Source organism: Rhizophagus irregularis, chromosome 23 (assembly GCF_026210795.1).
Source record: "Rhizophagus irregularis chromosome 23, complete sequence".
Lineage (NCBI taxonomy): Eukaryota > Fungi > Glomeromycota > Glomeromycetes > Glomerales > Glomeraceae > Rhizophagus > Rhizophagus irregularis.
The window spans coordinates 2,084,486-2,202,949 of NC_089451.1; the positions used below are offsets into that span (position 1 = coordinate 2,084,486).

A 118,464-nucleotide genomic window follows, 5' to 3' on the forward strand; every position below is an offset into this window, starting at 1 on the left:
ACTTGTTCAAAAAATAATAGCACACACTTTGCTTCACACAATACTCCATGCAAAAAAATTTTAAACCGTCTGGTAAATTTGTACTATTGTTTTATTGATCAAATTACCAACGTTCCAAATAAAAAAAATCTCACCACTTCTTCGCGTACTCTTCTAAGGGCGTTTCCAAGTGTCTGAAGGGTTCCTAAAAAAAAAAAGAAATTGGAACGTTACTAATGTTCCAAATTTTTTTTAAAAAAAGTACTTTCCTCCTTAAGTATTTTCCAAGGATTCTGTCGATTCCGAAGCATCCGGAATCATCGAATTGATCGGATATCCGATGAACCATCCGATCAATATGACGGATAATCCGATCAGTCCGTAATCCGCGGATGGCTCGGGAGCACAAGTGAAACTTGCGGTAAAAACGTGATTTTAAAGATCATAACAAGTTCCCTTTTATGATTTAGATCACTGATATCACCAAACTTTCAAAGATTAAATAAAAAACAAATTAATGTCTAATATATTTCCCTCAATTTAAATTTATCAAATTATATTATTAAACTCCTGGAATTTTAATTTTAAGGAATGACATCAATTACAAAAACTCAACCACAAATATTATTGCATGGTAGAATTCCACATAATGTTCTCGCTAAATTAGCTTCCTCGAGTTTGAATCAAGTTGAAGAAGTTGGAGGTAATTTATAAAAATGTATGTGATATTTTCAACGCAAAATATATGTTTTATAAACTAAATTGTAGTTTTTTATTATCAGAACATGTATGGAGTATACCCAATGAAAATTCTTGGAATGTTTGTAGAATTTATCCAATAATTAGTGCTTTATCATTATATGGCATTTATTCATAAGACATTTATTTATTTTAGGCACAAACATTTAATAATTATCTATTCTCCATATCTGATAGTGGTAATCATCTTGTTTGGACTTCTGGGAGTCATATTGTAATTTTAAGATTAGATGAAACAAGAAAAGAATTTGAAGTTATTGGAGACGTAAACGGATGTTACGAAAGAGGGTTGGTAGAGGAAGAAATTTTTTTTAAAAATAAAAATAAATAAATTTTATTTATTTATTAAAAAATTAGGGAAAAAATAACTGCTATTTTGTGTTTGCCTTTCTTTACGCCATCGGCTAGAAATAATAAGTATGATTAATGATTTATGATTTATGTTTTTTAAGCAATATTTTATTTACGCGTTTAATTGGTATCAATATTCTTTTTTTGATTCTTAGTCAAATTTTTGTGTTAGTTGGTTATAATACGGGATATCTTAAGATATTTTCGGAGGTGACAACTTTTATCATAACCTATACATAATTTCGCATCCTAATTTGAAATCTAAAATTAATCATCTTATAGACAGGTAATTTATTAATTTCACAATTATTGGATACATCACCAATTATTGCGATAAAACTTCGTACAGCAATCGTTCCAACATTTTCATTACCGTCTCCAACTGAATTGTTATCACGAGAACAAAAATCAGCGTCACATTCATTTAATGAAGCTGATGAAGAAATAACCATATTATTTAAAGGAGAAAAAGTTGTTAGTATAGATGGGAAAAGTTTATGGATGGTTCTTAGAATTTGTGTTGGATCAAATCAATATGATAGTAATAATACATTGAGTAATTCAACAGGAGAATCTAGTACTGGTCAAGTACCTGGTGGGGCAACTTCTTTTGCATATAAAAAATGGCATTTTGAAGGGCAAGAGGATGTTGTTGATGTTGTTAGTTGTGGTGAGATTTATACTTTAAATAATACTTGCATTTCCTAGATTTAATAGAAATAATAAGATTAGGCTATGTACCAAATATATAGGACCATCTCATTATTGGACAGCAAGTATAACAGATCAAACATTCTCAACAACTACAACAGCATTATTTACGTCAAATGCTACGGCAAGATATATTGCAGTTGGATCAAATCCCATGTTATCATATTATGCTACAACAGATTCAAGTAGACCATTTCTCTTGGCCGCTAGTATGGTAGCATCAAGAGTTACAAATGCCGTATTTTCTTTAGCAAAAACATTGTTAACTGTTACGGGAACAATGCCTTCTGTTGGAGAAGTTTCTTCATCAACAGCTGCTACTAATATACCACCTGCAAAATCTATTCCGCTTATACTTTCTTTAAATGATTCAAACAGACAAATTTTATCAATCGTCATGTCACCTGCTGCTGCTGATGGAAAATATCAATTAGCTGCGTTAACTGATTCATTGGGCAGGGTAATTTAAATTTTTAAATTTATTTATTTATTTGAAAATTGAATTCTTACTACCAAAGTATTTCCATATTAGGTAACATTAATTGATGTTGAAGAAGGAGAAATCATTGTAATGTATAAGGGAATTAGAAATGCTCAATGTGGATGGGTTGAAGCTATTGAAGATGATGATACGGATGATGATGAGAAATCTGGTGATAGTGCTCCATTCTCTTTTACAAGAGGCATGAAATATAGTAAAAGAATTGCATTATTTCTTATAATATATTCACCACTTCGTGGTATTGTAGAAATTCATCATATGCGTCATGGAATTCGCGTTGGTCATTTCTCAATTGGACAAGGATGGCATGTTGTCACTTCAGTTTCTGCTCCACTTGGAGTTAGTATGGGAGGTGGAATGGGTTTTTATGAATCAGGTAGGAGAGGATGTAGAAATGCTGGATTGGCTAAATGTTTTTTAATCGGCCCACAAGGTGAAATGAAGAAAGTTCATGTTCCTTTTGGATGTGCAATTAAGTAATTAATATAAGATTTTAATAATTTCATTAATTCATTAATTTTTCGAATGAAATTAAGTTGTTTAATCGCTGTCTTTTTAGGAAGAAAGTTGATCATATTAGTGTATTCAAGAGTCTTCTGCGCAAATATGAAGCAGCAGCTGCGGATAAAAAGGATGTTCATTCACAAGAACTCATGAAAACTCTTGATTTGATAACGGATCCTAAAATAAAATTTGAAGTTAGTATAACGTTTTTTTATATCTTAATTAAATTATAACTGATTTATACCATTAATTAGGTGTTGACATCACTTCCGGATTCGTTAGCTCCAACATTTCATTTACTTGCAACACAATCTTCGATAGATTCAATGCAAATGTTGGATTCATTGGATTTCTTAGAATTTATTCATGATATTCAAGATCAATCGTCTAAAGGAATTGATCAAGATGATAAAAAATTAATTCGTTTAAATTTAGTTTTAAGAGAAAATTTGTTACACCTTTATCAAACTTTAGAAGGATGGAATGTTGAAAGTTCTGATAATCGCGATAATGTAGATGCAATAGTTGTAGGACATGATGATAATTTACCTGTTGCTGACAATGGAACATTTATACAATCAGTAAAATATCATTTTAAAGAATATACGAATACTGAGGATACTAAACATGAAAATGAGACAAGAGGAATTGGGCCGAGTTCTTTTATGTCTGCTTTCTTATTAAAAAGCTTAGATACATTAGCAGATAACGACTCCTTCTTGATGTTAGATAATAAGATAAGTGAAACAAAAAAGTGGCAGTTATGTAAGTATCTTTGCTTAGTCCAGTGTTTAAACCATCAATTGTTTCTGTTATAAAATAATGATAGTTTAAATATTTTTAATAGCCAGCTTTTTATTAACGCCATTAATAATATCAACATCACCCAATGAATGGATTGAAACTATAAGAAAAAGAATACCAATTTCAACAAAAAATTGGCTTGAATTATTTTTATATTGGTTTGAGCGAACTAGTTTGACATCATTAGTTAATTTTATATTAAAGTCAAAAAATGATTATTCAAATTTTTTGGTTATTATTTTAAGTGACTTTTCTTCAATTGCAACCAATTTAGAAAGTAATTCCATTTCAGATAGAATTATTAATTATTGTTTGAATACTGATAAGGTATAATTATTTTCAGTTTATAGAAAATAATTTAAAGAAATTTTTAAATTTATTTGTTATTTTAGATTGGACATGCATTATTATTGTCACTTGCATGTCAATATGGTCAATATGGAAATCCACTTATAAATAATTATGAGGTAAGTTGTGAAATTTGTTTATAATTAAATCTTTTAAGTAATAATTAATTTTTTTTTTTTCATAATAGATTGATTGGAAATCTTTAGTGGATAAACTGGTGAATTGTTGGAATTTGATTAAAGATACACCTCCAATCATAATTGCGGAAATAGGATTAACTGCCTCAAATCTTAACAAGGTTCTATCTTTACTAAGCAAAAAAAAAAAAATTAATTAATTACGTTAATACGTATTTACCCTTTTAGTTTGAGAAGACTAGTTTAACAAGGATAACATCCATTAAAGATATTAGATTAGATGAAAAAGCCAATTCAGAGGTAAAATGATACTTTTTTTAAAAAATGTTATTAGTTCTTAACAAATAATTTTTACAATTTTTTTTATCATAAAAGATAAGCACTTCGATTCCGCCTAAGTCAGATTTATATTGGATTTATAGAAGTTGGACATTTGGCCAATTATTTAAAAAGGATACAAATAATACTGGTAAAATTTTATTTTATTAATTATTATTAATTATTAAAGAACTCCATTTATTATATTTATTTATTTAATGATTTTGACAGATTTATTGAGAATAGCAATTGAACAAACAAAATTTATAAGTAACGCGGCATTAAGAAATGGAATATTATATGTAATATGGAATTCATTGATTATGGAACAAATTAGTTCTATTAATATATTAGTCGAAAAAGCACGTAAAGCTCCAAAGGACCTTTTATGTATTAAACAATGTAGTATGGGAGGTAAGTAAATAATAGTAATTTATATTGTAATAATTTTTTTTTTTAATTAACAATCAAAATAATTTTATAGTTAAGACGATAGATTCATTCTTGCTTTCATCAAAGTTATTGTTTGAGTCATTTACTTGGGAACCTGAAGAAGTTACACATATGTCACATATTTGTAATACGGTTGAGTCTATTATATCAATCCCTGAAGATATTGAGAATAAAGAGATGTATCTTAATGATACTATTGGAATAATGCATAATTTAATTAAAGTAGCGGATAAATCACAAGAAATAAAAATAATTGATAAGTAAGTATATTTCCAGTAAAGAAATTTTGTTTTAAAAATAAATTTATACTTTGTTAATTTATTAATTTTAACATAATAGAAATCTTGTGGAAAATTTCATTGAATTAATTCATATATTATTACTTGTATTTCGTATTGAAGTTCGTATGATTAGACCTTCAAAATTATTTGAATCAAGTTTATCGTTTTTTAAACCATTATATTATACTAAAGAAAGTAATATGGAAAGAATAAATAATAATACAAAGTAAGATCTTTGATTTAAGTATAATTATATATAAATTAAATTAACTATTTATATATATGTAGGATTGGAGAAGAAAGAATATCATTTTTAAAGAAATTAATTGATAAAACACCAAATTATCTTGATGATATTTTATGGATAACCAAAAAATTTGAGTTAGATGAAAATGATATAAGGAATTATTGGAATTCTAAATATGAAAAGTGAAATTGTGAACACCGAGTTAATTTAGGTGATTGTTAAATTATTTTATTTATACTGCATTTCTTTTGATAGATTGGCTTTATTAACTAAGATTGTAACGTAAATCTTTAGTAATAATAATTCATATGATATATCATATATCATACATAATCCAATCATTTTCACTATTTTAAATAACTAATTATTTTAATATGTCAAATGTCATCATCATTTTATATTGATAAATTATAAAGATAATAAGTAATTTATGAAATAATGCGTTTTTAAATGAAAATCGAAAACATTAGGACAATAAACAATGTATATATATAGCTAACTAATAATAAAAATCTCATTTCCATCTAATTTTTAATCAAATATCTGATTTTTTAGATCTTTTTTTCTCTCTCTCTTTCTTTTTTTTCTCTAATGGGAAGTTAAATTATAAACCAATTAATTACATTATTTTTTTGGGGGGAAAATTCCTATATTGGACATTTTTGAAGGATGGAACAGTGATGGAACAAATAAATTTAATCAAAATATAAACAAATATTCACGGGAAGTGATTAAAGTGAAGAAGTGATGATCAATGCAGTAATGCATTGAAACATTTTTTGTAAATGACGCGTATCAGTGATACATGACTATTTCTTTATTTAAGAGAACCAATTAAAATCGAGAAAAAAAATATTTTTAAAAAAGGTAAGAATTGAGAAATACAAAATTATTGGTTAAATTTAGCCCAATCTATATAAAATCATGTGAAAAATAAAGTCTATCTTGAAAAATTGAAGAATTGAGAACAAAATATATATATATATAATTGTTTGTATGTTACGATTTACGAAATTATTAAATAATTTCATTTGAAAGAAAGAATAAAGAAATTATTTTTTTTTTTTCAATCCAATAAATAACTTGCATTTTATATTTATTTTTATTCCCATGAAGTTAACATAAAGAAAGAAATAAATAAACTTGTTTATAAGCATTATAAACGGGGATAAAAGATTCAAAAAAAAAAATATGTATTTCATAAAGTATCATGAAACCATAATATATGCAAGTGAATATAATACAATGCAAAAAAAAAAAAAAAAAAAAGAAAGATTACAAAATTTCAAAATAACTTTTTTTTACCGTTTTTAAAAAAATTTTAATTACCAATAAAAATTTATAAAAAAGATGATTTATAAACAAATAATAATATTTATTTCATTATTCGGAATAATTAAATATCTTTGATATCTAGAGAATATTTGATGATAAATTGTGTAATAAATAGAGATCGATAAAAATAAAAAAATTTTTCTTTCTTTCTTTCTTTCTTTTTAAAAAAAAAACACATTTTCTATAAATAAATTATAAATAATAAATTATAATAAACAATAATTAATTATAATAATAAAATATATTTAATTTTTTTATTTAAGGTAAAAATAATAATAATAAATATATATAATAAAGTAAATTAATATAGTTTTATTAATTATACTAGTGTTTCGTTACATTAGTTTCAATTTTAATTAACATTACCAACATTTTTAAAACAAATTGAAAAAAAAAAAATGGAATTCAAGGATTATCACCTATTATTCACTAAAAACACTAACTAAAATAAAAAAAATTTTTTTTTTAAGCAAGGGTTTTTAAAGTTTCATTAATTCAAAATTTTCTAAAAAATTAGTTTCAAAAAGAATATTATTTTGTAACGAAAGGGATATTAAGGATCAGGGATAATTTTAAACTTAGACGAATATAAAAAAAAAGCGAAATTGTACGTAATATGATCACCTGCATTTTTTTTTTACGCCAGATTTTATGTTGTTAATCGTTTGAGGTTTGAAAGCTGAAACTCATAAACAATAGCAGGATTTTTTTTAAAGCTAAACATATTTAAAAAATTTCAGATTGCATTTTATCTTATTACACTAATTACTTTTTATGGAACTTTTGAAGCACCAAATTGAATGACTTCCTTGTGAGACTTTTCGGGTAATTTTAAGAAATTTTATGAAAAAAATAAAATAAAAAAAAATTAAATTAAAATAAAAAATAAAAAAAATAAAATAAATAAAATAAAAAATTATTTTTATATTATATTGAAAGAAAAAAAGCATAACAGATAATGCGGACTAATTAATTACAACATCATTGAGTATTTTTAAATTGTAACAATTGTAACGAAAATTATTTTTTAAAATTTATAACGTAATGCAAAGAAACAATGTGAGCCGCATATTAAATAAAAAATTCTTAAAATACATAAAATACATTAATTTTTGTTTGTTGTTTATTTTAGCTCGGAAAAATATGTAAAAAAAAGTGTAAAAAAAATTTCAAAAAGAAAAATAAAGGGAAAATCATGAAAGGTTAAAAAAAAGCTCATAATGATAGGTGCTTCTTTCTTAATTAACTAAATAAAGACAAGAAAGAAAAATTATAATTATAATTTTTTTTAGAGAAATTATCTTTAATGAATTATTTGTAACATTTCTCCTTTTAAAAAAATCAATTATTTCTTAACGATAGATAAGATTAATATTATTATTTATAATGATTATTTATTTTTTTTTTATGAAACCTTTTTTATTTTGATCTTCCTAACGATTTAGAAAGTGGGGCTTATTTTATAATTATAAATAGAGTTTTATACAAGTGTTCATGTAGATGCGCTGTGATTTCATAAATAATGATAAATTAAAGATTTCTATATTTGGTAATGTGAAAATTCCATAATTGTTAATCATTGCCAAATGTATAATAGTATGACAATTTGATTTCTTTGTATGATTATACTATTACACGTTTTTTTTTTTTATATTAATTATTTAAAAAAAGGATGATACGTAGTGCAATATGTATAGTATGGAATTTTCTCATTCCGCTGCTCACTTCTCCTTGGAAATATAAATAGTGCTATTTTTCCAACATAAAAAAAAAATTTTTTTTCATCCCATACTTTTTTTTCTTATCGTAAAAAAAAAAACCTTCTCTTTTATTTTAATTTTATTTTATTTTATATTTTATTTTATTTGGTTTAGTTTATTTTCTATTTTTTATTTTTTTCTAAAATATATACATTGTATACGCAGTATTAAAATATATTTACATTATAACGTTAAAAAATATGAATAATAGTATTATTGCAGTCGATATCTTACCGGATGATGATGGAAAGGTTATGATGTATGGAGCACCTAATAAAGATACTACATATTTAGTTTCTGGTAAACTACGTATTATATTATCAAAACCATTAAAAACAAAATTAATTTCAATCAAATTAAAAGGAAAGTCCGAATATTCAGATTGGGAAAATCAATATTCATGTATTTATTTACTAAAATTGGAAAAAGTTTTACGTGAAAAAACAACTTTACCAAGTGGAGTAACAGATTTAGATTTTGAATTTCAAGTTAATGGGAATATACCACAAAGTTATGTCACATCCTTTGGTCTTATAAGATATAATTTGGTAGCTACTGTACAACCAAGTTCTTTATTATTAAAACAAGGTAGAGCTGAAAAATCCATTAATATTTCAAGACATTATTTACCTTGTAGAAGAGAACTTTTACCTGCTCCTCCTACTAAAGTTTATCGTGGTCAAAGAAAAAATATTTTAAAATATGAATTAGATATTCCAACTGTTATTTGTATAAATGAAACTTCTTTATTAATTAGATTAAGATTATTTCCTCTTTGTAATCAAGGAAGAGTTAAAAAAGTTGCTTTTGATTTGATACAATCTGAAAAATATAGGTGAGTATTTTATTTACCCTACATTTTTTTTTTTATGTATTTATAATAAATTTTTTTTTTTTTTTTATATATATATAGAATTCAACCAACACCTCAAGATTATCAAGAATTTTCAATTGAAAATGCTCAACTTATTGGAAATGTTCAATTAAATAATAATACGTCAGCAAAACGAAAGAGATCACATCCAATTAAACCAACTTCTTTAAAGATTATTTATGATCAAGATACTTGGGAAAATCCTTTAACTTATAATTTACCTTTTGAACAATATAGTACTCGTAATATTAATAATCCAATCAAAAAAACAAAATTAAAAGCGACTATTAAAAGTCCTTTAATGCGTGTAAGGCATAAATTAAAAATTACAATGACTTTTGAAGCTTTAGAAGAGAAAACTTTAGAATTAGGATTTCCTATAACTGTTACAACTTTACCTGGTATGGAAGCAGCAAATCATCATTTTAGAACAAATGAAGATTTTAATGAAATTGAATTACCAGCTTATGATGATGTTTTTAATCATACTTTATCTCAAGATGGTGTTATTTCACGTCCTATAACTCCAAGTGATCATTCTGAAACTCATTCAAGAAGTAGTACTCCAAATCTTTATGAAGATGTTGGTAGTGGTGATTCTAATATTTCTCGTCCTGTTACTCCAACTCCTCCTCCTCCTTTCTCTGATGAGTCCACAATTAATTTAAATACACACACATCGCATACAACAACAAATACATCAAATACGGCACTTACATCAAATACATCTCATACATCACATACAATAAATAATACATCTCATACATCTCATATTACAAATACGACAATTCTCTCTTCATCCCCTCCTGATAGTCAATTACTATCTCAACCTCAACCTCAATTAAATAAAAAGAAAAGTCAACGTTCATTAGCTCAGGCTTTAGGAAGGTTACTTTTACGTTCAGAAAGTTCTTCTCGTCCAAATTCTCCTTCCCCAAGTGCTTCTACAACACCAACTGTATTAACACCAGTTACATCTTCATATCCAAACAATAATAATCGCTCAAGAACTCATCCTCAATTGGAAGTAACTCCTTCTTCTTCCCCAACTTTTGCTCCACATAATCAACCTACTTCATCTACAAATTCAACAAATAATATAGTTTATCAAGGAATAGGTAATTTATATACTCGAACTGGTCGTGCAAGTTGGTATCTTAATATGCCTGATGATGATGATGCTCCTACATTAACGCCTGAAATTCATTCTGCTCCTTCAAGTCCACGTGAATCTTTGGTTCATATCCCAAGTTCAAATAATCTTCTTCCTCCTCCAAATCAACAAAGGCGCAATAAAAATAATATACCCTCAGATAGAATGATTCATAGAAGATCTATTTCTTTTGATTCTTCTCTTACTCAATCAATAATAAATGAATCTTCAATTCCTTCTGGTTCATCTACCACTCAAACAAGATCTAATAATGATAACCCTTCCGAAAACTCTTCAATTAGTTCTTTATTAAGACATCCTAGTATTAATAGTCTTAAAGGAATGGTAAAACGTAGGAAAAAACCCGCTACTATTGATGATAATACTTCAAGACTTGCAATCAACAGAATCGATATAAATATTACTATACCAAGTCCAACTTTAGGAACTTATAATTTAAATTGAACATTATTTTTTTCACTTGTAAAAAAAAAAATTACCGAAATGCATTCTGCAGTTCGGATTAATCTTGTAAACTTTTTTTGTTGTAATCTGAATTTAACATTATTTTATATAATTTTAATAATGAACATTTTAGAAGAAAAAAAAAACTAGAAATTTTAATTTTATATATTATTATTTTATTCCTTTATATTTGTATAATAGTTACTAATTACAATAATTTTTTTTTTCATTTTTAATTTTAATATTTTAATTTTTTTTATTTCATTTTTATTATGTAAATAAATTGAAATAAAATTAAAATTCAAATTATGAATTTTAAAGTTCAAACCTCATTCGTTTTTTAAAAATGAACAATTAACATTTATCCGTTGCAACTTGCAAGTATAATAGTTAAAAAAATCTGCAAATGCAGTATAATTCGTATAATCCAATCCTATAAAGCAGATCGTATGACAATAATTTATGATTTAAAACAGGAATAAAAATAGATGGTGCAAACCGAACCGGTGATAACCCTGAACTGATCGACCTTATCCAATCCAGATCAAACTTTGATCGGAATGATGCGTTGATTCAAATTGATCATATTTTTATACCACAAAAGGAGAGTTATAAAGTTCAATTTATTTTTGTCATATGTTAAAAGCACATGAAGTCATGAATACATGAGTAAAATATCCCTGTGACAATATTATTATAGAAGTAAATTGAATAAAATCATCACTTTTAAAAATATTTTTTTTTTGGTTATAGATGATATAGATGTTTTATGAAGAATTCACCTTACTAATTTAAAATAATAAAATGATTTACTCTTTTTTATAAAATATAAAAATTTTTTTTTATAAATTGCAAAATAGACTAAAAATCTGTCTTTTATATATAAAAAAAATATTCGATAATAAGAATAATTTTATTGTATTAAAAACTTAATTAAAAATGGTATTTTTTTTTTAAAAAAAAATTTTTTGTATTTTTTTTTTTCATGAAAAATGCGCACAAGACAAATTATACAGTGATAAAATAGTAATAATTATTTTTAATCATCGGATTTACTGTTCTAGTAATAATTTCTTGAACGTGATTAACTATATATTTTTAACTTATTGATTGTAAAATCTTTAAAATTAAAAATTTTAAACCTACATTCCTGATTTTCTTTCCACCATTCTACTTACCAGGCATTCCATACACTGCTTTTTTAAATTTTTTGATGCCGGCTCACAAAAATCTTTTAGAAAGTTCTATATAAAAAATTTTTTTATTTTTCGAAGTCTGATCAAGAATAAACACTTTGATGAATTACATTATTAATCCTGAATTGGAAGTCAGAGGAGAGATTGCAACAATTGATATTGTCATCTAATTGAATCTGGAACTCTTGATGCGTCAAAAGGATGTTACTTGTTCATGGACAGATGGTAAAGTATGGATAAGATATATCATCAGAATAATATGAAGAGAAATATCCAGAAAAGTACTACATACCCATTGTTGAAAAGACTGTTCTATTACACAGATTCTCTGCAAATAACACAATAGAAAAGGAATACCAGGTATGTTTACAACTTATACACCATAGTGATCATGTTCAGATATGTTTTATAATAAGAATGATGTCTTCTAATAATCTAAAATGGGATTACTTTTGCCAAAATGCAAAATGTTAGGTAAATATCAGTATTCAAAGCTCATCAAACTGTAATGAAGAAGCAAGCATTGGCAAGAACTGATAATGAATTCCATATGGTTATTGATATATGAATAACAATAACAATTATACTGTAATCTCTGAAATAAAGATTACAAAGTCCCTATGAGGCCTGAAAAGTATGCAATAGATCACAAACTTGTTATCTTAGGCTTTATTAAGAAAATTGTCGTCAAATAAGGCAAAATTAATATGTAAAAGAAGATATGACGACGAATTACAAAAGTACTAAAGATGTTATTCAATTGGCTATTCCATTCTCCTGAAGTGAGCGAAACGGATGAAGAAGATCCAACAAAGTTAGCTATTTTGAAACTTTTATTAGATCGTTATTTCACATAGTTGGCTTCGCATAACAATAAGTCAACAACATCTTTTGTTTTTAGGAAATTCAAACCATGAACAAAGGATTGAGAGAAATAATCGATGCGACAATCACCATATATATGTAATGACAAATCTGATGGAAAATTTGAAATTTTAATAAATTTGACAGAAAAATCAAAGTTCTTAATAAAAGTTCTGAGTCTTTAATGAAAAATTCACAAAGTTTTCAGCAATAAAATCACTGGAAAATTCAAAGTTCTTAATAATGAGTTTGGCAATTATTAGTAATTTGGTAATACTATTACTATTAATTGTCTTCAATTCAGATGAAATTATTGTTGTTGTTTCAATTATTATTAATACTAAAATAATATTAAATTTACAACTTAAATATTGTAGTTTATATTGCTTAACATGTCTAATAATTAATGTTAGTTAATAATTTAAAAAAATTTAACTGCGAATTTGTAATTTGAATGATTAATTTTATAAAAAAATGATTTGTATATAATAAAATGCTTTTTTTTTAGAATTCACGTATACTAATAATCTAACTGATAATAACTTTACACATATTTAAAACATACCAATTGAGAAAAAACAAAATCATTGCCAATGTCTTAGCTATGACTTTGATTGCATTCTGCAATTAAGTAACATATTTACATTTATCCGGTAATCAAAAATGCAAGGTTTCAATCATAATATTTATTTTTCTTGTATATATTATTATTTCCTATGTATCGAGAATTAATTGCATGATGATTAATTTATATTTTCCGATGTGCAGTTGCATGCATTGCTGGTTAAAAAGACGGAGATAAGCCACATTAAGATCAAGGGTTTATAGTTTCATTGGTATCATTGGTATAAAAATTACTATGTTCAAATTCTAATTATCAATTATATTGTGCAAAAAACCAACATTACATGAATAATGATATATATATATATATAGGAGTTTTCTTAGAATAGTATATAAGCAACAATGTAGATAACGAGTCATATCTCTCCTCCTTTAATCTACTTATTTATGCTATACATTTCATAGAGTTTGATTTATTAAATTTTTTACATATCAATCATGATTTATTTCAACATCAACCAATGATTTCCAATCAGAGGAATTGACTAACACATACGAAGCATTACCCCTCCCCTTTAATCACACCAGAAATTACCAAGCTTAAAGTAATGCTTTAAAGTTGAGAAAACTGAAGCTGAAGATAGGAATGATATCCTGCAAAAAAGTTCCTTTTACATTTATAACACAATCTCTCTTCTTTTCCTTAGTTGTTGTTTTTCTTCACTATCTGGCAATTCCCTTAATACTATTCTTGGGTCTTTTACTTATCTTATTTAGTCATGTTTTTTTACTGAAGTTCCCCAACTTTGGGAACGCTATTTTACATATAATTTGTAAAAACGTATTTAAATAAAATGTCGATCCTAGTGGATTGTTATTAACGGTCGTAATCAAATCTCGATAGCTTAACATAATACTTTTATTGAGTAAAGACCTATATTTTTAACCCTACATCTAATAATTATAATATATAATGCAAAATTATTACTGTGATATATTATTTTATTACTAATAAATAGAAATTAAATTTTATAAAAAAAAAAGATCATATTCAATAAATATTTCAATAAATACTAACTAATATTACTAAGTCTATAAAATATTAAATAATTACTAACTACATTTAATTTACTTATTCTGAGAAAAATTTATTTCAGATGTTTCAGAATTCTGATTTTCTATTATTTCTGAAGAAATTTCTGTTGTATTAGTTTCTAGCATTTCAGGTAAAGCTGGATAAGAACTTGAAGAACCTTCAATATGCGAAGTTGGAAACATTCCATGTGTTGGTTTCCAATTGTGTTTATGCCCTTCGCTATATATATCTTCTAATACTTTTTCAAATTTACCTTCTGACTTAAATTGAAGATATTTTTTATATATTAATAAAGCCTATAATGTAAAAAATTATTAATTATTGAAATAAAATAAAATCCAATTACATAATAAAAATTAAATAGGATCCTTACTGTATGTGCATCTTCAATGCTATCATGTGTATCTGTTTGAATATTTTGATTAAGAAGATACCATGCTAAGAACCTTAGTGATATTTTTCTATTAAATAGTAAAAAAAAAAATTAAAAATAAAATTTTTGATTCACAATTATCATTCTAGTATGTTTTACCTTTGTCTATTTTTAATGTGAAAAATATCTACAGTATCAATGACTTGTTCAGGTGGAACTAAAATATCTAAAATAATACATTGTAGTTAATTTTAAATAATTTTTTTATTCTATTTTTACACAAAATTCAACTTACTTATAATACGAAAATCCTTTTTCAATCCATGACCAACAAGAACACAACCAAGGTCAAGAAGTAATCGTAATTTTTTATAAGCAATCTATAAATAAAATTTTTAATTAATAATTTTTTATATAATGAATAAATTTACATACAGTACCTTTAAAGGAACTAAAGTGTGCTTAGATGAACCTGGATCCAAATCACCAGCTAAATTATTTAAATAATGTTAAAAATTATAATTCTACCTTTATTGACAACAAACAATTTATTCAAAAAAAACTTTCACCTTTAATTCCAGAATATTCCGTTAAATAATCAACAACCGGTTCTGATGCAGCAATATAATCATCAATAAACGGAAAGCCTTCTTTTGCTCCTTCACCGCGCAAGACACTAACACGTGCTAAACTAAGACGACTTGGACGAATTACTGATTTTGTTCCATCACTTCTAATTTCTGTTTCTTCCTAAAAATGTTAAAAAATTGTTAAACATAGTTTTCATAAATAATTTATGAAGAAAAAATAAATTTACCTGACTTAAAGCTACAAATTCAGCATCAATTGCTACTAAAGTTCCTGGTTGTGGCAACTCTTCTGGTGTCAACAAATCAACTGATTTCTTATTAGTTGAATGATGCCTATTATGTAAATCAATAAATATAAGTAACTTATTTTATTAAACGAAAAAATTTGTATTCCTTACTTTGATATTGAAATATCCTTAAATAAGATGGATTTATCAATCTCTGAAGGTAAATCACTAGTATCCATCAAATCTGATATATCAACTCTTGAATAATATAATACAACGGGCATCTAAATATGGCATAAATTATTAGATTTATTATTATTGTTTATTTTACAAAGGATTATAACTTGCCTTCCAAACTCCTTGAAAATTGAAAACTTCTTGTTCGGTAATATTCTTTACAGAAAAATCATTAAAAAGATACCAAGGACTTTTACTTGTAGATTCCAATTCACTTTTAGGTACTATTGAATATTTATAGAATTAATAAAGTGATTTTTGTAAATATTATGAGAAAATATAATAAACTACCTTTAATAAAAGCAACTAAATGAGGTATTTCTTTTTCAACTCTCACTTGAGAAATTATGGCCTATAAAATCAATTTTGTTACTAATAATTAATAATTCTTCAATTCTTTTGAATCATGATTTGATTTGCGGTTAAAAAATAATCCTTTAAAGATATAAAGTTTACCATTAATTCGTAATTAGCATGTTTTGAACTTCCACTAGTATTGATATCTACAATTGCATCAGATGATAATTCTTTCACAGTCAAAATATCGTCATCATCTATATCCATGGAAACTCTATGAAATCGAAATCAATAAATTTATAGAATTTTTATATAAATCTTTGTAAAAAAAGTTATATTCTAAACACCTTTCTGGTAACCATGCATTTTGTCCATCATGCGTTCTCCAAATTTCTAAAGGAACTGATGTTCCCGCACCGCAATTTATTGATAATACAGGAGGTAAACTTTTTGGAATCTTTTTAGCTATTGTAGGAACATATTGCTGGCAATTATTGCACCAAGCCCTCTGTTGAATTTCACGTTGAATACTTGTCCGTAAAATATCAACAAAAGCTTTAGTTTTCGATTCTCTTTCTTTTCCTTTATGTGACTTTTATAAAGGACTGAGTTAAAATTAAAAATAATGAAAATAAAAATTAAAAAACAAATAAAAAATAAAAAAATTTACTTTGGAAGAAAATTGTAAATCCACAACAAATGAAGTCGTTAAACGATCTGTTTGTGTCTCACATTGACACTTGCTTATTGAAGCAACTTGCATTCCAAATAATTGTTGAATCATTGAATGAGATGTTTGTTCTAATGGAAGAGACTTTAACAAACGTGGATTATTATTCGAATTACATTCTTGATGAAGTTGTTCAAGAATGAATCGATTAAAGTTCTGAATGAGCATCGAATAAGGTGTATTTTCATCTGGTTCATCGGGTTCAAATAATCCAAGAGCCAATGCTAATATAATATAATATATATAAATTCCCGTGTTAATAATAATCATAAAGATCATTATATTATCGAAGAACAAATTTTCCTGATAATTTAATAAGTTTACCTTGTGGAATTGTACTGAAAGCCCTCAAGAAATTTGAAGCTTGACAATTCCTTCCCCTAGCATTTTCCAACATGCGAAACAAGAAACCAAGTTCACAGCATAAACAATTTTCTTTTGTACAAGCTGTACCAATATGCGACCTAGTTATTAAACGAAGAACTGGTGTGAAGAAAAGAACTTGTAATAAAGAATTACAATAGGAATTCGCTATATGGGTTTCAAGTCCTGCATAACGACTTTTATTATAGAACCTATAATAATTATAAAAAAAAAAAATTAAATTAAACAATAAAGCCGTTTAATAGGAAAACTAAGTTAATTTTAGTCACACTCACTCAAAATCGAAATCATCTACCCCAAATCGGCTATATTGAATCTCTACTCTTTTATAATATTTAGGCATTTTAGTACTCGTTGCGTCCAATTCGGCTTCATTATCAAATAATGAAGAAGGTCCCTATTAAAATATATCATAAATTTCATGAAATCATTAATTTTTTAATAAACTGATAAAAATAAATAATTTACCCTTGAACTCTTTCCGGATTGTAATTCTCTTTCCTTCTCAGATCTAAATTTTGGCGTGCCATCTTTGTGCTTTTTCCTTGAATATCTTACAACTTGATTTCTTTTCATATTTCCTGGATTTGGAGAGTATCCAACAAAATCTATCATCTTCATATTATTTAAGATATCAGGATCAATTTTTGGTGGAGGATTTCCAACCTCAAACCTCATATTTGATGGCCATACGGAAAGTAATGGCTCTTTATAATATGGCATACCAATTAAAGATAATGAACTAAAAAAATATATAGAATTAGTTCTACATACATAAACTAAGCATATAAATTTAATCTCACCTTCTCTCGCTGGTAGTGATATTTGGTGGTGTTTGGATTGTAGGTAATTCAATAGGATTGGAATATGCATTTATTTTTGCTTCCTTCCTATCTTCCCAAAGATGTACAAAACTTGCAGCATCACCAAATGCGAGCATTTCCCCAGAAGCCGATAAATCAATAGCGTTTACATAACTAGATGTGTTTACCTTGAAATTCTCACTACGTTACTTTTACTTCCTTTTTTTAAAAAAAAAAATATAAAAAAATACCTGATAAAAATGTATATCTGAAGTATTCCCAATATCACAAACATGAAATTGACCTGATCGAGATGCAATAAAAACAGTAGTCGAAAGTTTTGGGTGCATTTTAAGGAAACAAGGACCAGTGGGAAATGGCATCGGAACAAGTGGGCGCATTGTTCTAATGTCATATACTTTAACTAAAGGATCGATAATAAGGTTCCCATGCCTTAAACAACAATATATGCGTGAATTTGAGATTCATAAATATAAATGATCCAAAATTTAATCATTCATTAATCATGAAAACCTTGCCGAAGATCCGCAAGTCAACAATAAATTTCCAATAGTATCGATATCTGAGATGGTACCAGTATGTGCTTGAACACGGTGTTCTACCTTAAATGTTCGTGGATCCATTAATGTAACTTCTCCCGAATTAGCACCACAGCAAATCAGCCTTGATTTTCTCATCACCACAATATCACTTTCAGATTCCACCTATGCATATCAAATAAATTAATTAAAAATCGACCATTAATGATATTCCTATAAGTACAATATAAGTACCTTTTTAACAACAATGCCTCTTGCAACATTAATAACCAACATATTATGTTGTTTTCCTGCGGCTAAAATTTCTGAATTTGGCATGGTTGTATAAGTCATACAATGCAAATCTGTAGTATCTTCATTGCTGTTTGTTCATTAATTAATAATAAATTCTAAAATCTATTTACATTATTCAAAAAGATTGAAATGAAAGTAATAACATACCTTAAGGTCCATTTAATCAATCCCCTTCGATTAGTCATTTTAACAGAATCAGAACATAATGAAATTACACCTTTATCACTAACTAATATTTGTCTAACTGGATTTAAATGTGCACGAAAGCTTGTATAACGGTGCAAGCCACTACCAAAATGGGAAGTAACTCGACCCTTTAAAGAGAAATAACATTAATTAATTTGCATTCATATATAATATTTTGTTTACTTTAATCAACCTGGTTTCATAGGATAAAAAATAAAATCTTTTTAAAAATCGATTCTCTTTTCTAACGAATTTTTTGTTTACAAAGTCAATGGCATTGTATTTCATAACTAAATACCTTTTCATTTCCGGTCCATAATAATTCTTGATATGGATCAAATGCTATTGCTGATATTGCTGATATTGGAGCAGAAACATTTATATTCGTATCACATGTCGTTCTAACTTCATACCAATTATCCATTATTTTATACTTTCAATTCGAAATGAACTTTTATTGAAATCACAACGCATGTAATTTATGGTTTTTTGTCTCGAGTCTGATTGGTTCATAATTTGGTACAACTGATCAAAAATCTTTTGTTATGATTTAGATAGATTCAAGATTATTGTGCAGTATATTTTCTCAATTTAAATTTATAACTGTTGTTTTCAACGTAAAGTAATATTTCAACATTGAAGTGACTCTCCAAGTTCACAAAATGACCCGTGCGTTAAACTAAAGATGAAACCCTCTTTTTTAAAATAAGTTTGCCCAGGACCATAACCGAACAACCTCTCACAATGATAGATCTGTGTCTCCCTTCTCACAAATTGAAATCTGGAATAGACTCTCTCAATCCCTTTACGATGATCCCAGTTCAAAAAAACGGTTTCTCTTATGCAAGAAAACTGACGAGACGCATTAAAGACGTAATCGTTCTTGCTGAGGTTTCATAAGGAGAAAAACTTGATTTTTCTCCTAGTAGGGGACAATATGGCGATTTTATAGACCAGGAGCTTAAAAGAATCCACCAAAGTACGGCCAAACTGAAGAACAGAGCAGACATGCTGGACTTAGCAACAATCTCACACGGGATTTTACTTATCAAGATGCTTGTTCAGGAAAAATTTCAACACAAAAGGAATGACTTTTTGCACAGCTTCGGATGAATCCAAAAGAACTTGCATAATGTAGATGATATTTCTTCACTTATTGATTACATTAACGAATGTCTCGACGTGAAATCTCTAATCTTAATTTGTGATGAGGGTGAGCCCGAATATGGAGAATACAATGGGAGTTCATCATTAGGAAAGAAAGGAATCTCTTGCAGGCTTACATTGAACATCTTACCCATCTTCCCGTTACCTGCCTTGTTGCCGGCACTTACATGCATATGGCAAGCGGAATTTCTCTTGTCACCAGTGCAGTGTTGGAAAAGTCTCAGGTTGGTTTGCTCATATTGTGCTAAAGCTTCCCTTCCTTTCACAAAACGATATCCGCGGAACCTCGATGCTGTAATTAATCTGACACCTAAAACTCACGAACTCGGGATATATTCTCAGGGGATGACCTCGTAACTGTGCATCATTTGTTAGGAAGTTGATATCGGGCAGGAATCAAAGAATAGAACGAAAGATCAAGAGATGAGAGCTTCTTCATTTGTGGTTTGAAAAATAAGCCTTGATATGGTAGTATAATAGGAAAACGCATGTAAATATTTGGGTGCAAATAACTTCAATCCGGAAACAGCAATTATAGATGTTCTTAGGTTTCGTGTTTTTTACAATTACAAGTTCAAGTAAGCTATAGAACTACTTCAACACAGTGTCATTCCTTGCAGTCATCAGAATGCAAAATTATTGACGTTTTTTCTAATGAGATCAAAATCAACCCATTACTTGAATTTACCTCGTCTCTGGATGAGCAAAATGTGGTACTATTATCAGCAAGCTGTACAATTTCTGGGAAACCTATTAAGCGAAATAATCAAAGAGCAGGTATTCAAGTCATGTTACTCCTATATAGTTACCCTCCTTGGGACCAAAAAGAAAAGTGTGATTATAAAAATATTAAATAGTGTGGCAAAGAGGAGTTTTTTAATAATTTTATTAGTAACATGGGGTTGACTGTACACTAGGGATGCAAACAAAACCTAATCTTGAAAAAGTGAGGGCTAAACTATCTATTTCGCCTTTTTCAAATAAATAAAATTTTTATTATAAGCAAAACAAAACTATAGCTTTTTTTAAAATGAGTATACCTATTATAATTATGTTATAATATGTTGGAATATTATCAAATACAAAAAAAGGAAATTTTTTGCTGATATTTAGTTTCGCCCAGTTTCTGGCTAAATTATACTATAGGGCTAAATTGGGCTAAATAGTTTTGTTTGCATCTCTACTGTACACCAAAACCACAAAAAATTACTGAATATTTAAGGTCTCTAAGCATACAAAGAATAATGAGAAAATCAAAACCTTAACAGGTCAATTTTTGATAATCTTGGAGAAGATTATTGATTGACAAAATAATGAAACCAATTTTTTAAAATTCATTTAGTAAAAAGAGATATAAAAAATTAGAGAATCTGAAAACTTTTAAAAGTCTAATATGGAGAATGATTAAATTATTTAATTTGTATTTTTAATAATATATATCTTATTCATTTGTGATAAGGATAAACAGATCATTAAAAATATAGATTATTTGTTGAATTTGAAATTGAGAATAAATCAATAGACTACCATTTTTGTCAACTATGCTAATGTCTTTTATAATTGCAATTATGTCATGTACACAAAAACGTAGTGATGAACCAAAAAAAAATAGTAAAAATACTAGTTTGCTCAGCCTATCCGGCACCTTTAGAAAACATAAAAAAAAATATTACTATGAGAAAAAAAATCAAAAAAAAAAGAAAAAAAATATATTGAAAAAAAAGCCACCCAATCCAACCCTATTTTATTTTAAAAATCTTTCCATAATCCATGCAATTAAATCTGATGGAGTTATATATCCTTCATTAAATGGTGTTTCTCTTACGCAGTTTGAAGAATTGTGACCTACTTTCCAACAGTTATAACAATGTCCTGCAAAATAGCAGCAGGAAGGGTGTGCAGACCAATTTATTTTCATCTGGAAACCTAAGAAAGATAGTTGTCAAAATAAATATTCCAGGCCCTCCCTGCTACTAAAATGATTACTTATTGATTTCACTCAAAATATAGTTCTGCTATATTACTAAAATTTATATTTTTAGAATGTACTCCAGCCTCTCTTATTTATTAAAATTACTAATTTGTTCTTTTGCTTTTGTATGCCATCCTGATTATAATCCTGATATAATAAAATATACACCTAGTAGAAAGTGTATGCAGACCAAAGTAAATTGATTATAAATCTCAAGAAAATGAGTAATGATTATTGAATTTCAGCTTCCTTTTCTTATCAGAATTGCTAATTTGTTTTCTTGCTTTTGTATACTTTTTAACTATAATTTTGGCATAATAAAAATTTACATCTAAAAGTATATCTTTAGGTGTAAAAAAAATGGGGGTGTAATTTTTTAAAGAAGGTTAGTCTATTAATTCTGAAGTCTTTTAATATATTGGATTACAATATTTACTAGCATTTTTTCTCATTATAGTTTGAAAAAAAGACAGTATATGCAGAATAATTATATTAGGTTGTCTTCTGAAAGGATCTTCCAATTGGGATAAGACATTTTCAATAAAGTGAAATATTAAGTTTTATAAACTGGTTTCTATATTTATTCATAAATTGCTTATAAATAAAAAGATGCTTTAAATTTTCCTGAGCAATCTGATTTTTGAGTTCTTGTATTATAGCCTTATAGCCTTATAGCCTTATCTCAAAGCCTATTAATATACATAGGCAATCTTGATAAATCAGATTTTCAATAAACTGGATTTGGCATTATTTCAGATTTTCCTTCTGGAACCAAATCATTTATATTAAACCAGTCTTATGCAAATATAGTATAGAGCCTTTATCTTTATTAAATTTATTAATAATATTTACAATTACAATAAACAATAAACTAACTAAAAAATAAAGCTATAGTTTCCTAAAAAGCAGTTAAAGTAAAAATTAAAAATTAAAGATAATTATTAACTTCTTAAACCATCTTCTGTATTATATTTAAAGTACAATAGATACAACTATGCTAAACAGACAATGAAAAGTGCATCTATTATTAAAAATTTAAAATTAATATCCAACCCTGTATAAAGTATGGTTATTTATTAGCACCATTAAACGATTCAGAAAATCTGAATAGTAATTAAACTAATTTAATCCTTTAAACAATTGAGTTTTTAATTCAATCAGTATCAGAATACATGACAGCGCATTTTAAGTCATTTACCTTAGTATTACCATCACTTTTCTACCTCATATGATTTTTTGTAATGCATCAGCCTCATTTGCTTTCTTGCGTAATATTTATCAGAAAAATTTTAATTGCAAAATTTTTCACTTCTATCTTGCACTTTTAAAATATTAAAAAAATTAAATTTTCATACTTAAAGTATAAAAAATATTGATTTCTTGCTCTTAAAATTTTATATTTTTAAATTTAATAAAAAAAATTATTTATTAAAAGTTAATAAAACAATAAAATATACTTTATTGATAAAAAATAATAAGTTCGTTTGATTTTTACTTTGAAATTTATATCTAATAAAATGCATAACCCATAAAATAAATATAATAAATAATACCTAAATAAATATAAAAACAAATGTCTCCTATATCTCCTGATAGATTTAATAAAGTAAATATAATAAATAATACTTAAATAATATAAAAACATGTATCTACTAATAAAATAAATATAATAAATAATACCTAAATAAATATAAAAACACGTCTCTCCTAACTCTTCTAATAGATATAATAAAACAAGTATACTAAATAACCTATAAATGCATATTGTTTAAAAAGATTTAAAAAATATATAGTATAATTATAAATTCCACAAATATATAAAATAATTCAATAAAAATAGTAATGCTATAATTGTTAAGCAGTTTTATTTAGTCTTCAAAAAATGACTAAAATACTAAATTACACTCTAATCTTTATATAAAGAAGATAAAAAAAAATAAAAACAGTTAATATAATAGTTAAAAGTAAACCAATAATATACAGTATATCGCAAGCTATATATAGTATCCCTTCTATGTATAATACTTTTCTTGAAAAATTTCATAGAATTGTATAATACTCAGGAGGATATTTTACAATTATCTTGTAATCCAGTGATCAGATTTGAGCCATCTTTTTTTTTGTTTGATAGCTTTTATTGAGTTCTTTAAAATAAAAAAAAGATTGTTCAAATTGAACTGGTAAATTGTAAGATATTTGCAAAAAATAGAATTTTTAAGTTTTATTTAGTACCTGGAGGTACAGAGTCAAACCTCCAAATTTTGAAAGATACCCAGGATACTATAGTAGGACCTAAATAATACTGATACAACTAACATTTGATATTTTAATAGTCATACTTTATTATTTTTATGCGTACTCAAAATATATATATAAGAAAACAACATAGGAAAAAACAAAAATGAAATAGTCGCACAAACAAGTACATATAGAGAAGAAACTAAACTATAAAATCCTAATTCGTATTAAACTACAAGTAGTAAAATTTCAGGCTAACTACCCAAGTCTAAACAATCTCAACCCACGAACAACGAGAACTAAAATATAAGTTCAGATGAGAACTGTTCAACTACTCGATAACGGAATGCTTGAGATAATAAAATCCTGGAAAAGGCCAGTGCTGCAAGTTTGTAGCGAGGAAGAAAGCATATCAACTGAGAAAGAGTAACGCATATTAGCTATAAAAAGAAATTTTTTAAAAAATGATACTATATAAATATAATGCAGAAAACTAATATTCTGCAAGTAAATACAAGAAGTCCAGCATATATTTCAAATAAACACACAAAGCGAGTTATTTGATCATAAATGGAAGGATGAAGATGATACAATCTATCATAAAATTTAAAATTCGCAGACGAAAAGGAAGGAGGAACTAAACCCGTACCAAAACTTGAATAACGTGTAGAAAGTTTCCAAAACATCTGACGTCCATGAATGACCCTTGAGTTGAGGAAGGAAGGCAGAGGCAAAGGAGCAGGAAGTTGTTTTGAAGAGATCTCAGTCAAATCCAAATCAAAAGAAAGAGGTCGTATATAAAGCGGAATAAAAGAAAAATAAACTGAACGAAAAATTAATTCAGTCTATTCAGTTTCATAATACAAGAAAGTTTCTTTATCGAAAGGCAGGAAGGAAAAGTCATCATCAGAATTGGAAAATTCATCATCTGAATCAGATAAAAACATTAAACTCATAGCATCATAAGTAACCAAAACAGGAGAGGAAGAACGAGAAGTAGCTGATGAGACCAGAAGAAGACCAAATGCAGCATACATTGTGCCCATAAATTCATCCATTCTTAGGTCATCCTCAATTAAATCATCTTCATCAGCATTAGGATCAAGATAATTATTCCAATTAATAGTCAGAGAAATAATATCATCAAAAGTAATATCTGAAAACCCCAAATTTTCAAGAGAACTATCCAAATGATCTACATCATGGGAACTCAGATTGGCAGGAACGGGATTCTCAAATAAGTCATCAACAAAAAGATTCGTAGATAGGCTGATTGGTGTAACAGGATAATCAGAAGTCGATCTTTCGTAGGGAGTAAGCTGAATATCTTTTTTTTTTAATATATACTTCAGAAATAAAATTCTGAGTAGGTAACGATAAAGTATTCCAAAAAGGAGTGTTAATAAAGGACTCATAACGAGCTCTATGGAATAAAAGATATTTTCTGACGTAAGAAAGGTCGTTATTATATTGAACTTGAAGAGAAATAAGCTGGAGAATAAGGCAAGGGTCGTCCTCGTCATCATTAAAATCTTCTTCGTGTAAACCTTTGTCAAGACGTATAACCACTCATTATTAAATAAAATAATATTAAACAAAAGTAAATAGAAGGAAAAAGAAAAATTTGTCTCAGGTAACCACCAAGAAATCCTATAGAGACGAAGAAAAATATTTAAATTTGTTTTAATTATTTATCCCAAAAGGGGGAAACAGGAAAAGAGTTACGAAGATTCTCACAACTAACATTTGATATTCTAACAGTGATTTTATTAAGATTTATTCGTACATTACAAAAAGAAGTAAAAATAAAATAAATATCTAACTAAAAACAAATAGTCATACAAATTTATATATATAGAGAAGAAACTAAACTATAAAACCTAAATTTGTATATCACAACTTTAAACCTAAGAAAGCAAAGTTTCAGATCAACTACCCAAGTCCAATCCATCCTACCCTACAATCCAGTAAGCCAAGATACAAGGACTGTTCGACTCTTCAGAAAATCCGAGAGGTTGTTAAGCTAATTCGTTTTCAGATTATAGCAGAATGCGTCCAGAAAATACCAAGTGAGGACCATTTGAAAGCCTGAAGCGGAGAAAAAGACTCGTTGGTCAGGAAAGAGGTCACCGAAGAGGTGTCATAGTGAAAATTTGTAAAATTGGAACTTTTAGTCATGCGAAGAATGGCGGACATGATATCTAATGCCTTATCTTTAAGGGATTTCATCTTACATCTTGGACGCCAAAGTTGGTGGTAAATTTCACGTTGTAATTTAAGAAAATTTCTTAAAATAATATTGCAGGCAGAACGCCGAGGTAGTTCAGAGCTAGAAGTAATTAGGGAAGAAAGATCACGTGGAATAAAACCTCAGAGGAACCAAAGTCCAGTAAATGAAGAGTACTCAGAGTATGTTTGAAGAGATGAAAAGCCAACAGAAGGAAGAGCTTTTAATTGGTAAAGGAGAGAATCCAAGTCCTGCCAGGCTTTAGGAGAAGATGAAGCTTTTCGAGCAAGGCAGTTTAAAAATCGATCCATTAGTTCCAATAGAACACGTTGACAAGGTATTGGAAAAGAACTATTTCCAACCAGACTGGAGTCAGCATCTGGAGAGCATGTAAAGAAGTGTTCAAAGGTTTCCATAAAGATACTGCAATTTGGACACAAAGAGTCATCCGCATATAAATCCGGGTAATGATGTCGTAAATGAAACATCAAGGGAAGTTCATCAAACCAGAGCTGGAGCCAGAATTGAAGAGAGGCAGAGATACATGAAACATCTATACGATAGTAAAGAGTGTCTTTAAGAAGGCCAAAAGTAAGAGTCCAATCAATTACAAAGTAGGAGGACCGCAAAGGAGTGAATCTAGAAAAACTTAGTAATTCAAAGAAGGCTTTCATGTCTGAGATAGTATGCCAATAGGCGACTGGATCATTAATGAGAGGAACATCATTGCATAAAAAGGCAACAAGTAATCCTTGAGAAGGAGTGGAAATGTCTAACAAGGGTCTAAAAGGAAACAAGGGAACATCAGAGGAATCCGCAAGCGAAGAACAACGGGAGAGATATTCATCATTAGAGACATCCATAATTTGTAGAAAGGTGCAGTTAAGACTTGAGTTGAAAGTGCAGCAATAAATGGCGATCCAAAGGATGTATAAGGGAGACTGAAGTCACTGAACAACAACTAACATTTGAGTTTGTATAGAGTTTATATTAAAATTTTTCAAAAGTTGTGTATTACAGGGATCAGGATTGGGAAAATATGGTGTATGAAGTTCAGTACAGTACAATCATCAGGAAATTTGTTTAGGCGTAATTTAGTGTAATATTTCGGAGGTAGTGTAAAATTTCGAAATATTACACTAAAAATGTAATATTACAAAAGTTTACGCTTTTAAATTTGAATAATAATAGTAATTTAAGAATATCTCGCTATCTACTGATCCAATCAAGACGATCTATAGCTCATTGGAATCAGCTCATCAAGACGAATCGAATGGTAGTAAAATCGCATTTCTACAGTTGATAGAACGCTCTATAGTATGCAATAAAGTTTTAAATTAATAGAAAGTCATCTATCGAACGTAGAGATATGATTTTACTACCATTCGATTCGTCTTGATGAGCTGATTCCAATGAGCTATAGATCGTCTTGATTGGATCAGTAGATAGCGAGATATTCTTAAATTACTATTATTATTCAAATTTAAAAGCGTAAACTTTTGTAATATTACGTTTTTAGTGTAATATTTTGAAATTTTACACCACTTCCGAAATATTACACTAAATTACGCCTAAACAAATTTCCTGATGATACAGTATAGTTAGTACATTGTACTTAAAATTTTAAATACCATATATTTAATAAAGTTACTTCAAATGCTAACTCTATCAATATTGATTTATTTATAATAAAATAAATACTATTAAATTCATCACACGTCAAATGATCAAAAATAGGCAAAAAAAATGGCGCAAATCGCATAAACTATTCGCAAATTTGTATAAACTATTTACAAATAGTATAGGTTAATTCGTAAATTGCCAAAAACAGCCAAGAATAGCCAAGAATAGCCAAGAATAGCCACTGCTTTTCGCGCCATTTTTTTTGCCGATTTTTAGCATTTCGACCTGTGCATCGCATTGAGACAAATCTAATAAGCTTAATTTTATTGAGATTGCTGGAGAAACTAGGGGGTTTTGGCAAGTTGGCGAAATGCTAAAATGGCAAAACTTTACCGAAACTACAGTATATGAATGTTTTATTAAAAAATTGGTGAAACTCTGGAGAAAAGCGAAACCTGACAAAACTTATTAATTATTATAAATGCCGAAACTGCCGAAACTTTGCCGAAACTATAATAAAACTATAGTAAAATCTTGGAGAAACTAATCGTAGAATTTTGGAGAGGTTTAGATAGACAACCTTAATCTAATCACTGAACAGGACCCTGGACATTACATATACAACTCAGTGGCAACTTTTTCACAGATTGATTTAAATTTTACAAAAAAAAAAAAATCAGTTTTTTGTGATTATCTCAGCATTTAGTAGTCCAATTTGTACGAACATTTTTTTGTTTTGTAGCTCTTATCAAACTCTACAAAATAAAAAAAATCTGCATGAATCAGATTACTGGATACCAAAATAATCGCAAAAAACAAAAAATAAAAAAAAAGCAAATTGGGTTTTTTTTGGCAAAAAGTCAGTTGTGAGTTCTATAAAAGATGTCCGAGGTTCTCACTAGACCACTTAAAACCAGGGTATATATAATTAAAAATACCTCTGTAATTTATATAAAAAAATGTACTTAGTAGATAGATTAAGTAGACATTAAAGCTCCGCATGAGCCGGCTTGAGCCGAGCCACAGTCTGGCTTGGCTTAGCTCGAAAAAAAAAATTCTGGCCTGAGCCAGAATAAGCCGAGCCATAAAAATTTCGGCTCAAGCTAAAGTGAGCTGAGCCGAGCCATGAAAATCATAGCTCGAGCTAAGCCAGGCTCAAGCTTTATCTTCACAAAAATGTTTCGCAACGTTTTTTATTGAAGCATTGAAATAAACGTTGCGAAACGTTTTTTTCTAATATAATATAGTGAAAATAATGTTTTCGCAACGTTTTTTACTAAAGAATTAAAAAACCGTTGCGAAACGTTTTTTTCTAATATAACATAGTGGAAAAAACGTTTTGCAACATTTTTTTACTAAAGAATTAAAAAAAATGTTGCAAAACGTTTTTTTCTAATATAACATAGTGGAAAAAATGTTTTCGCAACGTTTCTTTACTAAAGAATTAAAAAAATGGTGCGAAACATTTTTTTCTAATATAACATAGTGAAAAAAACGTTTTCGCAACGTTTTTTCTAATATAATATAGTGGAAAAACATTTTCGCAACATTTTTTTTACTAAAGAATTAAAAAAAATGTTGCAAAATGTTTTTTTCTAATATAATATAGTGAAAAAAACGTTTTCGCAACATTTTTTATTAAAGAATTTAAAAATACGTTGCGAAACGTTTTTTTCTAATATAATATTATGAAAAAAATGTTTTCGCAATGTTTTTTTATTAAAGAATTAAAAAAATGTTGCGAAACGTTTTTTTCTAATATAATATTGTGAAAAAAACGTTTTCGCAACGTTTTTTATTAAAGAATTAAAAAAAATGGTGCGAAACGTTTTTTTCTAATATAATATTGTGAAAAAAACGTTTTCACAATGTTTTTTATTAAAGAATTTAAAAAAACGTTGCGAAACATTTTTTTAATATAATATTATAAAAAAACGTTTTCGCAACGTTTTTTGTATGATAACTCAAGCCAGCTCGAGCTTTTGATTGAGCTTATTATTACTGGCTTTAGCTTTTCGATGCTCTATTACAGCTTGAGTCTTTTTCAAGTCGTCACGGTACACTGAGCCAATTTAATCATCGCTCAGTTCGGCTCAGATTGAAAAGCTCGAGCCAGCTCATGAGCCGGCTCGGCTCATGCAGAGCTTTAGTAGACATCACTATAATTATAGTGATGTCTACTTATTAATCTATCTACTTACACCATAGTGATGCCTACTTATAGATATTGATGCATACTTACTTATTTTTACGTGTTTATGCATCTTCTGATGCTTTATTGCTATCCATCTATTTTCACTGGTCTGTGACTGTTTGGTCGCTAAGCAGGGCAGAGGTTTGTTTTTCCATTCTGAAGCCTTTTAACAATTGTATAAGAGTAAAGTTGGTTTTTCCACTCTTTGACCCTTTTGGTTGCCATATTTGAGATCGAGGGTGTGGCCCATTTGCTGGCCTTTTAAGTTGCTGAAATGGTGTAAAAAAATCGTCAGGTGGCGCAGTAAATTTGCAGTGCAGATTTTGGCTGGCTTTATACCATAATTTTGGCCGATCTTTAGAAATTAGCATTATAGTAGCGTCCTGGTAGCGTCCTGGTAGTATCCTGGAGCTGTCATAGAACTGGCTGGGAACCTGAGTGTTTCTATTAGTTTGCCAGTTTCAGGCCAGCTTGGATGCCAAATTTGTACTGCGCCTTACTGCGCCAGTTACGTGATCCTGTTACGGTACTAAACACCCTTTCATAGTTACGGGCTAGTGACGAGAACATTTCCAGTATATTTCTGGCTTAGGTTGCAGGCTCTTTCCCGTTATCTTTCCATCACATTCGAGGTGGTGATTGGTTGGAGGTTTGAAGATGCCCATTTGATTGCTGGATGAGGCACGAAGTGCCGAGTTGGTGACCCAGATGTGCAATCTCGCCTTTTATAATCCTTTTGATTGCCGGATGAGGCACGAAGTGCCGAGTTGGTGACCCAAATGCGCAATCCTGCCTTCCATAACCCTTTTAATTGCCGAGGATGAGGTTCGAAGTGCCAAATTAGTTCAGACTATACAGCTCTCATATTTTTTTTTTGTGTATTCTCCTGAACCTTTCTGCCTTTCTGACCTCTTTCCTACCTATCGCCAGTAGTATCCCAAGTTGTAATTTCTTATTTTCTTTCTATATATTATTCTAATTTGGGTTACTACCAATCCTATATCTTATTTTTCGCTCCTGCCTTTCTAGAACTCTTTCTTGTATAGTTGCTATTTTGGGATATCCCTATGTATGATTACTTTGGATTATTATTGCATTGATCACTTTAGGGTACTACCACATCGTTTACTTTCTTTTGGCTTGGTGCTGGGTATTACATTAATCCAGTATTTTACTAGCAAGCATATTCGCTCAAAATTATATAGAATTTTTATTTTGAACTTTGCTAGTTTCTCTGTTATTTTATACTGCTTTCTTGCATATACACCATGCTTCTTGCGCAAAAAAAGCCTGAGCCTAGCCCAAAAACAATAAACGAAGCAATCAGACTTTTTCAGGCTAGCTGGATTCGACTACGGTACTCATATAACGATCATGATACTTTCAATATTTGTCTAATAATAAAAATGATATCTCTTCTTGGAGCCTATCATCCCGAAGAGATTTATTCAAAATATATTATTCGGGTAGCAGGAAAGGGTTTTACGGTAGTTGATTATCCATCTAAAGTTTATGGGTTTCCCGATACATACGAATACATTGATGGGAATTTGCCTTTTCGCCTGATTCTAGATATTGACACAAGGCAGTATTCTGATCCCATGAATCCCGAACTCCCTTCCTTAGATGAATATAAATTTTCTCACGAAGATTTATTATCCAGAATCTTAATTGCCTGCACTGATATTATAAACTCTGATTTAAATCATTTCATAATATTAGACGCTTTTGCCTTAGCCAGTTCGTCTAATGCTAATAAATGCAGTTGGCATATTGTGTATCCTTATGCCCGTTTTATTGATTATAAAGACCTTGAGGGTTTTGTAAAAAAAGTTGCTGATAGAGTTGGAAAGTCATACTCAGTTTTTATCGATTTTGACCTTTATAAATCTCGCTTCAGCCTTCATCTTCTTAGATCAGCAAAGGAAGATAGAGTTAAAAGACCTGCAATTTCTTCAATTAAGATAGGATATTGCAAGCTAGAAAATTATCTAGTTCAGCCTAAATCCAATTATTCTGAAATCTGGCCCCGAATCTTTTCCTCTGAGAAGCCAGAAAAAGAGGAATTCCAACCCATTGAAAATAAAACCGCCTTAAGCGTGGGAGCTGGTTTGGTTATCACAAAATATGGATGGCTTGAGGTTGGCGACATTAGAAAGGGATTTATTAACTTTCAAGCTCGGTCATTGGAAGCATGTCCCATTTGCAATATCAAATACGAAAAAGATCAGTTATATGGCTTACTTCGAAGTAACGGCTATTTTGTACTCAAATATTATCGGCAGAAAAATTATAAACCAGATCATAAGGAATTAGCGTTCGGAAAAGTGACTGAAGTTTCTGCAAAACCTAAGAGAGGAATAGTCGAAAGAATAGGTGATGCTATATTAAATCCACGTCTTCTTGTAGGATTATTAGTAATGATGATTAATGTAGAAAAATTAAAGGATGCTCCAGAAGTATATCCCGATTTCTTGGGTATTGAGAAAACAACAACACTTATTCGTTCTCCCCCAGGGACATGGAAAACCACTGCGTTAAGAGAGATTATTATGGCATTGAAAGATAAAGTACATGATATTTCTTCTTTGCCATGCTTTATCTGAATTTCTTACCGAAAGTCTCTTAGCAATGAATCAAAAGCGAAACTCGATGATTTAAAAGCATTAGGTTTCTGAATTTGCAATTACCAAAATACACTAGGAGATTTATTTATAGACAAATAGGATATTATCATAGTACAGGTTGAGAGTCATTTCTGTATCGAGTTTACAGCCCGTTCGTTTGTAGCTATTCTTGATGAAGCCAATGCCATCATGCGTCAAATGTCCAGCGGTACAAATGCACGGGAGTCTGAAAATGCAATGTGTGATGTTTTAAGATCTGCAAGGCATGTTTTAGCCATGGATGCCTTTGCAAATACATCGACACTATTCTTCCTCCAGGCTTATCGCAGTGAAAATATTCACGTAGTTGATAATAAGTATCAGCCTCGTATAGGCGAGACAGTTGAGTTTATTTATGATCTGAATAGCGGAGCTGAAGCCATGCGAATAGGATATGATCTTTTAAGGCAGGGTAAACGTGTGGCATTTGTATCTACCAGAGCTGTGATAGCTAGAGCATTAGTAGAAAAAGCATCTAAGTTGTCTAAGCCTGATAATTCGCCTGTTAAAGCCCATGCTTATTACGGAGATATGGATGGAAAACAACGTCAAAGAGACTTTTCTGATATTAATGTCGCTTGGGGTGAACTTGATTGCGTAGCTTATACAAATACAGTGGAGGCAGGAATATCATTTGAGGTTACGGGCCACTTCAATATAATTATAGCTATTACAAACATCGCCACTCCAGTTCATGTTGAAGCTCTTGCACAAATGCTTTATCGAATTCGTGACTGTCCTCGTCGTATTGTTTCCCTATTCTATCAGAAAAATTCTAATGAGCTTTTTCACCCACCAGGTCGTGAAAATATTCGGGCAGAACTTGCAAGTATTCGGCCTAATAATTTACCCACAGCAATAAAGGGATATTGTGAATGGAATAATAATACCATTTCTTATAAAGTTGATAAGTCTCCGGCCATAATAACTTTCATTGAAGTCGAGCATCAGAAACGTCTTTCTGCAAGATATTTTATTGAAAAGCTTTGTAGTCTTATAGCTAGTACAAGCGCTTCTCTCCAACTTATAAAAATAGATGAGAGTCGAGAAGTTATAAGGAATCGCAAAAGTGTTCACAATGAGATTAGGGTTGAAGCATTAGTTATCAAGAATACAGATTTTAACACAGTTGCTACTTCCCGGAATCTTAGTCCTGAAGAAGCTGAAGTCCTTAAATTCGATCAAGAGTGTTATTCTATCGCAGATACTATGGCACTTAAACGTTTTTATATGCGGAATCTTTATTGCAAAGACATGAGTATCGAGGATTGGAATAATATTTGCAATAGAAAATTCATTGAAAATTTTAGTTCGCCTGAAGCTCAGAAGCATTTCTTACGGTTGTCTTATTTTCGAAGGCAAGGTCATGATGAGGAGAATGCAATGAAGGGATTGAAAGCTGAGGAAAATATACAATGGGAAATTGCTTGCCATAGAGCTGAAGAGAATCTGGAAAAATCAGTGGCAGAAGACTTGCGTAAATCTTATTCAGCAAATCATTGGAAAGTTATACAAGAACTTTTTCAAATACTAGGCTTTACTGGCATTGATGACAAGCATATTCTTTCTGGTAGTATGGTATCAGAGGCATTTGCGCAATCATGTGAAAGATTTATAGAAATTCAAAATCAGTCTTTATCACTCTTTGGCTTTAAGTCTCATGATAAGACAACACCAGATCTTAATTCGGATATAAAGGCAATCAATGCAATTGCTGGTAATTGGTGTGGCTATACTATTAAAAGTGATAAAAAAAGAATAGGGCCTAAGGGACAACAAGTTTGGCAATACTCATATCGAATTAATCACCAGCCATATAATAGTACTGGTTTCAGAGATAAAGGTGCACCAGAACTTCCACCATATAGGCTAAAAACAGATAACAATATTCAGGAACTCTTCGATTCTATAGGACAGGAAAAATAATACTTCAGCCCAGATCATTCATTATTCAGATAAGTATCTTGACTACATCAGATGGGGATACTAAAGTAACTATCGATTCTGTTTCAGTTTTTTTACTTTCACGCCAGGCATGGTTATAAATTCCACCATGTGTGCTACAGATTCCGGTCTTGGAATAGATTCTTTTTTACAGACAGGACATATTGTTCTAAGAAGGTATTATAATGTCTGGCGCATCCTAATTCACTCATGCATCCTTTCCTACAAATCAAACCATCTCTCTTGATGTATTGGCAGATAAAACGACCCATACGAGATAATTTTAATATTAATAATCTTAAAACTTCATCTTCACTTTTATTATAGATATTCAAAAATGTGTTACATATCTTTCACATTCAATACTGGCCAAAGCTAGTCTCTAGGACTGTGTGAAATACAGTATATTATTATTTTTCCTTTCTTCAACCCTCTGTTATATAGTATCCCGAAATTTATAATTAGGGGAATTTTTCTAATTGAATTTTTTCTCACATAATATAAGTAGAAGAAATAACTGAAGTCTACTTATATCGACATGTCTACTGCAGAACCCACCCAAAAGACCTGAAAAGCGAAAACTAATAAATTCGTTTTGATTCTAGAACAGTTCTTAGAAAGATATAACTTATCCGCAGAGTCCAGCCCAAAGCAATTAAGTGAACATGCCTTGAACTTAATGCTTTACTTCCAGATTGGAAGGCCCGTAAGTGCGTTAAGGAAGCCCTTGCGAGAGGCACTGAAAAGAGAAGTGCATTTAGCAAAGAGCAGATAGGGGCTCGATCTTGTGCCAGATCAGAGAAATAAGATATATTCTGTCAGGAAAAGGGCCCAAGAAGTCGCTAAAAGCGAAGATAAGTGGGATATTTTCATTAATACTTTATCTTTGGGACTAAAAGGAAATAAGGATGGAGTAATTGATGATAAGGAAATGGTTGCTTTTAGCTCAAACCAATCACGATTTCGTAAGTATTTAGCAGAGTACGGGGTGATCGTAAACTTATTGATCGCTATGCCAAAGATTTGAAAACCACTACAGCTTCCAATAAAATCCAGCAAGAGCGGACTGAGAAGCGCTTGGCTAATCTAGGTAGAACTCCAGAACATTTCACCTTTGAGAAAGTGCATAGGAGACTCCAGAATATCGATACTTCTAAAATTCCCTCTATGCAGGATCTCGCAGATGTGATAGTGATGCTGAGCATGAGGCCTGCTGAAGTATTATCTTTCCAGATTATTAATTACAAACCAGATTCTGAAGATCTGCCAGCGTGGTATAAAGCTGGTTATTCTTGGTATTGCACTGGATGTCACAAACAGAGAGATAAACAGATGCCTATGCGCTTACTCTCTATGGAAAAGGATCCAGAACATGCTAGGAAATTACTTACCTGGATTCAAGACGCTATTAAGGCTGGGAAGTTGCGTGATCCAGTTTATACTGAAACTGGAAAGTGTAATAATGTGCCATTTGTCAAATTCATAAAGAGTTTAAAAACTAATCAGGACGAAGATGAGATTACCCCTAAGGTTCTAAGAAAAATAGGAGCTAAACACACCTCAATGGTTCATGCTGGCCCAAATCCAACCCTCAACATCTCGACCATCTTTCAAAAATCGCAATAAGACATAAAATTAACCGTCTTGATGCAGGAAAAAATTACGCTTTAGGTGATCCAAAATCAAAGAAGGAGCCCAAATCTGAACCAGAGACAGGTGATGGTCTAAACCCCCAAACACAGGCTTCTTCACCTGCATCTCAGTCTAGAAATAATGATCCAAAAAAGTCTCAGACTATGGATATGGATTCAATGTTAGCAGAAATCGATGCGAATGTTAGCTGAAATTCGGAAATAAATGCCAGTTCAGGCAAGCGGATCAAATCAGGCTCCGGAAGATTTTGCTGATCATCAGTTAGGTCTTGTGTAACATATTAATTTTTGCATATATATTCGAAAAGACATATTAACCTTTATTCTTTATTTTTTCCCCAACCAAACATAAGGAAAATGTGAAAGGAGGTCTAGTTGCAACACAGGACCTACCGTAAAGTAAATAGTGCTGGCAAAAGCATATGTTATGGAGGGCTGAGGGACTCGCAATTTCAAGATCTACAAGAATCCAACTACCTCAAGGCGTCTCCGGTAGATCTCATGCGAAAAGGTTCAAAATTCCGTTTGCATGCGCTTTCATAGGACTCTTGGCATCAGACAACAATACTAATTACGCCTCATATCTTCTTAACTTCGGCTTGGCGCTCTTTTTCCCAGCAAGATATAAAGCATGTAATGGTATGTGGAAGTTCAGCCAACTTTCCGCAAAAAAACTTTCCCAAAGAAAATAGTTTCACTAGCGTAGCTAACGCAAAATAACTACCCCAGGCAAAATTCTTCCATGTCACCGTATATTTCCGTTAATAATTCACAGTACCATATAGCGATAGCTGTTAAGGCACTTCGCATAGTCGCAATTTTATGTATTGTAGATCGGCTACTGGCAATGTTTTTATTTCATAAATAAAGTATTATTATTGTACTATACATGAGAAATGGGTCACGTGTAATGGTGCGATCTAGGACTAGCCGTAAAGGCACTTCGCATAAATCTAACATTTTTATTCGAACTAATCTAGCCTAATAAAAAACGTCAGGTGATAAGTGAGAAGAGTCTTCACGGTTAGGGAGGCGCAGTGATTAGGCGATCATTGCACCTATGATGCAATGTGGCCGATCATACGGCAGGCTTGTGAAACAGAATAATTTCTCACATATACTAAGCTTTGGTATTTTTTTTGCAAATAAAATTCTTTTTACTCTTGTCCTCACATATGCCAGTTTGCACCAATAATATTCCGCAAAAAATACTATATAAGCCGAAAACATGCCTATCACTTAATACGACCACTAGTGCTTTTCCTGTCGATATTAATAAAGACCAGCTTGTAGGTCACCTCAAAAAAGTTATTAAAGCAGAAAAGCAAAATGACTTCGCTAGAATAAGCGCAAACAGGCTCGAAGCTATGGAAGGTAACGATGCGGCGATCAAGACGATCAATTCAGAAATCCAATCTTTCCAGGACGATGACGAGCTGTTGGCAATAAATAATATTGAAGACTACTGGCCCACTTCGCCTCCTAAAAAACATATCCATGTTATTGTAAAATTGCCACGTAAGTGTCTGGTATAGTCTGTGCAAAGCGCCTTAACGGCTAATTTTTCGTCATTTGCCCTAGTAATAATAACACATATTTGTTTCCAGTTCTCAGCTTGGAAGAGGCATTGTCGTGTATTCCACCACCCATAATATATTCTCTGGACTGCATTACCTCAAAGACCACTACTAAGGCTGTAGGTGACCCGCCGGCAAGTGTGCAACTTTGGGACGACTTTTTCGATAAAGTGAATCAATTCCACTTTGACCAACAGCCGATATTCGAGAGGCCGAGATTTGATGATAGATTTGTTATAGTCGATGAAGAAGATGTTCGTAATACCATAAATTTCAATATATGTATGGTATTGAATGATCTTACAGGACCAGACTACGTATATTCAAGGAAATCTACTGACACTCCCGGCATACCAGATTTCAACTGTCATCTCGTGGGTTCATTGATCTTGGTGATTGAGGCTAAAAGAAAACATGTTTTAGAAGATATGGGGAACAGACATTTCCCGAATTTTATCAGATGAGTAAAGACAAGGATGTAGTTCAACAAATCTATAATTATATGGGAGGAAACGAACTTAGATATGGTATTCTCTCTACCTATGATAATCACTGGTTTCTACGTCGAGAGCATGCAAAGCTCTGGATTTCAAAAACTCTTCCACTTCAGTCTGCATCTCCACCAGTTCTCAAGGCGTATGCATATCTAACTCGACGGGCAAAAGAGAATCCCAAGTCTCCTAAACCTCAAGTAGTAGTGCCTGTTCAAGGGGACAATGATTCACATACTCTTCAGTCACACTCAAAGTCATCTTCCAACTCCTCATTAAATCAAAAGGCTTTTAGCTCCTCATTAAATAATCAGTTTTCCAGCACCTCTGCGAATCAACAATCTTCTCCTGTAGACCAACAAGATTATAGCTTCACGGACTTCAAGTTTAATGGCATACTAGGTGAAAGACGAAGTGGTAAAACGCTCCTATGCGAATTTCGTGGTGATACAATTGCTCTGAAGAGCATAAACTTGTCGAAGGCTCCATTGTATATTCTGAAAGAAATGCAGAAGGAAGTAGAAATGTACAAAGATCTAGCTGATATTCAAGGCAAGTATATCCCAAAGCTGGTCTGTTATGGATATTATGGAGGAGGCATGAGCTTCTTATCGGCTTAACCATTGTTAGCACTATGTTGAGCAACCAAAAAATTACGGAACAGCAAAAGTCAAGGGCTATTAAGGGATTAGAAGCAATCCATGAGCATGGTATCCTCCACAATGATATTCGGAAGGAAAATATCTTAATTAACGATAAAGGTGCCCTATACCTGATTGACTTTGGGATGGCAAGCCAGAAGGACACAAAAAAGAAGAGAAAGCTTTTCGACGAGGAATAGCTCAAATTATCTCAATTGCTAGATGGATATATTGTGTAAGAATTTATTATTTTACAAATTCCTGTACTACGATTACTTGTAATCCTAATTTCTTATAATTAATAATCATGTATTTTACAGACATTTCGTAAATAAGGAGGGGTGAACTTTCAAGTCACGTAAATGTAAGGTGGTTAGTTAGACTGTAGGGATATATATTAGACATTTATATAGAAGCATCATGTATCACAGGCAATGTCCCGAACATTTGTATTTATTTTTCGCATGTATTAATAAAATATTTTTTTCTTGGCATTTTTCTGGGACCGCGCGGTCTCAGAAATCTGGTGACTTTATAACCTATTTCTCTTGGTAAAATGACAGTCTCTATGTATATATATATTAACTAACTTTTGAATATTTCACTTCTTGTATAAAATTTATCAATCATGTCATCCGAGCTTGAAGTATTGAAACAGCGTATCGTTGAACTTGAGGCTAAGAATGCCGAGCTTGAGGCAGAAAAAGCTGAACTTTTAAAGTGGATTATGGAGGAGAATACTAGACGCGATGTTAGAGTTGAGGAACTGGAGCAAAAAAATAAGGAGCTTGAGACCAGACTTGCAATAGTGGAACAATATCCTAATCTATATAAAGAATGTAGTAGTGAAAATTTCGATTATAATGGGATTACTGATGAGACATCATGCGGGGACTATATCTGCCCATTATGCAAATTAGGTCATGATGATGAAGAAATAGAAGGTAGGTATAAAGCAGGATTTTACTTTATTAAATGTGAACAGCGTGAAATTGAGATAGTTGCATAGTCTCATTGCTTTACAATAGTCTGGGAATTTTAATCTTTTTTTCGAATGAATAGATCTATATGAGAAAAAAGGGATTTAAATTGTTTGCAGTCATATAAAAAGGAAAATGACTGAGTCTGTTAAAATACTAACCGCCGATTATCTGGATTGGCATGCCAAATTAACTGGGTTACCAAGTATTTTGACAGATAAGATTCGTTCCAAATTATACAAAAGATATAAAAAAGAAACTGGATGTGAGCCATGGCAATTATCAAAAGCTGTGACAAGTATATCAGAAAAGCCTCAAGCCTCTGATTTCAAGCCTATCACTTTCGAAGCCAAACCCAATCCAGAATTAATTATCAAGTCTGTCTTAGAACATTTTACATACCTGAAATTCTGAAATAGTTTTAGGGGGATTGGTAATTATAATTTTGCATCACTTCAGCCATGGAGCTTACCATGCCCTATTTGTGATGGAAAACATGGGAATTATGGATTACATGGCGAATGGTATAGAAATGGAACAGAATATTGTCTTAGCTGTAACTCTTCAAGTAATAAATTCAAGTTCGCGATTGTGGCTTAGACCGGTCATGTGAAATCGATCACCTGAAAAAATGCGCAGTACGATATCATTTGTAACGTGTGAATTGCTATTCGCATTATTTTTAAACATTGCATTGTGAAAAATAATATCAACCCATCTGAGCTTGAATTATTAAATATTTGCATTGATTATTAGATCAAACCCGAGTTCATCGAATTCAAAAAGATTTAAACCTTTCACAGGATGGGCTAGAGCATCCAATAATGCGTTGTGTTCTAATACACCAAATGAATTAGATCTAGAAAATGCGATAAATAATCCATTTTTTGCTTGATCAGATATATTAGGAAGGCTCATGGTAAATAGCCTAAGAAGGATAAAACGTTGACGAGCTTCCCGGTCTCGATAAAGTTTTTTCCAAGCATCTTCACCAAAACGTCTTTTATAATCCCATCCGTCATAAAAAACACATCATCATCTTCGTTATCATCATTGAACATCCAGAATTCATCATCATCGGTATTGGCGCCTAACCCAAATTTATTATTACTGTCACTAGGACCAGAAACGATTAGTAAGCTTTGTTCCATAGTTGGAGAGATATTTACTAAGATATACTTATCTTTAATTTACGTTCAAAACCTCTTCACCTAGTCGAGCCAGAACAATTCTTCGAATCAGGTGCTAAAGCATAAGCAGTATCATGAATGTTTGGTCACGGTCCAACCGCCTAGGTGAGTTTTGTAAAGCGCCTCCAGCTCGTAGAATGAAAATATTATTTCTTTTTTCGAATCACGTAGGTGGCTTAGCCGAGCATATATCATGCGCAGTAAGTAAGTACGTCATCACTATACTTCCCCACAGTGAATAAGGGCACGATCACCTCTCCTATTTTTAGATCTAGATGTGCTATTTTTGTAATAATGGTTAATATATGCTATTTTTGTAACAATGAAGCCAGGGCCAAGATCTCATGAAATACCGTGCAAATCTATGGGGAAGTAGATCGTGGGTCTAGATCAATAAATAATTAATCCGGTAGTGATATTCGCTTTTTTCCGGAAAGTTCTGGTATAATTTCCATTTGGAGTAAAACGTGAGCTATAATACTAGGATCTCAATAATCAATACTTAACGAACTTCCATATTTAGGCGTTCCGAGAATGATGCAGTTTTTAGGTTTATAGTTAGCTTCGCATAAAACCGAATTCGAATTTTCTCAGGAGAAACAAAAGATCCGGGTTAGCTATCTCTTATTTCCAGAATGGCTAATTTTGTGATTCCGAAAATATTTAGGGTCAAGATGATCGAAACTACTTCTTTTATCATCTATTAGGCGCAATGATTGACAAATTCTTTAGCATGTAACAGGTTTCTTGTGGGAAAGGGTGAAATGAAATTGAATTATAAGTATGGATGTGTACAAATCTCAAAAATGGGTCTCCTTATGTACGAAAACATGAATACACTGGCTTCTATTTCAGTTGAAGATGTTAAAAAATATAACACAGATGAACTTATTTCTCTTTTGCGAAAACAAGACTTAGGGCTTATAAAAGAGGATTTTGATATAATCGAAACTGAGAGAATTAATGGACGTACGTTCTTCAAGACGACCAAGCAAGATTTTCGAGATTATGGCATGAAGGGAGGACCTGCAACTGCTCTTACGGAATTCGCTAACGAGATTGTGTTAGGTAAGTAAAAAATACAATCATGTATTACTTTTAAGATATTTATCACTATTTGGTTCTATTACCTACACAGGACAAGACGAGGCTGGTGGGAGTATTGACGAGGAAGCTGTTGAAAAAGCTGATGGCGTCGATGAGGTTACAGGAAGGTTGGGTAGTACAATTCTTTCTGACATTGGGATTTCAGACGGATGTAAGAGCGAGCTTAAAAGTTTAGCAAATAGATTACCTTCAGACAATGTTGGTATGCCAAGTCTTTCACTCGCTTTTTTACATCACATGGGATTCTTAAAAGAAGGAAATATTGTGAGATACTGTAAAAAAGAAGCAACGTTCCATGAAAACCCTGCGACAGCCCGTGGAGATCCCTGTTATCTTAGCTACAGTGGTGAAAAACATGATTCAATTCAAAAATTCGTGGATAAGGTTAATGGATCGTCAACATCCAGAGGTGATGATTATAAAAATATTGCATACAATGGCATTCGGTATGATGAACTCAGGAATAAAGTAGGAAAAATTTATAGATTAATGCAAATTGTAAATGAAGCAATCAATAATTGACATATCATTATTAGCTTGTCAATTTGTACTTAATTTTTGCGTTATCTCACGTTAATAAATGTAGTAGTATATCAAAATTTATATGTGTGACATCACTGACATGACTATTGCGTCATGTATTTTTTTCCGATGGTTCGCGTATACTCAAGTTTTATGATTAGTCGGTGTTCCCGATTTGGGTGTGCCAAAGATCATGAAAATTGGGTGGTGGTCAAACGGATCGACTCAATTGCCATAGAATAAAGTTAATATTCCGTTTTGGTGATTTGTCCGCGAAAATTCTAATAAAAATTCAAATATACCGTTATTTGTATCATCGATATTTACAAACAAACGTACTCGTATATTCTGCTCATCTTGAAACATGTCGTCACGATGTTAATCGAATTTCCCGCTTCTATACAGTAGATGTTCTAAAATAAAACAGACATATTACTCTTCTTCGGCATTTTGATCTTCGCCAAGAAAATCGTGATTGCCAGCACGTGTCAAATTAGCACAGTAAAATTGTGGCTTTGCCTGATGTTCGTCACATGCATTATATCAAACATCCGGCGCAGTAAATCAAACAACGCTTTCGTTCAGCTCGTCCAAAATCACGTGGGTGGCTTAGATATCAGCGTTGCATCATCTATACTTCTCCGCAGTAATACATTACCGGCATCCGCAGTCGTTATTTATTAATAAACCCAATATTTTTGTGTTGCTATACTGATGAACTTCTTTCGGCTTGGCGCTGGGGAAAGTTCATCACTATAGCAACACAAGAATATTTCTCTTGGCCGGGGTTATTAATAGATCCTCTAAAAAATAACGACTGCGGATGCGGTGGACCACACTACCCAGTGACGTATTATTGCGGATGACGTTTTACTGTGCACGATATCTAAGCCACCCACGTGAGTCGAAAAAAAGATACGATGATTCAGTCTTTTATCATCTTCTGCGCATTTGCGTTAAGCGCCTTCGGCCAGATGATCGATCTAGCAAACCTGTGTAGCAATTTTGACTTTCTTGTTTTGATGAATATCCCAGGGACACATAAGATAATAGAAATTATCTTTACTTTGGCAAGTCCAATCACCCCATATGCCTCGATGTGTGTGAATGCTCGTACATGCTGGGCACTTGGCTTCAGAGTTGGTATATTCGAAATGATCTCGATATTTTGTAATTGATTTAGTCCATGATAAGAAAGGGAAACGTTTACGTACAGCTTCATAGATGATATTCCTATCTTCAGGGAATTTAGATATCTTGATAGGAACATGTGAAACTTGGCCGGAGGCGCTTACGCATGGCGCTGGTGGAATAGGTGGTGAATTATCTGGACCGATTACTTTGGAATCACCTAAAGAATTAGGAACGCTTACCATAGATTCGACAGGCGCAGTTGCATCACCGGTGATTATTTCCGAAGTCACGTGAGCGCGTGAATTTTTTTCACGCTTTGTAGTAAGATGATTTTTAATAGTATCGATTTGCATGTCAGTTAACTTTGAGAGTTTGTTTGCACTATAAGATTTGATTCGCATAATCTTATCTTCTCCAATTTCGTTAATTAACATATATATAGGCTTAGTTAGCTGGGTTTTTTTGCGCAAGTTTACACGAGAGACACCCGAAAGATACTGTAGCATTTCATCATAAATCTGCCCACTCGCAAGTTCATAGGCTTTTTTATTCGTAATAACTCCATTCTCCAGAATTCCAGGTAAAATTTCACTATGTCTTTTTTCAAAATACTTTCTATAGCAATACCAGCTCATGATTTCATCTTGTTTGGCTCGTATAGTCCTAATTTCAGCAAATTTCGTTTTTTCATATAGATGGGCTAATTCGATTGCAGGCGATTGATCACTCTCCTCCACATTAACAACCTTAACACAATCTTCTTCCGAAGGTTCTATAAGCAATTCTTGTATCAAAGGCTGTATATCTATTTCAGGTGCTTTTATTTTAGCATTTTGTTCTGATAAGACTGGGTTATTAGGGATAGGATGCGAACTTGTGGATGATTCTGACGAAGGGATATCAGAAGTACCAGGTAAATCCAAGTCTCGAAGTTTTTTCACTCTATTGCGCTGTCTGATCTCATCGCTAACCTTTTTCTTGTATTCTTCATCCAAGAAAGCATCCGTCTCCTTATCTTCCAAGGATTTCTGATCACATTGGTCCATAACAGATATATTAACAGTTGATACGATTACCTCTGTTAACTCCTCTGGTATCGGTTCTTCAGGTAATGGAGTATCCATTTCCTCATCCACTGACGGTTTCTCATGTTGCGTTACCGTTGGCTCTGCAACCAAATTGGCCGAAGGCGCTGAAGCGAAGTTAGATGAATTGTTGTTAAAAGAATTATCATTTGCCGTTAAGGCGTTTTGTAGAGTCTGATTCTGTTCCACTTTTGTGAGTCTATCTCTAAACTCAACGTTCTCGGCCTTGAGTTTGGCATTTTCAGTATCACGCCTCTCATTATATTCCGCATTCGCTCTTAGAAACTCGTTATTCCTACGCTTAAGTTCAGCTATTTCAGCATCAGACACCGAGAGCTTGATTCTAAGATCGCGGATCTCAGTATTCTCCTTCCTAAGCTCTGCATTTTCAGCTTCAAGTTCAGTGATACGCTGTTTCAATACTTCAAGCTCGGATGACATGATCTATATGTATTAACTAATACACTGTATATAAGCATTCAAAATAAAAAAGATGTGTTTTTTGACCGGGGGCCCCGGCTGAAATTTGCCAAGAAAAATTTTATTATTACATGCGAAAAATAAATACAAATGTTCGGGACGTAGCCCGCGATACATGACGTCTATGCTAGTGTCCTATACAATTATTTTTTCTTGATTATCTCTTCTACACGGCGCTTCTTAGTTGCAGGTTCCTCGCTACCTAGTGCTCTATCCTTTAATAAACCTACTATAACCTCTAAAACCCTCTTCACATTCTTACGCAATTCTGTATCATCTTTGAGAGCGTCTTCTGTAAGTGAAATTCGATACTCGGTCCTGCTAGTACTATAGATGCCCTCGGTGCTATGAAGAATGAAGTACCAGTCGGTGCCAGTACTGACTATACCATAGACGTATTCGTAATCGGGATCGAACGCCTCATCAACCTTCCGTTTTTTCTTGTTCATATTTATATCCATCTAGAGGGAAATTCTTTGATTATGCCTCCTTCAAGCGTATAAATATCTTCCCCGCATATTGGGCATGGATCTACTTTTGGAATATTAGTGTTCTCATTGGGGGAGGGGAGAGCGTTAGCTTTACTAACGATATTTATTGCAAGAGCTTCGATATGTGATTTATCCATATTGCCCACCTCCGATTGTTAATCATCTAGAAGGGTTCCTTTATATAGCACTTGTAAATATCGTAGGAGAAAGCATTCCCCGGATTTTCACCAGCAATTACGCACTGCACTTCGTCCTGCGTTCGACGATAAGAATACGGATTTTCGCATCGGTCCAGTTAGACATTTTTTTCCAACGCTTTATAGGTATGGATCGACCTACTAATTAGATAAACAAGGCCGTAATCAACACGATCATCCCGAGATCACAAATTTGAAACATGGGAGCGACTATCAAAAACTCACCATGTGAAAATATTAATTACCAAATATAGATGTATCCGAAGGGGTATTCATTATCACACCGCATAAGCAGTTTATAGAGATATATCCGCATACAGTATGAAATAACGAAACAGATTTAAAAATATGGGTTACCAAAGGTAACACCGAAGCGCTTCGCAAAAATAATCTTTATTATTTGACTCTTACAAAAATAGCTGGCCAGCTTATTGGAAAACAATGACATATAGTATAAAATTGAAAATGCTTATGATGACATAAATATTTTAGAGCCTCTGAATATTCTCGCAACTCCGAAGCAAGACTGGCTTCTTCGGTGCTATTGTCACTATCTGCGGGCAGTTTGGGTCGCTTCTGAGTATGTCACATCAGTTAAAATGAATAGGTCGTGACAGACTTATTCGCCTAATGTTGTTGTTTGGTGCTGTATTGAATGTATGAAACGATCCAGGGATATTCGGGAAGGTTTCTAGTTGAGGAACGACAACATTATACTGCCCTCTGCCAGGATGCAGGTTTTCGTCTCTATTCGAAAGGGTGTTACCTCCGAGGTAACGACCAGGTCCAATAAGTTCGCTAGACTGTGGTTCATGTACGACTCCTCGACAATTAGGACAGATCATCCTACGTAAAAAAATGTCTTTTGTATACATAATTCCATTAATTATGTATTTTATCCAACATTCGAAGTGGAAAGCATGCCCACATGCGAACTTCGTATATGCTTGTGCTTGCTTAATATCATCAAAGCAGATAGTGCACGTCACATCAGGCTCTGATTGCTCTATTTCGCTAGCGAAAAATAGAGAAACTAAAAATCTTAAGGTTTTTCTTACGGCCTCCATTAGAGAACTGAATGCCATAATTTTTTTTCCATACCACTTAAATAGCTATAGTGAGATCTACACCATGCGATAGTCGTCCGGCCGATCTTTTCTCAATACTGACCATATCTCCGGTATCTTCTGCGCATTTCAGGTGATCGGTCCACATGACCCGTCTAAGCCACAATCGCGATTTTGAGTTTATTGCTTGAAGCGAAGCAATATTCCAACTTATCTTGGAAATACAACTTTACTAATTCAGGCTCATGAGGAACTGATTCCCATTTTCGCAGTACCATGAGCCATGTAATCCATAATTCCCATGTTTTCCATCGCAAATAGGACATGGTGAGCTTCACGGCTGAGGTGATGCAAAATCATAATTATCAATCCCTCTGAAACTATTTCGGAAGACAATCTTCAAAGAACCACTCATGATTTGCTTCGATGCTATTATATTTTTGGCCAAGCCACTAAGCAGTTATTCGATCATTTTAGAAAAACTTGTAATGAGGATGTATCTAATGCTAAAGTTAACGATAGAATCATGAATCAGATTTCTGTACAAGATAAGCTTACCGAGACTAACCTTCAAAAAAGAAAGGAAAGGGGTAAAAAGGTTTTCAGGCTCTTTAGTAATGTTGGTGGTATAGAAGCAATAGAACGGTTAAAGTCTTTTAATGCTACTACAATCTTAAATCTATCCCCAGATGATGTCGATTTTCTTATTGCTAGATTAAACGAATAAATAGTACTACTGCTACATGTATTTTGTGTAACTCTTGATAATAAAGGGTCCTTTCAGGACTGGCTATGGCCATTTTTGATTTTTTATTTGTAAAGTAGTGTGACACTAATGTCACAGCTCCCAGAGCAAAAATCATAAAGTTTCTGGTTTTCATTTCAGCATATAAATTGTCATAACCCATAACTCTGTTCCAAAACTTTGCCAGATTTCATTGGTTTAGCTGTGACATTAATGTCACACTTCTCCCCAATAAGATTTCGAATAAGAATCCATAATATGACTAAATTAGCCAATCATTTCGAACATGTGCATTTTATTCGTAATCATTTTTCAGGCTATCCGGCTAAAGAAAAAATCTGAAATCTGATTACGGCCAACCATCTCGTGATTTATCGAAACCCTAGAACTATTGAGAAAACTGGTAGAGATGTCATGTAATATGATATATAGTACATCATGTCACAAACTGATTCAGCCGAAGACGCATGTAAATATAAGATTAGCTTAGCCCGAAAGATGATCCCAATCAAATTTGAGTTTAGTAGTGTGTAGTCTCTCTAAATCGGCTACAAATCGATAAAACTGCTATAAATCATTAAAACTGCTTAACCGGCAAATTTGAAACATGTTATCCATTAGTATAAGATACTAAAAAGTTGCTAAAAACGCTATAAATCAATAAATTGCTATAAATCGTTATAATTCGTTCACTTAAGTGAACAAGAAATATGTCCAGATTATCTTCTAATATTATTTTAGATGAGTGGTTTAATAAGATTGTGCCTAAACCTATTAATAATCGTCCTGGATATGATATGAAATATGTTAGCACATATATTGTAAATTACTGTTATAGTATTGACCTCAAAAAAATAATCGGAATAGAGTGGAAGTATGATACATTATCAGTTGTAAAACCAGGTCAGTCTCTAGTTGCACACTGGTAAAAAAATGATTTATCCTACACATATCTTACACATATTGGGTACTCAAAATGTAGAAAATCATACACAAATAATACACATATCATACACATATCGGGTACTAATATATATATCATACATATATCAGGTACTGATAGGTATACTATATATATAAGCATCGATATGTGTATGATATGTGTATTATTTGTGTATGATTTTCTACATTTTGAGTATCCGATATATGTAAGATATGTGTAGGATATGTGTAGGATAGACCATTTTTTTACCAGTGTTGCATAGGCTATAAGTGTCAGAATTCAATTACAAGAATTATTAGCCAATCAGAGATTTAGTGTATATCACCTACATTGCTTGTTTGCAGGATTTGGGAATGGCAAGATGGTTAATTCTGACTATAATCAGCCCAGAATCAATAAGAGTAATATGGCTATTTGTTTTGATTGCTGGAAATTGGTAAAGATTACCGATATAAAACCAAAAAAAACATATTTCAGTAGATGGTGCAGATATGGATATGAGATTAAATCCAAGGACTTGATGAAATACCATTGGGATAATGAATGCTCCAAAGTTAAAACTCCAGATAGAAGTGCTCGGATTATCCAAAGAGCTTATAGGAACTATAAGAAGCAACCTGAAACTTTTGCAAAACGAGTTTAGGAGGCGGTTAGAAATGATAATACTCTTAAGGAAAAGAAGTTTCTTAATATACCTAGTGGAGGAATTCGTTGCACTGTAAACTTGGATATATGGTATTCTATTGATGGATTGTATAGACCTTATCATGTTCTGCAAGATCAACTTTATGATTATATAAGCTATTCAAAGCATAAGAGGCACCAATTATCTGATAGATTGGCCATAGCAAGAAATAAAATACAATGCAACTATATCACGCCTAGTGCTCCAAATTTTGAGCCAGCTTATATTTCACCTGCCAGGCAAGAAATGATTCCACCAACTTCTTATCAGTCATCGAATTGCAAAAGCGATACAAGTGAAATATTTATCTCATCTTGGTATGTAAAACAAAATAACTTACTACCATCTATAAACCATTTTAATCAGCCCATATTAAGATTGAAAGATGGAACAAAAATCATGATTGTTTAACTGGCTTAACTGACTGATTCTGGAAAATATCTTAATTATAGACTATTGTTTTTAACTGAAAATTAATATTATTTAGCCAAAGGTGCAATGTATAACTTATTCTTTATTTTTTACGCCAAATAATCTGTATACATGATCGCCTAGTAAAATTGGTCAAAGGCGCTATACATGAAAATGTATCACCTGCCAAATTTTTCAGATTAGTCCTTAACCCAGATTCCGGTTAAGATCATGCACTTTCTGAGGATTTATATAAATTGATCCAAGGGGTTCTCCCATTCTCTTTTATAATCACAAAAAAAGAATGTCATTTCGCAGATTTCACCCAAGGCAGAGAAGAACATGTGAAGAACATAAAGCTGAGCTGGAAGAAAAGAACTATCATCTTCGTAGTGAATTGCAGATAGAAGTTGATACTAATCGCCAGAATGAGAGACGAATTAATCAACTGGAACGGGATTATGCCTGATGTGAGCAAGAAATTCAAGATCTCAATAGGGAGATAGAGCGCCTTAAAAATGCTTCGAAAGAAAAGATAGTACAGTGACACCTCTATAAGTGCACCCTCTATAAGTCGTCGGGCTGGATGTGGGAGGTGCAAGCACCACCCACCTCCGGGTCTACGACCCGTCGCAGTACCTATATGCCCCCTACGGGGCTCAGGAATCCCCATATATCCGCCACAATCTGGGACAACATCTGGAACAAATATATATATCAAATAACTAGAAAACAATAGAAAAGGAAGCAATAACGGATATAATGAGAGGGTTGTCCCAGATGTGGCAGATGTGGCAGATGTTTCAGAAAAATTATGAGAGGACATCCCCCCAGAAAAAGTTTTATTTTTACTCCCCCCAGATCCGCCACATCCAGAACACCAATGTCAGGATTCCGTCTAATAATCTGTTGGAAGCAGTGAGATAGCAAACCAGGTAAGTTAGCAGGTAAGCCCCTAGAAGGTCTATAGAGCCAGTAAGACCAACCCCGTCCCGCCCCCATCAGAAAAAATAAGTAATTGAACAATGGGTATTGGGAATAGAGCATATTCAGATAAGTTTAGAAGACAGTACTAATCCGTTTTCCTCTTTTTTGCTTCCTTAAGGCATTTATCAATACACTGTTTACACGCGTCATCAGAATCTAAAATTTTCTGTCCAAGTTTTTTGCATTGCCGATTGTAAACCGTCTGATGTCTTCTTAGCAGCGGTTTCTTTCTTTTTCTCCTTAGTCTTCTTTTGATAACCCAGTCTACTCCAGTAAAAGTATTCTTATGCATACCACAAATTGTGCAGTCACCATGTAGCCGATAACGCCCATTTGTAGTCATATCTTGTATTTCACTAGCAGTCTCAGTTTCCTTCTTGCACTTTAGACAGTAAAATCGTGTCATCTTGAGATTTGAAGTCTGAAATCTTTCCTTTAATTTGTCGTAATATGTCACAATTAGAGAATTACTACAAGTACTACAGTCTATCCAGAGTACCAGCACGAATTTTAAAAGGTGAAGAGCATTACAACCTATACAAAAAAGCCCCTAAAGGAAAAGTCAACAGAACGCCCAAAGGTAATTGTATGGAAACCAAATGCAACACATCAGGCAGATCTTGCAGAGATGCCAGTTGACCCCAAAGGATTCCACTATTTTCTCGTAGTGGTGGAAGTTGCAGGAAAGAGAGTCGATGCAGAACCCCTAAAGGATAAGACTGCAAATAGAGTTCTAAACGGGTTTGTCAAAATCTACAGAAGAAATCGTATCAAGCCTCCAACACATTGAATAGAGACAGACTCCGGATCAGAATTCACCAATGATCAGGTACGTGATTTTTTCCTGAACAGCCTAGGGGTAATGATGAGGTTCGGCGAACCAGGAAGGCATAAACAGCAATCTTATGCTGAAAGAGCTATCCAAGCCATCCAAGAACCCCTTCTTAAACGAATGGTAGCACAGGAATTGAAAACTGGGGTGACATCCGTGGAATGGTCAGAAGATTTCCATAATATAGTGAGTAAAGTAAATGAACTCTGGCAGAGAAATCCCCCAGACATTCCGACAGGGTCACCCAAAGTGTCAAAAAAGACAGACCTCCTCTCTGAAAGAACACGTGTCAGAGTCAAGTTAAATGAACCTATTTCTGTACTTGGTAACAAACTTCACGGAAAATTCCGTACAGGAGATATAAGATGGAATCCAAACACTCGTGTAATCAAAAAAATGATACTCTCACCCGAACAGCCTCCTACATATCTCCTTAATGGACCACATGGTCGATTAGGTGTATCCAGATGTGCATATACCCGAAAGGAATTGCAAGTAGTTCTTATTAATGAAAAGCCTCCACCTGACTCTGTGATAAGAGGACAACCTGAAAGATTTGTTCCTGAGCAGATACTTCGGCATCGCATTAGAAAAGGTCAAGACCAGTATTTGGTTAAGTGGGAGCGCTATCCAGACACTGAGGCTACTTGGGAACCTGCTGACCGGTTGAAGGAGGATGTCCCTGACTTAATTCACAAATTTTGGGAATAAAAAAAAATAGAAGAATTAAAGGGTCTTATTTTTTATCCCCTTGATTAGCATCAGGAACTATCGGGATAAAAACATTCTTCCCATCACAGGTAAAGGCTATATGTTCACGTGATTCATGGACATCATAATTGTAACATTTCAGACACGTTCGGCTTAACCCAATCTCCCTATGCTTGTATCCATCTAAAACTGCAAGATCCTCAGTGATAGCTAAGGTTGCTTGTCTAAACCTCTTCAAAATTCTACGATTAGTTTCGTCAAAATTTTACTATAGATTTATTATAGTTTCAGCAGAGTTTCGGCAGTTTTGGCATTTATAATAAGTTTCAGCAGTTTCGCCATTCTCCAAAGTTTCGCCAGTTTTTTAATATAACTTTAATATAGTTTTGGCAGAATTTCGCTTTTTGGCGAAACGCCATCTTGCCTAAACTCCTAGGTTTCGGCAAGCAACCTTAGTGATAGCATAATCAGGAGTAAGTTTGATTAACACTCCCTTTACCATGCCGAATGTCCTACCTGTTCCTGAAGCACCAGATATGTTGTATGTAATACTCTTGTCGATATCCAACCCTAATTCCTCAGCAGCTTCTCTCTGAATAAACGACGCATTAGCACAAGTGTCTGCTAAACACTGAATTGCTATTCCATTAACCTCCCCATCCAGTGCTAAAAGATCTTTAGTATTCTCTAAACGAGCTATGTCAATATCCATAGGATCGTCTACCCTGATATCCTCTTCTTGTTCCTCCTCAACTAGGTCCTCCGGAATCTCTGTGACTTTTCTAGCAGACAATAACTCCTCCTGAAGAATCTCACGGAGTAATTTCCTAAAGTCTGCAGACCTTAACAGGCTTAATAAGTCATTCTTAGTAACAGCTTTTGCAGGTGTAGACTTACTACCAGTAACTTTCACAGGAATCTTAACAGGGGTTGCTTTGCCTTTCAATGGCACACTAGAAGAGCTAACTGCTGTCTTATTTTGGGGACGACTTAAGAAGTTTTGAGATACTCGAACCTACTTTTTTTTTGACCCAACACGAACCATATAGACATCACCATCTTTTTCTCTCAATTCTACCTTTTCACCAAAACTCACAGTATCAATGTCCATAGCATCATCGTTAAGATCAAGGTTTCTCATTGCTCGGGCCAAATCCAGATCATCACGTCTATCTTTAGCCTTCTGAAGTTGATTTGTAAGTATTTTAGACGTCCCACGTTTATATCCCATAATAAGATCAATAGCATTTTGATGATCATCGAAAGTCCATTCAGGAGCATCAGGGGTCATCACCAACATCATCGATCTACATAACATCATCCCAATCAGGATCCTGAAGATCCTGAACAACACGTCTCTGTGGTTTTGGTCGAACAGGTTTAATCTGCTGTCTATAGACTGGTGGATTACGAACTGGCCGAGCCTGTAATTGTTTAAATTGCACCTGAAAATTCTTGGTAAGTTCTTCAGCCTGAGCCTTAAGCAACTCTTGTAATTGTTCTTGAGTAACCCCAGATGACTTTGATGTCAGTACGACAGGTTCCTGTTTTCCTAATGGAGGTTGAGTTACATCACTGTAATCTGCTCGAAGTCGCCGATTTCTATCTTGTAACCCCAAGCGCATTTCAGCCCTTCTCCGTTCTAAATTTCTCAGATGTTTAACCAAGTCATCAGGATTAAGATTGTGAAACCTTTCTGCTTCAAAAATATTATCAGCCGAAAGACCTCTAAAGAACTGGTCGATAATAAGATCATCAGTTAGTCTTAGTAATTTTCCAGCCCTCTTTACAGTTCTATAAAATGCATCAACTGGCTCATTTTTCTGGTAAAGACTGTTAAAATGGATACGTTTCTTTTCATCTAAAACAGTTGGAAGTTGTGTTCTAAGCCAATAAAGCGCCTGATTAGGTTTAATACCTGGAAAAACTATAGGATGATTATTATTAACAGCAACACCAGCATCTGCAGTAGCCGGAGCAGCTCTATCTGTGGGACGAGCACCAGCTCTTTTCCAAGCTTCATCTCCACCCATTAAATCATGAGTAGGAATAAATGCTGCTCTAATAGTTACTAATGCATTAACTGGATCTCTTGAATAGATTTGTGCTTCAGACCCATTTACATAGGTACCTACATTCGGTCCTCCTACACCTTCTGGTATCACTAATGCTACAAAAGCAGCTAAATTAGGCTCCACCAGCTGCCCAAGTGATACCAGAAAGTTCCCAATTTTTTCCTGTAATTTCTCGATCAAACCATTCAGCCCGCTTCACCGGCCAGGCAGCACTAAAAGATACTACCCATAGCTCTTTTCCAAGACTCTGGTAGGTTCCTCCAGCAGCATATGGGTTAAGATTAATAGTATCAAGATAACCCATATAAAGCCTAACAAATGTATCAATATCATCAGTAGCTTTACCCTCAAAAATCAGCAATCCTATCGCAGTGGTAGCCATATCGTCTCTAGTGGATTGTTTAAAAGAGGTGGAGGAGGGTTCAATTGTCTAATTCGAAACCATTGTACCTGAATTCTAAGAGCAGCTATCTGTTGGAAAAGTCTATTCTTAAGTCTCCCTAATGTCTGAATTCCAAAACGCACCCTATTATTAGCATGTGCTAGCTGTGCATTAACCTGTCCAAGTTGCGCATTAGCCAATACAAGTTGTCCTCCAGTCCGAGTAGCCCTCAGTCACCAATGATTTAGAAGGATATTACCACGATTCACAGCATTTTGAGTCTCATTACGATCCATTACTGCTTGAGTATAATCTGCTTGTAATACATTACGTTCATGTCATGCCTGATTACGTTCACCTATAGCCCATCGACGAAGCTCTACCATAGTATCATAATCTCTTTGCAGGTTATGGTTTTCTTCTATGAAATTATCATTGGCAGCACGTATAATAACTAATTGACGTTCTAAATTAGTAAAAGTTTCATCAAATGCATTTATCTTACCTTGTGCAAAAACTAACAAATCTTTTGTAATACCAAGTTCTTCATGTTTTGCTTTACAGCGATACATTAATATATTAATAATATGTTTGATTTGATTATTTGCCTCCTGTATCTCTGAATCAACAGTTAAACGACCCCTGGTAGTCAATAAATTTGCATGAGCCTTTAGTATTCTAACTAATTCATCATCGTCTTCTTCATTAGCCAAGTGTGCAGGAGGCAGTCCAGTAGGTTCTGAAGGAGTATAAACTGGAATTGGTGTTGATGTCGACATAGTATTTAAACTAAGTAAGAATAAAATTCAAATGGATCTTTATGTATACAATTTGGACGAGTACACGACTGACTCAAGACAAGGCAATGAGTTTGCTCCATCATGGCCCTTTCGATTAGCCATAGCAGGTAGCTCAGACTCAGGTAAGACAACTATGATCATTAACTTGTTAATGGGTGACAAGAAGGCAAAGGAGGATGGTAATCGGTATGTACTATGTGATGCAGTACTTTTAGTTGGCAGATATCTTGACGAGCCAAAGTGGGCAGTTGTACATGATTTTTTCGAAGAGGAGAAGATCCCATTCACTGCAGTAACCCATAGTGAGATTCCAGAGATTGACTCCTTTGAACCCTACTCAAGCTACTGTGGTAATCTTCGAGGATCTGATGGATGCACCTAAAAAAATCCAGGATCTCATTACTGGTTACTTTACACATGGACGACACAAAAATATTTCATGTATTTATGTAGCTCAAAGATTCTTTGCCATTCCTAAGGCTATTCGAGAAAATGTTAACTACATCTCACTGCATGGAGGTCATGGGAGCCTTACAGATACTAAGAGAATCATTCGCCTATATACAGAAGAATCAGAGTCATTAGCACCAGTAATTGATGATCTTACTTTGCAACGTGAATTTGTAGTGTTTGATCTTAGACGGTCTAAAAGTGATCCACTGTCCATTCGAGTAAGATGGGATACTAGTCTCAGTTCGATCACAGAGCAATCTCAGTTCAATCCTAGTTCAATCTCAGTTCAATCTCAGTTTGATCCAAGTTTGAACCCAGTTCGATCTCAGTCTGAACCCAGTTCAATCACAGTTCGATCCAAGTTTAGTCCCTATGGTCAGAAAGCTGTATCTGAAGCAAAAAAAGGTGGACACTTGATTGAATTTGCTCGGGTATTTCCATCCCCTAAAGAGCGTCAACATTTACTTGTACCTGGTGTCTTAGCCAAGAATACAGATACCTGGATTAAATTTGTCTTTCGGGAAGCTTATGGACTCTCTGGTAAGACCCTAGGAGCTGACTTTTAGGACTTCTTAGCAAAAGTACAGGGTAGGACTGCAAAGACTGAAACTCTGAAAACTGAGAATGTGAAGGAGTTATTCTCCCGATATGAAGCCCTGAAGTCTAGTCGCCTTCTGGATAATAAAAAAATAATAGAAGGTATTGAAGTCCTTCTACAGATCTTTTCTAAGAGCCACATGGACCGTCGAGCATTACAAGTGGGGATTAATAGTATCTTGTGAGAATATCAAGTAATTCGTCTGCAGAAGCTCTAAGAATCATAGCACTTTTTTTACGGCCTTCAAAGTCAATCCTTAACATCTTAGCCTTCAACCCTATTGCTCCCAAGCGCACGAAGCAAAGTTCTTAGTCATTGAATTACTTATATGATTTACATAGTTCTCATAGAATGTATTGAAAGGCTCGTCGATACCATCTGGATATGTATCCCTTAGAAATTGATATAAGGCAATTTCTCCACTATCACAACCTATGGCTATAAGCTGTTCAAGAAGCCACTTCCTAATATATTCATATGGCTCTCCATCCATAATTTTCATATCCAGTCTTTGTGTAAACAATTGTGTAAAGTCCACATTACTTGCCCGACGAATGATCTGAACTAACTTATCCCTAGCAAGTCCCAAGGCTTGTAGAGGTCATTCTCATCACTAATCTTCTTTATAATCTGTCTGTATAATACACTGGATAATCCTCTATGTGCTGTTTTTGGAGTGATTACTCCATAGTTTTGGCACTGGTTTATTACGATTGATGTTGACATGGCTATCTTTCTTTATGTAAAAAAGAATTATTCAAAATTAAGTAACTATTCAGAGCAGTCCTTGCACAACTTGTCCGTTAAGTCACTTGGGCTTACAGGCATGAGACATTCCCTACACAACTCAATATTAAGCTCTGCAAGTCTCGGGGTATGGTCCTCCAAAGTTCGTGGATGACCGGAAGGACCAGAGGAAGGTGTCCCGTTAGTTGTATCTTGCTGTAAGATAAAATCATCATATTCATCTTGGTCAGCCTGAATAGCGGCCCTGATTTGTTGTATATCATTGAAAGTTAACCGCTGCCCATCAAGATTTTCCTCATTATAGCGTGTTTTATTGATGATTTTCTCTATAAGCGCCTCTTCTTCATAATGGACAAGATAGTAATCCTCAACTACCTCATAGTCACTCTCAATCAGTCTATGATATGTTCTAGTACCACGTCAAACATAACGTCCTGTATCTGTATTTAAATATACAGGTTGCTCTTCAGGTGGAGGTGCAGTTTGTCTACGGACAAGCCTTCCATCAATATAATCATGGGATTCCATAACTATTCGATTAAAGGTATCTCCACCGATAATAATTGGACGTCCAGTTATAGGGTTAGCTATATAAGGGTAAGACATGTCTTTTTTTCTGTATGTGTCTACATACCTAATAGTTTTCTTCAATTTATAATAACCAAGTGACATGGTCATCAGTCCTTATCAAGGTAAACATAGCATGAGCTTGAATTTTATTAATTAATGCTGAAGTAACTTTAGAGAAACACAGAGTGATCTAAAAAGTACCGCAACAAGTGCAGAACTAATAGAAAAATAAAGAACAAATAATCTTCCGAAATTACAAATAAGAAAAGCTAAGATTAAAAACCCCACCCTCTCTATATAAATAACTACGGCTACTCCCTCCAAATATATCTCAAAATGAGTAAAGTCGACTATGCTATACGTAACCCATCCAGCGCCGTACCCACTCCTAGAATCGGTAAAGAACCTCCGAGCCTACCATTAGCACTATCAAAAATGCCTAAAATTCAATTTCCCCTATTTGACTACATACTATCGATAAACCAAACCTATTTCACAAAGACCTCCGGGAACTTTTTAGTGTCGTGCAGTCCAGCCGATGGGGAACTTTTTAGTGTCGTGCAATCCCCGAAGGGACACCCACCTCATTTCGAATGATCCCAAACGGAGGACACCCACCTCATTGCGAACAATCCATCGACCTAAGATCTATCTAGATAAGTCAATCCAATGATAGTCCATCATGTGACCACCTTGATCGGCATACTACAAAAACTGCGGTACCCAACCTGTCACCCCCTTATCACCCCAATGATGATCGATTTTGAAAATTGTAACACCAAGCCACCATGACGATCAAATTTTCCAGTATCCCCCCACCCCCCAAAGAAAATAAGGTTACACTGAAAAAAGCGACCAAGAAAAACAAAAAGCAAAAAATAAAGACATAAAACTCAGGAAAACTCGAAGTGCAATGAGAAAAACCTGAGTAAAATTCACCAAACATACACCTCAACTCCGTCTCCTTATTTTAGAAGACTAACTCCCCAGTTAACAACATCAACTAGCAAGAAATACGTTGGTCAGGAGCTCCTTCCAAGAAATACCAGTCCGGCCTGCGAACCACTTGGCCAGTTAGACTTTAAAGGCGTAGGAACCAAGACGCACTACTTTTCAACCTTTCAGAAAGCCCAGAAGAACGTTCATATGGAACTGCCATCTTACAGTATTATTGGTAACTCCAAGACTCATGATAACGGTCCTAACTCAATATAAGCCGTAAGGAGTTCGGGCGAAACTAAAGACCTCAGTAATAACTTCATATAACGTCGAAAAGTCCTTTTACTATCACTCAAGGCAAAAAATCCTCATATTTTTCATCCATAACTTCATGGGAAAAAATGGGCAGAGCCCAACGGGAGAGAAAGTACGATCATCAGTCCTTATCAAGGCAAACATGGCATAGTAGCCTTTATCTTTATTAAATTTATTTAACGAACTTACAAAAATAAAATAAAATTTTCAAAGTACAAAAAAGAAAAATAAAATTAACTAAAAACAAAACTATATAGTCTCCAAAACAGTAATAAAGCTATAAAATTAATTCGAAAAGGAAAAAATCGCATAACACTAAAACTATCCTGATCCCCCGCCTAGATATATTCCAACCTAAGAAGAAGCAACTATGCAAACAAACCAACGAACAATGCGCCCATTATTAAAATCGACACACCACCCTGCTAAAGCTGTTAGTAAGTTGCACCGTTAGACGACCCATAAAACCCGAATAGTGATTAAACCAAGGCAAACCATATTTCATCGAGTTCTTCAAATAATCAACGTCGGAGTCACGTGCGGCGTCGGAAAGGGTCGGAGGAGGTAAAGTTGAGAAAGGTAAGTACGTGGACTTTGGCAAATTAGAAGGCCGAGAAAGTTTGAGTTTATGAGTAATATTCATCGCGTCTTCCCATTTAGATTTATCATAGGAGCGCGGTAGCCAAATTCGTTTTCTAATCTTTTGGATAAAGTGATTGTGGATAGCAGAGATAACCTTCATCGCAGAGATACGTGGAATAGAAAGTTCTTCAAAAAATTCGACAAAGGATTTCGGAAGGCAGCCACGGACAAGGCTATATGAGGTAAGGATGGCGCCGAAATTGCTTTTCCAAATCTGCAGTATTGCGGATTTAAGAATTGAATTGCGCATATGAGTCCGCATATCCGCAATGAATCCGAATATCCGCAATGAATCCGCAAATCCGCAATGAATCTGCAAGTCCGTAATGAATCCGCAAATCAATACTGTATCGCAAATCCGCAATGAATCCGCAAGTCCGTAATGAATCCACAAATCAATACTGTATCGCAAATCCACAATGAATCCGCAAGTCCGTAATGAATCCGCAAATCAATACTGTATCGCAAATCCGTAATGAATCCGCAAGTCCGTAATGAATCCGCAAATCAATACTGTATCGCAAATCCGCAATGAATCCGCAAGTTCGCAATGAATCCGCAAATCAATACTGTATCGCAAATCCGCAATGAATCCGTAAATCAATACTGTATCGCAAATCCGCAATGTTAAATAAAATAATATCAAGTAAAAAACCATCAATTCAAAATAAAGAATTCGTCATCCCGACATATTAAAAATTGTTAAAATTAGAAGTGTTATTTTTATAATTTTTTTTTGTCAAAGTTATTATACTGAATTAAACATACTATTTATTCATCACAATCAACTTCGTCTGATGATGATATCATGCTATACCAAGACTTCTTTGATTCAATTTTATACACTTTTTACTCATAATATTTCTGGACAATTTTGTCCACTTTTTTCTATCATTTTTGGACATCCATCGCTTCTGGACAATTTTGTCCACTTTTTTTCTATCATTTTTGGACATCCATCGCTTCTGGACAATTTTGTCCACTTTTTTTCTATCATTTTTGGACATCCATCGCTTCTGGACAATTTTGTCCACTTTTTTTTCTATCATTTTTGGACATCCATTGCTTCGGACAATTTTGTCCACTTTTTTCTATCATTTTTGGACATCCATTGCTTCTGGACAATTTTGTCCACTTTTTTTCTATTATTTTTGGACATCCATCGCTTCTGGACAATTTTGTCCACTTTTTTTCTATCATTTTTGGACATCCATCGCTTCTGGACAATTTTGTCCACTTTTTTTTCTATCATTTTTGAACATCCATTGCTTCTGTCCACTTTTTTTCTATCATTTTTGGACATCCATCGCTTCTGGACAATTCTGTCCACTTTTTTTTCTATCATTTTTGGACATCCATCGCTTCTTGGACAATTTTGTCCACTTTTTTTCTATCATTTTTGGACATCCATCGCTTCGGACAATTTTGTCCACTTTTTTTCTATCATTTTTGGACATCCATCGCTTCTGGACAATTTTGTCCACTTTTTTCTATCATTTTTGGACATCCATCGCTTCTGGACAATTTTGTCCACTTTTTTTCTATCATTTTTGGACATCCATCGCTTCTGGACAATTTTGTCCACTTTTTTTTCTATCATTTTTGAACATCCATCGCTTCTGTCCACTTTTTTTTCTATCATTTTTGGACATCCATCGCTTCTGGACAATTTTTTGTCACTTTTTTTTCTATCATTTTTGGACATCCATCGCTTCGGACAATTTTGTCCACTTTTTTTTCTATCATTTTTGGACGTCCATCGCTTCTGGACAATTTTGTCCACTTTTTTCTATCATTTTTGGACATCCATCGCTTCTGGACAATTTTGTCCACTTTTTTCTATCATTTTTGAACATCCATTGCTTCTGTCCACTTTTTTTCTATCATTTTGACATCCATCGCTTCTGGACAATTCTGTCCACTTTTTTCTATCATTTTTGGACATCCATCGCTTCTGGACAATTTTGTCCACTTTTTTTCTATCATTTTTGGACATCCATCGCTTCTGGACAATTTTGTCCACTTTTTTTTCTTGTATCATTTCTGGTCACCTTATTCCTCGTATTGTTTCTGGACAATTTTGTTCAATTTTTCTCTTTGTCCAGTTAAATTTACAAATTTTCACATTATTGAAATTTAAACTTCACAATTTACAATTAGGCGTGATCTTAATCAATCAACATCTTGTACTACTAAATCAAACTTTAAAACGATATTGATGACAAACTCTTTTAATTTCAAGTTTTGCTCTTTATAACGTCACGTCGTCAAGCGGTCCTTCTAAGGTAAGCGAAAGGTCGACCACCATCAGATGTATGGTGTAATCATATGATACAAGGTAACATGCAGTCGAGAGGACACTATTCAGCGACGTGTAGTTACTGTCGACAATACTGGAGACAAGGAAGGCCCCAAGTCCTCAGTGCACATTTGGCAAACCACTGTAAAAAATGCCCCGATGATGTTTCATTGTATTTTGCCAAAATTGTCGGGAAAAATCTTGCTAAAGAAGAGGAAGAAAGCGCAGATGAAGATGAATCAGATTATCCTAACAAAAGGGTTCGACAAACGGGAATTAAGAATTTTTACGGAGGAGGTAAAATAGAAAAAGGACGGAGTGATGAATTAGACCGGGTGATAACGAAAGCCTACGTGATGTGCAACATACCCTTTAGCACAATCGATAATCCTTGGTTTATCGACATGATAAAGGCGCTGGAGCCAGGATACGATCCACCTTCGCGACGAGTACTAAATGGTACTTTATTGGAGGCGGAATTATCCAGAGTCAATGCACGAGTCAACAATGAATTAGAAAAAGAGTCTAATTTTACTATCGGTAAATCTATAATTTCTATAATTGCTTCAAAATATTTTATTAAAAAAATAACTATCCATATATTTTTTATTAGCTCTTGATGGTTGGACAGACCCTCGAGGGAATAGCTTATGGGCGTTTATTTTGCTGACACCATCGAGAAAGGAATATCTATTACAACTTGAAGACCTTTCTAAAAATTCACATACCGCTGAATATTTATCAAAAGTTATAAATGATATAATTTGTAAAGTGGGTATAAGCAAAATTGTCGCTATTGTCAGTGACAATGCTGCCAATGTCGCAGGTGCCCGTCGATTAATCACGAATGAATATCCATCCATTATCAATATACGATGCATCGCCCATTGCATCAATCTGATAAGTAGTGATATTGTCAAAGTAGATCAAGTTAAATGTCTTGTAAAACGAGCAAATATTTTAACAAGATACTTCAAAAATTCAACCCTTGCCAGCACTTGGCTTAAAGAAGCGATTGATGCAAAAAATATTGCAGGTGGAGGGCTGAAAACGTACATCGAAACAAGATGGATGACAGTCCATGAATGTACATCTTCGGTGTACAGATTAAAAGATGCTTTATTACATGTACGTATACTTTATATTTAAATTAATAATAATTAAACCTAATACAAAAATGTTTATTCAATTAGGTCCTGGACAATCATGAACGCGAAATCTCTAATGAAGCTGTAAAAGCAATTTTGAAAAAAAGAGGGTTTTTTGATGACATTCGTATTTTATCGGATATTTTGGAGCCGATAAAAAAAGCAATTCTCATGTTAGAAGGAAGTAATGTAACTTTAGCAGATTGTTATCTGCATCTTCTTCGTATCGCAGCATTTTTTAAGTCAATGCCAACTGATGATTATAAAGAGTTAAGAAACTCTTGTATTAGCATTTTTAATAAGCGGTAATGTATTAAGTTAGTATCTTTAATAGAAGATTCAAAATTAATGTTTAATTTTAAATATTTTTTTAATAGATATAAAGAGTTTGACGAGGATATCTATTTGTTAGGTTTCTTCCTTCATCCTAAATACCGAGGTAATTATTTTTTTTATTGTTATTTAAATTCATTTAATAATATAATTTTGCAAATTTGTTAGGACATGGAATGCGTAATAATCAATTTGAGCGTCTTAGAAAGTGTGCCCTTCGAATCTGGAAAAACCTTGGGCATAAAAAAAATTCTGGATTAGAACTTGATGCACAACTTCGTGCATACTTTGATAATTCTGAACCATATAACACGTCTTATTCAGTTCATGACACAGCTTACCATTGGTGGAATTCCATAGTTGATGGGAAATTTTCTTCTCTTTCGCGGCTAGCTAAAGTAATATTTTCAATAACCCCACACTCGGCAAGTTGTGAAAGATTATTTTCAGCCATGGGATGGCTCTTTGGTAAGAGACGTATAAATTTGCAACCAGAAACTATAGAGACAATGGCGAAAATATATCTTTATTCTCTCAAACATGCTAAAAAAGACTTAAATTATACAAGTAACGGTGATAGCAGTTCAAAGTTAGATGATGATATTCAACTCATGCTGAATACAGTATTTGAAGAAGAAGAAGAAATTATGAGTGAGAATGATGATGATAGTTTTAATGAACATCAATCTGATGAAACAAATATGAATGATGAAACATTAGATATTGAAAGCACGGTAGATCTAGGACCATGGGTCTTTATTGATAATTCTATACTTCCAACTATTACTCGAAGATATGATAGTGATGGCGAAGAGGAATGGGATCCGGAACAATTAAACTAATTCTTTTTTTGACTTTTATTTTGCCTATATAATATTCATATTTGTACTTATTGTGAACATTTAATATCTAATAAATTTGATAGTATTTTATAATGCATATCAACAATTTTGTCCTCCCTTTTATTTTGGACAAAATTGTCCACTTTTGTATTCAGAAAACTTTATTATTTATTTTGGACAAAATTGTCCACTTTTGTATTCAGAAAACTTTATTTTTTATTTTGGACAAAATTGTCCACTTTATAATCAGAAAACTTTACTTTTTTTTGCTTTAGAAACTTTGGACAGAAGCTTCCCTGTGCAATTTGAAAATATGTAAATGTTACGTTTAATTATCTATACATTTAATTATCTATCTAACGCGTATAACTTATGCCAACTGAATATAAAATACATGCTTCTTTGTTGATAATGATATTACCCACTAACCAACATATTCAATGTATTCACTATTTTTTTTATTTATCCGCTATATTAATGAATTCCTCCCCCATAAATTCAACTCTTCTCTTTTTTTTTGTGCAGTACTATCTGGATTAGCAGTAGACAAGATTTCAGAAAGACGTTCGTTCGACAAACTTGAAATTGATCGATGAGTTTCTAATGTAGGAACTTGGGACAAAAATACTTCATAATATTCTTGTTTAACGAAAAAATCGCACTTACGGCACCCAGCTTTCGCAAGTTGCATACTCGTGATTCCTTCATTAAATAACCTTCGTAATCGATCACATCCTACCCTATTCCTTTGTTCCATTTTGTCGCCAATTTTAAGCACAGACCGCATGAACTGAATAACCCAAGATTTTGTAGTTTTTATATTATTATTAGGGTCAGTTCTTAATTTTTCTCCAAGTTCAAATAGATCATCATAAATTTGGACCAAGGACACCAAATGTAATAAATTAAAAGACTCAGCGGCTATAACAAAATTTTCACATTGTAATTCTTGCCTTCGCCATTGATCGATTCGATCTTTAGCGGATTTCTCATCAACGATTTTGACTGGGTCATCTTTCAGCATTTCATTTAAGTCATTGGATATATCTGATACTTTTAATTCTTCAGAAGCAATGAGTTCGCCATTAAACGATGAATCTGCTAACAAAATATCGTGAAGTTTCTTTCCCTTTTTGAATAATAACAATTGGGTAGAATTTAATAATTTGGCTTTATCATCGTCGTCGTCATCATCATCTGAGAAATTACGTTTTCGTACAACGGATTTTGATAACGACACAGATGTTGATGCTTCTAATTCTTCTGATTCCTCCATTTCTGAAGCTAGTGCTTGTGATTCTGCTGATTCTGCTGATTCCTCCACTGCCATTTCTGAAGGTACTTGTGATTCTGCCACACTTGATTCCGCTGATTTCGCCAATGTCATTTCTGGAGGTAGCCCTCCGCCGATGACTTCATTTCTGAAGTTGGTACCCGTGGTTCTATAGATACTATCACTTCTCTAGTTGGCACTTGTGTTGCTAATTTTACTTTAGATGTTATTGATCTTGTTGGTGGTTTCATCGATGTTTCAACTTCTGTGGTTGATGCTCGTGCTCTCAATCTTGATGCTGGAACTACTTTGTATTGTGAAGGTGGGTTAAATTCATTAATTTCACTGTTGCCAGATTCATCCCTAGTAGAACTTAAATTTGCAGCTTCAGTAGGTTGAAAATTGTTATCCTCATCATCATTAGCAGTACCTAGAAAATTTAGATATAAATATTATAAGAAAAATATAATAATCAAGAACAATTTCAGAATTTGATAAATTTAACTTACAGAAGCTACTAATTTTTGCGATCCATTTATCAATGTCATCATAATAATTCTTCATTGTGTTCCAGCTGCGGTACGCAGGTAAGGTTGTACTGGCCCACATTATGTCAGAAATAGAAACATCATTTTTTATGTGATCTTGTCCGCCAAATTTTTCGATACAGCGTATATTCAAATTCGACCAAATTTTTGTTTCAGTGTCAGAAGTAGAAAGATTATTTATGGATAAATCACTGTTTAACACACGGGCAAGTTCTGAATCATTGGGTTTAAGATATAATGACGAGCTGGGAGAGGATTCTAGGCACGTGTGTTCGGGTGTTGAATATTGTAACAATTCTCTTAATGATTCATTCACGCTACCAGTTGTACCAGATGTAGTTGAACGTGTATTTTCTGGCTATTATTAGAATATATATAAATAAACAAATAAAATATAAACAAAATTAAGATATAAATATTAAAATTCATTCACATATTTACCTGTAAACGAATTACTTCGTATCTACCTTTATATAATTCATATAGCGATTTGTAGCGTTTAAGTTCAGCCAAATTACCCTAAAAAGTAATGAATTTTGTTCAGAAATGAAATCATTTGTTCTAAAATGAAATGGTTCTGATACCAAGAGAAAAAAGTGGTCCAGAAACGAAAAGTGGACAAAATTGTCCAGAAACGGAAATTCAAGGGAAAAAAGTGGAACAAAAAAAAATGGACAAAATTGTCCAGAAACGAGAAAAAGGTAGAACAGAAAAAAGTAGACAAAATTGTCCAGAAACGAGAAAAAGGTAGAACAAAAAAAAAGTGGACAAAATTGTCCAGAAACGAAACAAAAAAAAGTGGACAAAATTGTCCAGAAACGAAAATTCAAGGGAAAAAGGTGGACTGAAAAAAAAAATTATAAGCGAAATCAAAATCATTTAAAAAGGGCCTTATGGAATACCTTATTGATGAATGTAAAATCTAAAGCCGATTCTTGCAAGTCAAAATAAACGCGTCCCTCATTCTTTTTGAAAGATAATCTTACTTTATCTTGGTCAAAATTACATGATTCAATTTTTTTATTAGACTTAGTCCAAATAATTGACAGTGCTAACGAAATTAATTCTTCGTCTTCAGGCAATAGCTCAACTTTTTTTCCACGAATCTTTAAATTAAGAGCCGAAGAAGGTGTTTTTGACATTTTAATAATAAATTGTTGAAAAAAGTAAATAGAAAAAGAAGAATTTAGATACAATTGTTTTGATGTTTTGATGCATTATAAATTGATTATATTATAATAGAGTGAGTAATAATACTAAATTTGATGATTCGATATAAATATATAGATTGAGTAATGATCGTGATACAGTATTTAATTGGCTAATTTGCGGATTTTTTACGGATTTGCGGATAATTGCGGTTTGCGGATTTGCGGATATTTGGACTTCTGAAATCCGCAAATCCGCAATATTGCGGATCCGCAATTAATCCGCAATTGCCCAATTACGGCACCATCCTTAAATGGGACACCCTTGATATCTGGCAATAAACTTGGAGATTCACCATTTAATCATTATCCATCTAGCCGAACTAAGCTTGAGAACTAACGTTTAAAACATGATCTAGATATCACTTTAAGCTCAGGTATTCAGCTTGGCACTAGAAACAGTCTCTTGATAAAAAATAATGAGAGTTTTTCAGAGCGTGTATGCCAGCTTGAAGATGAGGCGAGAGAATTCAAAAATGAGATTAATCAAAAAGAGATTTCTCTTGCAAGTACTAAGAGCGAGATCGCTACAAAATTAGAAAAGATACAAGCTCTCCAATCAAGAATAGAGGAATTAGAGCAGGATGTTTCTTTGGTACAAAAGAGATTATCAGAGATGGATTTTCTTAAGCGTAAATCTGAACTGGAATACATAAAACTATCTGACGAAAATATTAGTTTAGAATTGGCAAATATGGAGTTAGAAGATACATTGGCCAAAAAAAAGGTTGAATTAATGCGGGTGAGAGATGATTTACTTTCAGCACAAAAGGCAGTGATAGAGAAAGATTCCCTTTTTCAAAAAACTAATTCTCTTTTATTAGAGCATATTTCAAAAACATCCAGGGAATCTAAGCAAAATGAAGCGATTGGAGGTGATAAAGGACTGGAAAAAGGTAACGAAATCACTAGCCCCGAAATAACCTCAGAATCGCCTTATTCCTTATTTTTTCAGTATGCAATCATCTTCATAATAGTATTACTAATCATATACATCTTAAGGTGCGTATTCTCTCGTCTATATTTATCTTACAATGAAGAAAAAAAATATTCTGAACTATAAAATACCCTTAAATAGAAATCAAGGTTATGCATTTCCAATCTGATACGCAGAAGAACCAAAAGACAGGACTACCCCCTATAAAACTTTACCTTATAGATATGGATGAGGCCACAAAGCACGAATCATCCTGAATTCAATCATTTTGCCAATCCTTTAAAGGTTTGTCCCATCTAAATCTAATTGATAAGGGGTCATCAGATGGTCTTCGGATATCAATAAGGCCACTCCAAGCCAATTCTTTGTTTAACATAATATAGGGGTCCCAATCTAGGGGGGGGGAAACAAATAATAATACATAAAATAAAATACATGGCCAGAATTACCATTAATTTTGGCCAAAATTTTGACCAAAAAAGTGAGCAAAAATTTTGGATGATAATTCCGGCTAAAACTTAAAGATTTGTCTAATTCTGGCCTAAATTACATGTATTTTTTTTACATAAAAAATCCAAAAACAGGGGGGGGGTTATGTTAAACGAAACATTGAATTGGTGCGGCCTAACCACGAAATGTTTTTTTATCACTTCATAAACTTTTTTTGCTAGAGGCTCATAATCATCATACATATCTTTAAGAATTCATTTTATACTATCTAATGTTCCACATCCACGATGCAACGAAATATATTTGAAATTTCCACGTATATTTTGATGGATTTCATAGAAATGCTGGGTAATATAAATTGAGCTAATTCCTTTATGTCTGCCTGATCTAAAGAAAGGAACAATTTTTAGCTAAGTTGCTAAAGGTTTCCTGGCAAGATCATCAAAGACTATAACAGTAGATCGGCCAGTTCTTTTGAAAGATGAAATATCAGGTAAATTTTCAGGTGCAATTAGCTTGAATAGGACCCCGGATATCTCCAAAACAGGTCATAAGTCACACTTTCGGCAGATTGGCCCATTTTTCAGGTCGTCTGCTTTTGTAAATATCTCGGCATCCAGTGGTCCAATTTTGATGAACTTTTTTTTAAATTGTAGAGCTAAATGAGGGCTACAAAGAAAAAAAAGTTCATTAAAATTGAATTACTGGATGCTGAGATATTTACAAAAAACGATTTTTTGAGTTTCAGCAAAAAGGGGTGTTTTTGGCCAAAAGTCCATTATGACCTTTATATTAGATATCCGGGGTCCTGCTTGAATCTCACATTTTCATACCATGGAGCTTGCTTATCCATGGCTATAAATTCATAAAAACATTGTACTACTTTCCATAGCTCTTCATCTTGGTGTTGCGTAATAACAATTAGATCATCACACGGAATATATTGTTAAAATAGAAATGTGGCGCAGTAATTTTATGTAGATCAATTTTGTAGATCATTTCGTAGATCCCTTGATTTTTTCGATTTTCTTGATTTTCTTGATTTATTTGATAAATCTGATAAATTTGATATATTTGATTTATTTATTTTATTAATTTTATTTATTTTATTTGTTATATTTTATTTATTTGATATATTTATTTTATCTTATTTATTTATTTTATTTTATTTATTTTATTTATTTATTATATTTGATTTATTTATTTTATCAAATATTCTTGATTTTTATTTTATTATAAATAGTGATAGGATTTTACCAAGTAGGAGGAGTTAGTTAGTTAGTTAAGAATTGTATTGTAGTTTTCGAGTTATACGAAAAGAGTATTATTCCCAGTAGTATAATTCAAGATAGTTAATTTCGCAACCAAGAGATTATCTATATTTTTCATCATATCTAAAATCTTACATTATTTTAATAAAAAAAACCTATTTTCTTTAACTGAACATCCAACGTTATTTCACGTGATTATTTGTGATCAACTTAAAACTCTCCTATTAAGTTAAACTCCAGTTAACCTGTTAAAGCGTTAAAGTTTTTCAGTTGGCTTTAATCGTTGACAGGATAACAATATCTTTCACCAAAATTTTTGCTTCCGCCTTTTGGTATTTTATGACCACGTTTTTCACCAGACATCCATAGATATACTTTTGGATATTTACTTCCTAGGAGCTGATGTACTACCATCTTTGTCTTTCCTGACTCAGAGGTGCCCGCAACTCCTAGTCTAAATGGAAGTTTAGGAGCAAATGGATTCTGTTTTTTCAAAGGTACAGTTTCGTCTAATTTGCATAGCTCGTAATACTCCATAGTTTTTGAAAAGCTAGAATACCTATTCAAGAAACATATTTTTGTTAACCGCAAAGAAAAAAGTGCCCTAGCTAATAAATAGAATCTAACTTTATAGATGCTAGCTTTTTTTCGTAATTATAAAAATTGGAATGGAAGAGCGCCAAGCCGAAAGACCAGTTATTTATATCGATCCTCAAAAAGCGCGAGAGCTAGATCAAATCATACATCAGGAAATTTGTTTAGGTGTAATTTAGTGTAATATTTCGAAGGTGGTGTAAAATTTCGAAATATTACACTAAAAACGTAATATTACAAAAGTTTACGCTCTTAAATTTGAATAATTATAGTAATTTAAGAATATCTCGCTATCTACTGATCCAATCAAGACGATCTATAGCTCATTGGAATCAGCTCATCAAGATGGATCGAATGGTAGTAAAATCGTATCTTTACGTTCGATAGATGATTTTCTATTAATTTAAAACATTACTGCATACTATAGAGCGTTCTATCAACTGTAGAAATGCGATTTTACTACCATTCGATTCGTCTTGATGAGCTGATTCCAATGAGCTATAGATCGTCTTGATTGGATCAGTAGATAGCGAGATATTCTTAAATTACTATAATTATTCAAATTTAAGAGCGTAAACTTTTGTAATATTACGTTTTTAGTGTAATATTTCGAAATTTTACACCACCTTCAAAATATTACACTAAATTACGCCTAAACAAATTTCCTGATGTAGCAAAACAAATACCTACGATTAATATCGATCCCCAAAAAGCTTATAATTTAGACCAGTATCTTGCCTTGCAAAAACTATATTATCGTCCTGAAGGTCTGTATCAAAATGTTAAGGGATTGTGGGATGCTTGTAAAAAGCCGGCTACAGCTTTCCATTTATTAATGTAAAAAAATGGCTTGAGGGCCAAGCAATGTATCAAATTTTTCGTCCTTCACCAAAGCATATACCTTATGCCAGTTACTCTAAAATCACGAAGCCAAATACTGTGCATCAATGTGATTTAATCAAAATACCATATGATGAAAATGTGGATACAAATTTACCAGATGATGATAGCCCAATATATTACTATGTACTATTGGTTATAGACTGCGCGACTAGATATAAAGATTTCATTTTTTTAACATCAAAGAGCAGTGAGGAAGTTGCGGAAGCATTTAAGAGTATATATGATAATCCTGATAAACCTCTTAACTGGCCTCAAAAATTGCAATGTGATAAGGGCACTGAGTTTATGGGATACGTGACTTTATTAATGGATGAACATGGCGTTAAGATCCAAAGAATTATAGCACGTTTCAGGCATACAAGTTTCGCAATGATCGATCGTTATGCTAGATTATTCAAATATAGAGTTTTTAAAAATCAGTATTCGATAGAGTTTCTCCTACCTACTGGCAAGCGCTGTAGAGAATGTGAGCGGTTTGCAAGAAAAATTGTTAATAATATGAATGATAGCCCAACTCGATTGATTGGGATGAGTCCTAATGACGCCACAAAACTTGAGCAGATATATTCCAAACTATCAGTAAAATATAATCGCCCAATAGGTGTTGATGAACCACAACTACCAAAAAATACTACTATTCAATTTTTGCTTGCTCCTGGAGAGTGGGAAAACGATCCTTTCGAACGACGCAGAATAACAGATCTGATATAGTCTCCCAGCCTGCATAAGATTCGGAGAATTGTTGTTGGAAAGAATCCTCCAATGCCTATTTTATATTATTTAGATGAATCAGGACCCCAACGCTTTTTCGTGAGAGAACAATTGATGCATATTAAGGAAGAGCCCATGTTACCTCCTAGGTGAGTATTAGGAGATAACCGAATGCGTACAAGGCACTCCTTATAAAAGTTTCTAAGTCTACTACACAGTAAGGGATTGTAATAAGGATTACTCCTTCCCGATAGCATAACGCTTTCTTTTTCCAATCACGCCAAATTTGTGCATCTAGATCCATTTGCCCTTGCGGGTGAAAAAAAGGGACGATTTGATAGTGCTGATTACCGCTATATTCAAAAGCCAAGCCTAGCTCTTCATTATATCCATCTAGATGTAATCCCTCCAAGAATTTAGGTTTTCAGAGAGGAAATTTTTTATGCAATAAATCCTCAAATATATACCGGCATGTTCTTTCTGGTACATTTGGGCAAATGTTGCACCATCTATAATTCTGTTTCATATTTTTATATAGTGCCTCCTATTGATAACCTTTTTCTTTTACGACCATAAATACGTATTAGGACTAACTTTGCCTAAGCATCTTTCTTCACATCTCTGGGCATATGCCAGAGCTTTAGTGTCAATATCATTATAATCTTTCATTTTATAGGCACAATAGAATAATATATGCAGAAATTTGCGGTAGTGATCATCAGCTCCAGACTAATTTATTCAGAACAAAGCAAGGGGCGAGGCCCAGGCTTTTTTGCGCAAGTAGCATGGTAGTATATGTAAGAAACTAGTATAAAATTACATAGAAACTTATAAATCTTTAAAATAAAAAATATATGTAATCAAATCTAACAATAATGCAGTAGTACCGATGTGGTAGTACCCAAAAGTAATACCCAAAAACAATCGATGCAGTATTACCCAAAAGTATCCCTTCATAGCAACTATACAAGAAAGAGTTCTAGAAAGGCAGGAGCAAAAAATAAGATATAAAATTGGTAGTAACCCAAGTTAGAATAATATATAGAAAGAAAATAAGAAATTACAACTTGGGATACTACCGGCGATAGGTAGGAAAGAGGTCAGAAAGGCAGAAAAGTTCAGGAGAATACACAAAAAAAGGATATGAAAGCTGTATAGTCTGAACTAATTCGGCACTTCGAGCCTCATCCTCGGCAATTAAAAGGGTTATGGAAGGCAGGATTGCAAGGACCCCGGATATCTCCAAAACAGGTCATAAGTCACACTTTCGGCAAATTGGCCCATTTTTCATAACAAAAAAATCGTTTTTTGTAAATATCTCGGCATCCAGTGGTCCAATTTTGATGAACTTTTTTTTAAATTGTAGAGCTAAATGAGGGCTACAAAATAAAAAAAAGTTCATTAAAATTGAATTACTGGATGCTGAGATATTTACAAAAAACAATTTTTTGAGTTTCAGCAAAAAGGGGTGTTTTTGGCCAAAAGTCCATTATGACCTTTATATTAGATATCCGGGGTCCTGGATTGCACATTTGGGTTACCAACTCGGCACTTCGTGCCTCATCCGGCAATCAAAAGGATCATAAAAGGCAGAATTGCACATCTGGGTCACCAACTCGGCACTTCGTGCCTCATCTGGCAATCAAATGGGCATCTTCAAACCTCCAACCAACCACCACTTCGAATGTGAGTATGTGACGGGAAGGTAACAGGGAAGAGACTGCAACCCAAGCCAGAAATGTTCTGGAAATGTTCTTGTCACTAGCCCATAACTATGAAAGGCTGTTCATGCCGTAATAGGATCACGTAACTGGCGCAGTAAGGCGCAGTACAAATTCGGCATCCAAGCTGGCCTGAAACTGGCAAACTAATAGAAACACTCAGGTTCCCAGCCAGTTCCATGACAGCTCCAGGATACTACCAGGACGCTACCAGGACGCTAATTTCTAAAGATCAGCCGAAATTATGGTATAAAGCTGGCCAAAATCTGAACTGCAAATTTACTGCGCCACCCGACGATTTTTTTACACCATTTCAGCAACTTAAAAGGCCAGCAAATGGGTCACACCCTCAACCTCAAATATGGCAACCAAAAGGGTCAAAGAGTGAAAAAACCAACTTTACTCCTATACAATTGTTAAAAGGCTTCAGAATGGAAAAACAAACCTCTACCCTGCTTAGCGACCAAACAGTCACAGACCAGTGAAAATAGATGGATAGCAATAAAGCATCAGAAGGGGCATGACACGTAAAAATAAGTAAAAGATGCATCAATATCTATAAGTAAAGCATCAATTATTTAGAAGAGCATTAAGTAGACATTACTATAATTATAGTGATGTCTACTTAATCTATCTACTTACTTGTACTTAAAAACTTAGTACAGTACATTTCCCAACCCTGACAGGAGTATTTTCAAAATTTTGTTATCCTACATACCCTGTTTTTAACATAACCTGTAATTCGATTTTAATAAAATTTATATTATTAGATTTATCTCGATGAGAAGATTCTAATGATAGTAAAATCGAATTCCTAGCTTCAATATTGATAGAGGTATGTCATAATATATTTTTACTTCAGTACTTATTAAAGTTTACTTGTGAGTTATATTAGTATTACTATAGCCCGCTATATATGAATAATATGATAGTTTATACTTAAATAATTATTTAAACTCAATATTTACACCTTTTTATAAACTTTTTGTCTGACATTAAAGAAAAAAAAAAGGAAAAAAAAGTTATGAAAGTTACAAAATTACTTGTTAATAGTTAAACGTAAATAAATAAATAAATTAATGAGACTGATATGGCCGCACAAAATCATATGAAGGTAAAAAAATGACAGTAATACTGGGAAAGATTCTTGGATCAAAAATGGTAAAGAAGAGAAAGATAAATACAAAGACTTTAATAAATTAGTTGACTGATGTTGTATTTTAATAGTTTGTGAGATATTAATAAATTGTTCCTAACATTCTTTTTCATGAATACAGGCAGAAACTGCTTACTTTTAATAGAGATCTTTAAAAAAAATTTTAAATTTACTAGTAATTTTACCAGTAATCCTATTGGTTAATTATCTAAAAAGGAAAAAAATATAACAACTTAGTATAACATTTCCTTTTTTAAGTATAATTTATCTATATATAATAGGATCTTCAAAAATTCTTAATTATAAATTTTACCTTAAGTTTCCATCTTTCTGATAACCTATCTTATAAGTAAGTGGAGTTTTGTATAGGCATTCTAAATCTTCTTTTAGAAATTTTAGATAAAATTATTGTGAATAGCAGATATAACCTTATATATGGAAGAGCACAGAATATTAAGATCAGAAAAAATATTTGGAAGATGCGCAGATTAATGTTGCTACTTAAAACTCATTTAACAATAAAATTCAAAAATCTGAAATTCAAAAACTTTATTTTTAATGAAAAAATTGGATTCAAAACTTTCCTAAACTATAATTAATTTCAAAAAAGCATAAAAATAATTTTAACAATTAAATTTATTATAAAAAATAGTTTCAGATTGAATTTTAAATAAACTAAAATTTTGAAAAAATAGTTTTGGCAAGCATTCTTAGCGTAAGTATAAAATCTTAAACTATATTATGTGCAGATCAGTTCATAAAAGAAAAGAACTAATATAACATATTTCTAAAATACATAATAAAAGAAGCAGAATTAATAATAGACAAGTTAGCTATATCAACAATTTTTTGTGTTAGATATTTTAGTTGCAACCATTAAACCAATCTTGATATATTAAACTTATTAATAAAATCTCAATATTTTGTAAATCAGATTTTATTTTAGATCAATTACAGTCAACTCTCTTTATAGTCACACATTTGGGACAGTCCATATTTGGTGATTATAAAGAGATGTGACTATATATAAAATTTCTTATATTTGTATATAATAATTCCAGCCAAAAATTAACATAATTTTAGCTAAAATTATACTTAAAACTTTATTGTATCGTAACTTCGCCAATATATGTAATAAATTCATTTGGATCTTGATCAAGATTATTTATATATAATTCTTCGCCAAAATGTTTATAGAGGCCAACAAATGGAAGTGGAATTCCTGGAGGCAAACGAGGAATTGGATCACCACGAACTATAGTTCTTACTGATTTTAGGGTCTCATCAACGTATTGAGCAAATAATACATCACCAGTTCTTGGTTGACCAAATGTAGAAAGAAACAATTGTTTCATTATTAGCTAATTCTGGCACTTTTTGCACAAAATCTAATGCTGAAAATGTAGCAAGTGCTATAATAAAAAAGAAAAAAGACTATTAAAAAGTATATGTAATTTTTTTAGTTTATTGAACTTACCACCACCTAAACTGTGACCCATAAATCCGATCCTGAAATCGAGTCTTTCTTGGTGTAAATTTACAACATCATCGGTAACATCGGGTTGCATTTCGAGAAAAGCATTATAAAATCCACGGTGTACCCTAAGACCATCTGTAGAATGGTAATCTTTCGTTATAAAGTTTGCGTCAGTAAAGAGATTTTTAAAACTTCCTGGTACCGTTCCTCTATATAATATGACGATTAATTTTTGTGATTCAACCAAGGCTATGAAAGCTACATATTTATTATTTTGTTAGTAAACGCAAGAAGTTAACGATGTGTGGCACAGTAATAAATTTAACGTTGTCAATTAGTTTAACCAATTTGGTACCCGCAGTTGCCTGGCAGACTTCTCCACAGTCCCAATTATCAAGAGGAACCTTACAATAAGCAGCAGCAGCGTAATTAGCAAAGCTCCGTAAATCAGTGACTGAAAGAAAGATGGTGTTGGAGGAGCTTCGATTAATACTGATAAAAAGATTAAAGAAATTAAAGAAACTAATAATGTGTGTTGTAAAAGAGGTATGCGTGTATTTGGTAGGAGTCGCTCTGCAACTTGAGGAAATAATGTTTGCTGCTGCATTGCTTATTGCTTTACAGAAGGAAATGAATGTTTTAGTATAATGATTTAGTTAAAAGAATGAAATGCTGTCAGAGGAAAAAACACGTTCCTTTATACATTTTTTTGAGATATTCAAGATCGCGTTTTTTCTTTACTATCACGAACACATTGAACACACCGAACATTAAAAAAATTTTTATATTTTATTGCCTTATAAAAACTATCAAAATTTCAAGAAATTCATTTTTAGATATTACAAAATATCGAGTAAGAACGCGATCATGAACGTTAAATTTTATTTGTCCTACATCTATGAAAAATGATCATTTTGTATATAAAGGGCAATACAATTAAAATATTAACGAATTCCCGAAATTGCATTTGATGTGGGACAAAATAAAAATTTTGAATCACGATGGTAGTCTCGGTATTTAGCCATATTATACTTATTTTGCAATTTATACTTTCCATAATATTTACCGGATGGTAGCTGTTCCCGTAAGGCTCTGTTCCCGTAGGCTCACAGTAGGCTCTTTATAGATAAATTAGAATTTTTTTTTTACCAGTTTTAGAAGTAGAATTACAATCAATTATAGCTTAATATTTCATTTTATAAATATTTTTTTCAAACTAAAGACATGTATGTAATTTCTAAAAATCATTAATAAAATTTAATGTTGCCGGTTTTTGTTAATTAGTTAATGTGGGTAATATATATGTTAAAATTAATAAAACAATTGAAATAAAAGAAATACTAGAAAAAAATATATCATTATAAAAAAAATAGTTATTTAGTAACTGAAATAAAAGAATTAAAATTTAAAGATCCCAGTAAAAAGTCATCGTATGAAAATCATTGATATACTTGTACTGTATATCGAATTTTATTTTTTATAAAAATTAAATGTGTTTAATAGCACAATTTTCAATATTTAAAAATAATTTACTGACTGTTAAATTTTATTACGCATTAATCGCGTTATGTACTGTGTATATTAAACAAGGACACTTGTCCAAAGTCCAAACACAAGTGTCCTTATAACTAACCATTCTAAATGTAATCTATAGTCTATACTATTACAAACAAAACACAGAAAAGAAAAAAAAACAGAACCAAAAACAACAAATACATTTTAAAAGAAGAAAAGAATTAAAACTAATTTTTCGCAAAAGGGTTATACTAACAAAATTGAAGTCAAAGCAACAATGGTGCTGAAAAAAGCTATTTGTATAGCATGTCCTTTATCATACACTACTTGCTAAACATAGGTGTGTAGTAATAACTCTTCTCTTCTACCTGAACTTCTACTTTACCAGACTAACAAAGAGCAACTAAAAAATATAATGAAAAGAAATTGACATGATTGCAACCTAAATCCCATTCTCGGGTGATAGGAATATCAACAAGGCCGTCTTTGATAAATCTTACTTATATTTGATGACATCCATTAAGCCTCTACTTGAGAAAGTGTAACCGATTTCCTCATTCGTCCATATATTTAATACCTCTTTCTCTGCAATGGCTTATATCAAGGTCTAGTAGATATCATCTAAACTGAAACAAAAGTAAAAATAAACTCAGGAAGCAACTGATACTATACAAACATCAAAAACCATCAAGAACTTTGGAAAGCACAGGTATGATGGTGTACTGTATATATATATATATAATATATATATATATATGGAAAGCTAAATTCTATCAAACACTAAAAAATATTGTATAGTTCTATCTATAACTGCTCAAAAATATTCCTAAAAAGTATTAAATATGTCAATTTATCCTAAACCATCTGACAACAATAATAATGAACATTAAAGGAAATATTCCTAAATCCTAATTAAAGAAGATATAACATTAGTTTAAAGAATTCAACAATTCAACAATAAAGAAAAAGGATTACTATCAAACACTTTTACAGAGATCTAGAACAAAACTTTCATCATCATTAGTTTTAACTTAGAAATGGAAGAATCATTCACAATAATGTTATAAAACAACTTTGGAATTATCTTTCAAACCAAATGGTTAAAGAATTGATGATTTATGATTATGATTTAATCTGAATTGATAAATAAATATGATCAAAATCAAGAATTTTTAGAATTAACGCGATGTTAACCATTTATTCTTACACGAGTGGTATGAAGTTTTGTTATTTTATTTATTTATTTATTCAATAAATATTTAATCTTATTTTATCCTTTTTTTTTTAGTTACCTCGAATGAATATACTTACCGTCGGAATTAGTTACGGCATATGAAGCTTAACCCGTAATATATTAAATCGCCGTAATGCCGTAATTATTTAATATCAATACTAGCAGTAGCCCGTTGCTTTGCACCGGGATTAGTAAGTTGTTTTATATTAATGTAGTAATGAATAATGAAAAGAAAATTATGATATATGTTTAAAAACTTCAAGTTTTATTATTGTTCATAATTAAAATCTAAAGGAGTGTAAATAAATGATAATAAAATAAAAAATAAATTTAATAAATTTAAAAAAGGTGATAAAAAAAAGGCTAAGATGGAGTTCTTAGAGCTTAGAAAACATCTCTTTTCATTTGCTAGAATTTTTTTTTGTATATGATGGCACAAAAATTTTCTTATGTGTGAGATAAACTTTTTTTTGTATATTTGAAAAATGTAGTATTATTATAGCATGTTTAAATATTTTGAAAGATTTCATTATATACAATGTTTTTGGTCTGAAGAAATATATTAATAATGTATTATATTGATAAGAAATTAATATAAATTTTATTTATTGTATAAAGTAGATGTTACAGTACTGTAGAATATTTATTGATATTAGGAGAAAAAACGCTAAAAAATCTTTATCTTTATTACACTGAATTATTATTATCGGGAGAAAAAAATTAATCATATCGGCTGATCAGAAAAGCCTCCCATAATTTTAAATGCTAATGACATTAAGTAACCCATCAGTTATATAATGAACCCATCAACTGAGCTTAAATATTAATTGGCTTGATTTTTCCAATCAGCCGATATGTTATGTATGAAAAATTAATATGAAAAAATTCCATTAGGGAAAACGCCAAATAATACTTTTATATACTAAAGTCTATTAAATTGATCTATTATTATGGGGAGAAAAAAATTATATGAAAAAATTTCATTATCCATTATAGAAATTTATCATCATTATTATTAAAAAAAAGCTAATAATCTATCTATTCTAATAGTTATTTGTATTAGTAAAATGCCAGAAACTAAAAATTGGTATTAGCAATCACAAATTTGCCGATCAAAAACATTAAACACTTAAGTATAGATCAGGCGCAAATCTGGCGCAGGGGAATGATGCGTTGCACAACTCAGAAATTTATATAAATATCGAATAACGGTTTCACAGGAATTTTTTTAATAAGATAGAGATACAAAAATTACACAAAGAAAGTAATATTTTTTTGTAATCCGTAATCTATGATGCTGATCTTGATGAATTTGTTAGATATTTAAATGGTAAAATCCCTATTTTGTAATTCCGTAATTTCAATTCGGCAATTCCGACGGAGCCTATACGAATGAATGAATGAATATCCAACTAAATTTTTTTTTGTCGATCATTTTAAGGTTACATTTTATTGATTACAAATTGATTTTTATTTTTAATATCTGTTTCAAGTGCATATTAATTTTATTATTTTCCTTTGCATTCTTTTCTATAGCTTCCTATTATTATTTTTGGATTGGGGAACTATTTTTGCTGTTGAAGCGTTCTCCGACATTGCATTACGAATATTGGATTCATTTAATGCTTGTAATTTTTTACGCCTTTTCTCCCCAATCAGTGGTGAAACGGGTTTGGTTACTTTTCGGTTTGCAAATTCTATTTTGACGGGCGCATACCTTTTGGCTGGCTGAGCATGGTGTATTAATTCAGTTCTCAATTGACGAATTTGTTGTTTATTACGTTCCTTAATATAATTTTTAAATGTATTTCGAATTTACTTATGATCATCGTGTTTCAAATATAAATGTTTTATATATCGTACCTCCTCTATTTGTTTTCGTTCTTTTAGTATCTTTTCTTCTTGGTCACGTAAGTTTCTCTGTTCATCATATGTTTTGCGTTTTTCAAGGCGTGCATCAGTATGGAGCTTAAATCCAACAACTTCTGTTATAGGTTTAGCTGATTTTCTTGGACGGTAAGGTAACAAATTAGGTGTTGGTTTTGCTCGAAATGATAAGTCGTCCTTTTCTCGTTTATTTAATCCATTAATTTTTTTGCGAAAAGACTGTTGATATTTCTCTCCTCTTATATCAGTTCTTAGTTTAAATGGTTTAGTCGTAGTAGTAGTAGGTAACGGAAGAACAGTAAGCAAAACCTATAATAAGAAATAATTAATTATAATACTTTACAGTAAATATATTTTGTCAAGTAACTTACATCAGGTGAACCACTAGGAAGTGGTGGAGCCTTAAATTTACGCGCCTTTTCTTGCTCTTGTGCCTCCTTCTTTAATATTGCTTCTCTTATTTCTGCTTTACGTTGTGAAATTTTTTCTCCCGGAAGTGGATATTTGGGAGGATCCATTTTTCGATGTGCTACAATAGGCTTGAAAGGCTGAAGTACCGGATTTGCTTTAATAATACGAGGTGGTTTTGGTTTTGTTATATGTGGAGATACTGGTATTGTGATTTTCGGCTTAGTTTTCTTGACGCGCCCAGATTTGACATCACTTGAATCAACCGGTTTTGATTGCACCTTATCATTATTAATCTCATTTTCCTTGTTCGTCATCCTATAGAAATTATTATAAAGTATTATAAATATTTAACACATAAAATGGAGAAAACCTCTTTATTTAATTAAGTTTACTTGATCCTTTCAGCTCTTAATTTGGTGCGCAAGAATGGAGACTTCGCTTTTGTAGGAAGATTAACATAATTCGATGCAGACTATAAAATTTAAATTTTTTTAGCTTAGTTAAATTTAATTTAATTATAACTATCAGAAATGACATGTTCCCTCACTCTCAGCTTTGATTTGAATCTGTCTGGAGTTTTTTCCAAATATTGTTGTATACGCTCTGCCAATGAAATAAATGGTGATTTTGGTGAATATTTATTTATCACATTAGGACGCTTCCTCGTGTGAAATCTGAAAGGTTTAGGAATTGTCAAAACTGTGCCAGGCTTTTTGATAGGTTGCCGTTTCTTAAAATATAAATAACAAAGGTATTGACTATTGACTATTTGAATAAAAATATGATTAAGTATTATACAAATATTCATACCCGAATCCCTTGAGATTTACGACCAAGGTAATTTTTTACTTGCTTGGCAGTATTAGTAGGTATGATATTAGCCTTGTTCACAGCTTTTTTCACAATTTTTACAACTGGTGGCCCATTTTCTTTATTAGCAACGGCTTTTACGTCGAGATTATAATCAAGAAACTTTATTTTGTTTGGTTCTTTCAAAGGACTCTTAGTAGTAAGTTTTTCAACTTTCTTTGAATTGGCAAGATTTAATTGATATAGCACACCGTTAACCCCATTTAATACTGGAGTGAATGGAACATTCTTTGACGGTGTAAAAAGGGGTTGTCCGGTTGCGGAACTTGTTGCAGAACCTATGGAATTTAGGAAACGTGTAGTTAATAAAATTAATAACAAAACCATATTAATGCTTCGAAAAAAAAATCCGTTCAATGTACCAAAATAAGAGTCTCCTTCACCAAACGTTACGTCGTTATTAAAATCCTTATAATGTGGTGCAAGGAAAGAAAATGTGCGTTGCGAGTTCGGCGTTTCAATTTCTATGTTTTCGAACATTATTATTTTATAGTTGACGCGTTTATGGAACGAAAATACAGAAATAAACAAAGGAAAGTAGGTTGCAAATGGTAAAAATTGTATGAAGGAAAGTAGGTTGCAAACAGTAAAAATTGTATGACCCTTTGTGTTTAAATAATAAAAATATCCAAGATATGTAACACGGTTACGTCGTAATCAGTATTGTTTATATTGTTTATTACGGACGGTACGGACGGACGCACGGACGCGACAAAAATTTGCAAGACTTTTGCAAGACGCGCGAATTTGCGTCACATGTTTTATTTGTAAATGATTGGTGCTTTTAATATACCGTATTTCCCAAAATTAAGCACCCCTTAATTATTATTACATGTATAAATTGTTTGCTAAGATTTGTAGTTAATATCCAGAACAATTGAATTAGTAACATTTTGGCCAAATTTAAATAATCAATTTATTAAGGCAAATACCATAGAAATTTAGATTTTTCTTACTCATTTCAAGTACCAAGAACTGCCTATTATTTAGACTTTTTATAAATTATAATATAGCTTTTTAAAATATTCTTATAATGTCCTGAAACATATTAATCATTAGACTATATATAGTGTCTTGGTACATACATATTAATTAACAAACTATAGTATATCAAGTTGGCTAACCTTTTATACCTATTTGAATGCTTAGTTCTATATTGAGAATGCTGGCCTCTTGTGCCTATTTGGTTCTCTATTAAAATACCAAAAAAATTTGTTGAGTAACACAGTAAATTTATGTTATTACCTAGTTATGTGTAGAGTTACTACTTACTATACCAAATAATCATATAAAAAATTAAGATTTGCTATATTCAATTGTATTAAGTTCATATTTATAATTATGACAGCCCAAAATAATTTGAATAACATGTACACTCTCGGTAAAAAGTATCGACCACCTTAAAATTAAAAAATCTTAAAAAATTCAGTGGGTTCCCAACAATAAATTTATATTTATTTTAAAAGTTTGAGACATGAGACACTTTTTAAAAGTGTTTTTTTAGGCTTAATTATTAGTAAAAATTGGCGGACATTTTTAATTCTAAAAATGGCAAAATTCTTAACTTTTAACTAGAGCAGTTACGGCCAAATGAATTCCAGAAATCAATTCTTTGACTAAAAAATAGCTTATGTTTAAAAAATCAGAAAGATTGGACTGGTAGTTGCCGAAAAATCCACCACTGAAGATCATAATTTTTATACTAAAATTTGGCAAAAATGGTGATTTTACCGTTTTTACATATAAAAATTATGATCTTCAGTGGTGGATTTTTCGGCAACTACCAGTCCAATCTTTCTGATTTTTTAAACATAAGCTATTTTTTAGTCAAAGAATTGATTTCTGGAATTCATTTCCGCCAACTGCTCTAGTTAAAAAGTTAAGAATTTTGCCATTTTTATTTTGAATTAAAAATGTCCGCCAATTTTTACTAATAATTAAGCTAAAAAAACACTTTTAAAAAGTGTCTCATGTCTCAAACTTTTAAAATAAATATAAATTTATTGTTGGGCCAACTGAATTTTTTAAGATTTTTTAATTTTTAGGGTGGTCAGATACTTTTTACCGGGGAGTGTACAGTATATTTCAAATTTTGAACTTAATGTATTAAATGTAGTGAAATGTATAAATAAAAAAGAAATCAATATAGAAGTATAATTATAAAAGTTTATATATTAATTGTGATCTTACTTTACTCATAAGTAATATTTATTCTTATTTTAGCAATTAAAAAAGAAGATTAAATTGCCAATTAAGTTATAAATTATTTTTTTACTGTTAAAAATTTTACAATAATTAAATATTTCAATTTTAATTTTAAAAAATAAAAATAATAAGATTAATAATTTTAAAAAATTACATATGTATATATTTTTATATAATAAATACTTTATTAATAAATTAATGCATCTAATTAATAAATATTATTGGAAAATGGATCTAAAGGAATTTTTTAAACTTTAACTTATAAAATAAAAGTTTAGTTTTATAAAAATAATTTAAAAGAATATTACAATAATTTTTTAATATTTTTATAATTGTTTTGTTATTTATAATATAATTAATTTCAATATTATTTTAAATATATTAATTTCAAAAATACTTCAATTATATTTTAATATATTTTAAAATTTATAAAATAATTGCACAATTATTTTAAAAACTATTGTATCTAGGTTTATAATAATATTTTAAAAAATTAGTAATTTTTTGTACAAAGCTAAAATTAATTTAAAATTAAAAAATTATTTTGGCAACATGTATAATATTAATAATATTAATATATTACTATATTTAAAGTTGTCTTTTGAATTAATAAATTTAAAAATATTTTAAATCAAAATTTTTTTAATTTTTTTTATATAATTTTTAATTTAAAAAATAAAAAATATTTATTTAAAAATATTTTTATATTAATTTTATTAATTTAAAATATAATTTAAAAATTCTAAACTGATTTAGAAAAATAACTATAAGTTTAAAAGAATACTATAATAATTACTTCTAATATTTAAAATAAAAAATACAAAAATATACAAATTAATTAATTATCTTATATTAAATAAAATTTTTATTAAAATTAAGCATCATAAATTTTCATATTATAAAATATTAATACATATATAAGAATATTCTGGAACTTTATTGTTTTTACTTAATAAATAGTAAAATTTTTGCATAAACTTAATATTTAATTATTTTCAATATAAAAAAAAAAGAATAAATATATAACTTGCTCTTTTATTATAATGCTTAAATTTTGAAACAAAAATTTGTAAAAAAAAAATTTTTACTAATATACAAACGTTTTAAAAAATTGTATATGTATTTTTGCCTGCTCTGCAAATTACTTCAAATATTACTAAAATGGGTTTGAATTACTTTTAAAAATCACAAAAATTTAGCAAAATTAATGATAATTTGGCATTTATTTTATTATAGCTATTCTGGTCTAAAATACAAATTTTACTGATTTTTTGCTTCTAATTATTAAGAATTAACTATTTTATTATTTAATTGTAAATAGTTGGCCACTTTTGATAACCCACTGTAAGTAAATACTGTAAATATTATATAATATAATACCATATATGTGATATCTATCCACTTACCATATTGAGTTTTTTTAATTCCGGGCGATTTTCTTTGCATGCTTCTAACATGTACATTTATCATTTTCTCATATATAATAAAAAACCACAAATTACGTCGTTTTCAAACGATTAATTCTATTATGGGTCTTTTAAAGCTTTATCAGATTCACATTGATTTATATTTGGATAGGTCTTGTACGTTTATTGAAGATCCAAAAATAAATGCGCAATACAGTACATTACTACAACAAGTAAGAATTTCAAAGTATAAATTTACGTGCCGAGAAGAATACGAACCTGCGCCTCGCACAAAATTTATCTTTTGAAAATGATAACCAACTTACACTTCAAACGATAATTATTATTTAGTACAATATGTTATTTAGTTAATGAAGGTGAAGATATTGTAGTTAAATTACAATCTTCAGTAGTTGTAACTGTTATTTGTTCGAGTTGACCACTATTAAGATCTGTATTATTCGATGTATTCGGTTTTATCTTCCAACCTCCATTTAAGTGATATTGTATACCATTTAAAATTCCTCCTGAATTTACCGATATACCAAATAATATGAATGTCCACACACTTCGATCCTGTAACAATATAAAGAAATTATTTATAGTTTGGAAAATTAAACGTTACAATTATAAAAACAACTTACATGATTTAAACGCGTAATATGATAAGGAAATGAAAAAACCCTATAAAATTTAAAAAGATTTATTATTATTATTATTTTTTAATTTATAATCTAAAAGATAAAAATATATGACATCCAACTTACCATTGAAGCACAAAAATAATAATATAAGTAACAACTTTCGTACCGAATTTATAATTGATTTCAACTAATTTTTTATGAGTTACATCAGTTACACCACTCTCTTCCGATATAGTTTTTTCTATTAAATTAATTTTAAGCATAACTTTAATGTAACAAAAAAGAGTTATGATGATGATGGCAGAAGTACTAAATAAAACCTTATATGAAACTTTTTTATGTGAAGAAGCACACCACCACGTATCATTCCCATAATCATTTGATGAAAATGATGCCAACAATACTGATGATATTAATACGACTAAGATCAATTTCCAATCATATGGTCCCAATAGAAAATATTCATTTCGACACACTCTAAAAATATTTCTAGTAAGTTAGTAGAGTCAATTACCAATATTTCTTTTTAATTTCTATTATAGTGAAAAAATAACAAACCTTACGTATATAAAAATTGATAACATTAAAGATAATGTCATATTTAGGTTCATGAAGAGGTTGGATGCAAACCCAATAATTCCACATATTGGATCAGGCCATGGATGGTGGAAAATCAATGTGAATAACTATAAATAAAAGGGATTTATTTAAATGTTTAACACGTTTACTTTTATAAAAAAGAATATTATCTACTTACGATATTTGGAAAATTCATTGTATAAAGCAATAAATCTAATTCATTAGATATTATTAGATAATTATAATACGAAATTTACTTCTACACTTTTAAAAAATAACAAACCGGTGATCGCAATGTAGAATGGAATTCTTAGTGTCATAGGAACCAACCTTGTTGGCGCAGCTCTCCATCGACGAAACGTTCCAAAAAGTACATAAAAGCAACCTTATTTCAAAAAATAAGTAAATAAATAAAAATAAAATAACAATCAGTAACTTCTTTAATTAGAGGAAGACTTTGGATTCTCAAATTTACCAGCAAGACTTAATTGATTACAAATTATACATGGTATTGCTAATATATATAAACCAGTTCTATCATTATTTGGATAATTAGGTGCGATAGAATAAGTTCTATTCAATTGTTGTGAGGAGACCTTTTGAATAGACATTAGCAATATAATTAATAAAGAACATGATGATCTAGGATGGAGCGTTTTCATTGCGGAGGGAAGATTTATACGTTTTTCATGTGTGGTAAAATATGTTTTCGGACATTCAGAAAACTCTTTAATGACTGTACGGGTTAAGAAAGAGAAGGTTATTAAATTAATTATGTAAAAAAGAAAATATTACTATGGACTATATATTAACTTTTTTGTTTTTTACAGAACGCTATGATATATAAATTAATTAATTAGCCACCAATTATTTTAAAAGTGCAAGTTGTCATTTTTACGTTATGTAGTCATGTAGATATTCACCCTGCTTAAAATTTGTTAATCTCGGAATAGCACAATAAATTTTGGTTAAAACCATTGACCATTTGATTATTACTGTTTACCAAAAATCTCTTGAATGATACTTGTCTAAACCAATTATCGATAGATTCGCTCATGTACGCAAGATTTTCTATGATTTTGACTTTATTGAATATTTGAATTTCATGGATTGTCATTATTTAATTGCCGTTCCTTCATAGGCAGGAAAAAATATTTTTCGATGTTCAAGAGGTTGTACTAAATTTCATTGGCAGGAATTTTATAATTCCGACAACCAGGAATTAATTTGCCAAGAGATTTTGATGAGCATTGGACAACGAAATTCTTGCGCAAAGTAAATATTGGAAGATAATTATTAAAAGTAATTAAGTGCATTTTTTTTGAAACATTAGAACCCAGAAAAATATAAATCGCCATTTGTAACACATTATATGCTGATTATACATGACGTTTACACTAAATTTTATAAATTGGTTAATCTTATATAGAACAACAATGATAACTTTTGATCGAGCGGTAACAACAACATTCGTAATCAAACAAATGTATCTTTTTTTGTTTTTAAAATTTTATTAATGTCACACAAATGAATCAACTTTACCATTGATTATTCACCGAAATTTGCAATAATTTTGGCCGTATTATCCACATTAGAGGAATTATTGGCCAAACTTCCTTAATCTTCTTTAAGGGTAATTAACGTATAGCCTAAAGTCGCTAAAACGACAAATATTCGCGTTAATTTTAATGTTTCCCTTTAAAGTGTAAATCACATTTGTGCAATATTTAGAATTTAATTATTAAACAAAATTTAATTCATAATATAAAATTTTAAAAAAAACATACGTTAATTTTGTGCTGCAAATCAGGTATTCTAACAACACAAGACATTTTGGGTTTGTAAAAAAAAAGCCTTTTAAGTCAAATTAATTTGATGTTTTTTTGGGCGTACCTGAAATAGTTGTTTCAAAAAATCACATTTTTCGATGATCTTAATTATTTATTTATATAGTGTTCTAGACATTCTATATTTTTCTATTAAAATCATGATTATGCAATTCATGTTGCTCTACCGTTTAGTTTACCTTAGGAGAACTGTTTGAAGTTTAGATAAGGCAGAAGGCTGAAACTACTCAGTAAAATATTTATTTTCCGTGGGATAATATAAATGATCCATTAAATTATGTGACCGAAAAAAGTCGGTTTTGGTTTTGTTAATTGGACGGATCACAATCCTTAACCTCCCGTAAATGTTCGTTAAACTGCTTGAGATTTTGGTATTTTTATTCTCATTTTTATGCGATTTTGAAAAAGTTATCCGAAGTTCAGATATAAATTTTACATTGCAAATTTATGGTGTAATTCATGAAATGTAAAGAACATTCGGTATATATAATAATAAATTGGTCAAATCATAATGAATTAATGAGTTTAATTGACCGTAATTAGGAATTGCATGAACTTCTCCATCATTATCTAAGTAAGTATATTATAGTTCATTTCAATAGTTTACAAAATAAATCAAGAATAAATAAAGAAAATATTTTTCGTCATTTGTAAATAATAATTCTCATTTTGTTATTCAAAATAAGTTGGTTAACCCCAAATGTATGTTGTTATATAAGTTTGGAAATTTAATAAAAATAAAAATAAAAATTCAATAATCATGTATGAAAATAATAAATTGGTCAACATGATCGTCAGAAAATCAATTCTAATTTTACATACGGCTATCTTGGTTTAATGTTACTTTTTGAACATTCACCTCTTGATGTTGACTTGTTGCTACTTCTTGATTTCTCACTTCTTGATTAACATTCATTATTTGTAAGTTATCATCCTCTTTAATGTAATGAAAAAGATTATTGTGAAAGAATAATTTGAATTAATTTCATTTTGATAGTTTTCAAAATAAATTTTCTTTAAAAAAAAAGAATAAAGGAGATTCTTGTAATTTATAAGTAATAATTTTCATTTGTTATCTAAAATAAAAGAACAAGTTAATTTGTAATTATAGTACAATTACTATCTTTATATTGTTATTTAAGTTTAAAGTTTATTATAAACCAAAAATTTATAATAATAAAAATTCAGTAATATAAAGTAACTTTACTATTTTTTGATTCTCAAAAAAATAATTGTAAAATAAAAGAACCTTTTTAACCTTTAATTTTAATAATAATAAATTTTACAAAAAAAAAATCCTAACTTTTTTTTGTTTTATTAACTATTACAATTAGCTATTAACAAACTTTAATAATAGTTTAAATGTTAAAAAAATATTTTATTAATGTTAAACTAATTAGTGATATCTACTTAAACTCTTTTTGTCAAAAATTTGGTTTTCATCATCAACTAATTTTAGTTTATTATTAACTAAACTATATAGTAATAATGTTAAGTATTAATTTTAGTTTATATATAAAAATTATAATTTTATTATATATAATAATTTTATAAATTTTTTTTATATTTTAATAAAAATTTATATATAATTATTTTATAAGTAATTATTGTAATTAAAAATCTATGAAAATATTATAGATTTAATTTTAATTATCTAAACAACTGTATTTTACTAAAAATAAGCAAGTTTTGAAAATATACTTATATAATATTTGAAAACAAGCAATTTGTAAAAATTTATTGAAATTTTTTTTAAAATTTAACCAAATATATAATAAATATAATTATTGTTAAAATAATATTTTAATAAAAAAAATAAACTATTGGAAATTATTAAAATATTATTACTTTTATTAGCAATTTTATTTAAATTCACCTCTTTAATAAAAGTAACTATTAATGACCATTGATGCATTTTTTACATTATTAATATAATGACCAGTTATTTTGGACATATCTTCATAAAAATCATAAGCTTGAATATGATTTTAATATAGCAATTTGCAATATTGTACTTTTAAATTATAAATAATACCTTAATCTAATAGTTGAAAAAATGATATTGTATTTGATAGTAAAAAGTAAATTTTAATATTTGAAAAGCTATTGATATTTTCAGATTCATAACATCTAGTATTATTTATTAGTTGCTGATTTTTTCTAAGCATTTTGAAATTTAATCTTTCAAGATAATATTTGAAAATACTTCTTTGCATTCAAATTTTAAAGTTCTAATAATACCAAATAGTGAGAAATTTTTTTTTAATTCCTTTTCATATTTATAAATAAAAACTAAAGATAATTTTTCATCATCAGAAGCATTACAAGTTGCTAAAATATTAACATATTTTTTAGAATATTTTTTACCAAATACAGAATCATGTGCTATTATTTTAGATGGTTCTAAATGCCAAAAAAAAGCAGTTTTATTGCAATTTCAAATATCTTTTAGTTCATATACTTAAAGAATTTCTTGTAATTCAACTCTTATTTGTGAAAGTTTATTAATAGAAGCACTGCCAGTTTCTTCTTTTTTTTATATATATGCAAATTATTTCTCTGTTTAAAGTTACTTAACCATTCTGCAGATGCTGAAAAATTAGTAATATTGTTATTCTATCAATGATTAAAGCTGACTGAAAAACTTTAATGCTTTAACAGGTTAACTGGAGTTTAATTTAATAAGATAGTCTTAAGTTGACCATCAATAATCACGTGAAATAATGTTAGATGTTCAGTTAAAGAAAATAGATTTTATTAAAATAATGTAAGATTTTAGATACGAAAAATATAGATAATCTCTTGGTTGCAAAATTAACTATCTTGAATTATACTATTGGGAATAATACTCTTTTCATATAATTCAAATACTACAATAGTATGATTCTTACCTATCTGTAAAACTAACTGTAAAACTGATTAACTCCCCCTTCAACTTGGTAAAATGCTAACACTATTTATAATAAAATAAAAATTAAAAATATTTGATAAAATAAATAAAACAAGCATAATAAATAAATAAAATAAAATAAATATAATAAATAAATAAAATATAACAAATAAAATAAATAAAATTAATAAAATAAACAAATATCAAATATATCAAATTTATCAGATTTATCAAATAAATCAAGAAAATCAAGAAAATCGAAAAAATCAAAGGATCTATGAAATGATCTGCAAAATGATTTACATAAAATTACTGCGCTAATATCAAGTAAGTTAGCATATTCTACTGCTTTTTATTAGATAATAGGCCTATTAATAGAAATTTATTAATCAACCCAAATGCTCATTACTTTTTCTAATCATGGATAAATACTAGATTTTTCACAAAAATTATTGCATTTAGTAAAATGGTATCAATAAAAAGTTAATGTTCTGATTTTTTTAAAATATCAATCAAAAACTATACTAGTGGAAATTCTATATTATACTACTAATTGAACACCACTAAGTTTTTGATCTCTTTATTTTTCACAAAGTTCTTTCTTTTGTACTAATATTAAAGATTTTTAAGATTTCTTCATTTTATTATTTGTATCTTTATTAGTATTTCATACGAATCAAATTTTTTCTCTAAAATTTAATTTGATTTAAACTCGATTCAGATTTGATTTGATCTCTAAAAATAATTATTTCTGGATCTAGTAATCTAATTTTGATAATCTTTTTTTTAATTGATAACTCTTATTGTTCTGATCAAAATAAAAAAAATCATTAAAATCAGACTGTTAGACCAAAAGTTATTTGCAAAATACGTTTTTACTCTTTAAGAACAATTACAGTCAAATCTTGATATAGCAAACTTTTGATATAGTAAATTTTTCAGACAACTATAATAAATTTCCCCTTGCTATAACAAATTAACCAATCAAATTTCTTAAAATTTTTACTATAGTCCTATAGCAAAGTTGAAGTCTGAAATCTAAGGTTTGTTATAACTAAAGCTCCGCATGAGCTGAGCTGGCTCGTGAGCTGGCTCAAGCTTTTCAAGCTGAGCTGAACTGAGCCATGATTAAATTGGCTCAGTGGATCCGTGAAACCAGCTTGAAACCGAAAAGCTCAAGCTGGTAATAGGTTCGACTACCGAAAAGCTCAAGTGAATAAGGCAGCTCAAAAGGTTCGAACAATGGCTTGTAAGTTATCATACAAAAAATGTTGCGAAACATTTTTGTATTATAATATATTAAAAAAACGTTTTGCAACGTTTTTTTTGATATTCTAATAAAAACGGTGCGAAACGTTTTTTTGTAATAATATATTTAAGAAAAAAACGTTTCGCAACATTTTTTTTGATATTTTAATAAAAAACGTTGCGAAAACATTTTTTCAAAATATTATATTTAAAAAAAACATTTCGCAACATTTTTTTCAATATTTTTAATAAAAAAATGTTGCGAAAACGTTTTTTATTAATAATACAGTCAGTCCTCTATATAATCACACCCCATATAGTCACATCATATAAAATTTCTCTATATAATCACACCTTTGGGAAATACCAATATATATAATTACTATATAAAAAAACCTTTGTATAATCACATCATAGTAAAAGCCTCTATATAGTCACTAATTTTTGCAGAACCGATTAGGTGACTATATAGAGGTCTGACTGTATATTTAAAAAAAAACGTTTTGCAACATTTTTTTTCGATATTTTAATGAAAACGTTGTGAAACGTTTTTTTTCAAAGTATTATATTAAAAAAAACGTTTCGCAATGTTTTTTTTCAATGTTTTAATTAAAAAATGGCGTGAAATGTTTTTTTGTAATAATATATTTAAGAAAAAAACGTTTCACAACATTTTTTTTCAATATTTTAATAAAAAACGTTGCAAAAACGTTTTTTCAAAATATTGATATTTTTAATAAAAAAACGTTGCGAAAACATTTTTTTCAAAGTATTATGTTAGAAAAAAACGTTTCGCAACATTTTTTTTCAATGTTTTAATTAAAAAACGGCACAAAACATTTTTTCGTAATAATATATTTAAGAAAAAAACGTTTTACAACGTTTTTTTTCAATGTTTTAATTAAAAAATGGCGCAAAACATTTTTTCGTAATAATATATTTAAGAAAAAAACGTTTTACAACGTTTTTTTCGATATTTTAATAAAAAACGTTGTGAAAACGTTTTTTCAAAATATTATATTTAAAAAAATGTTTCGCAACGTTTTTCGATATTTTTAATAAAAAAACATTGCGAAAATGTTTTTTATTAATAATATATTTAAAAAAAAACGTTTCGCAACATTTTTTTTCAATGTTTTAATAAAAACGTTGCGAAATATTTTTTTCAAAGTATTATATTAAAAAAAACATTTCGCAACATTTTTTTCAATGTTTTAATTAAAAAACGTTGCGAAAACGTTTTTTTCAAATATTATATTTAAAAAAAACATTTTGCAACATTTTTTTTCGATGTTTTAATTAAAAAACGTTGCGAAAACGTTTTTCTTAATAATATATTTAAAAAAAACATTTCGCAACGTTTTTTTTCAATGTTTTAATAAAAAACGTTGTGAAACGTTTTTCTGAAGATAAAGCTTGAGCCAGGTTTTTAATGGCTTGGCTCGGCTCACTTTAGCTTGAGCCGAAATTTTTTATGGCTCGGCTCATTCCAGCTCAGACCAGAATTTTTTTTTTCGAGCCAAGTCGAAGCCGGCTCGTGCAGAGCTTTAGTTATAACAATGGTTGACTGTAATATCATACTGTGTCATGAATCAATTTGTGCAGAATACTAATCTTTATTTTCTTTCATATCAAAGTATAGTTTGAAAAAAAAACAGTAAAAAAAATTATTTGCTTAATTAATAAATGATTGATATAATTATTTATTATAGACTCTAAAAAAACTAATATGTTATATCAAGATTTTTTAATTATACAGTCAACTCCCTCTATAGTCACTCCCTTTATAGTCACATTCTACTATATAGTCACACCAGTTGAATGTTCAAAACACTTTATTATTAAAATCTATCCTATATAGTCACAATCTATCTATAGTCACTATCACACCTATCCTCAAAAATCTTATATTAAAAAGAACCGTTTATAATCACAGTTATATAAAGAATATATTAAATAACTTGGCATCTAATAATCGTACAAAGATGTATCATAGCTTGTTAGAATCGTCTCACTGAGACGAATCGAATGGTGGTAGTTTTATCCTTTTTCCTTTGCTAATGTTTACGGCCAGACCACCCATTGCCTCTTATGAGACTAATCTCAGGTCTGTGTCCTATCATCTTCAATGGGCAACCATTAAGTTTTATCCTTTTCCGATAACTAGCTGACGAGTTATTCAACAAAATGTTAAACATCGGCATTATAATATTTCTTGATTTACGTTTACTGCGCCATTTAACATTTTGTTAGATTTCTCAGTACCTAGTGATTGTAAAACGACGATTTATAGCTCGTTGGAATCGCCTCATCGAGACGAATCGAATGGTGGTAAGCTCATCACTCTGTGATCAATATTGACTGAGTTATTACTTAAAAACCATTTAATATTTTTTAATTTCGGAAATTGATCTAGTGATTGGATTTCGATGTATCTTATACCATTAGATTCGTCTCATCAAGACGAATCGAATGGTAGTAAGATCGTCTTTTTAGGATCAATATTGGCAGAGTTATTACACAAAAACCATTAATATTTTTTTAATTTCGGAAATTAATCTAGTGATTGGATTTCGACGTATTTTATACCATTAGAACCGCCTCATCAAGACGAATCGAATGGCGGTAAGATCATCTCTCTACGATTAATATTGGCGCTGAAGATCCAAATTGTTCTGAATCGGTTCCTTTGACTCAATTAAGATTAAAGTATCATTCGGGTCCCTATTTGGTGACAATTTTAATTATAACAACTAATGATGTTTTTTATTTATTAAATTGAAATTGACCGGTTTAATCCCTTTTATGTCCACAAAGATTTCAAACACATACATGCATGAATAGTATATTAGTATGTGTTTTAGGACAACCAATGAAACAAGAAGAGAAACTAGTCGATCAATCTGATTTAGAAGTTTCGTTGTGGGTTATTAGTTCAAGGCAATGACTCAATAGCGGATTACTATTCGAAGCTAAGGAGGTGTAAATTGGACGAAACGGCCGAAACGCATTTCCACCCAAATTAAGTGAAGATGATTTCAGGATCGAATTCAATAAAGGATTAACGCCAAATTCGTCTTAAAATATGGATTAGAGTTTACTTTGGACGAATAGCAAAAAGGCTTTTTGGAATGAAAAAGGTGGAAAAATTTTACGATGATTTTATCAGTCAGCCAGGATATTATGCAATGGTACTCTACCGATCTAACTAGTTCGGAGCAGTGATCAACTGATCATCAATTTTTGCAAGAGCCACAAATTGGGTAGGTCTGTGCGACATATTAATTTTGAAAAGAAAATATCAAGTACCTCTATTATTTCCCGAACAAACATGAGAAAAATGTGAAAGAGTGTCTATTTGCAACACAAGACCTACCCTATAAGTTAATAATGACGATGATACTATATGCTATGAAGGGCTGAGGACTTTGCAATTTCGAGATCGCCAGGCGCTAGTCAACATTGTCTCTGAAAAGGTATGAAGATTTCGTATTCATGTGCTTTCATGGTATGTACCAGAAGTTATGTATGCATGGAACTAATTTTTTTCTCACTATGGGTTTTGTATTTACAGTAGGTCTGTTGCAATATTTTTGTCTTAACGGAGTGTTCAAAACCAGACCCATTAGGAGAACAACGTTTATTCCATAAGGACATGCGAAGCTACGATATGGTTGGCTTTTAGCCCGTCCAAGTCCGAAACATCTAATAAATCAAAACTTGACAAGTTTCTCGCTGGTGAAAATATTACTCTCAACTGCTTTATTTCTGGCGAGGGAGTAAACAATATTTTTGATGTGGAGACACCTGACGCTAATAATAATCAAGTTTCTTCTATGGTAAATGGAATCAAAGGCCGTCGCCCAGATCTTTTTCGAGATACTGATTCGAGCAGGATTGTGTCAAAGACTCTATGGGTGACGATGTCATAATCCTCACCTTAAGGATGTCTTGTGCAATCTCAAAAATTCACCTATAACCAAATTATCTTCTGGCGTATCCTTAATACCTTCAACAAAGGTAGGTAGTTTATTATAATCGTCGGTCTTCAAGCCAAAAAATGCTTTCATCTTCGGGAAAGTATACGGAGAGAAGGGTTGTTATGCTATAAAAGCAGCCGAAGGCGCCGTGCATAAAATCAACGGATTAGATATTTGATGGAATCGACACGCGAAATATCCTATACTTACACGTATCCACAACTAATTCTAGATCCACCTTGGGGTTAGCAGTCTCAGATAATGCAATAAATCTTCGTCAGCAGAAAATTGAATAACTTTACGCAATCTCCACCGTATCACTTTCTACTGTTGCACTCTGAGAACTTGAGCTTGCCTGGTCTAATTTTTTACGCATCTTACCTGTTGAAATTTTTCTCTTCAAGCCTACGCCACCTATTACAAGACCACTTACGATATGCTCGTTTTCTGTCCCGTCCGGAAACGTTAAATATCCGCAAAGCTTCTTAAAACCTTCCAACGTTACCATTTCTCGGATCACTGTCCATTGAAAATTCGCACTCTATCGTTTCTAACATATCACTAGCGTAAACGAACTGAAGCTACCCGTTGTGAATTTATTTCCCGCGTCATTTATGGTGTGGCATCAATATAAGGTTTATCCTCAGTACGAAATCTCAGGAAGTCATGGTAAAGGTCCTGTTGATTTGATTGGGCTATAAAGGTAGGAAATATCATCATCACAGTCACCGAGGCGAATAAAGGGGATATCAATCAAGAAATTGCACAGAATGCGATCCAACTGCAGACTTCCATTCAGCGCAATCCTAAAAACGAACTGATGATACGGCAGGTTTGCACGAAGACGTAATGTACGAGATTGTATCTGCTGTGGATTGGGTAATAATCAAACTAGTTTCTAGCTCTGATAATAATAGCGAAGGAAAAGTGGATGTATTGTTACAGTAAGTTCGTTGTCATCCTCTCCATTACCAATAAACAAGGCTATATTGACCCATGACGACTTGGTGGAGCCTATCAAGGACTTGTTTGGGAAAAACAAGTTAGTGTTTGATAGTCAGATCGAATCACAGGAATTATTGAAGCGAGTAAAAACGGATAAATAGGATAGAGTATTAGCATAGAACATTATGTACTACGGGCAAAATCCCGAGCTTTGTATTTATTTTTCGTACGTATTAATAAAAAATTTTCCTTGGCTAAATTTTGCTGACGGGACGTCAGGAAAACATGTGATTTTTTATTTTGAATACTCCGTATACAGTGCATAAAAATTTTCGAAAATGGAATCCGAGATTGACTCGCTTAGGCAAGAAAATGCTAGATTCATGGCTAAGGTTACTGGGTTGAGGCTGAGAAAATGGAGTTGAAAAAAACTATAGCGAATTCTTCAGCTGAGATGGTAAACTTAACGCTAACGCTATAATCGTGGAGAAATATCACTAAACTCGAGTCTGAGAATGCAGAATTTAGGGTTAGATTACGAAGTTAGAACAGGATCATGGACAGATGCCAAGTGACCAAAGGGAAATAATTCTAATCTAACTTCAATTCCAGGGTCGCTCAAGCAAGTCGCATGATGACGAACCATCAGAGGACAAAGTGATGGACAGTTTCTTGGACTCTGAAATATTTTTATGGAAGTCTTATTTTATTAATTTTAAAAAATTCGTTTTGGGCTTGGAGAACACGTGACAGAAATTTCCCATTGCGATTGGTACCTTGGCATTTCAGGAACATCATGGTTGGTCTAATATAAGAAAAGGTTAGTAATGAGATAAAGCAACGCAACAAGGAAAAGAAACTTCTGCGTGAATCGAAGTTATCAGATAGTACGGAAACCTTCCCGCCATCTACTTCACTGATGTCTCCAGAAGAATCAATTTCTGGTGATGGGGCGTCAGGAAAATAATTGCCAAAATTCGGATATATTGCAAAATATAAACCGCTTATATGAAAATGCATGTATTGCAGAAAATGAAACAGTAAAGGCTAATCAGACAGAAATTTTATGCTGGAGTAGTTTTATTGTAGGACTAGGTAAAAGTGTAGATGAAATTGTGATCAAAGAAAAGGTGGGTATGAAAAAGCACAAAGGGCAAATTTACGATTTTATTATTGCACATAACCCTGGTACTAAGCGAGAAACTTTATACCAACGTATCGCTCTTTTTTTTCGAATCTGCAGAAAATGCTATGCAGATATAGGCATATGATCTAACTACGCGGTACGCCACTGTATCATGTAATTGTGTATAACCACTGTCATTTATTATTAGCTACAAGAGTAGGTCATAATTTTTTTTGTTAGCAAATCTAGCTCTGGTATATTTTTTATTATGCAACTTGAATTATTAAAAAAGCTCCCCTGATTTACATAACCAAAGGCATTTTGTGGATCGAATGAAACGAAAAAGGATAATATATAATTATTCCTGGCTCGGGATAAAAAATCCCCATCAAAGAACTTTCCCACCCTGCAGATCGAAAGATCAATACACTATATTTTATTAACATAGACGGCTTAAAAACATGCATGTGAACTTGATCGACAGATCAGCTATTAGAGGGATAATTGGGGAGAAAAATAGCCTTATGATTTTATTCCCAGAATGGCTAATTTACGCAAAATTATTCATGTGTAATTATCTGAATTTTTATAAATACCCACCATAACTTCATTCACAATATCCTAATAAGCTTTGAAACGAACTGCGCCACGAACGAGAAGTAGTTAATAGAATATTCGGTTATTTTCTTCAGCAGACAGTAATACCGAAATTTTATTCAATGGATGGTGTTGGCTTCGATAGACGCAAGTGCACAACCGTATAGATGTTTACGTGAACTACATATCTTTATAGAATTAAACCCCTGTATCATGCTGTCTTTTTTGACAATATATGTAATTTTATTAATAACACGGATTTACTTTCTCTTGCGAAGTTCCTAAGGTCAAGCTTTTATAAAAAATAGTTTTCATTACTTAAAACCGTTGTGGAGATATGGGATATGGGAATACGCTAACTTTTTGTTTTTAAGTACAACCGTAAAAGCACTAAGTCCTGATCCTAAACCTTTTTTTTTTCTTTTCAGCAGATAGACATGATATCATTTTCACAATTACTCCCAGATCTATATTTCGATGCGATTTATCTCTTCCAATTATACAGGCGCTGATGGATAAATAAAGTTAATAAAAATTACGCAAAACTACTTGTGATCTAATACATTTGAACATATTTTTTCTACTTCGCTCTAAAAATAATTATGTCTGACCTTGCAAAGCAACGCCTTGTGGAACATCTTTAAAGACTACACACTTATTATTCTTCTTAGCGCATGTTTCTTGATTTATGTCATCAGAAACCAATTCTCCAATGACCTGATGGCCTTGCCATCATGATAATAAAATCGCTAAATGAGCTTTTTGCACGTACATGTATGTCCGAAATTAATGAAGTATTACTGCGGAAATCGAAAGAATCCGTCTACTTACCGCAGAAGTTAATACTAAAATTGCCAATGAACTTTCCACAAGTTAAAGCATGCTAAATCTTTACCTACTACATATCTTTCTGAAAATAATTCTACAGAACTTCAGGAATCGGGACTGAAAAAATGATGTGATTATAAAAATACTATAAAGAGAGTTTTTTTAATAAGTTTATTAATAACTTTGAATGTGCTTATAAGGGGGGATGTGAATATATCTATGGTGACTATAGAGGAAGTCAACTATTATTATTTAAATATATTTATATAATTTATAATATTAAATTAAAATTAATTTTAAGATTTTTAAGGTATTTAATATAAAACTTTCTAATATATTTTTTTTAACTTATTAAAGGTAAAATTAAATTTTCAATTTTATATACTACTGTATTACTAATAATACAGATTATCTTATATATAGATCAATTATAATTCCATTTAAATATGATTTTTGTAAAAATTTAATTCCTTGCTATTTACAATTTTCTCATTTTGCTACGGGTTTTAAATATACCATACAATTCATTATTTGAATTTAATTTCGGCCAAAGTCATCATAATTCTGGGCAAAATCATCATAACGTTACTTATTTACAGGGGTTGTTTAATTTCGGAATTGTATTATGTATAGTAAAGGGTACAGCGTGGGTGACTGGGTGTGGTGTACGTACGAACTGACGTAAATGGTAGGATGTACCACTGTACGACCTGTACGTTAAGGATTGAAAATAGTGATTATCATTAAAAATAACGCAGTTTTATGAAAACACTTAATACACGTGGTATTAAAATTTTTATATTTTTAAAAGAAATTTTTTTATTTTTAATTTTTTGAATTTTTTTTTTTATAATAATAATTAATAATTTATGATATTAACTAATTGCATTTTACAACTAATATTAAATTATACAATTTGTTGATGTGTTGGTATGTACAATCTTTTACATTATTATTATACGAATATATATTAATGAGTATTGATAAGTGAGATTCAAATATAAATATAAATATAAACCTTCAGCCATAAAATAAAATGCAATATTAAACTAATATACAATACCCAATTAAAAAAAAATATTTTCTATTCCCAAGCCAATTATATACCAAAACCCAAATCTAATTAATAATATCATAGACTATTTTTATAACTATCTCTATATAAAGGACGATGACGATTAGGAGTGATAGCAGGACGTTTAGCTAACCATTCTTTTCTTTGATTACTACTAATATTATTACTAAAATTACTAGTAATACTAAAATTACTCATATTACTATTAATACTATCTCTTTGACTAGCAATACTATCTCGATGAATTGGGACCATAGGAATATTAATCGGAGAAGGTGAAGAAGGTGATGATGGCATTGATGATGAAAATCGGGGTGAAGTAGGGCATGAAGTAGTAATATTTGACATAGTAAAAGTTGGAGAAATTGGTCGGTTGTAACCATTAGTGATTAAAGTAGAAGTATCTGAAAAAATAGTGTGACTAGAAAAACTAGTACTACCCCTCTTTCCACTAATCCCACTAGGTTGTGAAATTTTATCATTTTTATTAAGTATTCCACTAATTGAATTAACATTTCCTTCATTATCTTCATTATTAATATCACTTTTTGGTGTATAAGTATTGTACATTTCTTCTTCAACAATATCATTTTCCACACCTGTCAATTTACTATTCATTTTATTACTATTCCTTTTCACTTTAGGGTTTCCATTAAAAGTGCTAACACTAACTTTCGTTTCATCATTATTACGAGAATGATTTTTATTGGTAGAGTTTTTTCCAGAATTACCTGGTGTAGTAATGATATTATAAATCATTAACCATTGAGTTATGTGTAATATTAGGGGGAATGTAAAATACCATATGCTCATATAAAATAAATTAATCTTAAAATTAAATATTGTACTCGTTCGATGATATAATCCATATAATATTAATGCTGGTATATATATAATTACTGTTATTATTTGTCCATAAACTGGTAATGATAACTATGATATGCGTAAGATAAAAAAATATATATAATTAATATTTTTTTTTTTTTTTTTTTTGATAATTTTCGAACAAAAAAAAAAGAAAATATTTAAAACTTACATTACGGGTACCTTTTCTTAATTGTTCAAGCTTATTTTGTAATTCAGAATTTTGAGTTTGATGTTGATTTGTTAAATCATTAATGTTCTCCAATACAATATTTATAAATCTAAACCAAAACCATAACATTGCTATTATGTAGAAAAATCCCCAAATTGCCCATACAAAATTCTGTATTAAAAATAACTTATTTGCATTTGTAAGATCATTTATATCAGCGTAATAACCTGTTAAAGCTGCCGCCAACACGAAAAGACAAAAAGTTATTATAATCATAAAAATACAGGCCAAGTCAGTCTTTATGGCATTTCTTGTTATAGGCACTTCAGATAGTATACTTGACATTGATATTGGACGTAAATTGGTTCCAACTTCAAATGCTGATATTGAATATACTAAATATTAAAGAAATTTTAAAGTTAAATATATATATATATAAAGAAATTCTGAAAATAATTATTACTTACAAATACTCAATGGATATAATATTGCAACCATTGTAGTTAATACTATAGGTAAAGTATGTCCAATTTCTGCCCACATTATATTTGGATAAGAATCAGTTAATAATAATATCGAATGAATCATTTGAACTATAAAAATATGTTAATGAGTTTTATTAGTAAAAAAAAAAAATCATACATAATTCATGCTGCGCCACAACTTACATGGACAATAAGCCAAACACATTGTAAAATAAGTATGTTGCGGTCTTGGTTTTATTTTTCCTCTATCTCTTCTGGAAGGAAGAAAAAAAGCTTGGTCTTTCTTTTTAATTAAATACCATAGACTTGTTGCAGCCGTTATAGTTAATAGACCGCAATATGAAAATACTAGCCAATTTGATATTATTAATATATGTGATTCTGGACAATCATGTATATTTACTCGGAAATCACAAGAGCAAATTTGTAATGAAGAGTCATTTTTACAAGCTATTGTGAAAGGAGAATTTAATTTCATGTGTGATTATGTGATAGCGAGAAAAAATTGGAGAGGGAAGAAGGGAAAAAGGAGGAAGAGTGAGGAAGAAGGATATATTTTCGCTACACGGTAGCGAAAACAATTATTGATTGAAATTGTTGAGATGAATGATGATGAATTTTTTATTTCTTCGGTAAAAAAAAATAAAAATAAATAAATAAATAAAATCATCAAAGCTAAGGAAAAAGAAAAAAAAATAATTAAAAGATAAATTATTTAAATTAAAAGTGGTCGTACATATGAGAAAAAACAGTAAATATTTTCAAGTCGGTAAAAGCATACAAACCTTTTTATTTGTAAACAAAAAAAAAAAAAAAAATTTATTTATTTATTTATTTATTTATTTATTTTATATAACATATAAAAAAATAAAATAAGATTAAAAAAAAAGATAGTAAAAAGTTAATATATGTTTAATAATCGGGAATTGAAGTATTGTCAAGTAAAAGCTAAACTTCAAAAAAAAAAAATAATACATGATTGATAAGAGACACACACTTTAAAGCTTTAAAGTCTCACAAAATCATTATTTAGCGAAAATAGGTAAATTAAAAATAAACAAATTTTATGTTATAATATATTAAAAAGCTTCTTTAAACTATATGATAAGGTTTAACTTTATTACATATAAAATTTATAAAGTTAGATACTAAATTAGAAAATCCGAATGATTTACATTGACTCAATTATGTCGTGCAGTATTGCATGGATCCTTTAAATTTACTTATCTAGGGGGAATATTTAATAGTTATTATGCGTACGAAAATTATGTAAGAAATATTTTATGTAATTTGATTAGTTCTATTTTAGGATCAAATATTTAATTTATGGATGACACAACGTTAGTCATGTGGGTTTTTATTTTGATGTACGTTGTCGATAGAAATTGCTCGGATTTAAATTTTGTGTGATCGAATTTAAGAATTATTAATAAATAGAAGATTTCTATCTTCCTTATTTAACCCCCGTTTTTACCGAGTCTAAATTGTTGTATTCTCTTAAAAAAATATTAAAAAGAATTTCAACATATGCATCTTTTGCATCATACTTGACTTTATTTATTGTTTGTTTTGTATATCCATTATATATTAAGAAACCTCCTTTGTTTCAGAATATGTTAATGAAAGCAAGATTTTTTTAATGAGAATATAAATGTTTAAGTGCACATGTGTAATTATATTTTTAATAAATTCAAGTTTAGTCTCGCGATCGTAATAAGTTTTTGAACTTTTGATAAACGGTTGCTGCGCGTGGCGTAGCACAAAATCTTCATACTTGTTTCATTTCAGGTATATCTCATTGGTTATGGATTACCAACCCATGTTATATTATTATGTTATTATTATTATTATTATATTGTCTTCTTCCGAAATTTGTCAGCTCCTGCATCGTTTCAGAAATAAATTATCTATCATCCATCCCGGTACTACAAGCAAATTTTGAGAGAGAGAGAAAAAAAAAAAGAATTTCAAATCACTATTAAGTTTGCGTTTAAAAGAAAAAACATTGTCACAAAAAATTTTATATGTTGCGGAACGCTCTTAGCCGACTTAAACCGGTTAAATAATTTTGGTTATCTGATAAATACTTTTTTTTTAAAGTTTTAATTATCGGACAATTAATTAATACAATCATTATCATTTATATTAAAAATTTGTGTAAATATTAGATGGGGATAATCTATAGTAATGTAACAAGAATTACCAATTATATCTAAGTATTTCTGATTTTGGAAGACACTTGTGAGCTTAATCGGAAAGTATTTATAGTATTTATCTGTGATCATCTTGATTGCCTATTTTATTCTTTTTTTCGTTCACTATGTATTAGCTTGTTCGACATGTAATATCACGTGCTATTTCACCATCATTTAAAATTGTCAATCATGCTGATCCCAGAAGTTAAGTTTATTCGTATGCTCTATATAGGCGAAGTTTTTCATCAAAATTGAGCCACTGGTTAATTTCTTCCTTATTTTTATATGTTTTTATTACTTGACGATAGAAAGTTAGAAATTACAGACTTTTCTTTTGAGAAAAGTTATAAATTTTTTTTGCTTAAAAACATTTAAAATAGCGTTTTCTTCTTTTGTTGTGTATTATTTTCAAGTATTTAATAAACTTTTATATAATTTTGAGGTATTCCAAAATAGCTGATCCTATTTTTTGAAAGATAAACTTCAACAAAAATTATAGATTTGTATAGTTTCGGATTTTGTTGTTTTCGGGGGATAATTTTTTTTTATAGAATCATATTGATTATCTCACTTTAAACATGGGGTATTTTTGCATTTAATATAGTTACTATAAAATTACTATAGGCGGTCGATCACCTAAAATGCGCATAAGATATTGTAATATCATATTTCTATTGGCTGGAAGTGAGAAGAGTCTTCACGGTTGTCATATGACATAACATGTATCAACTGTAATAACTAAACCGTGTTATCATTATACATCATCCCGTGCCGGACGGACAACATTCGTTACACTTCGGACTAATAACCGATCATAAATAAAAAAGAGAAAATTATTTTTTTGCTAATCGCTTATTTATTATATAACGCAATAGATCATAATGATAAATATCACATTATTAGCCGTGAATCCTGCTTCTATTGGTTGGAAGTGAGAAGAATCTTCACGATTATCATATGATATGGTATGCTAACTTATTTTCTTGCCCGGCTTATCAATTCAACCCTTACCATGGCACCGTAATAATAAATAGGTTAACATGGACCTTTTTTTTTGCCTACATTACTTCTAATGAGTTTTGGCCATAGAGTGACATTATAGAACAGCTTGAACAACTTGGTTTTAAAAATATGAGTAGAGAAGAAAGATATATAGTTAGCTTTTATACGTGAGGTGCCAACTGAAGTAATGGATATTGATAACAATTCATCAGAAGCAATCCCTCAGGATCAGCCCTCGGAGCTTCTAGCAAATTATCTCGAAAAGTTGGCAAGGCGGGTTCCCATGCCATCTATTGCTATTACGAATTTGGCTTAGCAGTAATCATTCGTCTCAATGAATTAATAGAGAAAGGTCAGAAGAGAGGGCACGATATAAGCTAAATATAGAGGTTCTGAGATATTTACCAGCTGGTACTTTAACTATATTTTGATCAATTTAAAGAATACACAACATTTTTGAATAAGTTTTATATAGTTCATTACAACTTTGTATAGATTATTTAATAATATCTAAATTGACATCTTGTATAATAATATAGTTATAATCAATATGCATATTGCTAGACCCACAGTAAAGGATAAAATGAAGAAGGCTAGAACAATATATGACCTTTTTAGTGTTATAGGTGTACTTATGATTTATTGGGTGCTCATTTTCTGTAGACATGATCATAAAAACAAAAGTGCCAAATCCTGTGACATCATAATTATATTTTTTTTATGTCTTTATCTTTATGTCTATTGTTGTACATACGTACAACGATTGTATTTGTTATTCTAGAACTATAGAAATGTCCTTCGATTAGCTACAGTCTTACGCAGTTGTGTCATAAACAATAACACGCTCGTGACGTAAGCAATGATCACTTCACCTGGATGGCATGATTAGACCGTGACATAAACAATAATCACTTCACCTGGATGGTATGATTAGACCAGTCTAATCTATCTGTCGTATGATTCTATGATCCCGTGAGTTAAGTCAGCATATATGATTACTTATTATAAATAGAGTCAAGAATTCAACTTCATGTTCTTAGAATCATTTTCAATTATTTCAATTATCATGGATTCTACAAATTTATTAATAAGAAATAATAATAATAATAATAATAATAATGCGATTTTCCAAACAGTTTTTGATTTGTTATTCTCTATTATAATACCAATTGTCCTATGTATTAATGTAGAACGTTCAAAGAGAAAACGAATGCAAGAACTGAAACAACTGAAAATGGAAGTGGAAAATTTACGTGGTACTTCTTTAGCAGCACTGCATAATGAAGAAGAAGAAGAAGAAGGAGGACAGGGGTGCTTTTTTTTCGGGTTGATTATTTTATCATATATAACTATAATCTTTGGGATAGTTTTAACATTTTATTTCTGTATAATAGCATACAATGCCACCAATTATTTTTTATTTATGGAATTACTCATTGTCAATGCTACATTTTCTATTCCTTCTTTACTTATCAATATTTGTGCAGTATGTGTTTCTGAGATAAAACATAAAATGGGCGTGGAAGATCCCTTCAATGAAGACAGTTTAAAATTAAAAACATATTTTAGTATTCATTTCTTCTTATCTTTCGGAAATTTTTTGGGTAATGTTATACTCTTTTTCATGGATGTTTACATTGATTCTTTGGCCTGGTTGCCTGTATTATTACCCATGTTTTTAATATTCTTTGTGGGAATTGTTCGATATTACTATCAAATAACGTGATGTATAGACCATAAGGATAATGTATTATATAGTGATTTCTGGAGACCAATTCGAATAATTGGAATTTGCTCCAGTTTGCTATTATGTGCAATTGTAAGACCTTCAGTTATATGGATCAAGATTTATATAATGTCGCAAATCATTTCATTTGCCCTATTTGATATCATGCATTAAATATATAACATTATTAATATGTTATTGGAGTTATTAGTTTGATAATTAAGAGAAAGGAATATACTCCCACGCAATAAGTTTAGGACCACCTTATTTTCGATTATATTAATAAAGTTTTAATTCTTATTTATATAATTTATTTTTTTTTATAAAAAAATTTGTATTATAATTTTTTAAATAAACATAAAAAATTACCATATTTGCATTTATAAATCATATAAATAAAGTTTTTTTTTTAATAGTAAAATTTTAACTTTTTAACTAAAGCAGTTACAGTAAAATGAATACAAAATTCTAATAGTTTAGCTAACAATAAAATTATATTCCAAATTTCATGAAAATTGAGTCAGTAGTTATCGAGAAATTGATAATTAAGGATCAATAACTACTAATTCAATCTTTACGAAATTTGAAATATAATCTTATTTTTACCTAACTATTTAAATTTTGTATTTATTTTTGTTGTAATCACTCTGGTTGAAAAGTTAAAAATTCGTCATTAAGAAAAAAATCTTGTATTATATAATTTATAAAAATCAATATAATTTATATTTATTCAAGAAATTACAATGTAATTTTTTAAAAAAAACTTATATAAATAAGAATAAAATTTTATTTAATATAATTAAAAATAAGGTGGTCCTAAACTTATTGCACAGAACTATGGAAGTATACATAATTGATTAGTAAGATCATAATAGTTGGAATTTGCAAAATAATTGAAAGACATTTAACTAAACTTATGTCAAATTTTTATATGTTTGAACATTTAAGTATTTAGCTTTTCAGTTTGCCGGCTAATTTACAATAAAAGTACTTTTCATTTTTTTAAATATGTGTATTTTATAAGTGAATAAGTGATAGTATATTTTACTTTTAAAATCTACTGCACCTTCATTTTTTAGCTATTTCAGGAGAAAAATTTATCCAAATGCTGAGTGTAATTTTAACATCAGAAAAAAATCAAAAAATAATTATCCATATTTAATTACTGCACAAATCTGATTGGCTAATTATCTCATAATTTATAAAAACTCTCGTTAAAATAATTTAAATTGTCTAATCTACATGTATATAAATAAAAACTGGTATATGCATAGTGAGTCTTGAATAAAAATAAATCTGATATTTTATTATAATATACTTGCACAGGTCGAAAAGTGAAAAATCAGGCACCAATCAGTCACCAATCAGGTAGCTGATTGGTGACTGATTGGTGACTGATTGGTGCCTGATTGGCATTTTTGCCAAATACCGTCACCAATCAGGCAGTTTGCTAACTTTTGATCCAGTGATCAGAAAAGAATGAAATATAGCTCATTGGAATCGTCTCAACATGACGAATCTAATGGTAGTAAAATCACATTTCTAGGATTAATACTTGATGAGAAATTAAGTAAAATATAAAAATAAAAATGTATCATTTATATTTTATTTAATTTTTTATTAACTATTAATCCTAGAGATGCGATTTTACTACCATTAGATTCGTCTTGCTGAGATGATTCCAATGAGCTATATTTCATTCTTTTCTGATCACTGGATCAAAAGTTAGCAAACTGCCTGATTGGTGACGATATTTAGCGAAAATGCCAATCAGGCACCAATCGGTCACCAATCAGGTACCTGATTGGTGACCGATTGGTGACTGATTGATGCCTGATTTTTCACTTTTCGACCTGTGTTGTTACAAACTGTTATAAATCTTTAAAATTACTATAAATTAATAAAATTAGTGAAACTTATATAAAAATAATTAAAACTAACTACTATTTTAATTTAAATCATGTAGTTAAGGTTGCCTGCCTAAACCTCTCCAAAATTCTACAATTAGTTTCTCCAAAATTTTACTATAGTTTTATTATAGTTTCGGCAAGGTTTCGGCAGTTTTGGCATTTATAATAGGTTTTGTCAGGTTTTGCTTTTCTCTAGAGTTTCGCCAACTTTTTAATAAGACTTTCATATAGTTTTGGCAAAGTTTTGCCATTTTGGCATTTTGCCAACTTGCCAAAACCCTCTAGTTTCTTCAGCAACCTTATATATATGTATGTAGTAGTATAGACATTAAACAATCTGCAATATAGATAAATGTAAATTCAGTGTGATTTTATTATGACCGTAATTTTCTTCTATCAACTTCATTAGATTAATTAACCTCTGATGCATCTCTTTCATGAAATCAACTTTTACTATTTGACTTACTGAAATTGAACAAATTCTCATAAACAAATTTACAAGAATCTTCTGGTCATTTTCTAAAAGATGTTTTCAGAAAAAGATCATTGCATATATTGTAAAAAATATAATTTAAAAACCCATCTTCACAAACATTTTTTTTTTAAAATTTGACCTAAGTCAGCTAGAACTTTAATTTTATCTATTTTTTTCTGAATTATTTTCAAAATATGTGTTGTTAATATGCTACTTTTGATCTACATCAGGAAATTTTATAGCGCGAAAAATTGCGTAAGTTTACGATTTTGTAAGTTTACGAAAGTTTATGGCATAATATTTTGAAAAATTTCAAAATATTACGTAAGTTTACAATTTCGTAAGATTTATGTGATATTACGGTTAAAATATTACGTGAGTTTTCAATATCGTAAGATTTACGCAATATTACGGTCAAAATATTCTGCAAATTTACGAAACTGTAAACCTGCGTAATATTACGGTTGAAATATTTCGAAAATTTATGAAACTGTAAACCTGCGTAATATTACGGTTGAAATATTTCGAAAATTTACGAAACTGTAAACCTGCGTAATATTACGGTTAAAATATTTCGAAAATTTACGAAACTGTAAACCTGCGTAATATTACGGTTAAAATATTTCGAAAATTTACGAAACTGTAAACCTGCGTAATATTACGGTTAAAATATTTCGAAAATTTACGAAACTGTAAACCTGCGTAATATTACGGTCAAAATATTTCAAAAATTTACGAAACTGTAAACCTGCGTAATATTACGGTTGAAATATTTCAAAAATTTACGAAACTGTAAACCTGCGTAATATTACGGTTGAAATATTTCGAAAATTTACGAGATTGTAAACTGCATATGCAGTAGAACGTATACAAGGGGCATGTGATACTATTGAATAATCAAAAATAATATAAACACCTTTTCTTTTATATAAACACCTTTTTTTTTAAGTTTGGGAAAGCAAATTTATTTTTATTTACGAATTTTTTATTATTTACAATTTTTATGTTAAAAATTAAAGTAAATTCTAATTTTTATTATAACTTAATAAAAAAAATACACATTTGATACTTGTTCGCTACTATTTTATAAAATAGTACCCAGGCTGTACGGCGTGGACGTCAGTATCAGTCACAGCCCAAAAAAACGTGAGTCTCCAGCCGATATTTGGTACGGACTGGGCCTAGCTACTCACTTAATAAATAATAAAAAAATAAAAATAATTATCTTCTTCTACGATACGTAGGTAAGTTTCTCCTTGCCCTACGATCGTCACGCGTGACTAAAATTGATCAAATTTATCAAATTTAAAACATGAACGTAAATATTAATTATAAATTTTATTATAGTATAATTACCCGGCCTCTCCCAAAATCTCGTTCTAAATTCGCGATAATATTTTGCGCCGGTACGCGTCCACAGCCGCCGCCCAGGGTTACCATTACGATAAAGGACATAGTTCTAAATATCAAAATCAGTTTGAATATTCGGTAAATACATTTAATTTATATGAATGTAATGTTATTTATTTACTTACATGGTAATCCCTGACGAGGTTCCTCCACTTTTGGCTGTACTGTTGCCCGGAAACCCTCGTTCGAAATATTCTATTTATTCTGATTCAATTAAATGGATTGGTTAATTTGAATTTAAATTCTTTCTTAAAGAAATTATAGATATTAGTCATATGAACCTATTGGCAACAGAGTCCCAAAAATCTTGGCGGCTTCTACCATTAATATTGTGGTAGGCGCGGTTTCTGTCTCGGCGTATGTCAACAAGTTCGTCCATCATAGCCCAGTTCCAATGGACGTTATAGTGGGAACGACGACGTGTGTGGCGAGGCATTATTAGTAATTTGATTTTGGGATGAGTAAAAATTTGAAAGAAAGTCGTAAAATGTCACTTTAAATAAAATTTGAACAATACCTCTTTGGTTTGATTTTATTTCTCGTTTCAATTAAAATTTAATTTATTAGACTTTTCATCATTAAACATATTAATTAAATCTCATGCGGATATGGATTATCTAAATATAAATATCATGATTCTAAATATAAATATAAATCACTTAATTTATTTTAATTTTTTTTAAAAAAAAATCTTAGTTTGATTTCAATTAAAAATAATTAAAAATCATGTACATGATTTCAATTAAAAATAATTAAAAATCATGTACATGTTTTGGTTATTTAAATATAAATATCAATATATTATATTTAAAAATAAACCAATTTATTATTAGCACATTCTATTGAATTTTAAAAAAATCAATTTTTTTTTTAAAAAAAATCATCAATATATCATATTTAAAAATAAAACAATTATATTCTGATTAAATATTTTGCGTACATTTCTTAAAAAAATCATAAAAAAAAATCTTGTACGTCGTACATGCAATTACTAAATATCATCCCCTTGTGATAAATAAAAAATTACGCAACACAAATTCAACACAAACTCAACACAAATTTAACAAATTTAACGAAATTTGGCCAAAATTAATAATTTTTTACCAGAATTATCAACACAAATTGAACACAAATTGAACACAAATTTCAGTCACGATTTATTTATGTCACACCCGTGTTGTTAATAATTAAATAAATAAATCTGCATTTTATTTATGATATGGGAAACGTGACCATAAATTCTTTAAGGATATAATTTTATTAAAACTCCTATATCAAGTGACTAAAAAATATATTTATTTACGAAATATTCATTTTGTTTATCAAATCGGGGTACTATGTGAACGACACCATGTATAGACTCTATAGCTACAAAGTTATATAATTCTATCAATTTTAAGTGAGGACATCCATATAAATATGGGTTCCTTTTAGATTTAAAATCGTACCATTGAATTAATGCGAGATTTAGCGGTGGGTCTGTTAATACTTCTGCTAACAATAAGGCCTATAAATAATAAATATTTATTAATACTTTATAATAAATTATTACATAAATTGGAAAAATACCTGTCCATAACAAAGTCCTTTGTCTGATATATAATCATTTGATTCTTCAGAATCCATTGAAATAGCTATGTCGCTAAACCATACTTTATTATGATACCTGTTTGTGGCACGCATTATGGCACCATTTTCCAGTATTACCGATCCGTATATGTTTATTCGGGTTTCACCAATAATTGTGAACCCATCAAGTAAATCTAGATATGAATCCAGACAACTTATAAATCTAGCAAAACCGGTCTGCATTTTATTGTCTACGGAATCTTTTTTTTCATTAAAAAATGTATTTGCATCTTGTAAAGAGAAATCAAAGAGTCTTGCAGAAAATTTACAAGTGCGAGGTGTTTTTGCCGGATTCACTGAATGTTGAGACATTCTAATAGATATTGCTTGACGTTTTATCTATTAATTTAATTTCCATCTTAAGTTATATAATAAATATATACAATAAATAAATTTCCAAATACTTACAGTTTGTAAAAGCTGAGGTTCGACATCTTTTTTATTGCTAATTCGGTAGGGTATTTTAACGAAATATTTGTGGAGACTTTCGTAAGTTTCTGTGGTATAGCCATTTATTGCGCCATAAGATCGTATTGAGTCAATAATGTGATAAACCCATGAATGCAATTTAGGCAACTTCAAATTGGAAGGAGAAACAAATTTAAAAGCCTTGACAAACATCCGCGCCCATTTATGTATTGCATCCTAAAATTTAAATGTTAATTTAATTTATTTAATTTAAATTTTCGATTTTACTAAAATTTTAATACATACATTAAATTTCTCCAAGTCACTTTCACTAAATTCTTCATATCTACTTAAAATATACATTTCATTCCAATATTCGTACAATTTCACAAGATCATCATTATTTACAAAATTATCTACTTCGTTATTATTTTCATCATATAAATTATCAATAACAAATATCATGACTTTCATCAAACTTCGATATTCATTAGCAGTTAATCTTGCAATTGACTGCAGTCCATTGGAAAAAATTTTAATGGCGGGAAAACGTGGAATTGCTGCTAGATGGCGATCTACTTCTTCAACTAATTTATTACCATTAACATGTTGCAATTTTAAGATATCGCACGTGAAGATAATTTGATAACGAAATAAACCCAAATCTAAATGATGCATTCTGTCAGGAACAGTAGCCAAGTAGATATTTATATTCTTTGATAATATAAATATTTATAATTAATATATATATATGTTATTATAATTATTTCTACTTTTGCATACTTACGGCAAATCCCAAAAAAAATTAGGTACAGATTCTATGCAAACAGATTTTTGTGTATCATTTTCAAAATATTTACGCATTTCATCATGAGTTCTTAGTATTACATCATTAACCGATAAGTTTATATTTGCAAGATTGTCCCTTTTAATTAAACAGGAGTGACATGGAAGGCTTGAATTGGAGGATTTATAAACTAAACAAAAACTTGCGGCTTCTGGCCAATCTGCAATAATAGTTGAAACTCTAGGATAAAACCAGGTATTTTCATTATTTATAAAAAGGTCTATACTATCTTTTAATAAAATAATTGGTTCTAGTAAATGACGTAAAGATTTATGAAAGGTATCACGAACCAGATCTTTATTTGCAGCTTCTAAAATTGGTAAATATCCCAAAAGTTGCTTTGCATCCTGTTTATTACGACGCCATATTGGGATATTGCCTAATGAAATATATATTGGATGCAATTGACTTTTTCCTAATGTATCTGTAGTTGTTGCATCTGAATATAAAATAATTGATAATAATTTGGAACCAGTAGGTAAGGATTCTTGCGTAGTTTTCCACCATTTTCCAGTGTTTTGTTCACTGTAAATACTTTCTCTATTATACTATAAAATAATATAAATAAATTAAAATAAATATTATTTAAATTATTGAATTAACTAATATTTACTATTTACCTCATAGTTTTCGTAAGATAGCGCAAAATTTTGTGTTATGTCAGGAACAGTTAAGATATTTTTGATGCACTGTATTAAGTTTTGATAATAAAGAAAATAATCTTTATCCTTATGTTTTGTTATAAGAACTTTACTAAATTCTAAATTAGAAAACTTCATATTATTCATAAATGCTCGTCCCTGTTCAATATTTTTTGGTAATGGTGATTCTGTAAGATTTGAATGTTTATTAAAAAAACGTATTATTTCATTACCACCTTTATTGTTTATTTTATATTTCGTTACTAATAACATTAGATCTTTATAAGCATCATTAGGAAATTCTGTGCAAGTTTTGGTATTGAGATTTTTGGGTTCTTCAAAAATTTCAGGCTCTTCAGATGAATCTAATATATTTTCAAAGTTACTATCTTCAAGGCTCATCTCTGATATTGCACTTCCAATACTGTCAAATGACATATTTTGTACATTATTATCATCATCCACCTAAAATTATAAACCAAAATGAGTTAGTATAATTTGAGCTTTTTCTTTAAAAAGAATAATCTGGAATAACATAATTACCTCAACTTTATCATTTTCATATTCACTACTTAGATTACTTCTTGTATCCATTTCACTGCTATATTTTTCACTATCATTATTATCATCATCATCTTTTACTTCTACTTCTACATTTTTTAAGCATTTTTGGGCGTGTTGAGTATATGCAAAGCGTTGACTGAATATTCGCATACAAAGGGGGCATTTGAAACTCATATTACTAAATTAACGCGTCAAATTTGATGAAAAGTATCAATTCACTATTTAATTTATATGAGATTATGTGTGCTAATAAAATTATATTGCAAATTCATTGTAAAAATTTAATGAATTAATTGAATGGATTACAATTGATTGAGTTATTTGAATAGACACGACTACGCAAATTTACGCATTAATGAATGGAACTGGCTGTAAAAATCTGGTGGCTAATATCGCGGAATCATTCACAATTTTACGCATTATAGCAAAATTTAAAATATGCGAAACACTCAGCAATTTTGCTGTCGGGAACTTGCCGAGTTCGTGGGTTGGCAAATCTAAAAATAAATGTAACAAGTCTATGATGTACCATATAAATATTGTTTATTATTTTATTTACTATTTCAATTTGCCGGCGACCTGCCAAGTGAATCTGACAGCAAAAGTGCTGAGTGTTTCGCATATTTTGAATTTGCTGTAACGGGCTGTAATTCGGATGGCTTATTCAATCGGCTAATCATCTGATAATCAGCCGCAAATTTATTGGCTTAACACGGCAAATCACTTTTACAATAATGGACGGATGATCAGCCACAAATTTATGCGATAATCAGGTTATAAGCGCTCAAGATCACTATTAATCTGATCAGCCAAATGAGTTCACTGGCTGCAACTTTTTTTTCCATGCATAAAAGCCCCAACATGTGTAACATGTTATTTTTTTATAAATTGGATTTGATTAATATTTCGATTGTACTATGTGCTTTTACGAGATTTTTTTTAAAGTTCTCTTATGAAAGTGTTACAATATTTTTTCGTAATATCACGATGCAAAATTTTTGCATTAGTACATTCATTTTTCGTAATATTTCGCATTAGTTCATCCATTTTTCGCAATATTTCGCAAGTTTTTTTCTTTTTTAGTATAGAATGGCGGAAATTACCTTGCATGACAGC

The 118,464-nt window shown here is 30.8% G+C and overlaps 29 protein-coding genes across 29 annotated transcripts; 13 read left to right on the forward strand and 16 right to left on the reverse strand.

Annotated features, from left to right (window-relative positions):
- Positions 1-570: 570 nt before the first annotated feature.
- OCT59_015436 (uncharacterized protein) lies at positions 571-5,930 on the forward strand (the record flags this gene model as incomplete). Its single annotated transcript, XM_066140003.1, has 17 exons — positions 571-682; positions 762-799; positions 875-1,026; positions 1,096-1,155; positions 1,245-1,299; positions 1,372-1,759; positions 1,842-2,260; positions 2,333-2,778; positions 2,862-3,000; positions 3,061-3,571; positions 3,654-3,937; positions 4,003-4,077; positions 4,146-4,256; positions 4,324-4,395; positions 4,471-4,827; positions 4,898-5,126; positions 5,206-5,930. The coding sequence occupies 15 exons, from the start codon at positions 571-573 to the stop codon at positions 4,582-4,584; spliced, it is 2,976 nt and encodes a 991-aa protein (XP_066002825.1). The 3' UTR covers positions 4,585-4,827; positions 4,898-5,126; positions 5,206-5,930.
- Positions 5,931-8,689: 2,759 nt separating this feature from the next.
- OCT59_015437 (uncharacterized protein) lies at positions 8,690-11,333 on the forward strand (the record flags this gene model as incomplete). Its single annotated transcript, XM_025334357.2, has 2 exons — positions 8,690-9,324; positions 9,403-11,333. The coding sequence occupies 2 exons, from the start codon at positions 8,690-8,692 to the stop codon at positions 10,979-10,981; spliced, it is 2,214 nt and encodes a 737-aa protein (XP_025189138.2). The 3' UTR covers positions 10,982-11,333.
- Positions 11,334-25,604: 14,271 nt separating this feature from the next.
- On the reverse strand, positions 25,605-26,174 carry OCT59_015438 (uncharacterized protein; the record flags this gene model as incomplete). The annotated part of the gene is made up of 1 exon (XM_066140004.1): positions 25,605-26,174. One exon carries the CDS (start codon positions 26,172-26,174, stop codon positions 25,605-25,607), a length of 570 nt encoding a protein of 189 aa, XP_066002826.1.
- A 955-nt stretch (positions 26,175-27,129) lies between these two features.
- Positions 27,130-27,849, reverse strand: OCT59_015439 (uncharacterized protein; the record flags this gene model as incomplete). Its single annotated transcript, XM_025323916.2, has 1 exon — positions 27,130-27,849. One exon carries the CDS (start codon positions 27,847-27,849, stop codon positions 27,130-27,132), a length of 720 nt encoding a protein of 239 aa, XP_025189141.2.
- A 4,360-nt stretch (positions 27,850-32,209) lies between these two features.
- Positions 32,210-35,395, forward strand: OCT59_015440 (uncharacterized protein; the record flags this gene model as incomplete). Its single annotated transcript, XM_025323918.2, has 2 exons — positions 32,210-33,373; positions 33,530-35,395. The coding sequence occupies 2 exons, from the start codon at positions 32,210-32,212 to the stop codon at positions 35,393-35,395; spliced, it is 3,030 nt and encodes a 1,009-aa protein (XP_025189143.2).
- Positions 35,396-36,092: 697 nt separating this feature from the next.
- Positions 36,093-37,257, forward strand: OCT59_015441 (uncharacterized protein; the record flags this gene model as incomplete). The annotated part of the gene is made up of 4 exons (XM_066140006.1): positions 36,093-36,119; positions 36,189-36,378; positions 36,453-36,979; positions 37,102-37,257. The coding sequence occupies 4 exons, from the start codon at positions 36,093-36,095 to the stop codon at positions 37,255-37,257; spliced, it is 900 nt and encodes a 299-aa protein (XP_066002827.1).
- Positions 37,258-38,432: 1,175 nt separating this feature from the next.
- OCT59_015442 (uncharacterized protein) lies at positions 38,433-39,753 on the forward strand (the record flags this gene model as incomplete). Its single annotated transcript, XM_066140007.1, has 3 exons — positions 38,433-38,439; positions 38,673-39,034; positions 39,103-39,753. 3 exons carry the CDS (start codon positions 38,433-38,435, stop codon positions 39,751-39,753), a joined length of 1,020 nt encoding a protein of 339 aa, XP_066002828.1.
- Positions 39,754-40,489: 736 nt separating this feature from the next.
- Positions 40,490-41,472, reverse strand: OCT59_015443 (uncharacterized protein; the record flags this gene model as incomplete). Its single annotated transcript, XM_066140008.1, has 6 exons — positions 40,490-40,600; positions 40,742-40,838; positions 40,916-40,947; positions 41,157-41,164; positions 41,357-41,377; positions 41,469-41,472. The coding sequence occupies 6 exons, from the start codon at positions 41,470-41,472 to the stop codon at positions 40,490-40,492; spliced, it is 273 nt and encodes a 90-aa protein (XP_066002829.1).
- A 1,278-nt stretch (positions 41,473-42,750) lies between these two features.
- OCT59_015444 (uncharacterized protein) lies at positions 42,751-43,659 on the forward strand (the record flags this gene model as incomplete). Its single annotated transcript, XM_025312742.2, has 2 exons — positions 42,751-43,012; positions 43,083-43,659. 2 exons carry the CDS (start codon positions 42,751-42,753, stop codon positions 43,571-43,573), a joined length of 753 nt encoding a protein of 250 aa, XP_025189146.2. The 3' UTR covers positions 43,574-43,659.
- An 897-nt stretch (positions 43,660-44,556) lies between these two features.
- Positions 44,557-46,233, reverse strand: OCT59_015445 (uncharacterized protein; the record flags this gene model as incomplete). Its single annotated transcript, XM_066140009.1, has 1 exon — positions 44,557-46,233. The coding sequence occupies one exon, from the start codon at positions 46,231-46,233 to the stop codon at positions 44,557-44,559; it is 1,677 nt and encodes a 558-aa protein (XP_066002830.1).
- Positions 46,234-47,299: 1,066 nt separating this feature from the next.
- On the reverse strand, positions 47,300-48,061 carry OCT59_015446 (uncharacterized protein). The gene has a single exon (XM_025334358.2). The coding sequence runs from the start codon at positions 48,043-48,045 to the stop codon at positions 47,551-47,553; it is 495 nt and encodes a 164-aa protein (XP_025189150.1). The 5' UTR covers positions 48,046-48,061; the 3' UTR covers positions 47,300-47,550.
- Positions 48,062-48,553: 492 nt separating this feature from the next.
- OCT59_015447 (uncharacterized protein) lies at positions 48,554-48,754 on the forward strand (the record flags this gene model as incomplete). Its single annotated transcript, XM_066140010.1, has 1 exon — positions 48,554-48,754. One exon carries the CDS (start codon positions 48,554-48,556, stop codon positions 48,752-48,754), a length of 201 nt encoding a protein of 66 aa, XP_066002831.1.
- A 728-nt stretch (positions 48,755-49,482) lies between these two features.
- On the forward strand, positions 49,483-50,811 carry OCT59_015448 (uncharacterized protein; the record flags this gene model as incomplete). Its single annotated transcript, XM_066140011.1, has 3 exons — positions 49,483-49,675; positions 50,060-50,151; positions 50,359-50,811. 3 exons carry the CDS (start codon positions 49,483-49,485, stop codon positions 50,809-50,811), a joined length of 738 nt encoding a protein of 245 aa, XP_066002832.1.
- A 1,072-nt stretch (positions 50,812-51,883) lies between these two features.
- OCT59_015449 (uncharacterized protein) lies at positions 51,884-52,204 on the reverse strand (the record flags this gene model as incomplete). The annotated part of the gene is made up of 1 exon (XM_066140012.1): positions 51,884-52,204. The coding sequence occupies one exon, from the start codon at positions 52,202-52,204 to the stop codon at positions 51,884-51,886; it is 321 nt and encodes a 106-aa protein (XP_066002833.1).
- Positions 52,205-52,660: 456 nt separating this feature from the next.
- OCT59_015450 (uncharacterized protein) lies at positions 52,661-53,341 on the forward strand (the record flags this gene model as incomplete). Its single annotated transcript, XM_066140013.1, has 1 exon — positions 52,661-53,341. One exon carries the CDS (start codon positions 52,661-52,663, stop codon positions 53,339-53,341), a length of 681 nt encoding a protein of 226 aa, XP_066002834.1.
- A 424-nt stretch (positions 53,342-53,765) lies between these two features.
- Positions 53,766-54,572, reverse strand: OCT59_015451 (uncharacterized protein; the record flags this gene model as incomplete). Its single annotated transcript, XM_066140014.1, has 2 exons — positions 53,766-54,314; positions 54,384-54,572. 2 exons carry the CDS (start codon positions 54,570-54,572, stop codon positions 53,766-53,768), a joined length of 738 nt encoding a protein of 245 aa, XP_066002835.1.
- Positions 54,573-54,648: 76 nt separating this feature from the next.
- On the reverse strand, positions 54,649-55,798 carry OCT59_015452 (uncharacterized protein; the record flags this gene model as incomplete). The annotated part of the gene is made up of 2 exons (XM_066140015.1): positions 54,649-55,542; positions 55,616-55,798. The coding sequence occupies 2 exons, from the start codon at positions 55,796-55,798 to the stop codon at positions 54,649-54,651; spliced, it is 1,077 nt and encodes a 358-aa protein (XP_066002836.1).
- A 338-nt stretch (positions 55,799-56,136) lies between these two features.
- OCT59_015453 (uncharacterized protein) lies at positions 56,137-56,577 on the reverse strand (the record flags this gene model as incomplete). Its single annotated transcript, XM_066140016.1, has 1 exon — positions 56,137-56,577. One exon carries the CDS (start codon positions 56,575-56,577, stop codon positions 56,137-56,139), a length of 441 nt encoding a protein of 146 aa, XP_066002837.1.
- A 154-nt stretch (positions 56,578-56,731) lies between these two features.
- OCT59_015454 (uncharacterized protein) lies at positions 56,732-56,980 on the forward strand (the record flags this gene model as incomplete). Its single annotated transcript, XM_066140017.1, has 1 exon — positions 56,732-56,980. The coding sequence occupies one exon, from the start codon at positions 56,732-56,734 to the stop codon at positions 56,978-56,980; it is 249 nt and encodes an 82-aa protein (XP_066002838.1).
- Positions 56,981-65,953: 8,973 nt separating this feature from the next.
- OCT59_015455 (uncharacterized protein) lies at positions 65,954-66,814 on the reverse strand (the record flags this gene model as incomplete). Its single annotated transcript, XM_066140018.1, has 1 exon — positions 65,954-66,814. One exon carries the CDS (start codon positions 66,812-66,814, stop codon positions 65,954-65,956), a length of 861 nt encoding a protein of 286 aa, XP_066002839.1.
- Positions 66,815-66,867: 53 nt separating this feature from the next.
- OCT59_015456 (uncharacterized protein) lies at positions 66,868-68,447 on the reverse strand (the record flags this gene model as incomplete). The annotated part of the gene is made up of 4 exons (XM_066140019.1): positions 66,868-67,187; positions 67,267-67,663; positions 67,747-67,824; positions 68,208-68,447. 4 exons carry the CDS (start codon positions 68,445-68,447, stop codon positions 66,868-66,870), a joined length of 1,035 nt encoding a protein of 344 aa, XP_066002840.1.
- Positions 68,448-68,932: 485 nt separating this feature from the next.
- On the forward strand, positions 68,933-69,707 carry OCT59_015457 (uncharacterized protein; the record flags this gene model as incomplete). Its single annotated transcript, XM_066140020.1, has 3 exons — positions 68,933-68,952; positions 69,024-69,409; positions 69,592-69,707. The coding sequence occupies 3 exons, from the start codon at positions 68,933-68,935 to the stop codon at positions 69,705-69,707; spliced, it is 522 nt and encodes a 173-aa protein (XP_066002841.1).
- Positions 69,708-73,037: 3,330 nt separating this feature from the next.
- Positions 73,038-73,379, forward strand: OCT59_015458 (uncharacterized protein; the record flags this gene model as incomplete). Its single annotated transcript, XM_066140021.1, has 1 exon — positions 73,038-73,379. The coding sequence occupies one exon, from the start codon at positions 73,038-73,040 to the stop codon at positions 73,377-73,379; it is 342 nt and encodes a 113-aa protein (XP_066002842.1).
- A 4,185-nt stretch (positions 73,380-77,564) lies between these two features.
- On the reverse strand, positions 77,565-78,340 carry OCT59_015459 (uncharacterized protein; the record flags this gene model as incomplete). The annotated part of the gene is made up of 3 exons (XM_066140022.1): positions 77,565-77,668; positions 77,734-77,942; positions 78,138-78,340. 3 exons carry the CDS (start codon positions 78,338-78,340, stop codon positions 77,565-77,567), a joined length of 516 nt encoding a protein of 171 aa, XP_066002843.1.
- Positions 78,341-81,674: 3,334 nt separating this feature from the next.
- OCT59_015460 (uncharacterized protein) lies at positions 81,675-84,280 on the reverse strand. Its single transcript, XM_025330670.2, has 7 exons — positions 84,013-84,280; positions 83,591-83,928; positions 83,328-83,510; positions 83,173-83,252; positions 82,741-83,095; positions 82,346-82,678; positions 81,675-82,267 (listed from the first exon to the last, which is right to left on the reverse strand). Exons 1-7 carry the CDS (start codon positions 84,128-84,130, stop codon positions 82,013-82,015), a joined length of 1,662 nt encoding a protein of 553 aa, XP_025171144.1. The 5' UTR covers positions 84,131-84,280; the 3' UTR covers positions 81,675-82,012.
- Positions 84,281-87,621: 3,341 nt separating this feature from the next.
- On the reverse strand, positions 87,622-89,095 carry OCT59_015461 (uncharacterized protein; the record flags this gene model as incomplete). The annotated part of the gene is made up of 7 exons (XM_066140023.1): positions 87,622-87,837; positions 87,906-87,945; positions 88,029-88,382; positions 88,464-88,591; positions 88,663-88,697; positions 88,768-88,869; positions 88,960-89,095. The coding sequence occupies 7 exons, from the start codon at positions 89,093-89,095 to the stop codon at positions 87,622-87,624; spliced, it is 1,011 nt and encodes a 336-aa protein (XP_066002844.1).
- An 8,663-nt stretch (positions 89,096-97,758) lies between these two features.
- OCT59_015462 (uncharacterized protein) lies at positions 97,759-99,607 on the reverse strand. Its single transcript, XM_066140024.1, has one exon. It carries the CDS (start codon positions 98,955-98,957, stop codon positions 98,748-98,750), a length of 210 nt encoding a protein of 69 aa, XP_066002845.1. The 5' UTR covers positions 98,958-99,607; the 3' UTR covers positions 97,759-98,747.
- Positions 99,608-102,794: 3,187 nt separating this feature from the next.
- OCT59_015463 (uncharacterized protein) lies at positions 102,795-105,019 on the reverse strand (the record flags this gene model as incomplete). Its single annotated transcript, XM_025320539.2, has 4 exons — positions 102,795-103,953; positions 104,057-104,451; positions 104,524-104,649; positions 104,725-105,019. 4 exons carry the CDS (start codon positions 105,017-105,019, stop codon positions 103,078-103,080), a joined length of 1,692 nt encoding a protein of 563 aa, XP_025171147.1. The 3' UTR covers positions 102,795-103,077.
- A 3,785-nt stretch (positions 105,020-108,804) lies between these two features.
- Positions 108,805-109,464, forward strand: OCT59_015464 (uncharacterized protein; the record flags this gene model as incomplete). The annotated part of the gene is made up of 1 exon (XM_066140025.1): positions 108,805-109,464. One exon carries the CDS (start codon positions 108,805-108,807, stop codon positions 109,462-109,464), a length of 660 nt encoding a protein of 219 aa, XP_066002846.1.
- Between the last annotated feature and the right edge of the window lie 9,000 nt (positions 109,465-118,464).

What these genes read in the sequence shown, in the direction of transcription:
- OCT59_015446 (XM_025334358.2), bottom strand. Translation starts at nt 48,045, where the DNA reads ATGGCATTCAGTTCTCTAATGGAGGCCGTAAGAAAAACCTTAAGATTT.
- OCT59_015462 (XM_066140024.1), bottom strand. Translation starts at nt 98,957, where the DNA reads ATGGTAACGTTGGAAGGTTTTAAGAAGCTTTGCGGATATTTAACGTTT.
- OCT59_015460 (XM_025330670.2), bottom strand. Translation starts at nt 84,130, where the DNA reads ATGTTCGAAAACATAGAAATTGAAACGCCGAACTCGCAACGCACATTT. An exon ending in GATTCAAATCAAAGCTGAGA is followed by an intron (nt 83,253 to 83,327) that starts GTGAGGGAACAT and finishes TAAATTTTATAG; the next exon opens with TCTGCATCGAATTATGTTAA. An exon ending in AACGAAAACAAATAGAGGAG is followed by an intron (nt 82,268 to 82,345) that starts GTACGATATATA and finishes AATTATATTAAG; the next exon opens with GAACGTAATAAACAACAAAT.